The sequence below is a fragment of the Chelonoidis abingdonii genome, chromosome 15 (genome assembly GCF_003597395.2).
Source record: "Chelonoidis abingdonii isolate Lonesome George chromosome 15, CheloAbing_2.0, whole genome shotgun sequence".
NCBI lineage: Eukaryota > Metazoa > Chordata > Testudines > Testudinidae > Chelonoidis > Chelonoidis abingdonii.
In genome coordinates, this window is record NC_133783.1 from 7385526 (window position 1) to 7523090 (window position 137565).

At 42.3% G+C, this 137565-nt stretch overlaps 2 protein-coding genes across 3 annotated transcripts; one reads left to right on the forward strand and one right to left on the reverse strand.

Moving 5' to 3' along the window:
• Nucleotides 1–509: 509 nt before the first annotated feature.
• TMEM254 (transmembrane protein 254) lies at nt 510–19296 on the reverse strand. 2 transcript variants are annotated; one of them, XM_032786381.2, is made up of 5 exons: nt 18993–19285; nt 16070–16173; nt 13535–13594; nt 7910–7971; nt 510–684 (listed from the first exon to the last, which is right to left on the reverse strand). In XM_032786381.2, the coding sequence occupies exons 1-5, from the start codon at nt 19083–19085 to the stop codon at nt 626–628; spliced, it is 378 nt and encodes a 125-aa protein (XP_032642272.1). In that variant the 5' UTR covers nt 19086–19285; the 3' UTR covers nt 510–625. The 2 variants fall into 2 exon arrangements, with proteins under 2 accessions (XP_032642272.1, XP_032642271.1); XM_032786380.2 differs by lacking the exon at nt 510–684 and having other exon boundaries at nt 4848–7971; nt 18993–19296.
• A 27309-nt stretch (nt 19297–46605) lies between these two features.
• Nucleotides 46606–92779, forward strand: BMS1 (BMS1 ribosome biogenesis factor). The gene is made up of 23 exons (XM_032786372.1): nt 46606–46673; nt 48518–48761; nt 49151–49341; nt 52675–52754; nt 55917–56105; nt 56977–57119; nt 58806–58927; nt 59598–59794; nt 60513–60652; nt 67880–68691; nt 69448–69549; nt 70917–71071; nt 72341–72422; nt 73519–73595; nt 76956–77132; nt 80498–80686; nt 81614–81794; nt 82390–82448; nt 84642–84764; nt 85925–86072; nt 87095–87270; nt 89025–89186; nt 92228–92779. Exons 2-23 carry the CDS (start codon nt 48586–48588, stop codon nt 92456–92458), a joined length of 3912 nt encoding a protein of 1303 aa, XP_032642263.1. The 5' UTR covers nt 46606–46673; nt 48518–48585; the 3' UTR covers nt 92459–92779.
• Nucleotides 92780–137565: the final 44786 nt, after the last annotated feature.

The window sequence follows — 137565 nt, forward strand, 5'->3', positions numbered from 1 at the left end:
CACCAATCCCTGGTGAGTTCAGGGCCAATTTCCTTGGTTCTTAACATAAGGAAAAATCAATCAGGTTCTTAAAAAGAAAGGTAAAAATTATCTCTGTAAAATCAGGATGGAAAATGCTTTACAGGGTACTCAGATTCATATAGACTAGAGGGACCCCCCCCCCCCAGCCTGAGATTCAAAGTTACAGCAAACAGAGGTAAAAATCCTTCCAGCAAAAACACCATTTACAAGTTGAGGAAACAAACATAAGACTAATCTGCCTTGCCTGGCTATTACTTACTGTTTTGAGACATGAAAGACTGATTCAGAAAGATTGGGAAAGCCTAGGTGTACGTCTTGTCCCTCTCAGTCCCGAGAGCGAACAACGAACAAAACAAAAAGCACAAAGACTTCCCTCCACCAAGATTTGAAACTATCTTGTCCCCCTATTGGTCCTCTGGTCAGGTGTCAGCCAGATTCACTGAGATTCTTAACCCTTTACAGGTAAAAGAGACATTAATCCTTAGCCATCTGTTTATGACATTAGTTTAATTTGCAAAATGCATAATTCAGTGAGTATACTTCCATTGGTTAGGACACAGATTTGGAACCCAGGAGACCTGAGGTCTATCGCCTGCTCAGCCACTCACCTGCTGTGTGACCTTAAGCAAATCTTGTCACTGTTCCATGCCTCAGTTTCCCCACCTATAAAATAGGAATGATTACATCCTCTTTTGTAAAGAGATTTGAAATTTATGGAGGGAGAAAGTGCTATGCTGGTGAATATCTGAATTTCAATTATCCCTACAGCTTAGTTAACAAATGAACAATGTGTCCCCCATGTATTTAATGAATTTGTACTAGCTTGTCAATTAGCCTGTTAGTGCCTGTTGGCATTAATCAATGGCTTTCTATTTGAAAGGCTGTTATGGTTTCAACAGCAGGTTGGCAGAATGGCAACAAAAACTCTCACTAAAGTTGAATTTTAAGAAAGTATAAATACTAAGAATTAGCATTATTCAGTTTCCTCCTCATATCAGTGAAACTGCATTTATACTTCATCTTTGTGATAAGGCTGAGAAGTGATGTGAAACCACACCTAAAAATAGCACTTTGGTTTATCCGACTACTCAGTTGGGTATGCAATAAATATCCATGCCATCTTGGATTACTGGAATTCACTTGTATAAAACAAACTATTGTTTTTGTCATTATTGTGCTACAATACCCCTTGGAAAAATTGACTTTCAGAGATCATCGCCTGTATAATTGTGACTCTTTTTTCCTAGCTTTTATGGAGCTTCATTAGCCCAGAAAAAAAATGGAAACTGGGCTTAATCTAAAGCCTGTTAACTCCATGGGAGTTTTATCATGATTTAATGGGTTTGGAATCAGGTCTGCTATCACTTACATTTTTTGAAAATATTTTGTGAATAAATTAATACTGGGGTGTATTTATATTGGTGGAAAACTTGCAGGACACTATTGGTAGATCCAAATATCCATCGTATATCTTCATCACCACCCTCTTGTTAATCTGAAAAGTTCATGAGTCATGTAAACTATTTGTAATTTTTAAAACAACAAATGTTTCAAGGCTCTTTTTCCCATTAAAACAAAATAAATGGCACCAGCCCAAAGTGCTGTGCATGTGCAATGGAATGGGGAGAGAATATTTTTCAAACTATGGAAAAATACCTGGCTAATGTCCTCTAAAAATATTAAAAACTTTTCTTTTAAAAACAAAACAAAACCCATTACCAAAGATGGCTTAGCTCAGGGGTTCTCAGACTGGGGGTTGGGACCCCTCAGGGGTCGCAAGGTTATTACATGGAGGGTCACGAGCTGTCAGCCTCCACCCTAACCACGCTTTGCCTCCAGCATTATAATGGTGTTAAATATATTTAAGTGTTTTTAATTCATAAGAGGGGAAGGGGACGTCACACTCAGAGGCTTGCTATGTGAAAGAGGTCACCAGTACAAAAGTTTGAGAACCACTGGCTTAGCTAGTTATCACCTGAAAATATTTTTCACAGTAGTTTTCTTATTCTGTGCCGAGATTTCTCTTGCCTGTTTATTTCTTTCCTTTGAAAGGATAAATCCACCAGCCCTTCCTAATAGGTTGTATCCTAGCTCCCAGCACTACAAAGATAGCTGTGCAGAGCTGCACCTGGGACCATGCCCACATCACTGTGATTGGTAGCCAAAAGCTGTAATGAGCATAAGCTGTGGATTTGATTTGCAGTAACACCAAGCCACCTTTATGCCACTCTGTGCTGAAGACCTCAAGCTCATGAGAAGCTGGCTCAAGGGCTCCATTCCGGCCAACGCCTACCCCCACTGGTGTATGGGGTGTTGTAGGTGGTGAGGAGACATGGACAGAGGGCACTAAGTTAGAGCAGTAACTAACTAAACTGCAACCTACATCAGAGGCTGCAAAGTTCACCAGCTGTCATAGAATACAGGGTTTGCATTGGGGAGTTCCTGCCCCAAGTGCAGGGATAACCTAAGAATCAGGACTTCTGTTCAGAATCTGAGTATAAACAGAACTATGAGCAAGTGATTGTTTCTTTCAACTGTGGGGTAAAGGTATACATATATTAGCAATACTGAACTTGAAGAAACAAAAGGATTATAACAATAAAATGAAGGCTTCCCTCTTGGACTGGCAGCCATATCTTGCTGAAAAGACCCAGGGGGCAACCCTTAATACTGGGATATATTTAGTTGTGAGAGATTAGTCTGTACTGTATGGAGAAACAGGGTAAGTCCCAATATCCTAAGTACCTGCCATTTTTGAAAATCATATCCAAATTGTTATTTGTATGACACTGTGTGTGCATGCACATGGTGTTTTGAAAACCATGAAGAGGTCCTGCTGATGAGCCATTGGTCTGTGCTGTCTAAATATTGACCTAAAGTATTCAAGACCCTTCATAACATTGCTTTGTCCTCAGGGAAGAGCCATCCTCTTGTCACTAGCCTGGGCCTAACTCTGTTTATCTTCTCCATTTCTCTTTCTAGTCGATTTTCTCCTTCTTCTATTTTAAACCTTTTTCTTAGCAGTAGGAGATGGTGCCCGTGATGAGGCGCTCTGTGTCCCTTTCTTTACTTCTCAGGTTTCTTGGAAGAGGCAAGAGACTGGTTATCTACTCCCATTTTAGTGTGGAAGAAGGGAAAGAATTGACAAGGATTTGTAGGGGATCTTAATGCATGTCAGTCTGTTAGCAAGAGTTAGGCCAGCTGTAACCCTAATGATGTGAGATTTGTAGAAGCGAGGATAGTGTGAGGAGAGTAGGAAAGAACTGTGTGAGAAGTTATCATGACCTTGCACTGATAATCAAATACTTAAAGACTGGTGCCCAGAAGTGAGGAAAATAAGATAGCAGGATGGCCTATGTATAAACAAAATGCAGCTGTTGCTCATTATTGTCTGTATTATTGCTTGTTATTGTCTGTAACAAAAGTATAAATGCTTGCTGTAATTCTTTACCTGTTGAGAGACCTGTCCGGGACTGGGGCGACCCAGTGTCCTAGGGCACTGCCTCACTCTATTGCAATTGCTGGAGAAATAATAAAGTATTTGATTTTGCTGCACCCAAACAAAAAGCGAGAACTGAGTTTTTCTCCGACAGTAGCTTCCTGCTTCGCTGCCTTATTGTGACGACCTTGCTGACACACCTCTGCTACAGCACTGCGAGTGCTTTAAGCTGGTTGTTGAATGGATTTGTAATGATGCCTGCTTCACTTGCCACGGTTAAGGCTATAGATATATAGATGGGTATTTTTATCTATAGTTATGGGCTACTTTAACTAATTATGCAGTGTTGAATATCCCTACATGTTGCCAGGGAGCCTTTACCATAGTGCAGCAGGAGTTTAATTGCCTGAGGCAGGACTTATCATCTCTCTCATATCCTTATGACAGCAACACTATGCAAGATGGGCAGACAATTCCCTGCCTGCCATTCTTCTATGGCTCATAAAACTTGTTAAATTGTTAAAGTATTTAACAGACCCACAGGATTGTTTAAACTTAGGCCTGGTCTACACTACATGTTTATACCGAATTTAGGAGCATTAAACCGAATTAACCCTGCACCTGTCTACACAACGAAGCCCTTTATTTCAATATAAAGGGCTCTTAATATCCCACAGTGCACCATTCAGCCGGAATCACCTGCGACACTGTTTTTGTCCCATCATGCATTGTGATCTCAACCCAGAATTCCAATGGGCGGGGAAGACTGCGGGAACTATGGGAGAGCTACCCACAGTGCAACGCTCCGGAAATCCATGCTAGTCTCGGTACATAGATGCACACGGCCGAATTAATGTGCTTAGTGTGGCCGCATGCACTTGACTTTATACAATGTTTTAAAAAACGGTTTCTGTAAAATCGGAATAATCCCATAGTGTAGACATACCCTAAAATTATCTTCCTTGGAACTCGAGAAAATAAAGATATTTACACAGTATGCTGGACTACTGTGTACATTTTTAGAAATGGAGAGAATAAGGAATATTGGCCTGTGGCTAGAACAGGGAACTTAAGAGTTAATATTCCTGTCTTCTATTCCCAGTTCTACCATGATTAACTGTAGCTTTAGAGAGATGGTAATCTGTCTTTCAGTCTAATAACTAGTTCTCAGGCATCTTGTGGGATTTACTCTTTGGAAAGTGTGCAGAAATCTTGTGCATGTGTGTATATATATGTTAAAAGAAACAGTATATGTCAAATGGGCATTTCAGACAGCTGTGGTTCACAGTGAGTATTTACACTGAGTATACAGGTATTTGTTCTTTTTTTTATTGTTCATCTGGTTAACCTACTTTGCCAGTTCACAAAAGTAAAGTCTCAAGGCAGCTTTTTCTTTCTATTCTTTATTTTTAGGTTTCAAGGATTGGAGGTTTTAAAGGGGCAGGGCGATTACAGAAATGAAGCAAAGCTTGTGCTCTCATGCCTTGTTCTTTAGTACCAGGTATGACACTATACCCTCCTAGATGCTCTTATGCTTAACAGCACAGGACTGTTGTTGTTAAACTGCCTCTTACCTTTACACTTAAAGCAGAATTTGTCAAGAAGTTAACCCCTTGTGCTTGAATGAAGCCTCTGCACCCCTTTACTAGCTGCTTAAAGAAGGCAGTGCCAGCACTGAGAGATCTGCCAGCCTTGGTTCACAAGCAGACGTAGGCAGTGCCTACGTCTATTTAAGATTACTCAAGGTGACTCCACTACTGCAGCAACGGGGCTGGCAGCTGCTCTCTCCATTTATGTAAGAACCATTAGGTAGTCTCCCCTCCATCCCAAAAGGAGCCTAGCACCACAAGGGCTATGAATAAGGCTAAGCTTTTTGTCACGGATATTTTTAGTAAAAGTCAGACAGGTCACGGGCAAAATAGAAAAATTCATGGAAGCTGTGACCTATCCGTGACTTCTACTAAAAATATTCATGACAAAATGGGGATCTGCGGGTCCATACACTGCCTGAAACAGTGCGGCTGCGCAGTGGCTAGGAGCTCCTGGGGCCGCCAGAGGCAACAGGAGTATGCTGCAGGTTCCTGCCCCCTGCAGGCAGCAGAGGAGTCTGCAGCTCCCAACCACCACAGGCTCAAGTCACTGAGGTTGCTGGAAGTCAGATTCCATTACTAAATAATAGTTTTAGCTATGAATCATAGTAGTAATACTTTGAAAACGTGTTCTGCCATGTTTTAACATTGCTCCAAAGGAGCATGACCACTTAAAATATCTGAGCTGCTATATTCAAAGTATTTTTTGGGGGAAAGATGGTTACACTCTCTTAATCCTCCTGAAAAGTCCAACAATAGACAGATACAACAGTGTACAGTACAGTGAAAGCTGTCAAAACAGACAAACTGACTGCTTATTAGAGGTGGTCTAAAAGATAAAGCAGAATTTTACTACTTACATTTGGGGAACTGCGTAATACAGAGTCTCTTGGACCAGTGCATTAACATCTAGTTGAAAAGTTAATCTACACAGTAACAGTAGATATAAAAGACTTATGTTTTGAGATAAGAAAATGTTATGTCTAGGAATCCTTCTAATTAACCTTCTACATGTATTGTTAATCAGTCATTCAGAAAATAGCTGCACTTAGTCTCCCCTCTCTCAAGTTATATTTGGTCACTGACTTCCATAATCTAAATTCACCATTCAAAGAAACAAGTTCCCACTGTGTGAGACTCAAGGCAAGGTAACATCAAATTCTCTGTCACCTTAAATTAACAGAGTGAATTGTTTCACTACATATTCTGGCTCAGATCAGTGCACGTCATCCTGTATAATGTAGCCACTTGTTAGTGTTCCTGCAACCTTAGGGACATTTTCCTCTGATATGGGAAGACTGAACAAGGTAAAAACATGTAGGTAAAATTTTAACCAAAAATGTTGGTGAGAATTGTTTATTGAAAACCTGGGAAAACAGTTCTAATCTAGAACAGGCAGAGACTTCTCTACACTACGTAAGTAAAGTGTCTCTCTGCTGATGTGGAAGAAAAACACCTACCAAAAAAAAGTATTTCTGTCTTAATGCCTATTGCCAACAAGTGTGGTGGGGTTTTCTTTCGGTGAGAGTAGAGAGGAATTGTCCTTTTCAGAAAGAAGCAAACTGAACATAGAATATAAGTAAGGTTAAGATTTTGTCACGGATATTTTTAGTACGAGTCAGGGACAGGTCACGTGCTTCTGTGAATTTTTGTTTATTGCCCGTGACCTGTCCCTGACTTGCACTAAAAATATCCGTAACAAAATGGGTAGGGAAAAGGGTCCAGAATGCATCATTGCTGGGGCTCTAGTGTCTCCCACCTCCCACAGCAATGGGACAGCTGTAGAGTGCCTAGCTCGGCACTCTAGGGGCCCCCATCGCTTATGGCTCAGAGCTCCAGGATCTTCTGGCTGACTGGGAGCTCCATGGCTGGAAGTAATGGGGGGCCCCCTTCAGGAGCGACTCGTAGTAGGAGAATGGAGGGCCTAGTGCCCCTCTAGCAGGGTCAAGTGCCCCCAGCAGCTGGCCCAGACCAGAGCCAGAAGTGAAGAGGTGGGGCCAGAACCTCTCCTCTTCCAGCCACGCTGCCTGGTGCAATGTAGCGGCTGACTGCGAGAGCACCTGGTTGCAGCAGTAGGCTGCCCCCAGTCCAGGCTCAGCTTTTGGGGACAGGAGCCAATTCTGAGAGGTTGGGGGGGGGGGGTCTAACTCGCTCAGCTGCTGTTCCAGAAGCCAAGCCCACGCGGGAGGCTGTCAGGCACTCTCTCAGTCAGCTGCTGTGTTGTACCAGGAAGCATCTGGGGACAGCTCTGGAGCCTGGCTGCCAGGAAGAGCAGCTGAATATGCCAAGGGGAGTCCGCCCCCCCCCCCCCCGGTAATGTGGGATGAGGAGAGCTGAGAGACTCTGGGCTAGGGGTGGTAAGGAGTCACATGGGGAGGACATGTCCTCCTCTTTAGCTGGCACCCCCTTTGTGTCCCTCCCATGAATCACCTTTGGCCCCCTTACACCTGTGACTTCTGCAACCTCCGTGACAAAATCATAGCCTTAGATATAGGCCATTAAACAACCAACTGGGGGCAGTGATAGCTGGTCCCTGACCCAATCTGGACTGAATTTTGCAAGCACAAAGTGAGATGCTTCATGTTCCCATCCTAATTTCTTGAGTTATCAAGTGAGGCCATATCTCAAACCAGGCATTTAATAATAGCCGTGATACCACAGGACTGCCTTGGTACGAGTGCACTGGCTCACATAACAGGAAATGCTTGTTAGATCATTCATGGCAACTAAACACATAGGGTGGATCCACTTTACGAGAAGAAGGTTGAAATATTAGCCTTATTTGCCTCTTTCCCAATGCCTTATCTCTGCTTCTTAAGCAGAGGTTTGTAGGCTAGCAGGTGGGAGAGAGAAGCTATACCAAAGAGGAAGGTTTGGATGAACCATCGACGTTGAACAGAGCTGTCAGTGATGCCTTTGGTCCTGCAATAAAACAAAGTTAGATTTTATTTAACATACTATATATACACTCTCCATAAAAGTGAACTGTGAAATGGATCTAACAAGCCACTGATCACATTGATTGATGTTTATAGCTCAAAGTACCTTGATGTGAGGAATGTTTAATGAGGCTCAACTTTTACACTCCATTGAACACAGTCCTCTGTACCACTACTGAAGACTTGTTAACCACGATCACTAGACAAGTTTTTCTGACATATTAACTCAAGTTATTGATACTGTCATTGTTAACATTATGTACAGTCTATATATACTGAAGTGCAAAATAAGCATGGGGATGAGAGACATTTGGCATTACTAATATAAAGTAATCATGAAGTCAAGTACAGTACACTAAGCAAATCCCTACACAATACAGAGTGTATTAATGTATTTTCACTATGGAAAGAGCTTTTCAGTCACAGTGGCAGCATGGAGAATAGACAGCAAATTAAAGTTACACACAGACTTCCTTTTTTGCTGTCTTATGAAGCAGGAATTTCAGGGGCAGTGATGAGTTAAAAATCTGAACAGATGAGACTTAGCAGCAATAACAAGGATCATGTTTCTTAAACAGTGTGAAACTTTTTTCATATGGAACAGCTGATTTGCATGTGGAAAGTTGATTCTGTGGAAACACTATGGCTTTGTCTACACTTACAGTTTTGCAGCGCTGGCAGTTACAGCTGTGGTCGTACAGCTGTGTACGGCCAGCGCTGCAGTGTGTCCACACTTGCACCAGTTGCAGCGCTGTTGTGAGTGGTGCATTGTGGGCAGCTATCCCACAGAGCACCTCGTCCCATTTTGTCGCTGTGGGTTTCGGGAGGGGGACGGAAGGGGTGCGGGTCATTCCGCTTCCTGTTCCAACGACCGTACTGCCAGGGAATCGGACCCCACGCCTAAGAGGGCCCTGCACCTTAGGCACCTTTTTAATTAATTTTTTTTTTTTTAACTTACCCCATCCCCAGCTGAGGTCTGCTCCATGGTCCCGCTCCTTTGAGTGTAGAGCGGCGGCGGGAGCGCGGCATGGCCCTGCTCTCCCATGCTAGTAGCTCTAGCCAGGCTGTGGGGCTTGCAGCGCTCTGGCCGGGCTCCAGCCACGAGAGCGGAGCGCGGCGGGGGCTTTGTCGCGCCTCACTGGCCGGGGCTCCAGCCGGGAGAGTCGGAAGTCGCGGGGCTTTGTCCGCTTCGGCCGTAGGGCTCCCAGCCCACTCGTGAGGAAGCGCGAGTCGCGGCAAAGCCAGTGCTCTCCCGCACTGAAACTCTGGGCCCTTTAATAGCCCCCTGAGCCGTGGGGCGTATGTAGGGTGGGTGTTTAAAAGTCCTGAGGGCCTCCAGCTGCCTCGGCTCACGCTGGTCCTTCAAATAAGCCAAGATCGTGAAGGCCCCGTCCCTCTGCATTCCCAGCGTCTCGCAGGCTATATAAATAGGTCGCCAAGTTGAAGGGGCTGGGGGCTACATTAACGGGCTGCGGGTTCCAGCTGCGTCTGCTGCACCTATGACCTGCCCACACCAGTCCGGCCCCCCCTGCCTGCAGCCAGCTTCGCACCCTGTGCCCACAGCCACCTCTGCCAAACACCCTGTCCTGTCTCCAGTCAACCCCTGCCACACACCCCTGCAGCCCTGCCCAAGCCAGCCAGCCCCACCACCACTGCTGCCCGCACCAGCTCTGCACATTCTGCCCAGCCCACACCCCTGCCCTGTTCCAGTCAACCCCTGCTGCACACCCCACTGCCTGGAAGCCAGCCCGCCCCACACACCCTTGTCTCCAACCAAGCCCACATCCCTTCGCCCTGCCTGCAGCCAGACCCTACTATCGCAGTCAGCCCCTGCCCTGCCTTCAGCCAGCCCCATGTCCACTGCTGCCTGCAGTTTCCAGGGCATTAACCCTGCAGGAGCAGCTGGAAACAGCACACATGTGCACACCTTCATAGCTCCAGAGTGGCGGGAGACCCAACACATGTGAAACAGCAGTCATTAATAAACCAATACAACAGCATATATGATGCAATGTAATAAGTTTATATATTCATATAGTTATGGAAAGTAAAATACATGAAAGAAATGAGAGGCTTTTTTTTTCCACTTTTATAAGTCATCCCTGCCGATCTGTGCTTCTCTTGGTAGTCAATTCCTTTCTCTTGGCAGCCTTCTCCTTTCATGCCTTTGGCAGTTTATCCGTGTTCTTTTCATGGTCGCTTCCTCCAAACTCACACATATTTTTATTGTTCGTGGAGATAACAGATGTGGATAACTGCGCTATCCACATACCTGTCTAGTCTTCCTTGTTTTGCTTTCTTTAAGCTTGTGCAGTCCTTTCAGAAGTCGTGCAACTGATGAGAAGACAGTATAGTTCAAGCGTCACGTTTAAAAAAAAAACAACAGAGAGATCAACTGTTAATACAGAGCCTGCATTTTTTTAGAGTTTTCTACATCCCTACATATTGACACATCTCATGCAGCCATAGCGACAGGAGACGCGCAGCTAGCATGATAGAGAGTGGCTGTATTTCTCCCACAGCACGGCTCACCAGCGTGGGCAAGCGGGGTGGCTGCCATGTGGTCACCTGGAAGCGGGTGGGTGAGGGTGTTAGTTCACTGTGGAAGCCATGGGGTTTCTGTGACTTGTGGAAGGCAATCAAAGAGCAGCCTACAGGGAAATAATGGGCTATTCCTACATCTGGCATGCCTTGCAGGCAGCCATAGCGCCACACACTGCCCCTCCCAAAAACATATTGCATAGTCACTTATATAAATAAAAGCTTCTTACCAAGAGAACAGGCCCTCCTCGTGCAGTTCTCGACTTACCATGTCCGCAAGGCAGCGTGACTGGCCTAGCCTTCTCCGTGCGTGGGAAAATAGCCTCCTGCCGTGCAATGACTCACTGGGAGTCTCCATTACACCTCTCCAAGCCTCCTCTCGGGTTCACTCTACAAACCTCCCACTTCCTCTCCAGGCTCTGAGCCAGGCAGGGCCACTAGGAAGTGCTCAGAAAGGTTCGCATGACCAAGAGATGGCTGAAAAGGAAGCTGGAAATAAGTCCTTAATACCCTGTAGTAGGCCAATAGAGAACGCTTGTGTAGTGTCCTAGCGAGTCGCGTGGGCCATGCCAACACGCTGACTGGTGGCTGCAGTCGTAGACGGAAGCGAGGATCCCACCGACGCTGTACTTCAGCTCAGTGCTCGCTGCTCAGAACAGGGAAGTTTCGCAGCATCTGGCGCTGAGCTTTTAAGTGCAGACACCTGCTAAGTTGCAGCGCTGTAACCCCCTCGCCAGCGCTGCAACTTGCAAGTGTAGCCAAGCCCTATTTGCTAAACAGACTAATGGCCTAAAGTGCTTGATGTCATGATTTCAGAAGGCTTTATCAATTAAAGAAATGAGCTGCACAGTGATGGTTAGCAATCCCAAGAACAATACATCACAGTGTAGGAGCAATACTAACCCAGATAGATTGAGTTTACACTTGAGTAGTTTTCTCAACTATCTTTGAATTAATACAGTTTGCAACTTTTGTACTGACTATACATTTCCAAGGTATATTCAAACAAAATGAACATAAGAAGCACATTTAACACTAATTTAACTTACCACTTGAATGTTCATTAAAAGATCTGTGACCTCAACAGGTGCAGGGTTGGCTAACTATTTTGGCATTTCTCCATAGTGCAGAAAGGAAGAAAAAAGATACTACTGATGGCAGCACACCTGCTAGTTAGAGACAAGCCTCCAACCCTCTCCTTCCCTCATCAGGTGCTATTGCTTTGGAAATCATAACTTTCACTGGTGAAACCATCAGAAGAATGGCTTCTTCCTGTGCTGCAGCCATTTCCAAGAGCATATGGCTAATAGTATCAAGAGATCTAGCATATGCTTTAAATCACTGTAGACTAAGACTGGGAGTGCATTTAGATTCATTAAAAAACAATACCCAAAAATGTAAAGTTCTAACTTTTTCCTGCCCTTCCTTATATTGGGGAAAAGGTAAACAGATAATGCCACGAAAGCTCCTGACAAACTGGTCAGGAACTAAGTGAAAAGATCATTATTGGAGGTATAAAAATAGCTGATGGGCTAGACTCAAGCTCTGGTTTAACATGTGTAATACAGGAAGCTTTAACTATACACACTGCCTCAACTGACTTGGTGCTCCCTCTCCGAATTTAAACTAAAATATCCCAACCCTGTTTATACTGTTGAGCCCTGTCTAGATGAGCAGATAGCAAATGTGTTAGCTAATACACGTGAACATGTTTTTAGTACCTACTGTAAAGAAAAGCAGTGTTTAAAACACACTAGCTCTAGACTCTTGTAGTCTAAACAGGGTTTTAGTGTTCCTGACTTTTCTGCATTCACTGACAGTTTTTCAAATACTGCAACTTGCTTATGCAAGATTACACTCTTGCAAAAAGTGTGTGTATATATAATCTAGGCAAGCAAATACTTTCTACCCTCAATGAGATTTAACTGTTTGATTTCATTTCCTGTCTCCTTAGTAATGTCTACAAGTACTACTGGATAGTGGATGTTAGTATCATTGGAATGATATTAACAGCAGCTGCCTGGACAGAGGCTTATAAGAAACAAGGTGTTAAGTAAGCAGTCTTTATTTCTTCCTCTTCATAGTACTTCACATTTTAATAATGCTGTATAAACTTAAGTGCTTCCTGTAGGGTGCAAAACCTAGAAAGGGGTTGTCATACCTACTATGTCTAATATATGCTCTTGTAAATTTGTGCACAATCTGAGGTATTTTTAACAGAGAGAAGTCTGACCTTTCTATCTTTTAAATCTGGGAAGTTATATAACTGCAAATAGGCATCACTTCATGCTCCCATTTTTTAATTAAATCAACTGAGGACAACTCCCCCTCCCCCCATACAAATAATCTGAGGGCCCTATTAAGCAATCATTACATGGACAAAACAAAGCACTATTTACTTTGAAGTTTTGTCTGAATAAGGAGTGCCAAACAGCCTGTGACAAGTGGAAGAAGAGCATGTATAGGTTTCCAGAACACTGCATGAGACTGTCTTCCCGTTCCCACTACACGTGAGCCAAGATGTAAGCAAGGCCGCAACTTTAAGAGTTGGCAGAAGAGCTACATACATTTTTTTTTTTTTTTTTTTAAAAGAGTCAGTTGAAAGTAGCAATACTTTTGAAACTTAATAATCAACATGGGGTTTAGAGTAAACATATGAACAATTACTCTGACTGTGGAGTTTTCACAATCTTTTACTCCTGAGCCATATACATCTTCGTTTGAGTAGGGCTCGACTTCTGGACACTGACTGATACAAACAGAATTCTTATATTCCAGAATTCCTTTATACACATTTTCTACTTCGCAACAATCCACTAGGTGGCAGCCCAGTCCTGCCAACCCCACACTCACATTTTTCACAAGATGTATCAGCTCTATTGATTACAAAGATGCTGAGAAGTTATTTTATAGAATCACAGAAATTTAGGGCTGGAGGTCCTCCAGTCCTGCCCTACTTTATAGATAGAGGGGAATTAAAAAAAAAAAAACCACACCCAACTTACTTGCATAACTTGATACTGTACAATGCTTCAGCTATATGAATTCCCCAGGCAAGCCAAAACCTGGTAAGATAAGCACACACATTAGTTTTAATGTTGAAAATTAGGACCAACTGTGACCATAATGCAAAAGATGGAAAGACGATATTTAAGAAGCCAACAAGTTAGCTTTATGCTCCTTCTAGAGGACAACAGAAATTTTTAATTTAAAGGGTGTATTTGAAAGAGGCAGAGTCTCTTCTTAACTGTACTCTAAGGACAAGCTATGAAGTTCAAGTACAGTGCACCACCTAAAGCACGTAGTATCCATCCAAAACTTTTCATGGTATGTTTGTAAAATGCAGTTATTGGGTCAAATCCTGTAGTACAGTATCAGGCTCAACTTTCAGTGAAGTCAATACAAGCTTGCCTCATGACAGAATTTAGCCTTGTACTTATTAGAAGTGCAATCTAAGTACCAGAGAAGTCAAATAATCAGCTTTTCATTGGATTAATAGTTACTAGAAGTTTTATTAGCTTTAGTTTATAAAAGGATGGTATGAAGAGATTAACTACATGCCTAATTTGGCATTTAAGAAAAGACTAGCTTTTCAAATGAGTCAAAAGCAGTCAGTCTTCAAAGTAGAATAATGATGGGGCCATTTGAAGCTTTTAACAAAGCCCTTCTAAAAACAAGTCTCTGAAATCATTTGTCTATATTGATATGCTCTTGTAAATTGCCCTTCTCTTGTATATTGGTGCCCAGATGCAGGCTTTTCTGAACTTGTAGTATTTGTCCACCACCAATTTTAATGTGTAGCCTTGCGCCAGTTCAGAGCTGTGGATACCAATCTTGCATCTGAAGCAACACGCCAAGGCACACTGCATAGCTTTTATCTAGATACTGAGTGTATGGCTACACTTGCAGTTGTACAGCGCTGTGAGTTAAACTCACCTTCATACAGCTGAGTACGGAAAGAGTTGCAGTCTGTCCACACTGAAAGCGCACTGTCATGGCCACATCTATAGCATTTTCAGCTGCATTGGGAGCAGTGCATTATGGGCAGTTATCCCAGCATTCAAGTGGCTGCAACATGCTTTTCAAATGGGGGTGGGTTGGGTGGAGTGTGACAGGGAGCGCGGTGGGGGGGGAGAGTGGGTTTTTAGAGCGCTGAGAGTGTGTCAGCATGCTGTCTTATAAGTTCAGACCCCTCCTCACTCACTGAAAGCACACAGCAGCTGTTTTTTTTTTCCTTCATAGACCAGAGAAGCAGCCTCTTGCAGAAAGGGACCCCAACCCCCCACACTGCCTCTCTCTTCAAGCAAACATTAGCTGTTGGTACTCCAAACGGAGCCCCCCTGCCTGCTTCTCACTCATTCAAAGCAAACAGTAGCTGTGTTTGTTTTTTGATAAGCAGCCCTCAGAAACAGTGCTTTGAAAAGGCACTTCCTCCTCCAGAGTTCAAAATAAAACAAGAGAGGACACTTCAGTTAAAAGGATTATGGGGAGTTTCCAGAGGTCAATCAGTAGTAATAACGTTACTTCCCGTTTACACTGGAGCAGCAGCGTCTCGGTCAATACGCAACAGCTGTTACTCCTCTCGAGAAGGTGGAGTATCAGCAGTGCTGTAGCCGTGGAGACATAGCACTGTACGTGCCTTGCCAGTGTGGACAGGGAGTGAGGTACAGCACTCTGTGAGGTTTTATTGTGCTGTAACTGGGAAGTGTAGCCAAAGCCTAAGTGTTCCAAGTTCCTCTGGTGATTGGAAATCACAAGGAGATTGAGTCCTGATTCGGTGCATGGTGAAAGGAACAAAAAGTGAAGCTGGCATGTCCTAAACAGTTTAAAGGTCCTCTCTACACACATGTCATGAGATCTGGCTGCAATAAAGACTTATCTAAACATAGTTCTTCAGAAAGAGCTCTCTCTGTCTAGCTGTTCCTGAATAACTCCATGTCTGGACACTTACTCTGGAATAAAAATGTGTCCACACGTAGTTACTCAGGAACAGCTGATTGAAAAAGCTTTCTGAAAAACTCCATATACAGACAAGCTTAAAGGGCATAAAGCCATAAGTGTTCAGTAACCCCAAAAAACCTTGGTCCTGTCTACACTATAAGTTGTAACACCTTTAGCAAAGGTCCTTCAGTGTAAGCTAAGACTAAGAAGTTGAAGCATTAAGAGGAAAAGGGGGAACTCTGGAAACAGCCTGCAGTGTCTGTACAGCCATTTAGGGATGCTTCCAGGGTAACAGAAGCATATGAAAAAAGTTAATAAGAGTCCTTGTAAACTTAACTGTTGCCAAGAATTATTTGATAGATATGTTCTTGTCACCCTAAAGACTGCAGATTCCCACTTCAGCTTCTGGATCTCAGGGACTGGCCTTGACAAGTTTCTCACTTAGCCTTTCACCACCCCTACCTCCACTGAGGTGAAACACAAGTCATTAAAATGTAACAAACTATCAAGTTAAATTATGGAATCTTAAGTAGGGGGTGGAGATGAGGAAACAAAACAATGTAAGCAGCAAAAACATTAGCTTTCCAAATCAAACTTACCCGTTATATAGCAGTCTGGGGTGCTTGTCCACTAAATATTTAGTAAAATGGCCAAATTGTCCCAGATTCTCGTAGGGTATTGTTGAAGGTAAAAAGACTGTCCACTAAAGAGAAACATACCCTTTAGTAATCCCCAAATTCTTACTTTAAGGAGAAAACATTAAGCTTGAGCCTTTAAATTTGATTCCTCACATCCCTCCTCAAATTTTCTTGCTATTAAACTAGACTCTTATACATGCTGATTTCAAATATGTGTACTACTTTCTCATCTTTGCCCATTTCTCCCCCCATCCTTAAAGGACAGGTTACTAGCCCTCTAAGATGACTGCAACAAAAGAGGCGCTTGCAGGCTGGAGGATCCAAGCAAAACAGGCTTCTGACTGCATTTCTTGTGCTAGTTACACCAGATATAGGAGCGGAGGAAATGAAAGGGATGAGTGCTAAATGCACCAAATGAAACAACAACAGCCAGGAACTGTGTGTGATGTTTGACAGGCAAGATAAATTGTCTGTGGTATGAAAAATTCAAAATCTAATTTGCCAATAAATGCTGATTAGACTCTGAGGGTGTGGGAGAAGGGAGGAAAAGCATAATCGCTTTGACTGATGACTAGTATGTCAGCACTTGCACAGCGCTTGATTCATGCATGTGCAATACTTCACGCACCCCAGAAATGTTTTGAGGAGGAACTGGAAGGTAGGGACATGGAGTCAGAATAAAAGGGAACAGAGAGCAACCAAGTAGGGGGAAAAGACTGGGGAAAGGTGAGGGTAGGATAGGAAGGTAAAAGATGCAGGCAGGGATTAAAGTTGTGCAGTGATGGGACAGAAGTGAGTTTTTAAATGGATAAGGCCAATTTGAAATCTACTAATTTCAAGAAGTGGTTCAAGGGTATTTTCCTGAACCACTCCTGCCGATTTTGGTAATCTTAAGCCTGGGCTACACTAGTGGGGGAGGAGGATTCGAACTAAGATACACAACTTCAACTATGCTATTTGCGTAGCTGAAGTTGAAGTATCTTAGTTTGACTTACCTAGCCTTCCTCACAGCGGCGAGTTGACTGCCACGGCTCCCCTGTCAACTCCGCTTACTCTTCCTGCCGAGGCGGAGTACCAGCGTCAATTCGTGGATCAATTTATCGTGTCCAGACCAGACTTCCGATCAATTGATCCCCGATTACATTGAAAGCTACCCGCGGATTCAGCGGGTAGCATAGACATACCCTATCTTTTTAAAATAATTCTCTCATGCTTGTTGCTTTGGGAAAGACTCATACAAACAAAAGGAAAATTACTATTGGTGGCAGCAGGAATTGTCTCATGCAGGACATAAATGGCTGTCAAGTACACAAACTGAACTTTCCCTCTCATTTTCATAGTAATCTTTGGATACTGTTTCAACTAACACCCATGTCCATTTTTAAAGATGAGACTGGTTTAGTCACTGTGCCCATATAATCCTTAGTCTCTTTGAGCTTGTTTACACCAGCACTTTACAGCGCTGCAACTTTCTTGATCAGGGGTATGAAAAAACACCCCCCCGCGTGCAACAAGTTTCAGCGCTGTAAAGTGCCAGTGTAGACAGTGTCCCAGCAGCGGGACATACGCTGGTAGCTATGGCATTCATAGAGGTGGGGTTTTTTTAAAGAGGGCTGGCAGAGCTCTCTCCCAGCACTCTGCTGTGATTACACAAGCCATGTTAAAGTGCTGCAAGTCTAGACTAGCCCTTTGCTGAATGCCACCAAAAGTCCAAAACATAATGGTACGTGCAGTTGTCTCAATTAAACTCAACCCACTACCACTTTTTTCATGCAATTTACTGATTGGCCAAGTGTAACTTTCACTCTCTACTCCCATTAAGAAGTGTTTTTTTACCAATATACACTTCTGCCTCAGCTTCCACTATGTTGAAATTCTGAAGTACTGGAAACCCATCTCCCCTTCTGCCTATTCAAATTTGCATTATGAGTGTAATGCTTCACTTTCTCCTATATTTAAAGATGTGTAGTCCATCTTCAAACTCCCTGTTGGATCCCCACTCACTTCAGAATTTAGTTAAATTGCCCTTATTTTAAAAAGCTTTGATGGACGTGATCCTCCTTAGTGCACAAGCTGTGTCCTTCATTCCTCAGTTAGAACGAACCTCTTTTTCTGTACAAAATCGAGCCAGTTGCGTCTCTGCAATTTTATTTTATTTTTCAATTCCAACTGTTGGTAATATGGGTTTAGCTCTCCTACTATTAGAACTGGACAGAAGACTACTGTACACAAGCCTCCCAAGGTCACGGGTGTTTGACACTATGCCAATTGAATGTACTCTAAGCATGTTTAACTCTCAGGGCAGCAGGAGCTGTGTGTGCACAGGAAGACCGCAATGCTAGTATCAGGAGAAGATGCTCTGCTCTTTGCAAGAGTGGCATTTTTTTTACAGATATGCAAAAATCCCTACTCCAGAAAAGCCTTGTATAGGAGATGTATATGAATGGCAGATCTATAGTATCGTTAGCAACTTCAGCATTTCCTGGCAAAGTTTGTTTCTGGTGTCACCTCCTAGAGAAGAGGGCGTTATATCACACATGCATAAACAAACCAGGTGGGGTGGGGGAAAATAGCTACCCCTAAAACAACTGCCTTTATTGTGCTGTTTTCATTTTCCTCACCCTATAAATGCAAGAAACCACCTCACTCACTGAACTCCCACAACAATCCCGAGCCCCGACCGCCTCTCGGATGCACACACCCTGCCCCCAGCACCTTCTATCCCCCATCACTCCCCTACCGCCTGCCACACGCACCCTATCCGCCCCCAGCGGCCTCTATTCCCGACACCCCCAGCCTCATCCCTGCCCCCCACACCCATTCACCCTAGCCCTGACCCCCCAGCACCCCTCCCGCCGCTGACGCGGGCTGCCCGGCTACTCACAGCGAAGTAGCCTATGGAGACAGCGATGACGCCCATCCAGAAGCGGCTGGTGCACCGGAAATAGCCGCCAGGGTTCCGCGGAGGCGCCTCCATGTTGGCGCTGGGCTCGACCGCCGCTCACAGCATTGCCTCGCGGAGGCGGAGCCGAGCGCCGTCACTGTCGGCCGAGGTGAAGTGGGGAGAAGGGATTATTACACCCGGACCAGACCATTCCCGCCGGGGGGAACTGGGGACGAGCAGCTCTGAGCTCGAACCTCTCTGCTGGGGAGAGAGGAGAAGCTGCCAGAAGCTCCGCCCCGTCCCTGGAGAAGCCCCGCCCCTTTATGGCTCTGTCGCTAACAGCCCAGCTCTGCTGTGGCGTCGTTGGCTGCTGTTGGCGTCCCAGCGGGACGGGGACGTGCTGGATGCAGTCGAGTTCCCGGGGCTCGCTGGAGGGGGATACGCTTAGCGCATTGGGGCGCTCTAGAGCTCTCCCGCTAGAGAGCTACATGCATGAGGGCGCCAGGTGTAGGGGGCGGGGCTCCTCCTTCGGCGCCCCAATTTCGTGGGGGAGGTCTGCTTGCAGCACATGCCCTGGCCTCAGGCAGGCTCTTAAGGGCCGCCCAGGGTGAGTTCCGTGCTGCTGCCAGCTTTAGTCATTGGAGCAGGGAGTTTGTTTATAAACAGAGGCATGGTGATTAAAGTACCAAAACGCCTGTCGTTAAATTAAAGCTCCTCAGATGATCGTGAAAGCATTGTCAGGCACTCCAGTTGAAAGATAGACAACAAAGGGTGAGACTAGATCAGGTCTCAGACTGTAGCTGCATAAATACTAAATAGTGGTGTCCCCTGGGGCTGGGGTGGGGGGTCTGTACTGGGACCAGTACTGTTTAACATGTTCATAAATGATCTGGAGGAGGAAAAAGAATAAACAGGTGGCAAACTTTGCAAAATTATTCACGCTAGTTAAGTCCAAAGCAGAGTGTGAAGCATTACAAAGGGACCTCAGAAAACTGGCTGACTGGGCACCAGAATAGATGAAATTCAGTGTTGATAAATGCCAAGTAATGCACATGGCAAAATACAATCCCAAGTATATATACAAAATGATGGAGTCTAAATTAGCTTTTACCTGTCAAGAAAGAGATCTTGGAGTTATTCGGGATAGTTCTCTGAAAACATCCACTCACTGTGTAGTGGCAGTCAAAAAAGCTAAGGATGTTGGGAATCATTAGGAAAAGGATAGATAATAAAACAAAATATCATTGCCTCTATATAAATCCATGGTACGCCCACATCTTGAATACTGCATGCAGGTCTTGTCACCCCCATCTCTAAAAAGCTATATTAGAATTGGATAATGTACAGAAAAGGGCAACAGAAATGATTGGGGAATGGAACAGCTTCAATGTGAAGAGAGATTAATAAGATTGGGATTTTTCAGCTTGGAAAAGAGACAACTAATGGCAGATATGATAAGGTCTATAAAATCATTAATGGTGTGGAAAAATTGAATAAGGAAGTGTTATTTACTCCTTCACATAACACAAGCACTAGGCATCACCCAATGAAATTAATAGGCAGCAGATTTAAAACAAAAAAAAAGGAAGTATTTCTTCACAGTAAACCCATGGAACTCATTGCCAGGGATGTTTTGAAGGCCAAAACTATAATAGAGTTTAAAAAAGAACTGGATAAGTTAAAGGAGGATAGGTCCATCAATGGCTATTAGCCAGGATGGGCAGGGGTGCAACATCATGCTCTGAAGTGTTCCTAGCCTCTGTTTGCCAGAAGCTGAGAGTGGGTGACAGGGATGAATCACTTGCTGATTGCCTGTCTGTCCATTCCCTCTGAAGCAGCTGGTATTGACTGCTGTTGGGATACTAGGCTAGAAGGACCATTATCTGACCCAGTATGGCTGTTCTTATGTTCTTATATATAACCCAGAAGTCTCTGACCCCTCACTGTAACCCACTAGACCCCACTCCCCTCCCAGAACCCAGGAGTCCTGATGGGATATCTCTTTCTCTGTCTCTCAACAGAGTTAGTAACAAAGTAAGAATATACATTAAAATTGTAAACCTAACCAGTGTTCCTTAAGTGACTTGCCACAAGTTGTCAGAACATGTTAGTATTAGAGCTGAGTTGGTCTAATATTTATTTAATTTTCTTTCTTTTATATAGGAATTAGCTACTGTGTTCCTGTCAGCTTATTATTAAATTATCTGCCAAAAAACTAGAGTTTTCAGGTTCCTACATGGCCCCCGGAATCATGCTTAAAGTTCCCCCCTCCCCAAATCTGAACTGGTGCCCCAGGTCAGGGTGAGGGCGAGGGTATCTTAAATCTTTGCTAACAAAGGCAGGTTTTCTACAAGGGGTCTGTTTACTTGCATACTCAGACTTGCTTAGGCAGGTGGTTTTTAATAGGGAGAGTTATTCCCTGTGAATCCCACATTGTGCTCCTCCCCTCCTCCATCAACAGCTTCTTGTTGCTGTTCTCTCTCCCCTTTGACATGGGTGCCATGTAGCTCCCTAGGGAAGACCTGTGTCAGCTTGAGCTTTGAGCAGATGCAGCATGCTGTCATCCTGGCTTCTGGGGTTAGAGCCGCATGTCTTCCTGCTAGCTTGGGAATTCAAGAACTAGTGCTGCTGTTAGACCACTGGGCTGGATTTTGTAGGTGATTTTCTGAAATGAAACACAAATGCACTCTTGGGATAATTAACTATAGAGTGAAAGAACAGGAGCACTTGTGGTACCTTAAAGACTAACAAATTTTTTTGAGCATAAGCTTTCGTGGGCTACATTCCACTTCATCAGATGCATAGACTATGCAAGGCACTGAATTTAGCCATATGGAGAGAAAATCCATCTCTATGCATCTGATGAAGTGGGCTGTAGCCCATGAAAGTTTATGCTCAGATAAATTTGTTAGTCTCGCAGGTGCCACAAATACTCCTGGTTTTTTTGTGGATACAGACTAACACGGTTCCTACTCTGAAACCTGTCACTAATTGAAAAGTAAATCTGATTTGAAGTAGGCATTGTGGCCCAGGGTAATGAGCAAGTAGTGGTAAGCAGATAGCCTGGCTTTCACTCCGGACAAGTCACCTAGGCCTGGATCCATAGATATACTTAGGCTTCTAACTTCCACTGATTTCCATGAAAGTTAGAAACCTAAATACCTTTCTGGATCTGGGACTTAATTTCCACACCTCAGTTTCCCCCTTTGTGAAATGGGGACAGTCGAAGGAGTGCTCTGTGTGTTAATTAGCTAAACTTGGTACAGTTCTCTGAACATGTAAATAATAATAATTAGTGAGAACATTACAATTAATAATCTCCTAATAGGGCTAGGACCATGTCACAGATTCTGACCTCAAATCTGTATTTGTGCAGGTCTTTGAGTTTGAGGTAGGAATTCAGGCCCCATGTTGTCTTCGCAACAAGTGTAGAGACTATAGTTTCCATTGACTTCATAGTACCACCTTTCCTTACAGAGAGAATTTGCATTTGATTACATCATGGGATTAGAGATGGGAGAAATCTAGTATTAGATTATTCTACAGCCTGATAGATCTCACTACCCGGAGCTTTCCCTTATTCGGTATTTTTCCCTTTCTTAATTTTATCCCATTATTCTTAGTTATGCCCTTTGTACTGTCCTACGCAGTTCCTCTTGATGGCCTCCTCTCCACCCTCTAATCCACTATAAGAGAGATCTTTTCCTTAGTCACCCCCATCATGGACATACTTGCCCATCTTCCCCCTTCCCCCGGGTGCTTCACTCATCTTGGGTCCATGCAAGAGGAGGAAGCAGAGATAGGCAAACACATTGTTCCACCCCACCCCCGGCACTGCAGAAATTCTGAAAACAAGTTAATGCAGCAAGCTATATCTTTTCTGTAGGGCAACCACCGCTGGGGAAGTCCCTGGTAGTGTGACTCCAAAGGGGTTGTTTTACCAGAGAAGTAGGGTGGGACTGCTGGGGTTTAGCCAGGCCTCCTGGGGATTACCGGCTTTGCAGGAGTGAGTCCCAAAGCCTGTTCGATGATGGAGGAGGGATGCAAATCCACAGCACCAGCAGATGTCAGGGAATCCTCATTGAGGTTTTCTCCCACATAGCCTCCTACCACAGGTTTCTCCACAAGAGGGGAATGAGATGGGTCCATTCTTGGGATTTATATCCTTCAAATACCTGGTATAGGATTACCACTTTAGCCATCCCTTAGTCTAGCAATACAGCTAACCACAATCTTATAAGCAGCCACTTAGCTACTCCTTTCTAATCCAAATTTTAAAAACAATATAGAGATGGCAGTGGTTTACCTGAAACACTGGGTTTTCAAATAAGATAGTCCTTAAAGACCTTTGCAAAACTGGGGTCATCATTAGCTCCTTTAATTACTTCACAAATCAATTCACCCAGTCCTTTAATTATTTTTGCTTCCCTTCTCTTTATTTCCTCCAGTTTAGCTAAATCTTTCTGCTGGTGGCTGTCTGGAAGAAACCTGAAACTGCATTCAAATCTCTTTAGAAGTGACTCTGAAATTTAGAAGATTTAGTGGTGAGCTGGAGCCGGTTCCCACTGGTTCGCAAGAACCGGTTGTTAAATTTAGAAGCTGGCGTAGAACCGGCTGTTAAAGGGGTGGGCGAGTGGGCAAACAACTCTGTTTCATGGGCCACATCTGGCTGGCAGGACTGTCCTGTCTCCGGCCTGCCTGAGCTCCCAGCTGGGGAGGCTCCCCTGCCCCCCTCCTGCTTCCCCCCTCGCATTGCTGCAGCATGCCGAGCCACTGGCGCCAGCACTCTGGGCAGCTCTGCAGCTCCTGCTGCTTTGAGTGGCAAGGTGGCGGGGGGCTACGAGCTCCAGCGGGCTGCCGCGGGCATCCTTACACACTGCCCTGAGCAGCATGGTAAGAGAGCCGGGCCAGGGCTGGGAGAAGGGGTTGGGTAAGGGGCAGGGAGCAGTTGGGGGGGACGGTCAGGGGACAGGGAACGAGGGTGGGGGTTGTGTAGGCGTGGGAGTTCCAGGGGTCTGTCGGGGTGTTGGTGGATGGGGTCAGGGCAGTCAAGGGACAGGGAGCGGGGTGAGTTGGGTAGGGGGTGGGGTCCTGGGGGTTAGTTAGGGTCGGGGTCTCAAGAGGGGGTGGACAGGGGACAAGGAGCGGGGGGGTTTGATGGGTTGTGGGTTCTGAGAGGGGCAGTCAGGGTCAGGATGTGGGTGGGGGTCGGATGGGGGGGACAGGCTGTTTTGGGAGGCACAGCCTTCCCCACCCAGCCCTCGATACAATATTGCAACCCTGATGTGCAGGACCAGCTTTGGGAAATGTGGGGCCCGATTTCGATGGGGCCCTGGCAGGGATAACTAAAAGAAAAAATGAAAAAAAACATGTGGGGCTTGTACTCACTGGATGGCACTCCAGGTCTTTGGTGGCACTTTGGTGGCAGGTCCTTCACTCGCTCCAAGTCTTCCGCTGCACTGGAGGACCCACTGCTGAAGTGCCGCCAAAGACCTGGAAGGGAACCGGATGTTAAGATTTTGGTAGCTCATCACTGGGTATTTGATCAGTTTACTAAATAATCATTTGATTTACTTGCACCCTCACCACTGTAATTGGCTTAATACTAGATGAAGTGTGTGAAATACTGTGTGCTCTTGCTGCAAACTGACACAGTTGTACGTGTAGGAAAACAGCTTGTATTAGCTGTTGCTATTATCTAACACAGTCCATGGAAGAAAATCAGCTGTAAGAATGATAGCTGACAAAAATGGGGAATGTCTTCTCCAGCTGGGGAGCCCTTCTACTTGAGCCCTTCCACTTCCAAATATCAACTAGGGAATGGAGCGTGCCCTGTGGCAGGCTGCCCTGTGTTGAAGTTCTCTTCTACAGTTAGGCGGTGGAGAATCCTTGGATTCTCTCCAAAAGATTGTTCTAAGGCTGTCCTTGCTGGCCAGAAAGATATGTTTTTACAGTGGGATAATTAAAGCGAGTTAGCTATCCCACTGTGAATTCTAGCAGAGAGCCTCAGTAGTTCTTACGGCAATGCAACTATGTGATGTCAATTATGGATATAGTGTTGACCTTGCCTGAATATAAAACTGAACTGAACTACCACAAAAAAGACATGTGCCTTGTCTCCACTAGGTTTTTACAGGAAGATAGCTAACGTGCGTTAGTCATCTCGTTAACAAAATCATCTTTTTTGGCAGTGAAGACATAGTCTGAATGTGTGTTGGCCTTAGAAAATTAAAGGAGAAAGCAATCTTTAGAGACTGGAGAGGGTGGGAAATGTGTCTCCATTGCTATATAATGCACAGTAACTGTTTTATCTTTCTGTTCTTCAGTAACATTTAATCTGCAGTTCATATTTACAGAAGTAGATAAAATTTAAGGCTGACATGGATCATTTGGCAAGATCAATACAGAGTATATCTCACCCTGAACAAGACTGCAAAGACAGAACACCCACTCTAAAACCTGCTTCCATTGAGAGGCCTCTGAGGTTGCAGGTCTCATAGTGCAGGTACCAGATTTCACAGTGACTGAGGCCATATCTACACTACGGTGACTATACTGGCATAGCTAGGGTACTGTATGTATGTCAGCATAACCCCATACTGTAGACAAGTTTACACCAGAAAAAGGATTTTTTTTCCTGCCATTTCCCCTAGTGACGGTAGCCAGGTGGACTCTGACCAAAGCATTCTTCCATACACCTGGGTGCATCTACACTGGGGTTAGGCTGACATAACTATGTTGCTCAGTGGCGTGGATTTTTCACACCCGGAGCAACATAGCTTGGTTGACCTAAATTTGAAGTTTAGACCAGGCCCAAGCTGATTGATGGGTTTTTGTCCTGCTGAAGGGCAGTTAAAGTAGATGGAGCAATGCTGCTTCTACATTTCTGCTGCTCATTTCACACATTGTTTACAACATTAAATTAGTCTTTCAGATTTTAAATGCTAAAGCCATGTGTGTTGTTTCTAGTACAGTGGAAAATTTGTTTTTCCTCCAAGTTAGAGACATGGGTTTAGGACTATCTGGGAACAAAAGCTATTTGTCAGGCAGTCTGTCACTTGTATTTTGTGGTCTTGATAGATGCCGGAGACTAGATAGCAAGAGACAGGGTTTCTTCTTTTGTGTCCTTTTTTTTCTTTTGGGAGGGAATGGTTAAGGGGGGGAAAGGAAGAAGAAATTTAGGTTTTAGGTGTTTGATTCCATCTAAAGAATTCTGAAACATCATTTGGGCTAATCTGGGGTTGCAGGATTGGGCCCCATGTTAGGAAATGCAGCCAACTTTGAACTGAGTTGAAAGGTTAGTGTAGATGAGACAGAATATGTATTTATTCAGTGTAAGTTCTGTAAGGAGATGGACTTAACAAAAGATTTCTACTACTCAGAGTTAAATAACAAACAAGGCTGTAATGAGAGTGCTGCAAGTATTTCCTTACTGTTAAACTAATTTACTATTCATTTTTTTAAAAAATAACCTCCTTCACAATCTCATTCCTCTTACAAAAATATTTTTTCTTTTAATTAATGGTTGGTTTAAAATGATCACTGTTGCTTTTAAGTTCTAAGAGACACAAACTAAGCAAAAACACTATCCTTTTTAACTTCACAAAGATTTAAAATACTATATATAATGGCCAAGATTTTCAACAATAGAAGCCCAATGTTACCTTCCTAAATTTATATTTAAGCAATTAAACAAGTGGTCAAATTTTCAAATGTATTGAGAAATACATTAGACAGAAATAAATAGAAAAACTAAAGAGTGTTTTCTCCCCTCAATTTGTGGGTATGTCTACACTGCAAAAAAGGTGTGTTCTTAACTCAGGTTAGCTAACTAATTTGAGTTAGCAAACTCGGGTTAAAATAGCAATGACTACATGGCAATTCAGTTTTGAACTCAGGTTAGCAAGTCAAGCTAAAGTCTACAGGAGATCTTGAGGGTTGAACTCCAGGTGTCTAACCTGACTGTGATCAATGGGTAATTACCACGTGTTCACTTCTATTTTAACCCAAGATAGCTAATCCAAGTTAAGAACACATCTTTTTTTGCAGTGTATGGAAGTTCTTTCTACAATGAGAATGATAGCTATATACTTCTCATACATAAATTATTAAGGTATTAAAATGTGCTGGAAAATTAAACTAGTTGTTTGGGATCAGATTTTGAACAATGATTGTAGGGGCACAATTCATAGCTTGGATCTCATTAGCTATATCAGCCTCAGTCATATGTCATCTTTACAAACATTTAGGATAAAATTCTTCCCTTAAGTATATAAGTGTAGAAATCCCATTGATTTCAAAAGAAATTGAGTATGTACATAGGAGAGCAGCATTTGGCTTTTAATTTGTGCCAAAGTCCCATATGCTTAATATATTCTGTATACCATCTCACTGACTAGACATGCAATTATCATCATGGGCTTTTTATTTGAAATGGAAAAGGGAAAGGAAGAGAAAGATAAACACAAAGAATCCGAGTCACAATTCATTGCCTCTGACATTTGCATATTCTATTAATTATTAAGCCCTTGCTTACAGCAGAATGACTTAGGAGAACTGGCTACAACATAGTTCCAGTTTACAGTGTAGGCAGGATTTTAAAAATGGTTTGTAACTGGGATTTACTGATGTATGATGGAAACCTGGTTAGTGCTGCCAATGCACTTCTAGTGAATACATTTTGTGTTTCTCTCTCTAAGAATAGACTTAGGGTTTGATTATGCTTCAAGCTGGAGCTGTAATTTCCATCCTGGATAGACCTACACACCCTAGCTTTGATGGAGCTAGCATGCTAAAAATAGCAGGGTAGCCCCTACCGCGCTACATTTCTATTTTTAGTGCACAAGCTTAATCCAACCTAACTCACGCACATCTACCTGAGCCGGAAATTTCACTGCCAGCTTGAAGCGTACACATACCCTGAGTCTATCCTGTTATTGTTTTTTAATGCATTGCATATTAAAAAAAAAAAAAGCAGCAAAATAGTAACAAGCAGTTTTATATACACACACACCTTTATATACAAAAAACTTTCATCTGACACTCTCCAAGCTCTTTATAAAGATAAATTACACCCAGATATATGGCACATCAAGATGAAGTTGCAAAGAGTCCTGTGGCATCTTATAGACTAACAGACGTATTGGAGCATGAGCTTTCGTGGGTGAATACCTACTTCCTCGGATGCAAGATGAAGTTGCTTGCCCAGCGTTGTGCAATGAGTGAGTCATGAAACAATCAAAAGGTAAAGGAATGAGTGGGTGATAAAACTACTGGTGAGCTTCCTGACTGCCAGTTTCTTGCTCTAATCACTAGCCTGATTACCTGTACCATTTGTATCCCCAATAAATGACTTCCTGGTCCTGGTATCATTTTTTTTTTCATTTTCTAAATGCTGGCTTGCTACCTAGCTCCCCTCCTTTTTGCTGGCCCTTAACCCTTAAGGCAAGATGTTTAATGCATTGGAGACTGTCCAGATTTTAAAAGCATGGTGTTGGACACTGGAAAGTATAGTTTTGCGAAAGAAGAAAGGTTTCTGACCACTGAGAGATGGATGCTAGAGTTTACTGCAACCAACTAGCATATTTTAAGCATGACTGCCCATGAAGGACAAAATCATGTTCACTAACACGTTTTTCTAATATAATGCATTTTCCCAGTGGGTGTTACATGAATCATGGAGAGAAGGCAGGGTGAGGTGAAAAACAACAACAACATGGGCTTGGCAACAGAGGCCATTGTTGGAGTAAGATGGATGGGTAGCATGTCCCAGCAGGCGTAGAACATATTGCTTTTAAGAAGGATGAAAACAACAGTGAAAATAAAGGTAGGGCTTCTGCTCTGGGGACAGGGAGGAGAGGAGACTCCAGACAATTTGTCTCCAGTTCCTGTGGAAAAAGCCTTGAGGCCGAGTTTACTTCTTGTCATGGGCCTAAAGGTTTGTAATCAGGTTTGGGGTATTGTTGTGTTCCTTAGTATTTCTATAGCATTATGTGAGGGTGTGGTATTTTACAGAAATCAAAGAACGTCCTACAACACTTGCAGCCTGCTATTGTAAGGTGCTGCCGAGGCCCTCATGTGCCATTGAAGTAAGTCTGAGTTGAAAGTGTTGATTGATCATGTTGTAAGATCTATGGCAACAGAAAATCTGTGATAAGGAGAGGGGAGATGTGGGGAAAAGATTACAATAAAGCAATGCAAATTAAGCACTTGCCCATACTGGGGATTTCAGAAGTTAGTGACCAGATACAGTGTGGCTGTACCAGACCCACTGGCTTCAGTGGAACTGCTTGTGTGTGTGTAGGCCTTAGCTGCCAGCGAAACACATGTAATATGGACCAGATATATATAGGGGGAGGACCAATCTGCACGTTTGGGGGGATATTTCTGGGGAAATCTTGATAGACAAAGTGTTTCTTAGGAAGGGAGGTTGGTTGGTGCCCAAGAGAGGGTTTCACTTTCAGGTAAAAGGTGTTGCATGGAAGACAACATGAAGGCAGTGCTGGATTTGACAATCCTGAACTGCAGGTACACCCGAGTTGGAGCCCCTTTCATGGCCCTGCCCCACCCCTGCACTGAGGTGCTCTCTTGTGCTGGGGTCCTACCCCACCTGGAGCCATCTGCTGGACTGGTGAGTGGTCACCGTCCCTCCTCATTGGGAAGGCTGAACATCTCCAATCCCCAGGCCATTGCTCCTTCTCTTCAGGTGGGGTCTGTCCCAAAAGAGGGATGTGTACTGGGACACCTGCCCCAGGAGAGCAATAATTGTCCAGTGGCAGCCAGTCCTCTGCTGAGATGGTGGCAGCATCCTTTCTCATCAAAGCAGAGAGTTTCAGAGTTACTGACCCATAGAGATGAATGGTGTAGGCTACACCTTTCAGAGCTATTGTTTCAGGCTGCCTGCAGACTCACGCACTGCATCAGTTCCAGGTCATGTTTTCCTGCTCTTTCTTTCTTTCTTTCTTTCACCAGGAAATCTAGATTTTTAAGAAAACTGTGCTTTGGACATCAGCACATGACTTTGGGAGCCTAGGTACTCAGCAGCAGGCAGGGAAGAGAAAAAGGCTAGGTTTTTCAAACAGCAGTCTTAGATAACTAATTTCAGGGCTGACCAGAGCCTATTTCAGGGACTTATGAGCAATAGAAAGGGGGATTTTAAGGGTTCAGTAAATATAACAGTTAAGGGTGAGATTTTGCCTGAATTCTGTGTGCATTGAAATAAATTGTACAACTCCTTCAGGGGGAGCAGAATTAGCACAACATTGAACATCTCTGAAATTTTAGGGCTTTACATTTTTTATATGATCCTGTTCTTATTGACATGGATGTGGGGGGTGTCTGGGCTGCCTATAAATTATCTGATGTTGGAAAATTCACTTCAGAAGCAGGAGCAGAACGCTCCTTGGACACAGTGGCACCCTTTATACTACACTAAAAGGAAAACTCATATGTGCAAGAGGCAGATCTTCCACAGGGGTTGGTCCAAGACTCTGGAATGAACTCACCCAGGAACTAAGGATCATAACAAACCTTACTACCTTTCACTCCAAGAGCAAGGTGAACTTCAACGTGTCATGCCCTTCTCTGATGTATATACATAACAAAAAAAGGGAGAGGACTATTAAAATAAGACTTTCCCCTGCCCACACTTTTCTCCTTGGAGGGAGGACAAGCAAACAAACAACATGTCAGATGTTAGTAAAGCTGCTTAATGTATTTCTTGAAGGCACTGAGATACTATGGTAATGAGTGTGGCATAAGAACCTATATAGAATAGAATGGACCCATTACAAACACATTATATCAGACTACATTATTATAATATATTTGAATGTGAAATCTTTTGGAACACTTCAGATGTCCTTTGACATTTTTATTTCAGTGGCTTAAGCTTTCCCTTCTATTGCTGTCTGCATTGGTGTCAAGCCTAGAATCAAAGTGGTGTTGATTAGTAAATAATGGGCTGCAAAATTTTACACCACCATGATAACAAGGTGTTTCAGATAAGCAAGCATGAGATGAGCCGCTCTTTTATGATGTGTAAATGTCTGAGGGCAAAGTTGTACCACTGATTTTTTAACACAACTCTCTACTGGATGCAATGGAAAGTTCTGCTTACTAACATCAGACACATGTTTATTATTTGTTCGCTTGTCCTCTCCCCTAGGGAGAGAAGTGTGGGCAGTGGAATATCTTGTTTTAGTGGTTTTTTTTACATATTGTTATGTATACAGAGTGTGGTGCTCAGAGACATTCTTTGCTCTACAACTCAGGACTCCCCTTTGCACCTCCCAGAATCTGAGCTCTTCTGATGGCTGATGCAGCCAATGGCATAAATTAGAGCAGATGCAGAACCTTCTTCCCTCAGTTTCCCCACAGCTGCCAATGGGCTGGTCTGTACAGTACTATGATATATTTTGCTTTCTGCCACCATGAACTTTTTTCATGAGTAACGTACCCGATGGATGCTAAATATCTAAACTCTATTCTTAAATTCATTCACCTAAATGTGGGTTATTGCTGATTATGCATTATATGTATCTTATGACTTTAAAAAGCAAACTTTGTATTTGTGGATAACCTAAGCACTATATCCAGATGTACAAGCAATCATTTCCCAATGTATGTATTATATAATTTTTTTAACATTAGCTTTAATAAACATTTTTAATCTGTTCCTTGTTAGCTGTTGCTGTCACCCAGCGTGTCGCTAAGCCTATGCTGCCCCTGTGCTATAAATATTTTCTGGGTATTTCCTGTCTGTTTCTGCCCTCTCTTAGGCCCCTTTATACCAGCAGACTGGCCTCCCTGAAATCAATGGCAAAACTACTATAGTTTTCAGTGGGACCCTGATTTAGTCCCAGATACCTGAAATCAGAGCTCATTTTAGGCCAGGTCAAATTGGTTCAGTGGTGACCCGTTGTGGTGTTTTTGAAGAGTGGGAGAGGGAGGAGAGGGACCTTTGAAACTACCATCTTGCTTTCTGGGATCTCCCTTTTTGTTTTTTAAATAAAATTTAAATCTCTGGCCATTAGCATTGCAAAGAAAATCTTCGAAACATGGAAGTGTAAAGAGTCTGCTTGACAATGTGTCTAAAACAATAGCTCCAGGAAGTGTGAACCGCCCTATTCATCTGGATGGTGTGCTAACCAAGGCTTTCTCTTGCTCTGAGTCATCCTCAGTTAATGGCTAGTCATTGCACCAGTTTTATTGCTAAGCCCAACTGTAGACAAGGAATCCCCTTCCCCTCTTCCAAAGCAGCAGATATGTAGGCCTGGTCTATCCTAATAAATTAGGTTAGCATGACTTCATCACTCAGGGGTGTGAAAAATCCACACCCCTGAGCAGCATAGTTAAGCCAAACTAAGTCCCCACATAGATCAGGCCAGCTATGCTGAGATCACATTGTCAAGCATTTCTTGGCAGCTGTGAGGGCTAGAAACATAACTTAAAAGTGAAAGTTTCTATTCAGACATCCTCACATGACTGGGAGCTGAAGCTCTATGCACATGCTTATTGTGCCTATGCCTTAAGCCAGACCTGCCCCATGGCATATTTACACCCCAAAGCAAGAACACGGATGATTATATTTTAAACATCTGCACAAGATTTCATGAGTACAGTCTCACATGGGGAAAGTGTGGTTTGTGGGCAAAGTTTGGGAGATTATTGCTGTTTCACCAATCTGAGCCCTACCTAAAATGTATGTATTTATCATTTGAATGGAGAGGTAAGTCTTCCAGACAGTCCAGGGAGTTGGTGATTGAAGATGTCTTGCATGAAGAAGATTGCATGGAATTGATGTGTGCCATAACCGCCCAAATTATGGAAGTGATAAGTTAAAGGAAAACAAACATAAAATAAAAATTACGCAGGACAGGGATGGGGGTAAGGAGAGGATAATGGAGGGATCAGTCCATTCCATTAGTGCAGAATTGTTGTCTATGCAAAATCCACACTTTTTTCTACACTATCATATATGCAGATTCTATTGGATAGTGTATTTGCCTTCTTTTCTAAACTGCTATGGTATTGCTGTGTGTTTAAGTTCTTGTGTTGTGATCCAGAGATGGTTGCACTTCTGTGGTGGGTGATGTGAGCTCTGTGTATACAGCTTAAGGACCTCAAATCTGTACCCATTGGCTTCAACGTAAGCAGAAACCGACCTCAGAGTTTGCAAAATGTTTGGCGACAGTTTGTAACAAAAGTTATATACAATAATTATGTCGTTACTCTTGAAACCTCCCCTGTGATAGCCTTCAGTGGCCTCTATTGACAAATTATTACACAAACTAATTGACCCACTGCTGCAGTAATAATTATTTCCTACTATATAACCCAATGTTGAATTTCATATTAGTGCTCCTTGTTAATTCATATATATATTATCATTAACCACTTTAAATAATTCTGATCTCGCTTTTGAGTTAATACTTCAGTTGTGATTGTTATATCCCACCTCAGGCCCAGTTCTGTAACCCTTGCTAATAGGAACCATCCCTTGACTTCCTTTAAACTACTCGTGAGTTTCAGATGCAGGCCCCATGTTCTGCAGGTTACTTGGTTGAATGAGGAGTATGAGCAGGATTTGGCCATAAACAGATGAAAATATATCCCATTTTTGGGCTCATAGGGCAGTGCTTAATCAGAAGACAACACTCTGTGAGTTTTGCTAGAGTGAGGACTATAGGCTGTTTTTGTTCTAAAGGAATAAATCCACAGCCAGGAAGCCCATCATCATAATTAGAGCTGTACAAATGTTTAAGGGAGACCCGGATTTGCAGAAACAAACAATGCCAGTTCGGTTGGAGCAGGAGACCTGCTCTGCTCACCTAGAATCTGGAAGCAAGGGGAATTTTGTTTGGAGAAGCTACAAGGCCTTCTTTTCTCTGCCCCTCTCCTCTGCCCCCATAAAATGTTATATAAGAGGGGGAAATTGTACCCTTGAACCTTTGGGAAAACTTTTCCCCATTGCCAGTACTGACTTTATAAAGTCCCCAGTCAGAGACACTTTGGCTGCTTCTCAGGGGACAAGAGCTAATTGTGTGTATTTTGGTGATTTGATTACAATAGAGGTGTGGGACACCTTTCTGAGTCAGACTTTACTTAAAAAAAAAGGCCAGCCCAACACAAACCTACAGCTCAGTTTTCTTTTTAAATCGGTAACAAAATAGGACATGATAAAAGCACTTTGTCCCCATTGGATGCAGCAGAGTCAGGGGGAGGGTTGCTAACTGCTGGGGTGAAGGGGACTATAAAACTAAAGGATCCAGTATTACTCAAACGAGAAGCCTGCAGCTAAGTTAAAACGGGTGGGGCCTTAGCCTCGCGGAGGGAAGATTTAAAAACAATGCTGACAATTTTTGCAAATTAGCAAATTTCCTAGACCAAAGATGGAACCTGCCAAAGTGAAAAACAGCCTTACAGGTAATTATGATATTCAGAAATTTCCCCAAAGTTTGATTAAAATTAAATGGTGGCCCAAGTGTGGATGTTATTGGTTTGCAGCTGTGTGGATCCTATCTCTTGTTAACTTCAAACGCTTTATTTCTATAACGAAGTAAGTTTATAATTGAAGATCATCCAGTGCTCCTTCTTATGTCCTTCGGACAAATCTTACTTTAAATTTAGTTTCGGCTGAGTCAAGATTGAAGTAGCAAAAAAAAAACCCAGCTGATTTTACAAAGAGCTGGCTCAAATCGAGAAACGCGGCACATTGGGGTCAATGCCATTAGATTTTTCTCTTCTTCTACTAGCGGGAAAAGTTCAATGGTTCTTTATAGCCCCTATGTGCTTTGTGACAGGTTTTAATACTTTATTTCTCAAATACCTCCTGTTCTTGTCTTACCCAAACACAGAACAAGTGAGGCAATGCCCCGTTATTTCCAATACGCCGAAAGAAGGAGGCAGGAGGAAACGGACCACGTTTAGCAAAGCCCAGCTGGACCTCTTGGTTAAGACGTTTGAAAAGGATCCCTACCCTGGCATCACCGTGCGGGAGAGGCTGTCCAGCCTGACGGAGATACCCGAGTCTAGGATTCAGGTAAGAGCTTTGGGCATTTTGTTAGAACGTCTGCTCAACACCCCGTTTGCTGGTTAACTAGGCTTTTCCGATCGCCGATGTCATGCCACTCTGTAAACAAACCACCCAAGAGCTAACTCTCAGGTGCCCCTTGATTGCCTCTGCCCCAAGGACGGGCCCTGGCACTCTTTCCGGGGAACTTTCACAACAAGCAAGGCCCCGATATGTGGCGGAGCTCAGAGCAAAAATCCTGGCCTCGGCCGACTAAGGCTATCCCGTCGGTCCGTAGTAGGGTTCTTCTCCCACTGGGCGTACGGCTCCCGGAGTGCCGGCTTGTTGTGAACGCCACTGCCACAGTGACATGATGACATGGCTTTTGTAACGTCGGGATCCGAATCCCGCTATACCGGCTCCAAGGAAACTGGTATTGGAGGCTGTGTGTGTCGGGGGTGGTGGTTAAAGACTGGGGCACGTTTTCCCAAGAGGAATGCCTGGAATACACGTTTTCCCTTTTGCTGGTTTGGCGTTTAGGGAGGCGCCCCGTGAAATGGTGCTTTGCCCTCTTCGTGCTTCCCTTTTCTTTGGTGACTGGTGAGGGACTAGAACTCTTCAGCTGGCCGGTGGCGGCAACCACGCATTCGGTTGTGCGGTGTAAAGGGAAATTGGGGAATCTAGATCGAGAAGTGTTTCCAGCAAGAGCAAGGCGCTGCTATCCTCCCAGATAAGCTGAGGCTTGAGCGGTCTGGAGAGCCCCCCAGCCCTTCTTCTCATGTCCCCGTTTCTTCGCTCCTCTCCTGAGTTAATGGCTTTGGTGCACTCTCGGGGTCCGATCCTGCAACTAGCTGTTGAGGGAATTCGGAGATCTGTTCCCTTCTCGCGACTGTAACCGCTGTCAGGAAGGTCCCACTCCCGTTGTGGCCCGAATCTGCATTCATTGCCATGGGATTTGAAACCCGAGAGAGGGCACGGGGCTCCAGCGTGACCTTCCTTGAAATTATTACAATCTGCCGAGAACTGATCTCCAGATTCCAGTACTTAGCGGGGGGAGGAATACCTGCCACCACTCACTGGAAATGTTTGTATCTTTAAAAAAATTACTGTAGTGCCTCCAAAACCCGTTGTTGTACACAACCCCAAGCAGCCTTTTGCTCCCGAATCTTATTCCTATAACTGTGGGGCCATCAGAGATGCAGAAAAATTAATAACAAAGCTTTGATTTAGAGTCCAGTTGTGGAGTCCCTATTCAAACTGAGCCCTCACTCAGGCAAATAATTCCACAGACATCAGTTAAACCAGTGGTTCTCAAACAGGGGTACACAAACATCTTCTATGGGGTACATCAACTCAGCTAGGTATTTGCCTAGTTTTACAACAGCCTGTTGTAAAAAAAGCACCAGCCAAGTCAGTACAAACTAAAATTTCATACAATGACTTCTCTATAAACTATACATTTAACTGTAAGTAAATATTTATATTTAATTTTTTATAACTGTATGATAAGAGAAAGTAAGCAATTTTACAGCACTAGTGTGTTGTGACACACTTCTTGTAAGCAACTAGTTTTTAAGTTAGGTGAAACTTGAGGTACACAACACAAATCAGACTCCTGAAAGGGGTACAGTAGTCTGGAAAGGTTGAGGACTACTGAGTTAGTCTCTACTGGGGAGAGTAGGCCCTCGCCAACATAAGGGGGAGCACAATCTGGCCCTTACTGGGGAGCTATAACTTGAATCTGGACTGTAAATAAATTAAAACAAAAAACCCTCTGAGTTTAGTTCCTTACAAGGACAGGGGAAATAGAAACATTGAGGCCTGATTGATCGCTGCTATTCCCACTGAGGGCAGAGGGGTTCAATTGGATCATGGGTGGGGCCTATTATTTGCCAAGTAACAGGGCCAAACCCCTATATTCCAACTGAGTGGAAAAAGGAAACAAAGGTTTGAATTTTGTTGTTTAAAACTGGTAGTCAACAAGAATTGTTTTTAACTCTTGAAACTTCGACAAGTTAAGTTACAACTGAATCCTTCCCCAAGATTCGCTCATTGCAGCCACCCCCAGTAGTGACTAAGTTGCAAATTCTTCAAACAGCTGGCAAGAACTTGATCAAACTCTCACTAAAATGAATGAGAGCCTTTCATTGACTTTTATAGGAACTGAATGGGGCTTCTGCCCTCTAAAGGGTGCTATAGTTTTCCTTGGCAAAATATTTCAGAGTGAGAGGGACATAAATACCTGGCAATTCAAATAGTTAAAGAAACCAACTCTAAACTGGAAAATGGGGGGGGGGGGCAAACTAGGGCCAAATTCCGCACTCTTGCATACTTTGAACTTTGCTGAAGCAGTGCATGGCCTCCAGACTTACACTGGTATAACTGAGGAGAATTTGACCTTGTAGATTTGCGTGTGTGTGGGAGGAGGCTTATATCAATAAATTCACCTTCAAAGGCCCCTCTCACAAGAAGGATCATGGCTTCTTACTTTCTGTTAATTTCCTCCCAGGTTTGGTTTCAAAACAGAAGAGCCAGGCAGCTGAACCATAAGAAGACTGAAGCCCCCACCTTTCCCAAACTTAACTATGGCAACAAGAAGCTGACCCACTTCAGTTTCAATCTTCCAGACGGGCCAAGAATCACACAGAGTCTTGCATCTGGTCAGAGTCAACTGAATCTACAGCCATGTCTGCCAGGAGGGAATCAAAATATTCCTAGTCAGCTCATGCAGTATTCAGAGCAACAACTTCCTAGGTTAGATGGTCATTTCAAGAGCTTGGACAGCACTTTTAGAACAGGGACCCAAATCCAGACCCCGTCAACTCATTTAAACTCAGCTTATGTGTCAAGAGAGAACCAGTTCGGTTTAGGAGCCATGGGGAGTCCTTCCCAGATTCAGCACCCTGTGCAGCCACTACAGCAACATCCATACTATCAGATATCTTTTCCTGAAAACTACTACTCAGATACAAATCTATTCCAGGCCACTTCCCCCTTAAAACTCGGGGGGCAGCAGTGTGGTCAAGGTCCTCAATATCAAGCAGCCAAAGAACACACATACAGGAGGCCTGTCACTATCAACTATTTAAACTCTAGCCAAGGAGTGATCAATGAGGAGTGTTCGTATGTCAAGGCAAGCTCTTCTCATTTTAGTAAGAGTCCAGTTTTAGGTCCTGATGGAGACCCACAAGTAAAAATGGAGCCTGCTCAGGCTGAGTGTAACATTGATTCACCTGTTTCTTCTAGCATTACTTTTCTCCCTTCAACATTTTCAAACTGTCAGGTAACATCTCAGAGGATGCTAACTCCTCTGGTGCCTTTATTTGGGCAACAACTGAAAGAAATGATAGATGAATTTGATCCTCATTGGTCATACGCGAGAAATGAAGTCATAGGTACTGGTCTAGATTTGCTGTCTGAAAGTGAACAAAATGTAGAGCGTAGTAGCAGTAGAAGTTACCCCTTCACCTCTGGTGACCAGAGTTCAAGCTGCCACTTAGGTCATACCTGAAAATGAACTTGGTGAATATGTTCACACTTTATAAATTTGCATGATTGTCAGGGTGAAAGAGGGAAGAGGCTGAGAAGTGTTGCGGGCCAGTGTGTTTAGGATTTGTTATGAGAGCTCTGTGAGAGTCAGTACAGGGAGGGGGATGCAGGCCTGTAGAAGTTGGAAGGTGGCTGCTAGAAATGAGTGAATAACTTCATCACTGAGTGTTTTCTGTCTGAGCATTGTCAACAAGTTGCTTGCAGTGACCTTGTATTAGTTTATAATTAGCTACCAGATAACTTTACCGGTCACAGACAGTTCACTATTTATTTGCTCTCTGGTAGTCAAACTGTGTTGGTTAGCTTTGACTGGAGGTATGGGGTTATAGGAAAAGTTTTAGGCGATTATGTCTGTTTCCTCATGGGAAGAATGTACTACATATCTGATGTGACTACTCATGTTTAAAATTCACTTTCTATTCAGTATACTCGATTTCTTTCACTGAAAGCTAACACAGGAGGCACAAACACACACAAAAAAGCAAATAGCTTTTTTTAAATGAAAACTGAAGTCGAAATTGCAGGGAGGTGGGGTGCTATTTTTCCTACTTGATATGTGCCTTTAGTTAAAGTTGCTAGTATCCCTTCTTTCAGAAGTACTTAATGTACTTTTTTAATGAACAAAATGTGTAGTCCTTAAAAGGCAATGTTTCATGCAAATTGGTGGTTTTCTAATTGAATTGTGTGAATTCTGCCATAAGAAAGGATTTTTTCAAAATCTTTACCATTTCTTTCTCATAGTTCTCATCCTTTTAAAAAAGATGGATTAACAATATCCTGATTTAAGTGGGCTGTAACAGGACTTGAAGGAAAGCATCCTTTTGAGTTGCACTTTTAATACTATACTACAGTGCTTGATCCTGAGGAGACTGGGATCCAGCTCCTCAAAGGTATTTAGGTGCTTAATTCCCATTGTTCTTGGACATCAATGAGTGTTAGGCACCAAAAGACCTTTAAGAAACTGTGCCTAGAGCTCAAAGTTCCTAGAGGCTACTGAATAGGCATTCCCCTGTTTTTGCATGAGGTTTGATTGAAGTCAGTGAACTCAGTGGGGTTCTGCTGAAGCTCATGCAGTTGCAGGAGTGTGGCCAGGATATCTTAATGTCTTTTTCATAAATATTCGTATAATGCTCAAAAAATGGCTGTGGATTCTTTTTAAATGTTGACTTCAAACTTTAAGAATTGTTTTAAATCTATTTAATTGTTCATTCTATAAAATAAGACAAATATAAGCTAAGTGTTTCTTTTTACATTGATGTAGCTACAGAGAGGTAGTCCAGTAGCTTGCATATGGATTGAGAACTAACAAGTCCAGAGCTGTAGTCCTGGCTTTTACAATGATTCCATCTGTGGGTTGGACAAATCACTTAGCCTCTCTGCCTTCATCATCTCTATAGTTAAAATGGAAATAATACTTAACTACCTCATTGGGCTTTTACAAAGAACAGTAGGCTAATATCTATAAGCGTTTTGCACACAAGGCACCATGTGAGTGTTAAGTATTATATTTATTATGAAATTGATCTGTACTGATTTTTATGACTGAATTGCCTCATAAACTTGGTTTCTAAAATGTACTCAGTAATGCTTATTTATTGTTTGTCACTTTAATCGCCTGATCTTCTGGGGGAAAAACCTCCCTCAAGCATCTTCTAAAAATTGTGCTGGATTGGGACACATGTTTTGATGCTAAAGGGTTAAAACCACTTTCAGTCCTACTGGTTGCAATAGACTACTCACACTTAAATATGTGATGAAAGGTTAATTGAGGTCTAAAGGCTAAACTTTTATCCCCTAATTATTTAAGTAGCCTGGTGTGGCACAAGGTGGTTTCTGTCAGATTAGAAGTGGAAAAGAATCCTCTCAAATCTGTCTGAACAGATTCAGAGCCACTTTTATAGTAGTCCTGAGGCTGATCTGAAGGACGATGTTACTGAATTCACATAGCACTGGAACTGAGCTCTTGAAATCATGGCTCCTTTGAAGTCAGTGGAAGTTTTTTTTGCCACTGACTTGAACAGGCCCAGGATATAACACTTGTGCTTTCTGTGTGGACTTCCCGAACAAGCCTTTACTTCATCCCTGTACTGCAGAACTTCAGTAGTTCCACAACACCTGGAATGTAACCTTCCCCCCACTCCCCCAGCTGATTCTAGAGAAGTGGGCAGTCTTTGCTCATAAAAACCACTCAGGGGATCTTTGCCATGACTTTTTTAGAGTGAGCACCCAGAACTCCAGATGAAGTCAGAGCAGCTGGGGGATACGTGGCCTTTCTGAAAATTGGGCCTGTTTTTCCTTTTTAAAAGTGGCTTTTGGGAGGTGAAGGGAATGTGTCTTAAAGACACTTCTATGCAGCAGTGTGAATGACCAGATTTAAATCTTCAGATGCAGGAATTTTCTCAAAGTTTTCAGTTTTGTTCAATGAAACAAATGTCAAGGGGAAATTGTACTTCTGTTCTTAAAGGTATGTTTTTGTCTCTATTAAAAAAAAAAAAAAAAAAAAAAAAAAAAAGCTAAGGGTTCCACTAGAACATAATTATAAGAGTACATTTAGAGAGACAAGATGGATGAGGTAATATATTTTATTAGACCAGCTTATGTGCTGTGCCTCTCTAACAGGGCTACAATACTGCAAGTAAGAGTAATTGTGTCCGGAGCCATGTCCCTTCCATTTGTAACAGTTATGGGGGTTAAGTGGGACAACTTACTGAATCTGACCCTATGTCCCCAATAGTTTTGTAACACCTTCTGAATGGCTATTAACAGACTCATGGAGCCAGTCCCAAGTGGGATTGAGAGACTGAGGCTGCATCCCCTTATGGCCACCTTAGTTAATAGAATCATAGGAGTGGAAGGGACCCCAAGAGGTCATCTAGTCCAGTCCCCTTCCCTCTTGGGGAGACTAAGTATTATCTAGACCAGGGGTCAGCAACCTTTCAGAAGTGGTGTACCGAGTCTTCATTTATTCACTCTAATTAAAGGTTTCGCGTGCCAGTAATCCATCTTAACATTTTTAGAAGGTCTCTTTCGATAAGTATATTATATAACTAAACTTTTGTATATAAAATAAACAAGGTTTTCAAAATGTTTAAGTTCATTTAAAATTTAAATTAAAATGCTGATCTTACGCTGCCAGCCTGCTCAGCTCGCTGCCAGCCTGGGGTTCTGTTCACCTGGGCTGGCAAGGGGCCAGCAGCTGGGATCCCAGACCTGGGGGAGGGTGGGGGGGGTTCAGGGGTCAGAGCAGAGGGCTGGGTCTGTGTGTGGGTGGGGGCAGGGGTCGGCGTAGAGGGCTGTTGTGGGTAGGTGGGGTTTCAGGGCAGAAGGTTGTGTGTATGGAGGGATGTAAGGCAGAAGGCTAGGGGTGTGGGGGTCAGGGCAGAGGGATGGGGTGTAGGGCAGAAGGCTAGATGTTAGGGGGGTCAGGGCAGAGGGGTGGGGGGTGCAGGGCAAAGGATTAGGGCTGTGTGGGAGAGGGCAGGGTGTGTGGGGGTTCAGGGGTTGGGCAGAGGGGCGGGGGTGTGTGGTGCAGGGCAGAAGGGTGTGTGGGTGTGGGCGTGGGCATATCCCTTCCTCCCAAGCAGCTCATGGCAGGGGTCTGGAAGGAATATACCCTGTTCCACTCTCTTCTCCAAGGCCCCATTCCCACATCTTCTTTGTCTCCTCTACCGAGCACCAAGCGCTGCCATTCTTGCCCCTCCCAAGGGCCATCAGCTGATCAGCATAGAGAGGAGGAGGAGGAGGAGAAGGGGCAGGAAAGCAGCATGCTGGGGCAAGAAGTGGGGGAGGGGGGAAGCTTGACTGCTGCAGGACCAAGCTTCTGCCTCCTTCCCCCACAGGGAAGAGTGGTGAGTAGGGGGGCTGAGTGGGGCTGGGGGAGCCGGGACCGTGGCAGGCAGCAGCATGCAACTCAAAATCGGCTTGTGTGCCGTAGGTTGCCGACCCCTAATCTAGACCATCCCTTACAGGTGTCTATCTAACCAGCTCTTAAAAAATCTCCAATGATGGAGATTCCACAATCTCCCTAGGCACTTTTATTCCAGTGATTAACCACCCTGACAATTAGGAAGTTTTTATTAATGTCCAACCTAAACCTCCCTGGCTGCTTGTCTTATCCTCAGAGGTTAAGAACAACATTCTCCCCCCCTCCCCCGTAACAGTTTCAAGTACATAGATGGTTATGTCCCCTCTGTCATCTCTTTTCCAGACTAAACAAATCCAATTTTTTCAATCTTCCTTCAGAGGTCATGTTTTCTAGACCTTTTACATCATTTTAAAAAACAATAATGATTAAAGAAAACACAACAGCATCCAAATTTAATTGGAGAGAAGTAGCACATGCTGTGTGTGGTGTTTCCAAAACTCATCAGGTTCATTACAGCTGTGGGGAAGGGCTCCTGGGGCTGAACTCCCATTAGTTTCAGTTTTTTTGCTTAATAAGGACTTCAAGAGAGGAACCTTAGGCCTGGTCTCCACTATGCATTTAGGTAAAATTTAGCACAGAAAGTACCAGCTGAAAATGGCCACTGAGTGAGTAGGAGATTGGTGGATAGAAGCCTAAGCAGCATTGTGCGCCTCTCAATGTGCCGTAGCCCTGCTCTATAATGGAGATGGTATAGTTGAGGGCAGGGAGAAGGAAGAGAAGTATTGCACATGGTATTTTCTCCTGTGCTACAAAAGAACACGTAGGCTAACACTGAGTCTGTGACAGTATACAGAGCACTCTGGTTTCTTGTGGGAGCTGGTTATTTACTTTGTGATCTTCCAGCTGCCTCTACCCGTCAGACAGGTGTAGAGCCTGCAGAACTGCTCTATGGCCAATGTGAGGTAGCTACACTAGCCTTTTTTCTCTTGGAGAAACACATGCTGCTCCCATTTAGTATCCCTTGGTGATTGGTGCAGTAATAGGGGGCTGCAGGGCTTGTGTTCTGCATATGAGGAATTGCTTTCTTCTCATTGATCAGTCCTGTAGTTTAAATATAAAAGCAGAGTTTTATTATGGTTACTTCTCACAGGCATGCATTATCTCAAGGCCAAACAGAATACATGTTTTTCCACACACACAACATTTAGTAGCAAATATCCATGGCACACTTCAGTGCTCTATCCAAATGATCTGACAATCTAGTGTGAATTATTTGTCCTCTCCCTTTGCTGCAAATTGCATTTATCTTGAACTGTCATGTCTAGCATGAATTTCACGATAAGGAAATCTGCCCAGACTTGTTCAATACCAACTCTCTCCTTTCCTATAATGCTATTTTAAAGACTTTCCACAATCTCTTTTTAGAAGATTTTATTGAATTACATTTACTGCTTGCAGAACTCAGACCTTTGGAGACCAAAGTCTTATGGCTATTATTTACAGAGCAGATGCAACACAGGCACTGACATTACAAGCTTCCCCCAGCTTTGTATGCCCAAAGTGTCAGAGCTCTGCTCTTCAGGGACTAGCTCAAAATAAGAGTGGGTATATTCTGAGACTGCCAAGAAAGATGCCAGTTGTGGTAGTGGTTTTGGTGTAGTGAATGTGTTGTCTACTGGAAGCTTGATTTAGACTGACTTATTTCACATAGAGAGATGGGTAATATCTTTTATTGGACCAACTTCGGTTGGTGAGAGAGACAAGCTTTTGAGCCACACAGAGCTCTTCTTCAGTTCACATAGGTCATTGAAAAAGAATTAAATGGTAACAAAAGTTTTTCACTTACTAACTGGGCATAGATTCAAACTGGTAAATTAAAGGTAAAGATTCTGTAACCTGTTGTCAAATCTCTGAGCCATTCAGTCCCTCATTTTCCACCTTCAACATATATTCTTGTCTTGTCAGAAACCATAGTGAAACCAACTGGAAGCTTTAGGACCCTTATCCCATGCAATTTCTAACACAAGCCACCCACTCTAATCTTTAGTAGCAGGACCAGAGGGACACAACCAACCTCTTGCTCACTCATTCTGGTAGCAGCATCACAGAGAAAATAAATTCATGGCCTGAACCCCTTTTTAGCAGCTTTGCTTCCTGTATTGTTTGGCATAAGGCCATTCCTGCATTTTTTTTGTTGCAAGTTACTTCAAAGAACAGCTATCTCCATTTAATAAATCAGGGCCCCAGCCTACACTCCTTACTCTTGCAAATTCCTTATTAACTTCTATAGAAAATTTGCTTAAGTATGGTGTGAACGTTCAGATCCCTGATAAACAACTATTTCTTACTACTCCCAAGATATTTGAAATCAGATGCCACATCTTGCTATCATGTATTTAAGGTATGTTAGATTTTGCCCCTATATAACAATTATTTCAGTGTATAGTTTAAACCCCCCCCCTGCTGGTTTTCATTAATAAAAAAAGATTTTCTATACTCCTTGGAAATGTAAATAATATCTAGTTATGTTTGTAGCAAGGATTATTTAAAAATAAGGTGGGGGGGAGATCAGGCAGATCTTTCATATTTATTTGCAGAAACACAGAAAAGATTCCTCGGGGCTGATTTATGCAAACACAAATATCTGCAGGATCTAGATATAAATTGGCAGTTTCTAATTATTATTTAATTTATTTGTATTTCACTAGTATTTAGTGGCCCCAACTGAGATCAAGGAGCCCACTGTGCTGGGTGCTGTATCTGAAGAGCTTACAGGTAAGGCCTTGATTCCACAAACAAGCATGTACTTAACTTTATTCCCATTGATTTCAATAGGACTACTCAGAATTGTAAAAATTAAGCATGCATGCAAATGTCTGCAGGATTGGGGCCTAAATAGACAGGGTAGACAAAAGGTGGGAAGGGAATTACTGGGCATATCACATAAATAGTATGTAGCTGGAGAGAAATGGGGCTTTAAACTTTTCCTTGTTCTACTATAATAGAAAATGTAGCACTTCACAGTGTGATTAAAATGGTGCTATAATCAGACTACAGAGAAACACCACTATCCTACATCATACTTTTTCTACGAGTCTTCCCTGCTAGGCCGGAAGATTTAATACAGAAGAAAGCTGGGTTCAATGGTGCTTCAAGTATCATTAACAAAACTGTCAACTTAACTGATCGCACAATCTTCACATTTGACACCAAAATTGCAGCTTTATCACCAAATCTGAAGTGGAGTTTACAGGACTTTTAGCTAGGAAAAAATCTTTTGACTTTTGGCCAAGGAACCCTGACATAGATTTACTAAGAGAATAAATATGGAAAATCATACTATTTTTACAAAATCACTTTTCTGACAGCTGTGCCTCACTTTTAATAGCTATCGTGAAAGTAATCAACATCCTCCCTGGGAATCTTCAGCCCATATTTAAATGAAAATACATTTTGTTTACAGGTCCCTTAAAATTTAAGTCCCCTTCCTGAAGACTTAAACACCTGCTTACCCTTCCCTCTCCCCGCCCCATGAATAGCCCTGATTACCTCAGTGGGACTATTAACATTGCATAGAGTTAAGGAGGTGCATAATTATTTGCAGCACGAGGGCCTTAACTGTTTAATTTCAGAACATAACATGAACAAGATTTGCCACGTGCCCTTTTTACGTGTCAACTTATAAGACACGTTTTGTCTGAAAATGTCCAGCTACTGTGTTGTTACAGTATTAGTCCCGTTACAATAGCAGCCGTGCTAAAAAGGAAAGAAACTAGGAAACAAGCCCACAACCAATTCTAGATTTTGCCGGTGTGTTAACTATGTTCAGCACCCCTGCCTAGGCGGCTTCTGCTCTGGTTTCTTGGAGCCGTGCACGCAGCCACGAGGCAGCTGAGCAGGCTCAGGGGCCGCATCCCAAACACCCTGGCTGTGGCTGCGGGCGGCACTGACGGACCCCCAGCGGCCGCGAATCCCGGCGTGACCAGCCCAGAGGCGGTTCCCCGGAGCACTGTCCCTGCCCAGCGTCCCGGCTCCCAGCTCAGTCTGTGGCCACGCCCCCGCGGGCAGGAGGGGGCGGGGTCAGCTCCTCGCCTAGCTCGGTCAGGGGGCGCCTTTCTCCGCTCCCTGCTTGGTGTCACCGCAATACCCGTCCGCCGCCCGCTCTGTCGTTGTTGCCGGGCGGGAGCAGTTGGGTAGGACGCACTTCCGGCTGGGGCGCCCATGCGGAGTTGCTGGAGTCGCCGGAGCGGCAGGGGTAGGTGGGCGCGCCACTCGCTGAGTCCTTCTGCGCGGGGGGTGGCCGGGCTGCGAGTCTCCCTGCTCCGGCGGGCTGCCCCATCGTGTCCGAGGCCGGATCCTGCTCCGAGGGAAATCAGGGGCTAATCGTCCGGCTGTGGGGACGGGGGGCGTGAGGATCTGACCCCCCCCCCATGGGCGAGGATTTGGGTCTGACCCCAACCTGTCCTTCCCTCCCCGCTCATTTTTCCCTATATGTGAAGAAACCTGTCTCAAACTAGGGGGAGGGGAAGGAGCTGTTGGTCGCATGGCGATAGCCCCACAGGGCGCTGAGAGCGGGACCCCTGTCGTGACCCTCAGGCACCAGCTCCTCCGCTGTCAGCCCTGGCCGGCCCCATCCTGCGCCAAGCTCCCCTGCCCGCGCGGGAGCCGCTGGGGGTCTCTTACAGCACCGCGCTGATTCTACGTGGGTGGGCTGGTCTCCCAGACAGCCCCGCTCCGCAGTGAACCTTTGTGCCCACGTGGGGCCTTGTCTGTGTTGGGACTCCCCACTGGCAGAGAGGCATCGGGCTTCTATCGGAGGCCACCCCAGCAGACTCGAGTCCCTGCAGGTCCCGTTGTAGGATTGGGGCCTAAATGTTAAACGTGCATTTTATCAGTGACTATTGCAGCACTAACTGTAAGATTGGCAGCAGTATTTTGCAACATATGGACTAGTAGAAATAAAGTTAAACGTTTGCTGTATGTTTGGAATGAGAGAGTGCTACTACTGCTGTTTAGCAGGGCTTTGGAGCGGAGCAGCTCCGGAGCAGTGGAGCTGCAGGTTTTTGCCTGGAGCTCTAGCGGAGCTGGAGCAGGGCTCCAAAGCCCTGATGTTCAGTTAACTGGTTTTAATCAAGCCCAATGATTGTAACTTTTTATGTTATCCAGGAAGTTGAAGCCGCCTAAAGAAATCTTTATTCCTGATACGCCTCACAATTCATGCTGATTATAGGGCACTGATGATCTTGTGGTTAAAATACAAGAGTAGGAGTCTGGTTATCTAATGAAATCTGTCTGTGGATTTTTTTTTTTTTCAAAGGCATGTATTTTCGTGGTAGCTAAGCACTGGCCTTAATAGACAATTCTTCTTGCTTTGTGTGTTTTGATCATTTCCTCTCTTCCTCAGTTGTCTTAGTAGGATGCTGTTTCTCAGGGGATGACTTATTGACAATGTAGGGCCTGAACACTGTCAGGGATAGTCTCAGCTTAATGAAAAGAGTTCCACAGCTGAAGTCTTCCTGCTGAAAATACTTTGTCCCTTGAACCGCATGTGGAAGATCTGAAACATTTATCCAACTTCACTTAGTCCAAGAACTAAGCCTATTTCCCAGACTGAACTGTGCCTGTCAGTGCCCCATGCTTTGAGTCTCACCACTTCCTGCCTGATCTCCCACTTATTGAATTCTGTCCTCAATTAGTGTAGGGCCCCCTCCCCCGCACTTGAATAATGTTGCTCAATATAAATTAATGAATCTTGAGTCACTCCTAAATAAAACTGCTACTGCAGTCCATCCAAAGATAAATTAATGCTGGGCAGCCCCACTTCTCCCAAAATCAATGTATACCATCCTCATCCATAGATCTCTGTGGAGATGATGAACCTTCCATGAACAAGGCCCTCTTCAACAATAATCAAAGAAATATTCAAGTGTCAGCTTCATCTGTCAGAACTCATTTGAGTTTCCTTTCTCTTAGATAGGCATGCCCCTTCTATAGGAAAATTCAGCCTTTTATGTCTTAGGTGAAAAACAGGTACATAAATAATGCTGCTTCTCTATTTTGTGTATGTTGCGTAATAAGTGTTTTTTTCCCATATGCCAGCTATGCTCTGTATCATTGGCAAAAGCAATCCATTTGACACTGGTGACAGGTGATCCCTGAGAAAAGAGATGGAGGAAAAGGACAGGAAGAAGCACCGTAAGAAGCACAGCGGGCCAAAGGCTGACAAAAAAAGGAAACGTCATCTGAATGATCTAGGACTTGGAGATGATGAAGATGCTCGGAAGAGAAACCCAAAGGCCTTTGCGGTCCAGTCTGCTGTGCGGATGGCCAGAACCTTCCACAGGTATGGAGTCTTTTAGAGCATGATGGATTTTTTGTTTTGTTTTCCTCAGTAAACTCATTTTTAGGTGCTGTCAGAACTGTGTTTTGTGAATTAGGCTCTGACATGCTCATACAGCTAACATGGTTTACCACATCCACACAGCAATATATTTATTCTCTTGTTATAAATGGAGCAATAGTGTGGGCCTAACTGGGTCTATCATGCTGCACTACTGTGTTTGTCTGCATTATAGGAAAATCTGTTTAGCTCCTTAGTCTATGTGAATAGCTGAGTCCTTAACGATTACACCTCTGTGAATGAGTCTCTGAAACACTTAGCACCTTAAAATAGGTGTTCTTGCTTTTTTATAACTTCACATTAAACTTTTTTATGAATTTCTTCATAAATAGGACTCAGGATTTGAAGACGAAAAAACATCATATTCCGGTAGTTGATCGAACTCCTTTAGAGCCTCCTCCTGTGGTGGTGGTCGTAGTTGGCCCTCCAAAAGTTGGGAAGAGCACTTTAATAAAATGTCTGATTAGGAACTTCACGAGGCAAAAACTGATTGAAATACGAGGTCCTGTAACGATTGTATCAGGTGAGGAAAAAAAAGAAGAAACAAACTGCTGTTTGATACACAACGTGTAGGATTTGGATAAATAGTGATAAACAGAAGCGTGACTTGATCTTAGCACATGTGCATGTTCTCACACACACAGTACATTTTGTTGTGACCTCACATATTTAAGGTATTGCAAACAGGCAGTATATATTGATACAATAATCTAAGGAAACTCAATTTGAAAATATTTTTTAAAAGAAAGAGTTAAAAGTCATTTAAGGCACCACTCCCGTTACTCATTTTTGTAGTTTATAATCACACTTTCCGATTTCTTTTTAAAACATTTTCTCTCTCTATTTGTGTGTGGAAAAACACAAGCAAATGTAAGAAATTGACAAACTATTCACAAAGTGATGTGATACATATACGAAGTAAGCAAATATTTTTCTCTTATTTTTCAATTGCAGTGATTTTAAATATTATTTGTAAAAACAGCAGGTAAATATTTCCTAACGGATGCCTGGCTATCTTGTGCCTTAAGAAATAAGATACTTTCCTTGTCATAAATTTTTAACAAATTTCATCTCTACATTACACATACAAAAACTTATGATAATATAATTAAAGTTGCAAAATCAAGCATCCAAATGTTAGGAAATGCCATATTTAAAGTTATCCAACCTTTGTGCATATTAATTATGATACAGTCTTTAATTATATGATCATATACTAATTTTTCCACAGGACCCCATTTCATTCAGCACACAGATGGTTCTCAGTTAATGATCAGTTAATCAGTATTTTGTTTTCTTCTCATTCAATGTGTGGTACCAGGCCTTATTGACTACATGCTATTCAAACCCTGTTCTGAAGACAGAATATTTAATTTCTTCATGGACATTTCTGTGGCACTCATCACTATGGTATCTGAAGCTTTCACAAATATTACTGAGTTTATTTTCACAACACCCGTGTGAGGTGAGGGGAACAAGGTAGTATCGTCCGTGACACAGATTAAGGTCAAAAGTGTCTATTGATTTTGGGTGCCCAATTTGAAATTTGAGTGACCTAATTTTTTGAAGTATTTTGTGCTTTAAACGTATAAAATCCTAAACCCATTGTCTTCAGTTGCAGCTGAGTTCTCCACACTTCTGCAAGTGCGGAACCCCTAGTCTCCAGTCAGGCCCCCTAAAGTGAGGAACACACAATTAATGACTACTTGTGAATAGTTTGGTTTAAGTGGCTTGATTAGTATTGCATAGGAACTCTGGTGGAAGTGGGGATAGAACCCAGTTCTCTGGGGCAGAATTCAACTGCCTTAATCTTATCCTTTCTTTGTGATCTCTGTCAAAGTCAATACACACCCACTTTCTTTAAAAATGAAACAGGGTTCCTATAGATAAGGTTGTGAGTCTGTCACGGAGGTCACAGGTTCTGTGACTTTTGTGACTTTTGCAGTGGCTGGTGCTGGCTCAGGGGCTGCATGAGCCCGGCAGCCCCTGGGCCAGCAGCAGCAGTTTGGGTGTGTGTGGGGGGGGGCTAGGGGTTGGGGAGTGTGGGGGTGGGGCTCCCTTGCAGCTTCTAGGTGGCGGAGGGGCCAAGGGGGGCCCTCTGCCCCATACGCTGGCTGCACCCGCAGGCCCTGCGCCTGCAGGTCTCACTGGCTGCGATTCCCAGCCAGTGGGAATTGTGGCAGCCAGTGCTTGTGGCGGAAGCAGTGGAGCTCCTGTCCTGGCCCCTGCCTCCACCGTGTAGGAGCTGCAAGGACACAGAGCTGGGTAGGAAGGCCTGCCTGCTGGCCTTGCCACGGCTCCCTCCCCCACCTTCATCACCAGCAGGGGTCCCAAGTCACATCACTCAGCACCAATGGCACCTTGGATCTCCCCCGTCGAAAAGAACCCATGGCTTCCCACCCAAGTTTTAGTTGGGGTGGGTATTTTTAGTAAAAGTCATGGACAGGTCACAGGTCCATGAATTTTTGTTTACAGCCCATGATCTGTCCTTTCACTAAAAATACCCATGACTAAAATGTAGTCTTACCTATAGTTAACTCTCATCTTCATTACTTAGTCCTGCTCCATCTTTAGAACAGGACTAGCCTGTGGACCATGTGAGGCAGAAGGCTTGTGGAAAAAATAGTACATGATCATGTAACAGACTGTCGTAATAGAACCTAGCAACCTAATCTGAATTCGTCAGAACCAGATTACAAGTGCCTGCCTCGGGCATGGTCAGATGACTTTCCTGAACATTTGAACTTGGATCTCATATATTGCAGGACAGTACCCTGACCACTGGGTTGTGGGATATTCTGGGGCAGGTGTCCCTCACCTCTCCTGTTTTACTTTTTTATAAATAATTAGTCATTGGAGCATGGACTAGAACTTGGATCTCTGACATCCCAGGGGAGTGCCTTAATCACCAGACTAGAGAGCCATTCTCGCTTTTTTTCCTGGCCAAATGACTGCTGATTGTCATTATGAATTACTGTGATTTACCACTGTGGATGACATTGAATAATCATGGAAAATTTCAGCCCAAGTGGTTAAAGTTTGGCCAAGTTACAAGCAACTGAAAAATGCTTCTTATAGAATGGGTAATATCAGCCAACCAGAAGAACCAAGGAGTGCTCCCAGCGCCATCTTCCCCCTCACCCCTCCCACAATCATTAGGAGTTTAAGAAGTTTGAACTGGGAAGAAAGTGTTGGCTAATCTAGTCCATCCTCTCTTTTATGGGACAGCAACCTGTAATCTAGAACAGCTGCACAATAAATCAACACAAAGCCAACAGGAATTTAAAATTCTGCTGTCTCTGTGCATTTAATCTCCCTGGCTGGTCTTCTGTTGGATATTTTTTATAGGGAAATAAATTTATCTATCAAAGGTGGCATTACTTGGTGTGATCGCTAACAGTAAATACATCTGAGTAGCGTTCCAATATGTAAGCATGGCTAATTGAGGAAGTCAACTGTATCAACACAGTATTGTAGCAGGATTGATGAAACAGCTGAGGGTATGGCTACACTTGGAATTTCAAAGCACTGCCGTTGCAGTGCTGCGAAGTGTGAGTGTGGTCGGAGCGGCAGCGCTGGGAGAGAGCTCTCCCAGCGCTGCACGTAAACCGCATCCTCTACGGGTGGAGCGTGCAGCGCTGGGAGCCGTGCTCCCAGCGCTGCCGCCCTGATTACACTGACGCTTTACAGTGCTGTATCTTGCAGCGCTTGGGGGTGTTTTTTCACACCCCTGAGCGCGAAAGTTACAGCGCTGTAAAGTGTGAGTGTAGCCATACCCTGAGACTATCGAGGTTAAGATAAAATATCTTTAGTTGGTTCACTTTGTTTTTTCCTTAAATTTGTGTTTTCTTCACAGGTAAAAGGCGTAGGCTAACCATTATTGAATGTGGATGTGACATAAACACAATGATTGATCTGGCTAAAATTGCAGATTTGGTAAGTCAGCAATTGTGGAAATAATACCTTTGCCTAGATCACACCTACAGATCATTGGCCTGATCTTTACTCCCATTGCAGTCACTGGTAAAACTTCCTTTGACTTCAGTGGGAGCAGGATGGGTCGTGAAAAGGCCTAATTTTCTGGATCAGTCACTGGAACTAGACCAGATGTAACAGGAGGGAAACCGCTTTTGAACGTCTACGTGACCCTGTGTTGCCCATTGTACTTGTGAACCTTAATGAAAAATCTCTTAATAAACCAAAATGGAACAGCAACTTTATGCTAAATAAATTCCAGTTCATCTCTGTTGATATTTGAAATGGTTTGTTAAAACATAAGAACATAAGAGTGGCTGTAGTGGGTCAAGGTCAGACCAATAGTCCATGTAGCCCAGTGTCCTGTCTTCCAACAGTGGCCAATGCCATGTGCTTCAGAGGGAATCAACAGACCAAGCGATCATCAAGTGATCCATCCCATCATCTACTTCCAGCTTCTGGTAAACAGAGGCTAAGGACACTCGGAGGACGGTGTTATATTGATAGACCTATCCACCATGAACTTATCTAGTTCTTTTTTGAACCCTATTATAGTCTTGGCCTTCACAACATCCCCTGGCAAAGAGTTACTCAGGTTGACTGTGTTGTGTGAAGTACTCTTTAATCTCTTTTTATGGAAGCTGTTCCATACCCCAATAATTTTTGTTGCCCTTCTTTGTAGATTTTCCAATTCCAATCTTTTTTTTTTTTTTTTTGAGATGGGGCGACCAGATCTGTATGTGGTATTCAAGATATGGGTGTACCATGGATTTATATAGAGGCATTATATTATTGTCTGTCTGATCTAGCCCTTTCCTAATGGTTCCTAACATTCTGTTAGCTTTTTTTGACTGCTCCTGCATATTAAATGGATGTTTTCAGTGAATTATCCACACTGACTCCAAGATCGCTTTCTTGAGTTGTAACAGCTAATTTAGACTCCATCATTTTGTATATATAGTTGATTGTTTTCCAATTTGCCTTACTTTGCATTTATCTACTTTGAATTTCATCTTCCTTTTTTGTTGCCCAGTCACCCAATTTTGGAGATCCCTTTGTAACTCTTTGCAGTCTATTTTGGACTTAACTATCTTGAGGAATTGTGTATCGTCACCTCACTGTCCAATTTTGCTAACTCACTGTTTGTCCCTTATCATTTATGAATATGTTGAACAGCACTTATCCGAGTACAGACCCCTGGGGAACACCACTATTTATCTCTCTCCCTTCTGAAAACTGAACATTTAGTCCTATCCTTGGTTTCCTGTTTTTTAACCAGTTACTGATCTATGTCTCTTATCCCATGTCTGCTTAATTTGCTTAAGAGGCTTTGGTAAGGGACCTTGTCAAAGGTTTCTGAAAGGCTAAATACGCTATATCCATTGGATCACCCATGTCCACGTGTTTGTTGACCCCCTCAAAGAACTCTAATAGAAGAAATAATTCTTCAATGATCAGATTGTTCACTAATGTGTGGAAATGGAAACATACTGCTACATCATTTGAGTTTATCTGATGCATTCTAGCTGGTGAACCTTGGATTTGAAGGTCTGAGAGCTGCAGCCAGTGTTTTCAGATGAGAGCCTCAGTTCTGTAATTTACCTCCATCTTTGGTCTAGCATATCTGAGTCTGTTGATCTTCAGGACAGGGTGCAAAGCTGACTTGTCTACTCAGATTTTTTGGCTGAGCTGGTGGATATGGAATATATTTTTGCTGATAATTGATTTGTGGGGTTATTTTTGGCCATTGCTGAAACTGACCAGCTAATCTCAGCAGTCTTCTACTGTGCACATGTTCTTTGAGACAATGAGATGCCTTTAAAACATAAATACTAGATATGATATATGCCTGAAGTTATGAATGTGTGTGATGGTGTGAAGCATTATAGTGGTTTGATTGTCACAAGGTTAGGACGATTTAATTACTGACGGAGCCATAAATCATGAATCCCTTTGCATCTTAGGGCTTGTCTACACTTATGATTTAGCGGGTCTACTGAAGACCTGCTAAATCGGCCGCCGATCGCTCTCCCCTCGACTCCTGTACTTCACCTGATCGAGAAGAGTAGGGGGAGTCGACGGGAGAGTGTCTCCCGTTGATGTCACATGGTGTGGACTCCGCGGTAAGTAGATGTAACTTATGTCAATTTGAGTTACGCTATTCACGTAACTCAAATTGCGTAGCTTAGATCGACTTTTCCCTTTAGTGTAGACGAGGTTGTAGGCTCCTTGTTGTTGAGGACCTAACTGGCTTTGCCTCATTTTCATGTGACTACAGGAGACGATTATCCTATGTCAGTGTTCTGCTTGGTTATCATCTCTCAATGACACATTACAGTAATTGCAACATATGAAGGAAGTTTGTTTATCTCACTTGTACCAAAGATCTGTTTATGATCTTAGATGCTCTAGTCCCTTAAGGCATTAAAGCAGTAGACTCTTAAGGTAACCTAATCTTTGGTTGCATTTTTCAGATACCCAAAACAATCAGGGCCTTTATCTTTACTAATTTAATCAGACATTCCTGCAAATATTGATAAAAGCTCAATCTTGCATGTTTTAAGAGAAGACAAAGTTTGTTAGTTTAGGAGGGCCAGATTCCGATACTCTTACTCCTGTTCAGTATTATCTTACTCCTCAAAGAGCCTCATTACTGTTTGAGCAGTAAGAGGCGTCTTAACTAAATAAGGATCTGTCCCTTGTTACTTTTTTTTGAGTGGCGGGGGAGGGAGGGAGGGAGGGAGGTGGTGATTGTGCAGAGGGAGACTTTTGTTCTGACTCTTGTCTGCGGGTGGCTTTTTTTTTGTTTTTTGTTTTTTTTTGGTCCTGTAATTTTCCTGGAGAGAGGGAAGCAAAATGAAGAAATGTATATAGATGTAGGAGAGGGGATTTGATTTCTTAGCCTTTTCTAAAGTAAGAAGGGCTTAAGATACAAATTTTAATTTAAAAGGCCACAGTTGTCTCTAGGTTGTTTAAAAATCCTTGGGAAGACTGCCTGACTCAGTCAACACAGATTGGATGAAAAGATGGATCCTGTTTAAAAGCATGACTATTAAATTAGTCAAAGATGCTGATGAGGGCATTTCAATAGCACCAGAGTAAATTGTTTTCATTCATTTTCAGGTTCTTATGCTTATTGATGCCAGCTTTGGATTTGAGATGGAAACATTTGAGTTCTTGAACATCTGCCAAGTACATGGCTTTCCCAAAATCATGGGTGTCCTTACCCACCTGGATAGTTTCAAGAACAACAAACAGTTAAAGAAGACCAAAAAGAGATTAAAACACAGATTCTGGACAGAAGTGTATCCGGTATAATACCAAACAGTTATTTTTCATAAATGTTTGAACTGTGGAGATTGATTTAGGGGTGGGAAAAATATTCAAGTATTTAAATACAGAGGAGGGATAGCTCAGTGGTTTGAGTATTGGTCTGCTAAACCCAGGGTTGTGAGTTTAATCCTTGAGGGGGCCATTTAGGGATCTGGGGCAAAAATCTATCTGGGACTTGGGTCCTGCTTTGAGCAGGGGGTTGGACTAGATGACCTCCTGAGGTCCCTTTCAATCCTGATTGCATTTGTTTGTTCACAAATGTTACTGAAAGAGAAGACTCTGCTAGTGTAGCATTTAGTGTATTGAGACTCAGACTATACAATCTTTCTTTTTCTTTCTTGAAAATTAACTTGTGTAATTGAGCTCTACCACCAAACGGTAGATCTGTTACAGCACTAGAGACCAATAGTCATTCACACAAGGAATGATGTGGATAAGGAGTTGCAGGATCAAAAACCTAGATTCATAAAAGGCAGATGGTGTTGCTTTTCAGACTTTAATGTGGTGTCTAGCAATGCTAATGTTGTGTAGCTTCTGTATTTGTGTTGTGCCTGCTGCTAAAAGAAGAAAAAGGGCATGGCTTCTGTGAAACATACATCTGCCTTTTAACAGATGCAAAAGCAAGTCTTCGCTGCTGTTGTGAGCCTTGCACACCTGGTGCCAAATTGATGGGGATAATTTTTTGCCTTGATGAAGGGGAGATAATTAACAGAAGTTAACTCATCTGTTGGAGGCAATTGTAACTTGTTGAATGGAGTCTCTTGCTTTAGTTTTAACGAGGTAGAAATTGAATTGGGGTATTAAATTGGGGTAAGTCTTCTGTTAAACTTTTAATATATATTTGGTTTAGGGTGCCAAACTGTTTTATCTCTCTGGGATGGTACACGGAGAGTACCAAAAGCAGGAAATTCATAATCTGGGACGCTTTATCTCTGTTATGAAATTCCGTCCACTTACATGGCAGACATCTCACCCATACGTCCTAGCAGACAGGTACGTGGTTTTTCTTTTTTTCTCAATTCTCTGTTTGTCCTCTGGACTCCCACCCCCATGTTCTGTTTTTATAAGAATGTAAAAGCCAGTCTGTTGAGAGTGTGCCAGAGATTTGATAATGGCTAAGTTAAAGTTTAATCTCTTTTTTATTACTGACATAAATGAGGGGAAATCAGTGGTGTAAGAGGTGTATTTTCAATCCTGTGCATGTAAGTTTAGCCACACAGCTTCACTCGTGTCAGTATGAGGGAATGGTGTAATTCTGTTCCTGTACACTTCTGAAAAAAGATATTTTAATGGTACAGTTATGTAACTGTTGGGCATGCAAATGATCAGTTTATTGTCTAGCTAGAATTTTATGGAGTTATCCGTTACTGTGGCAGCTGGTGCATTGTATTTGTTGACCAAAATGAATGCAACTGCACTGATCTAAAAAATTAGTTTATAATAATTTGCAGTCTGACTTCCATGGAGCTGAGACCACTTAAGTCAGTGGTAAACTTGCCTGGTGACTTCCGTGTAAGTTTGATTTGTTCACAGACTTGCAGGATGAGGCACCAAATGTGTATTTAGAATGTTACAGGATACTTGAACACTGTCCATAAAACATTTAAACAAAATTGCTGCTTGATTATGTTGAACTTCTCTGAAAGCATGGCATCCCAATAGCTTAGCAGCAGACAGTGAACATATCACTCTGATCTCTAATCACTGGAATGGCTCCCCACTGAATACGGAGTCTACTTTAAGGTCTTTATCCTGAATTTCAAAGCTCTCCATGGGATTGGCTGTAGCCACCTGAGAGATTCTCTCATTCTGTGTCCATGATCTCACACAGCAGCTAGTTTCCATTGGAACAATGAATCTGTCTATCAAAATGGGGAGCGGAAGCTTGTGACTTCTGAAGACTCAACTTTCAGAGGATCTGGACCTAGCTTGCTCTTGGAAGAGATTAACCAAAATCAATAAAAAAACAACAACAACCTTTTCTTCTTTCAAAGTCCCATTCATGCATAAATGAGTGGGGAAGAATACCTATGAACTGATCAGATTATTTTTCTTGCAATTTGGGAAAGAAATAAAAAACAGACATTTTGTTTTTTGCTTTTAAATACAGGGGCAATGCTCAAGTGATGTGGTCGGAGAAGTACTTAGAAAGATGATACACAAAGTTCTCTGAAATGCACAGAGCACATTTGGGGAAAAGAAAAAAATATTCTCTAAATCTTCAGTTCCAGTTTTAGGTGTTTGCTTAACATTATTGTACATGAGAACCTAAAAGTGAAATTGGCTAGAAAGTGTCTATAAACAAAAATGAAACGGACTCAGCTGTTTTCCCTTTTTGCCCCCAGAGAAAGGAGATATGCCCCAAAAGAACACACATTTAATCTTTCAGAGGTGTAACATTAGATGCAATGTTATATATTTAAAAATAAAATTGTCTAAAATATTCAACACATAAGAATCTTTTTAAAAAATGACTTTAACATGACTGTGTGCCTTATTCTGTGTTATCAAACACTGAAAATTTCAAATAATTAGATTATACAATGTTTGATTTTTTTTTTAAATAAAGCTGCAATAGCAGTTTAATGTAGCAAGTGCAACAGTTTGCTTCAATACCTTCTTTGTGGAAAATGATAGTTGAGAGAATATATTTCTAATATCTCTTCTGATATTCCCTAGAATGGAAGACTTGACAAACCCAGAAGATGTTCGAGTCAATCCAAAGTGTGACAGAAAGGTGTCAATTTATGGCTACTTAAGAGGGGCATATCTAAAAAACCAAAGCCAAATTCACATGCCAGGTAATATGTCCAATCTCTTAAAATTCTTATAATTATTTTGCTGATTAATAACTTGTAATGCTATTGCTGTTAAAGGGATAGTTTACATCTGTAAAAGACCACCATGCTGTAGTTAATATTTTAATATTAATATTTTGTAAAATTTTTAAATTGAGAAATCTTCTTGCAATGTTAATCTAAACACAATAACAATGTACTAGCATCGAAAACCCCAAAATGAAATTGATCAGTGCAGATCTCTAGGATGATTGAAATGTAAAAAAGGTGGTGTCAATAGTGAAAAGTAAGTTAGGCTTATTTAAAATGAAAAGTATTACGTAATGTAATAAATAAATACTAATTAGTAACTTAAATCACTAAGTTCTTTTCTTTTGAACAATGCTGAGATGATGTTAGTAATGAAGGCAAGTGTATATTTAAAGGAGTGTGTTGCCAGTGATTTATAGTCCACTAGCTGATTAACTTGTAGAATGTTTTCCAGACTTAGTGGCAGGTCTTAAAAGTATTGCATGTGGTTTATCTGTGCAGTGTACCATTGACGTTAAATCACTGCATGCCACAGTAAAGCCCCTTTACCTCTTTATGGTGAATTATTGTACAGGTTTTTTTTTGTTTTTTTTTAAATCAGAGCTTTGTCAAAATACTTTTTCTTCCTTGTCCCTCACCCCAGGTGTAGGGGACTTTACTGTGAGTGATGTGAGTTTCCTGCCAGACCCCTGTGCACTTCCTGAACAGCAGAAGAAGCGTTCCTTAAATGAAAAAGATAAACTTATTTATGCCCCACTGTCAGGAGTTGGAGGTGTAGTGTATGACAAAGATGCTGTTTATATTGACCTTGGTGGAAGTCATGCTCATCAAGATGAAGAGGTAAGGAGAAAGTCTGTTTTGAGTTCTCTGTTCTCCAGTAGAGTATAGTTTCTGCCTAAAGAGATAGAGGCAAAGCAACAGTGCTTGGAAACTGTTTGTTTAGTTTTGGTAATTTTTTTTATTTTAAAGAAACATCATGAACCCAAGTGATATGCAAACATATCCTTATCCTTAAATATCTTATTTAACAACCTTTCTTTCTACAGTGATTGAGAAACAAAATAGTTTTTTTGCTTGTTTTTTTTTTTTTCTCCCAATTTCCCTCTCTCAAAAGCTGTGGAAAACAACTAAGGAAGTAATTAATAATAAATACTTACACAGTTAATGCTTGGAAAGGATCTGAAGAGTAATGAGCTAAGTATCATGCCATCCCTGAGAGCAGGGCGCGTGTATTTAGTCTCGGTTTGCAGGTGGGGAAATTGAGGGAGAGTGGTTGTATTTCGTCCAAGGAAGTTGCTCTCTGAGGCAGAGCTTGAACTTTTTCTCTGTCTTGTACTCAGACCATTTCAAATATTATGGTGCGTGAGTTAAAATAATATTAAATGTACAATATGTTTGTTACACACTGGTAAGGAGCCCATCTCTGTAATTTGCATGGTTTTAATATTGAGTCTGTTCCTGTTGCCCATTTTTAGGCAGTTTTAACAATTTGCTGATTGTTCAATAGACATTTGCATAATTGATCTGTTAAACAGAAAAAAATATTTTGGTTTGTCAGGAAGAAGTGAGACCAAATCGTGAACTAGTCCAGAGCCTCATCTCCACACATTCCACCATCGATGTTAAGATGGCTTCAAGCAAAGTGTCTCTTTTCATGGACTCCAAACCATTAGGTTCAGAAGATGTGGAAAACCAAGAGTAAGTTTTGAATTTTACCAAGCAGTGGGAGACAGAACAACTTGACTAGAAGAGGCATAACACAGGCAACAGCTTTTGCCACTTGTGTAGCTTGGTTAATAGCTGTTTCAGTGGGCTGATACTAAAGGGTGTGGCTTGCTTGCATGGCAGATGCACAGAAAGAGTTTGGGAGAGGTTTATTGTAGAAGAGAAACAGGAGTACGGAGCTCTGAAACTTAAAGCAGACCTGTTTAAATTTCATGACTCTGTTCCCACACTTCCATTAGAACCGGATTAAGATGAGATAATCACACTTATTTTCAGTAGTGATTTTATCAGGGGTTGAACTTGTCTTCTGAATTAAAAAGCACAGTTGCAGAGTTTCCTACTCTTTTCTGTAGCAGTCCTCCCCTAAACATGGAAACGTCAGCTAAAAAATAGGTGGTTGTGGGAGTAAGGATGCTTTAGGATGTGGACATGGATGTTTGTAGGAGAAATAATTGTAGGACAGGGGTATATTTGCTTTCACCTTTAGACATCTAGTTTTTCTTTTTTTCTTGGACATTTCTATTTTTAGGCACAGTAAATTACGATTATCCATTGGTATTAACTTTTCAGAATGGAATAATCAGTACAAGGTTCTTCTTTTGTCAGTTCTTAAGAGGAAAATAAATCCAAGCTTTATTTGCACTTTCTCTGGTTAGTGTTGTTTCTCCTGGAAGATAAGTAATCATCGTTGTAAATATCATTGGTCTTTGTGTGAGCAACTCTGGGATTGCGGACTTCAAAGTGCTGTTCAGAATCTGCTGCAGGAGTATAATTATAGAAGAAGTCAAGAATACCACCCTACAGATAGATTGCTTACCACTTCCCGTTATAAGACTGTTTTCTGTTGCTTATACTCTATTTAACTGTTCAACCTGAAATTTTCCATGCTGGATGTCCATCTTCAACTTATGTATTTTTATTTATTTATTTATTTAATTTTAAACTTTTGCTTAAACAGCTGAGCTGTTTCTTAGATTAAGGGAAAAACATGTCTTGATCCTGTTTAAAAAAAAAAAAAAAAGTCTTAACATTTCATAAAGATATCCTTTAGTACCTCTGTTTTCTTTGAATGAAGTTTTTAGAATGCAATTTCTACATAGCTGCAAATGACTGATACATGTCTGTGATGTGTGTGATAAGGTTTTTTTGTTCTCTTTTTTTAGAAGATAAGGTGGGAGAGGTGATATGTTGTTTGACCAACTTCTGTTGGTGGAAGAGACAAACTTGCAAGCAAGGTCTGGGAAACGTACTCAGGGCAGATCTACACTTAAAATGCTGCATTGGTGCAGCTGCGCCACTTTAGTGCTTTAATGAAGACATTCTAAGCTGACGAGAGAGCTTCTCCTGTTGGCTTAGGGCATGTCTACATGTACAGCTGCATTGTGTCTGGTGAAGATGCACTGTGCCGATGGGAGAAGCTCTCCCACCGACATAGCACAATCCATACCAGCACTTAGGTCAGTGTAACTACACTACTCAGGGGTGGAGTTTAGACCCAGGGCTCAGAGTGTCACAGCTAAATACAAGGTAGAACAGATTGTGTAGGGGAAGTATTATAACACACATTTCAAGGGACTGTTCAAGAAGAAGTGGCCTGTTATCACCCTTCTGGTAGGGAGGAAAGGAAGGAGGAAAAGCAGCAATATAGAGGGTTGCTAATGGGTTGTAGATTATTGTAAAAAGCCATACATCCAGTGTCTCTCTTCAGTCCATGATGTTGAGTGTCTAGCAGAGTTATGCTCCCAGACTCGCCTTTTGAAAGTGTTGTGACTGGTAGGTCAGATAAAGAGTGTTCACAGGTGATGTAGTATTTTTGTCTCTCACCATTTTCCTGTGTGAGTTCATTTGAAAGCATAGGCTACATCTTCACTACCCGCCGTATCAGCGGGTAGCAATCAATTGCTCGGTGATCGATATATCGTGTCTCATCTAGATGCGATATATTGATCCCCGAATGAGCTCCTGTCGACTCAGGAACTCCACCAACACGAACAGCAGTAGCGGAGTCAACAGAGGTAGCCGCAGACGTCAGTCTCGCGCTGTGAGGATTGTAGGTAACTCAATCTAAGATACTTCGACTTCAGCTACGCTATTCACGTAGCTGAAGTTGCGTATCTTAGATCGATTTCCCCCCCTAGTGTAGACCAGCTCATAGTAATTGTCTGGTTTCACCCTGACACAGTTGCTATTGGGGCATTTAATTCACTGGATGAGGTACATCACATGTTGTGATAGGCATGTGTAGGCCCAGGGATCTTGAAAAGTGTGGTGTTCTTGGTGTTGATCATTGTAGCAATGGAAATAGGTTTGCAGGTTTTGCATCTATTGTTCTGGCAGGGTCTGGTGCCGCTTTGAGTTGTATCCTGGTCTAAGGGGAGCTTGCTTCTGATGATGAACTTGGATTTTTAGTGTCTTGCTAGACTCTAAAACTCGTGGACTGAATAGACATGCTGGATTTTAAGGCTTCTTACAACAATCTATAACCTGCTACCCTGTATTCTTCCTCTGTAAATCCTTCCCCTTTTCTTCCTGTAACTGGAGGAGTGTTCACCTTGAATAGTCCCTTGAAATGTGTTAACTACACCTCTACGCCAATATAACATGAATTCAGATATAACGCAGTAAAGCAGCGCTATGGGGGGGAGGGGGCCTGCATGCTCCAGCAGATCAAAGGAAGTTTAATATAACACAGTTTCACCTATAACTTGGTGTCATGGTACAAATCCCCACTCTGAACCCCAGCGTCCAGGAGATGGAGTACCAGCACGAATTCCTCTAAGCTTAATTACCAGCTTAGAACCTGTAGCGCTGACACCAACCAGGAATTCCAGTGCCTGGTATACTCTGGTCCCCCCAAAACCTTGCCCAGGGACCCCCCAAGACCCAGACCCTCTGGATCTTAACACAAGGAAAGTAAACCCCTTCCCCCACCGTTGCCTCTCCCAGGCTTCCCCTCCCTGGGTTACCCTGGAAGATCACTGTGATCCCAAACTCCTTGAATCACAAACAGAAGGAAAATTCACCTTCCCCCCCCCTCCTTCTCTTTCCTTCCTCCCAGACTCTCCCTGAGAGAGAAAGTATCCTGGCACAGAGAGACATTAACCTTCTCTCTCTCCCCCTTCCCTCTGTTCTCCCCACCAATTCCCTGGTGAATCCAGACCCCGTCCCTGGGGTCTCACACCAGAATAAAAAACAATCAGGTTCTTGAACAAGAAACTTTTATTAAAGAGAGAAAACAGTAAAATTTATCTTTGTAAATTTAAAATGGAATAGGTACAGGGTTTTTAGCTATAGGCAATGGGAGTACCCTCCAGCCTAAGTATTCAATACAAATTAAAAATCCTCTTCGCAAATAACAATTTGAACTCCTTTCAGCCAAATACGCAATTAAACTCCTTCCAGCCAAATCACATTTGCTAATAAAAAAAAACATAAGCCTAACTCGCTTTATCTATCTAAGTACTTACTATTGGAATCTATAAGAACCTGTATCAAGGAGATTGGAGAGAAACCTGGTTGCACATCTGGTCCCTGAGCCCCAGAGTGAACAACAACCAAAACTACAGCACACACAGAAACTTCCCTCCTCAAGATTTGAAAAGTATCCTGTCTCCTGATTGGTTCACTGGTCAGATACAGCCAGGCTTACTGAACTTGTTACCCTTTTAGTCAAAGAGATATAAAGTACTTCTGTGCTATTAACTTTCTTATCTGTTTATGACACTTGGTAGATTTTTTTTGGCTCCGGGACAGCGTTATATCAGGGTAGAGGTGTACTTATGCTAAATAATCTGTTCCATCTTGTCTTTAGCTGTGACACTCTGAGCCCTGGTCTACACTACAAATTACTTTGGTAACATTTATGTCGTTAGGGGTGTGAATAATTCCACCCTTGAGTGATTTTAGTTAGACCAACTCTGTATAAGGGCAGGTCTACACTACAAACACTGCATTGGTGGCAGCTGCACCGATGTAGCGCTTTGATGAAGACACTCTAAGCGATAGCAGAGAGCTGTTGAGAGGTGGAAGTTATGTCAGTGAGAGATTCTTCTTCCAGTGTGTTTAATGTAAGGCCGGTCTACAGTATACATTTAACCGATTTTCGCCAGCATTAAACAATTTAACGCTGTACCATCCACACTATGAAGCCTTTTATATTGATATAAGGGCTCTTTAAATCAGTTTCTGTACTTCTCCCGACGAAGGAGTAGCCTAAAATTGATATTACCATATTGGATTAGGGTTAGTGTGGCCAGACGACGAGATTTGCCTCCAGGCGGTCCCACAGTGCACCATTGTGACTGCTCTGGACAGCAATTTGAACTCGGATGCAGCTGGCCAGGTAACAGGAAAAGCCCCACAAATTTGATTTTCATTTCCTGTTTGCCCAGCGTGGAGCTCTAATCGGACGGTGGCCAATGCAGTCCAAATCCAAAAGAGCTCCAGCATGGACCGTCGGGAGATACTGGATCTGATCGCTGTATGAGGGGAGACAAATTGTTCTATCAAGCTCTGTTACGAAGACGAATGCCAGCATTTGAAAAAAAAATCTCCAGGCTACACAGTGCTGCGTGAACAAGTGTAAGGGGATGCCACAGACTCAAATGGACGCTCATGGAGGGAGGGGGTACTGAGGCCCAGCTAATCCCACATGTCCACAGCAGTCTCCGAAAGTATTTGCATTCTTGCTGAGCTCCCAATGCCTGTAGGTTCAAACCACATTGTCCCGGGTGGTTCAGGGAATAGCTCGTCAATTTACTCCCCCCACCCACGTGACAGAAAAGGGAAAGAAATAGTTTCTTGACTTCTTTCAGTGTCACCCTATGTCTACTGAATGGCTGCTGGTAGACGCGATGCTGCAGTAGTGAAAGCAGTATCCGCTCCTCTCCCCTCCCCGGTGGCAGAGGGTACAATATGACTGATATCTGTCATCCAATCAGCCCTGAGTGCTCCTGGCTGGCCTCAGGTGAGGCGTGGCCGGGGGTACCTGGGTAAAATAGGAATGACTCTGGTCATTCCAGTAGATGGTCCAGAACGGCTGGTAACCGTCTTCATCATAGCAACTGGGGCTGAGCTCCATCAGCCCCCTCCTTTCCTGTGTCAAGAAAGTTTGTACTGCCTGGACTATCATAGCAGCAGCATACTTCCCTCCCCGCCCGCTTAATGTTCTACCTGACTGTCATAGCCCCAGGAGGCTGTCTCCCCCCTCATTTTATGTCACTAACAAGTCACTGTTTCTTATTCCTGCATTCTTTTAACTTCATGACACAAATGGGGGGACACTGCCACGGTAGCCAGGAAGGTTGTGGGAGCAGGGAGCAACGGGTGGGGTTGTTGCAGGGGCACCCCATGATGGCATGTAGTTCCTCATTTCTGCGGGATCTGACATGGAGCACTGTGCTCTCTGATACACTGGTTCTCGTGCACACTTGCCCCATATTCTAGGCAGGACTGACTCTATTTTTAGAAACCATAAAGGAGGGATTGACTGGGGGAGTCATTCCCAGTTTAGCTTTTGCGCCCCTGGCCGATCTCAGCCAGGGGAACCCATGATAGCAGCAGACAGTACAGAGGGACAGATAAACATCATCTCATTGGCAATTTATGCCGGCAGCAGACGGTAGAGAACATAACCGTCTCTATCATGCAAAAGCAAATGAATGCTGCTGTTTAGCGCTGGAGTATCGCCTCTATCTGCGGCATCCAGTACACATGGTGACTGTAAAAACAAAAAAACAAAAAAAAAACAGAGGCTGAACGGGCTCCATGGTTGCCGTGCTATGGCATCTGCCAGGGCAATCCAGGGGAAAAAGGGTGTGAAATGATTGTCTGCCGTTGCTTTCCCAGAGGAAGGAGTGATTGACAACATTTACCCAGAACCACCCGCGACAATGATTTTTGCCCCATCAGCCACTGGGCTCTCAACCCAGAATTTTAAGGGGCGAGGGAGACTGCGGGAACTATGGGATAGCTATGGAATAGCTACCCACAGTGCAACATTCCGGAAATCGACGCAAGCTTCGGACCATGGACGCACACCGCCGAATTAATGTGCTTAGTGTGGCCGCGTGCACTCGACTTTATACAATCTGTTTTATAAAACTGGTTTATGTAAAATCAGAATAATCCTGTAGGGTAGACGTACCCTAAGTTTAAGGTTAGTATAACTAGGTCACTCAGGGTTGTGGATTTTTCACGCTCCCGAGTGACGTCATTACACCAAAGTAAGTGTTACCCCTGCTGGAATTCTGCGCCACTCTCCAGTGCAGAATTTGCACAGAATTAATGTTCCCTGCAGAACTTAATTTTTTTTCCCTTGTGATTTTCATCAAGATGCTTACTTTTTCTGGGGCTGAATGCAGGAGCCTCAGCTGTGCAACATTTCCTGAATCTTTTTTGTTGTCTGTGCTGTTACAGATATAGTTGCTGACAGATATCTTGAAATAAATTGCCAATATAATCGACACTAGTGTGATTATATTGTGGTATTTTAACAAATAAAATATGCAGAATTTTAACATATTGTGCACAGAATTTTTAATTTTTTGATGCAGATTTCCCCCAAGAGTGAAGTGTGTAGGGTAGACTGCTTAAGCTTTTAAAGCATCTCTCACCAACAGAAGTTAGTCCAATCAAAGCTATTACCTCACCTACCTTGTCTGTCTAATATCCTGGGACGGACATGGTTACAACAGCATTGTGTAAAACAATAGGTTTTTTTTGTCATTTATTTCTCCGTATAAAACAGTATTTATCCCCAGGTTAGAAAGGATTGAGACTCCATCAGCATTGAACATAATACATTTTTCCTTCCTTTTAAAAGAAAAAAAAAATCACTGGCATAGCAACATGTGATACATTTTTGGTTTTTGTGAGGGTCCTGGGAGCATGGCAATCATAATCTTTAGTAAAAAAACAAAACAACAACAACAACAACTTTAGTGCAGGCACTCAGTCTAAACTAGTGGACAACAGTGAAGAATCACTAATTTAGTTGTGACATTACCACAATGAGGCTTCTTGAACTAAAAGATTTCTTTAAGTCAGACAGTGTTGCTACTTGTTTCAATGGCACAGGTAGCCATGCTTCTGCTGTTGAGGTCACACCACCAAAATGTTCTTCAGTATTTGTTTGTGAAATCAGATGTTTAATTAAAGCCAACGGAATTTTTTGTATCTTGTTCTCCATTGGGAAAGCAGATTTGTGATGCCAAAAGAAGAGAAACAAATTGATTTGAAGACTGGGAGAGTACGTCGGAAGGCAGTGTTTGAAGAAGAAAATGATAATGGAGCAAGTGGTGAAGAAGAGGGTCAAGACGAAGAAATGTCTGAGGACGAGATGGATGGAAGTGAAGATGGGGATGGTGATGATGAGGGAGAAAGTGACAAAGAGGTGCCAGGGCAAGACCTAGGTCTCAGGAGTGCCAAGCGGGTGAAAAGAGAGGAGACTACAGAAGAAGCTGGCATGGAACTGCCAGCATTTGCTGATAGTGATGATGATCTTGAGATGAGTTCAGGGGAAGAAGGGGAAACTGACCTCGATGAAAGCAAGGAAGAGGTAGAAGACCATGGAGATGAAGAAGAGAGTGACGAAAAGGAAAGTTCAGACAGTGATTCTGAATCTTCGAGCAGACAAATAAGTAAACTCACACCCTGTGAATTAGGCAGGGAAGATAAAGAACAAAGAGAGAATCATAACCTAGATCACCGCTTGGGTAAAAAAGTGGTTCCCACTACAGATTCTGGAAACTGCACAGCTGAAGAGGCATCTGACTCTGAGGCTGAAGGCTCCTCCCTGGAAGAGGAGGAAGAGGAAGGATTAAATGATGACTCAGAAGCTGAAGAGTCAGATAGGAAAGGGATTCAGAGTGCTCCAGAGAAGAATGTAGATGGTGTTGAATGGGCTGAATCGAAGGTTGTAGAAGATGAGGATGGTGGTGATGATATTGAAAATCTACTGAAAGAGGAAGAGGAGTATGGAGAAGAAAATGACCTTTCTGCAGACACAGCAGGTAAATTTTCAATTTCTCATTTTCCTTTACTGTGCATTTGACATCATATTCATTGCTGGAGGCAGTGTCTTTTCTTTTTCCCCCTTGGGAAGCAGTGTTGTCCAGTAACTAGAGCAGGAAACAGTATCTCAGGAAACCTGGATTATATTCCTTTGTAAGCCATTGATTGTCTGCTTAAGCCTCAGTTTCCCAGACAGTAAAATTGATAATACCTAGCTTTTATAGAGTTCTCTGATCAAAGGCCCTAAAGACATGCAAAATTGTTATATTTACTGTGATAAGTTTTCAAAAAAGTGAAACTTCTGTATTGTATTTGGAAAAGGTAAACCACCTTTCAGTGATTTTTTTTAACAGATGTAATCAGTGTCAGTGGTGAATTTATAATGATGAAAATAGTCTAGTTTAGTCTGCAGGTTCTGGTCTTAATCTTTCTTTTACCCTTTTATTCCTTCAAAAGTTAGGAACCATCTACACTGCAAAACGCTCCTGTGATTTGGTTGGTTTTGCAGTGTAGATGGTTCCTAATCACAGATCAAATCACAGGAGCATGTTACAATACAGGATGAACAATTAGAGCCAACCATGTATATCTGTGTCGCATAACGAGGCTAAAGTCCTGATCCTATCTACCAATTTTAAGTGTATTGTAATTGACTCCCTGTTTAAGTTTTCTTCCGAGTGTAGATGGTCCCTTAGTCTAATACATTGCCAGCGGAGGAAGGAATTTACAGTGTTCTCCTCCTCCCCTGCTTTCAGGTGCACTTAAGTGGAAGGAAGACCTTACCCAAAAGGCAGCCGAGGCTTTTCTGAGACAACACCAGTCGGCTCCCAACCTTCGCAAACTTGTTTATGGAACAGGTAAAAAATCCCATGTGTATAAGTGTAAGTTTCTCTCCCAGCATCATGATGCTATTGCTCTGATCCCTGTATAGGCTTTTAATCATAGCCATATTAGTTAGCCATAGCCTTTGGAGTCTACTCTTCCATGGGTGCATGAGGAAATAATGGATTTAACTCTCCATATTGGTAACAGTTCACTTTTAGTTTTCCTATATACCCCCAAGAAAGAGAATTTTATTCTCCTAATTAAACATATCTTAGGCCAATTTGACCTAGTATTCATCCAGAGGCTTGCTAAACATATATTTGTTGAGTCCTTCCTTTTTAAGATACAGCAATATTTTTCCAGATGGATAGAAAGAGCGTAAAGTTCCCTTTGGTATGTAGTATTTTCCCAAAACATTTAAGCTCAGCTTTTTAAAAATAAAAAAAAAAATCTAGTAGATATTGTGCACGTACCACCTATATTGGTAACTGGTTATTTGTGATCTGTCGAGTCAGGTGAGATTTTTTGCTGTCCTCAGTGAATTTTGTCTAAAATTAACCAAGACTTCCTTGAAAGGTGAGGAAAGTGTTCATTCAGAATATGAATGAAGTTAAATTTATGATGTCTGTTATAAAGTGTGTTTTTGAAGATAATGATGGTAATTTGTCAAGAACTGGCAGCTAGTTTAAAGTGAAGATAAAGCTGTCATTTACATAAACTGATATATTTCCAAGCAAGAGACTGGCCTGTCAACATTTACAACTTCTGTTGATGTTACTGGGAGTTCTGCATACTAAGATTTGCAGTATAGTGCCCTAAGAAATTACCAATAAATTCACAAACCCAGTATTAGCAGTTTGCAGATTGGTACAAAACAAATGGGATTTGGTTTTGGAGAAATAGACAGCCTTTTACTAATAGGTTGGGTTTTGTTTTGTTTTGTTAATTTTGTATTACATATGGTGTTGAACAAAGACATCACAATTGCTTAATTGAAGAACAGATTTTTCAGATAAATCAAGTCATTCACAAGGCACTTGATTTTTCTGTTAAAGTATGTGAAATGTTACATGTGGAATATATTTTTCCCACAGTCATGTCCCATCTAATTAGCTCTCCAACTAAAGACTTACCTTTTGGGTTCTGATCTCAGTATAGAATAATTCACCTGTTGCTGCTTTCTCTATAAGGGAATCAAACAATGTATTGGTTTTTCTGCTTTCTTAATACAAGCTGGAACACTGGTCTCCTTAATAATACACCCCTTTTATGATTTAATCCCTCTTTCCTCAAACTACATCAGAAATTCGAAGATGTATGGAGCAAGAGAAGTTTTTGATTAATCTAATAAATACATGTAATTTGCAGATGATGCTTTTAACTATGGCATTTTATTTAGTGGCTGAGGATGCTGATGAAGAAGATGATGCTCATGAAGAGCTTGGAGGGCTGTTCCACGTCAGCCGTCCTGACAAAGAATCCAAACAAAAGGCTAATGCCCTTGACTGCTCCAAATTTCCTGTGGAAACCCCCCAGGATTGGGATTTAGATGAGGTACTGCTTTTGGAGAGACAGCTCTTACATTCTGTACTCTTAGGAGCACATCCACTGCATATCCACTTACACCAGTCTTGAATTTCCCTAATAAGGAACTGCTGATATGACATGGAGACATGAAGCTAATCCATATGAATTACAGACAGTTCTGCCTATGTGTCCTCTTCAGAAATTCTCATCTCCTCTTTATCCTCACCAGAGACATTTACACACAAACAGCATCTTAGGTTTTTTGCTTTTAAATAGGAAGGGAAAGTTAAAGTAAGTAAATTTAATGCTAGTGAAAGGTGCTGGATGGATTGCTGTGATGACTGATGTCATCTTATTTATTCACTAAATGGTTACCCCAGAGGCATTATCACTGTAAACTTCGGTGCTGACTCATGTTAATGAGCTTTTGCCTTTTTCTGGCAGGATGATTTCTGGGGATAGGGAGAGGTTAATTCAGTCTCCTCCACCTCTGTGTGAAGGTTGCCAGCAAGGAAGACAGTTTTGATAGTTGTGTTATGATGTGGATAGCACAGGGGTGGGAAAACTTTTTGGCCCGAGGGCCACAGCCGGATATGGAAATGGTATGGCGGGCCATGAATGCTCACGACATTGGGAGGGTTGGAGTGTAGGAGGGGATGAGTGCTCTGACTGGGGTGCAGGTTCTGGGGTGGGGCTGGGTATGAGGGGTTGGGGGTACAGGAGGGTGGTCTAGGCTGGAACCGAGGGGTTCAGAGTGTGGGAGGGGGATCAGGGTTCGGGTATGGGAGGGGGTCTGTGGTGCAGGCTCCAGGCGGCGCTAACCACAAGCAATTCCCGGAAGCAGCGGCATGTCCCTGGTCCAGCTCTTATGTGGCAGCGGGCTAGGTGGCTCTGTGTGCTGCCCCATCTGCAGGCACCGCCCCTGCAGCTCCCATTGGCTGGGAACTGAGGCCAATGGGAGCTGCAGGGGTGGTGCTTGGGGCAGAGGCAGTGTGCGGAGCTCCCTGGCTGCTCCTTAGTGTAGGATCTGGATGGGAGACATGCCGCTGCTTCCAGGAGCCACAGAGCAGGGCAAGGCCCGGACCCCCCTACCCGGTGGGAGCTAAAGGGCCAGATTAAAATGTCTGAAGGGCCGGATGCAGCCCTCGGGCTATAGTTTGCCCATCGCTGAGATAGCAAATGAGCAGAGAGCAAGCCATCTCTCTAAGCCAGAACAAGTATTACAGACAAAGTGTGTCAACTGTTGAAGTGATTTGTAGTCATGAGAAGTGTACAAGTAACACTTTCATTTTACAGGTTATGAACAGTATTCGAGACTGCTTTGTAACAGGGAAATGGGAAGCAGATAAAGATGCAGCAAAACTGCTGAAGGAAGATGGTAGGTTTGATGCTCTTAGAATATGAGTAACTGAGGAAGAACTTCTAGTGAATGCTGTAAACTTAATATTTAACCCAAAACTCTGTTATGTATTTAAAAACATTTTACATTAGTAACACCTTTGCCAAGTTCTCTTACCTGTTTTACGTATTTGAAGCACTATGCAATCATTAACTGATTTTATTACTATAGCTGGTATCAGTCTGTGCACAGATAGGCGAGAAATAGCAGACTGAGATAGGAAACAGTTTACACTCTTTGAATATAGTATCTGTCTATCATATAGAATAGAAAATAGAATCCCCAGTCAAGGCTGGTTGGCTTACACTTAGAGATAATTGGCTTTCAGTTTTGTAGGTGAGCTTAGCTGTTCCTTTTGAACAGATGGGATTGAAATGAACAGAAATCCTGTTTGCAGAAAGTAAGTCTTGTCTCTTTGCCTTGCTGAAAAGTTGGGATTTTAGTGTTGGATAATTTATGGAGAGAGTGTTTTTAATTTCAAATATGATTATATTATATTATCTCCGAAGCAAACTGTTCGATAACTTTTGTAGAGCAAACTTCCATTTTTTAAAACCTTTTTGAAATGACTGGATCCTTTTTAGATTTTTACTCTCCCTGCAGTCTCTGCCTCCACATCCTGATGGAAGCTGGAGGCTCAGGTTGCTCTGCTGATAACTTAGCCGGCAGTGTTTAAGCAGATATTAAACACTTTGTCAATAGGGTGCTGTCAGAATTAAGAATTGTTTCACTCTTTCCAATTGTGTGGCGTTCACTTTGAGAGATGGAGGGAGGTAAGGCCTGTGGGCTTTACCAGAACTTCACTCGAATTTTGAGGAGCTGGAGATGTGTGAAGAAGGTTGCTGATGGTACATTTCCGAAAGGAAAAAGGAAGAGCTACTGAAAAGCTGGGCTGCTGCTCACTTTCTACAGAATGTAGAAAAGTGGTGGGAAGAAAATGTGATAAATCTGTACAGCTGCCAAAATGTGAAGTATTAGTGAGAACTATGCACAAAATAACAAAGGACTTAGAAGTGTTACAGAGGAGTGCAAAGACGTTGCTAACTTGCGGATTTCTTGGCTGCCCTATTTACAGAAGAACTGTATGGTGATTTTGAAGACCTTGAAACAGGGGCTGTGCACAAAGGAAAACCAGCAGCAGAAGGAGATGAGGTATGATCTCTAGCTTGATTGTTCATTAACTGCTCACATTTAATGTGTGTTTCTCTGCATGGTGGGTTGTTCTGTTTAGAACATCCTTCAGCTTCGTAGCCCAACTGGAAAGTCACTCGTAAACCAGTAGAAACAAGGCTGTTGTAATGAAGAGAACATTTTGGTATCTGAGGCACTGGAATGAAATAGATACAGTCTTTTTTCTTTTATTTTCATTAGGATCAGATGTGCCTTTAATTTCAGGGGATCAAATAAACTATATTATTCCTTACATGGAGCTCATAATCGTGGGTGAGCAGAAATCAATTTACCATAGTTAACAGTAGAGGGCAGGCTTAATCAACTTGCCAGGTCTGAAAAATCAAGTTTGAGTGATGGATGGTACAAATCAAACATGATCCTGACTGCTAATACCTTGTATTTTCATGTAATCTTTTCCTAAGTAGTTTCATAAAATAGTGGAAAACAAATGGAAGATCAGCGTGATCACAGACAAAAGATGTCAAAGTGAATTTATGCTGTAGTGTTAAATGCTGCTATGTAATATATCCTAGTCTATAGGCTTGTCTACACTTGAAATGCTCCAGAGGCACAGCTCTGCCACTGCAGCGCTTCAGTGTAGACGCTACTTACACCAACGGGAGGGGATCTCCTGTCCATATAGGTAATTCTTCTGTTGATATAGCACTGTCTACACTGGGGTTAGGTTGGCTTAATTACTCCAGTCAGAGGTGTGGATTTTTCACACCCCTGAATGACGTAGTTGAGCTGACTTAATTTTCTACGGTAGATCAGGCCTGCATGCTTGGAGATAAGTATTGTGCACTATACATTTTAGGGGAAAGGGCATGGTTCTAAACTTGGTCTCCTAATAATGATGGGGAATATTTATTTTTATGTTAGTGCTATGTTGCTTTTAACTTTGTCATCATTAGGGCTTTCTAATTTTGCAAGGCATAGTAATGTAGAATGTACCTTTGTATTGGTGACATTCACCTTTTTTTGAGGGCTAATTTAACACCTAATTGGTGATGAGGCCTTGGGCTAGCCCCAGGCGGATGAATTTCACCCAGTGTTTGATCTTTCATGGAATCATAGTGTGTGATTTTTTATTTATTTATTTATTTTTTTTTATTTTCCCCTTCCAATTTCTGTTTGGCCCACCTAACCCTGACTGGTACAGGATTGTTCCCTGCAGTATATTCTCTGGTGACTTCAAACAATGGGCTTCCACCATTTCTCTGGAGGGACAATTCCACTATCTCATAGATCTCACTGTTATATATGTATTTTTCTGATATTCAGTCTAATTTGTTCTTTGCTTAATTTCATCCTTCTGTTTAAAACTGCCTAAGTAGGTCTTTGTTGAGCAATATAGAGAGAGATACTGGGAAATGCACCTTGCTGTTATAGTGAGGCAATAGCTCCAAGATGGGTAACAATCAGACTAGTTTATTGTTTAAAATGTGATTTTTCTAAATACTCTGAATTCTACATACTTATTTGCAAATTACTGTGCCTCATGGTATGTCCAGGGTAGGATTAGTGGTTCTAATGTGAGATTGTTTGAACACGGGATTTCTGAGATATACAGCTCCCTTAAAAAATGCATGACATGAAACTATTATGGTTCTTATAATTTTTTCTGTATGCACTGGTCCTCAAACTATGGCTCTGATCCTTCCCAAACTGGTATCATCTGCTCAGGATTGATTTCAGATAAAGAGCTGATGCTGTAATGAAATTTTTTTAAAATTTCCCCCCAAAGTAAAATTGTCTAGGAAATTGGTATTCCACAATACGAACTGAGATAGACTTTGAGAGAGGGGGGCGGAGAAGGTACTATAAGATGAATGGATCAGTCTATGACAGGAGCACTAAGAACTATTATATCAGCCTCTGTTCATCTTCATGGCATGTTCTTATTGATTTGAGAACATCCCACTGAGATGACTGAACCATTTCATACCTCTGCCACCAATGCTGCTGAGGATTGTGCAGAGCCCCTTCCCTCTGAAGAAGAGTCTAGGGCTCCCTTCACTCTGTTTTGCTGCCTCCTGCTGGTAGACATGCTCTTCATAGCCCATCAGTCACCATTTTCTCTCTTTTTCCCTTGGCTTCTCCAGTCCTACTGGAAGGGACAGGAGACAGGCACAGCTGGTATCTGAGTGGGAGTAAGGTTCCAAGGAAGCCTTCTTGTGCCCTTATCACCACCTACTTAAAAAAAACAAGAAAAATTCACTGCCCCAAAACATTGTTAGTGGAGAATTAAGGTTCACTGACAGTGCCTTGTACCTTTCCAGAGCATTAAATGTACCTATCCCTAGACCTCTGAAAACCAGGAAATAAAAAGTTATGAGGTTCAAGTATCGGCACTTTCAGTGTTCTGGAAGAGTACTTGAATTCAGTTGACAATGGAATCATGAGCTAATCTGTAGTAATAGAGACCAAATTTATTTAGGTCAAATGATGAAGATATAGAAAATATTGCAAATTTTAGATTTTTATTTTTATTTTTATTTTTTTTTTACTTGAGTGACTTCAAGATTTTTTTGCTTACTTGTGAAATTATTGCTAATGGTAGCATCATGAACTAGGTGTTATTCATGTCCAAACTTCCCCCAGTCCATCATCTCTGGCACAGTACCTCACTCCTGATGGGCAACACTCATGTATTATTCAAGTCCTGGGCCACTCATACACATTCTTTTTTATTAATATGTTTATTTTAATTTAAGCATGATAAATTTATATTAATTCCATACTTTAAGCACTCTTGGCATATTTTAGAAATGCAGTCCATAGCAATAAAAATACCATTTATTTTAATATGGTTTGAAAAGCTTTCTGATGAGGACAAAAGGAATGAGACCATGGAAACACATTTCCACTTCTCCATATGGTGGATTTATTATTAAATAGTATCTTTTTAGGATGAAAAGCTGTGTTTTGACCATTTGCATTATTAAATAGACCATGGTCTACACTTGAAATTTAGATTGACCTACCTTTGGCGCACGGGTGTGTGTGATCTAGCCACTGTTGTAGATTCAGTTAAGGTAAATGCAAGAACTCTTCTTTCGATTTAGCTACCACCGCTTAAGGAGGTGGATGACCTACATTGATGGAAAATTGTCTTCCGTCAGTGTAGGGAACTATGTAGGGAACAGTGTAGGGAACACTATGGTGCTACAGCGGTATAGCTGCAGCACTGCAGCTGTGCTGCCTGTTGTATAGAACATGCCCTATATTGTTCCTTGGTCATGTTCTGTAGGTGTAATGTATAAAATGTTGGCCAGACTAGGAATTTTGTGAACTGACTTTTCAAAAGCTGTTCGATAAACTTGTCTTTCTTGCTAGGCTGGAAGTGAAGGAGAGGAAGAGGATAAAGAAGGAAAAGAACCCAAAGCAGAAGAGGAGAAGAACAAGCGCATGGACAAGAAACGCAAATTGAAGGCGATGTTTGATGCTGAATATGATGAAGGGGATGCCACATACTTCGATGATCTCAAAGAGGAAATGCAGAAACAAGCTCAGGTACAAGCTGTCAACTTGGCTATTTGTCTAACTATGAAGCTTCTTAAGTACCACACACTCTTTCTCTGGGGGACTCGTAGGGCACGTCTTCACTGGCAACGTTAAAGCACTGTCATAGCAGTGCTTTAACTTAGTACTGGGAGAGAGCTCTCCCAGTGCTCTAAAAAAACTACCTCCAGCAGGGGAATAACTCCCAGCGCTGGTGACTTTACTTTAAGCTCAGCTCCCAGTGCTGGTGCACTGTCTACATTGGCACTTGACAGCGCTGAAACTTGCAGCGCTCAGGAGGGTGTTTTTTCACACTCTGAGCAAGAAAGTTGCAGTGCTGTAAAGTGCCAGTGTAGACAAGTCCTTAGATTCAGCAACCACTGATAGCTTTTGAGCACTTATGTGCAAAACCTATACATTTAGAGGGATGTTTTTAATGAGTGAATAGTGTGATTCCATTACCATTTTTTAAAAAAACAAAATACTAAGTCTTTTGAAGCTTTTCCTTTTAACAGGCTTATTGAGTCATTATTGCTACTAAAACGTGGCACTCACCTAAAGCTACCATGTAAATGTTAGCTGTGTAGGGGTTCCCAAGCTGTGGTCTGTGGAGCACTTAGTGATGGTTTGCAGAGAGCTAGGTGGTCACCTGGTAGGTGTACTCAATGGAAAGAAATATCATCTGGGAAGGGGATATTAAATTAAAAGCCAAGTGTAGTCTGTGATTTACCTTTAAAGAGATCAAATCTTTATTGCGCTGACTACAGCTAAAAATACAAAAATACTTTGCTAATAATTACTTATTCTTTTAAGCAATTGCTGTGGTTGCCATATGGATATTAAGGCATCAGAAGCAAGTAAGTAGGTGTCCACAAGGCAAAATATACATCAGAATGTATACCACACTTGAAATATGTGAGAACCCCTGTTCCAGATGTATGGTGAGAATTTTCAAAGACATTTGAGACACAATTTGAGCTGGTAACTCTGCTGCAGTGTTTAGTTGTTAAATGAAACCCTGAATGTAGTTTTTAACATACAGTAGCTTTTTGTATTGCACTGACATCTTTTTGAAGAACCTTGCTTATTTATATCATAGTGTAAGGTTATTTTAAAAAAAAGGAGAGACCCACTGCGCACACCATCTTCTTATCTGACAGTCTTGCTCAGATTAGCCATTAACTCAGCTGTACCAGTTTGCATTAGTCTCTGACATAAGTACCAAACAAGTAGACCTTGTGTTTTGATGTGCTTGCATAAGAACACTTAAAATGTAAACAAACCTCTTCCAGTAAAAGAATGAGCCAATTTAGAGCTCCTGCTCTTAAGTTCTGTTAGGGAAACATGTATTATAGTGATCCTCAGGCTGCGTATTGCCAACACAGGCCAGAGAGAGAGAGATCCAAGTATACTGGAGAAATCCAAAGACTTCAGAAATGTACTTGAATCACAGGATTTATTCTATATGTTAGACTCCAACATCTGCACAAACAGCATCCAGAACAATGAGCATAGCTAAATATGGTATAGCAAAATATAGATATTCCTAGCAGTACAAAAATAGAGGGAAAGAACCATCCTGTTTCAATCATTTCTGTTAATTATATAGAATCTTAGATACACATTGCATCTCACAGATAGACAGGCCCTCCTCCAGGGCACAAGTGCTTAGATGATTTAGGAGCTCACATCCCATTTTCAGAACTGATTATGGTGTCCAGATCATTTAGAATTATAGAAGATTAGGATTGAAGTGACCTCAGGAGGTCATCTAGTCCAACCAGCACCAACTAAATCATCCCAGCCAGGGCTTTGTCAAGCTGGGCCTTAAAAACCTCTAAGGATGGAGATTCCACCACCTCCCTAGGTAACCCATTCCAGTGCTTCACCACCTTCCTAGTAAAATGGTGTTTCCTAACATCCAACCTACATCTCCCCCCCTGCAACTTGAGACCATTGCTTCTTGTTCTGTCATATGCCTCCACTGCGAACAGCTGAGCTCCATCCTCTTTGGAACCCCCCTTCAGGTAGTTGAAGGCTGCTTTCAAATCTACCCTTACTCTTCTCTTCTGCAGACTATACAAGCCCAGTTCCCTTGGCCTCTCCTTGTAAGTCATGTGCCCAAGCCCCTTGATTATTTTCATTGCCCTCCGCTGGGCTCTCTCCAATTTATCCACATCCTTTCTGTAGTGGGGGGCCCAAAACTGGATGCAGTACTCCAGATGTGGCCTCACCAGTGCCAACAGAGGGAAATAATCTGCTGTCAATGCTTCTACTAATGCAGATCAATATGCCATTAGCCTTCTTGGTAACAAGGGCACACTGCTGAGTCATATCCAGCTTCTCATCCACTGTAATCCCCAGGTCCTTTTCTGCAGAACTGCTGCTTAGCCAGTCCCCAGCCTGTAGCAGTGCATGGGATTCTTCCTTCCTAAGTACAGGACTCGGCACTTGTCCTTGTTGAACCTCATCAGATTTATTTTGGCCCAATCCTCCAGTTTGTATAGGTCACTCTGGACTCTAGCCCTATCCTCCAGCATATCTACTTCTCCCCCCAGCTTCGTGTCATCTGTGAACTTGCTGAGGGTGCAATCCATCCCATCATCCAGATCATTCATAAAGATGTTGAACAAAACCAGCCCCAGGACAGACCCCTGGGGCACGCCGCTTGATGCTGGCTGCCAACTAGACATCAACCCGTTGATCTCTACCTGTTGAGCCCGACAACCTAGCCAGCTTTCTATCCACCTTATACTTCATTCATCCAATCCATACTTTTTTAACTTGCCAGCAAGAATACTGTGGGAGACCGTATCAAAAGCTTTGCTAATGTCAAGATGTATTACGTCCACTGCTTTCCCCATATCCATAGTCAGTTATCTCATCATAGAAGGCAATCAGGTTGGGTAGGCATGACTTGCCCTTGGTGAATCCATGTTGACTGTTCCTGATCACCTTCCTCTCCTCCAAGTGCTTTTTGTTATTTAGGCACTTTTTTTAGGCACTTTAGGCACTTTCTGAAATTTTAGCCTAAATTTGGTATTCTAAAGATCTGTCCAGAAAGTCACTTGTTTCTTCTGGGCACTGTGCTCAAGGTAGAGCAACATGTCCAGATGTGTTTGACATTCCTATGTAAAGCTGGATCCCCTGTTTCCTAAAGGGAGCTGCAAAGGAAAGGATTTGTGGTGGCAGACATCTGTTACTCTGAAGTCAGTTATTAGAACTATTAGGGCTATCCAGACAGATACCATATAAATTAGTGTTAATTTGCTTTTCAAGTAAAACGGAAACCTTCTGCACAAGCGTTGGTCATACATGATTTTTCATGTTCCATTTTCTACCCATTAAAACTTTTCCTCTCCATCTTTCTCACATAGCTTAATCGGGCTGAATTTGAAGACCAGGATGACGAATCCAGAGTTCAGTACGAGGGCTTCCGCCCTGGGATGTATGTTCGAATAGAGATTGAGAATATCCCATGTGAATTTGTGCTTAATTTTGACCCTCACTATCCAATCATCCTGGGCGGTTTAGGCAACAGTGAAGGAAATGTGGGATATGTACAGGTATGGAGCCAAAGCTGTGTGTGCTGTGATAGTGGTATAGCTGTGTTTCAATAGGCATGGTATTGCTGTTTGTTTTTATTTCCTATTTGGCAAATGTAAAAAATTTGAGATAGATCCTTCATCAGAAGGTCCTTATGCTGAAAAAAGAAAGAGCTTTCGGCATGGTTTATTTAAAAGTCCGGTGTTTGAGATTGTAACTTGTCTGCTATCCTGTTTTAAAACTAGTTTGATGGTCAGAAGGAAAACGAGTATTATTGTTATTTTGGTATTTATATTGCATTAGCACAAAAAGCCTCCTCCCCGCATTGTCCTAGTTGCTGAACAAGCTCATGCAAACACATTTGCTGTTCCCTAGGGTCTATAATCTAAGGCTTTGTCTATGCTACAGACCTTACAGTGGCACAGCTGTAAGGTCTCCTGTGTAGCTGCTCTATACCAGAGGGAGAGAACTCTTCCACTAGCAAAATTAAACCACGCCTGATGGGCAGCGGTAGCCATGTAGGTGGGAGAGCATCTCCCGTTGACGTAGTGCTGTCCACACCAGTGCTTTTGTCAGTGAAATTTTTGTCGCTTGGTGGGGAGTTTTTTCACCCCCCTGACCAACAAAAGTTTTACTGACAAAAGTGCTAGTGTAGACAAAATGCTAGTGTAAACAAAATGAGGCAAATTATAACCAAAGGTGTGGGAAAAGGGATAGATAGGGGTGTGTGTGTATGTAATCTGTGTGTGTGTTGTATTTTTAAATAGATGAAATGCCAGCTATTTTGGTTTAAGTCACCCTGACCTTCATGAATAGACATGTTTAAAAAAAAAAAATTCTTTGGTGGTTAACAAGCATTTAGGAAGGGTGGAAATTGCTTCAATAATCACTGATATTAGGGCTAATGCTGTGCTTTTAATATTGTTACTCTTTTTTCTTTTAACTAGTTACGTCTGAAGAAACATCGTTGGTATAAGAAGATACTTAAAACACGGGACCCTATAATCTTCTCCTTGGGGTGGAGGCGATTTCAGACTATCCCTATGTACTACATTGAAGATCATAACGGGCGTCATAGGCTTCTTAAGTATTCACCACAACATATGCATTGTGGAGCAACGTTTTGGGGTAAGGATTACTTAGATTTACAAGTCTACAACCATGTGGTAAACTGCAAAACTCCCTAGCCTTAGAGGAGGGCATTAGGAATTTCCTATACAAATAACCAGCTGATAACTTTGGGAAAGAAAGAATCACTTAAAACAAATGTTTATTCCCCACAAGATATAAAATACTACTAAGAATTAGCAAATATGCAGTATGGTTAAGAGAGAGAAGGAAGGTGAAGAGAACTATCTAACTCCTTCATGTAGGGCTCCAGTCAAATTCTGATCAGCCTGCTGGGATATTGCATCAAGGAGGAGCTGCTGACTATATGTCCAGAAAGAGAGAGCGTGTTATGGGCCCAGTCCTGCAAACACTTGCTCATGGGAGTTACTTCACTCACACAAGTAATTCCATTCACTTCGAAGTGGGACTCCTTATCTGAGTAATGTGCTGAATGGCTAGTTTAACCTGTCTTATGCTTTTTGGTGGGGGATATAAAATACATCATTCTAAACACACTAATATTATGTCATCATTCTGAGACTACCTTTAAACAATAGCCAGTTTTTGGTTAGTCAAACGCGTCATAATTTGTTTTATTCAATTTTGGTTTTAGGTCCCATCACTCCCCAAGGGACAGGATTTTTGGCAATTCAGTCAGTCAGTGGCACAACGGTAGGTTTATTATCACAAAATGTTACTTGGCTCTTTCTGTAGATCATTGTATCAAACAGTGAATTTTATTGGAAAGCGTACTTATGCTAAAACAAGGATATGACAGGATCTTAGAGGACCTTTTAAAATTTGTAAGGCACTCAGATATTGTGGTGATGATGAGCATGGGATGAAGACATGAAGAAGAAGCTTGATAGATACTTCATTTAGTAAAGGTTTGTGTAGAGGGATATACTCCTACTCCTGCTAGTCTGATGTTCCAAGTGTATAGGATAACGTCATTATAGTGAGATCAGATTAAGTGAAGGGTAGTGACATACCTTGATGCAAGAGTTTTTTTCCTGCACTGTGATTGATCTGAAACCCTGTTGGCCAGAAGTATTACAGGTGTCTCTTCAACATTGTTGATCAGTGGTGGTGTGCATACTATATTAAAGTATGTTTTCGGTTATGTATACGTTTAGGCTATGTGTAACACTTGAAGCACAGATTCCCAACTGTGGGTCGCACCATCAGCAGATGGATTTGCAGGTCCAGTGGATCTGTTTCAGCCTGCAAGACGACGTCATCTTCCCCCGAACGTGTCCGGACCTGTTTCACAGACAGTTCACTAGAGGACTGCCGTTTTGTAGATCAGATGCCTCCTGGTATGGCATTTGTGGAGCAGGTCCGGACACGTTGCCTATGTGGAGTTGGCTGTGCAGATGCCAATTTGGGCATTTGCACATCCAGCTGTGCAAACATCCAGCTGAGGGACTTGAATGTAGACGATCCTTATCTGTGGGCAGCAGCCTCATCAACAGAGCATCCTTTCTACTTAAGCTGGTAGGAGCCCACGCTAGCCTTTTCTGAAATGGAAATTGGCAGTGGCTTGTATGGGCCCTACCTTAGGGAGTTTATCTTCTTTTATGCCACTCTGAGCACCCTGTTGGCACTCAAGGCTAAAGAATCTGTCTGTGCTGCCCTAGTTTCACCACACATGTCCTGGTCTCATGTTCTTAACAGTGAATTGCTCTTTCTGCTTTGTGATAAGAGGCACAATGAACTCATTTTTATGCACAGTATCTGCTTCAACCGCCAGTAGAGAGTCTGGTGATGCAGTCATGAACAAAAAACAAGAGTCCAAGAAGCGTGCTCATAAATGATGAGGCTTTCTTTAATTATGGCTTCATCAGAAAATAAGACTAGCCCTATTGGGTCAGACCAAAAGTCCATCTAGCCCAGTATCCTTTCTTCCAACAGTGGCCAGTGCCAGGTGCTCCAAGGGAAAGAACAGAGCAGGTTATCATCAAGCGATCCATCCCCTGTCACTTATTCCCAGTTTCTGGCAGTGTTTTAGTCAAGAATCCCTGACTTAGAACTAGAGTTTTGATTCCCAGCACATACAGATGTACATCTGTTAGCTCTTGTTGAGCTAGCATGCTAAAAAAATTAGTAGTGTAGCTGCAGTGAGTGGCAGCACAGGAACTTAAAAGGGGATTCAGGCGAGTTTGTTCTAGGCACGGCTGGTCTATGTTGCATGCTAGCTCCATGAGAGCTTGAGCAGGTAAGTCTGTGTGAGGTGGGAATCACAACCCTCTCTCCAAGTGTAGGTATGCCTTTATTGTACGTACACTTGTGTGCACTTGCACCACATATTAAGGAATTCAGATTGCTCCCTGGTGAGCCAGGTAGTAGCTCTTGAGGGGTTGTTTTGTTAACCCAGCTCTGAGAGAAGTGTCGTCTTTTATATTGCCTTACTGTTTGTTTTTTAAATATTTAAAGGATAGCTTCATAATATCTCAACAAGAGAGGTATGGTGGTTATTACAATAACAGGGTCCCTTTGCTCTGAGCCGTTCTACATGTGTGTGCATGTAAAATTCTTTTTCATGAAGAAACAGAGTGCAGAGTACAGTAGAAAATGGGGAAAAAATCTTGAAGATGACTTTAAAATTCATTTGAATAGCCATTCTGAATAGCTCATTAGTGGGTGCTAGGGATGTGACATTGGCAGTAACTCAGCCAGTTTTCATGAAGTTGATTTTAGTTTGCCATGCTGCAGTGCTACAGCTAAAGTTGTAAAGTCTGTGAACTCTGGTTATGACATGTCATGAAATAGTACCTGTGAAGTGAGTTCTTCAGTTGCTGCAGTAGGATTGTTGTTATACGCATTTAATGATCTATCAATCATACATACTGTTGTATATTTCAGCCTGATTTCCGGATAGCTGCCACAGGAGTTGTGCTTGATTTAGATAAATCCATAACAGTCGTGAAGAAATTAAAGCTGACTGGTTTCCCGTTTAAAATTTACAAAAACACATCATTTATTAAGGTATGTGTGTACTGTAATCCTGCTAGAATGAAGGTCGGAAGGAAATGCAACTTCGGGCTCTGTTGTTCAGTCTTTTTTCAGGCAGAAATCTCAAAGTAATGGGAATTTTGCTGAGTTAGGGATGTTGAATAGGGTTTTTGGCCTTGTAATTTTTATTTAAAGCATATTCAATACATTTTGTAAAAGTATCTTTCAGGGAATATAAATTATTATCACTACCTCCATTAGCCAAACCTCACTCTTCTAAACTCTTTGTGCCAAATAGAGTACCATCTTCCAGAGGGTTTCGTAAAAGTGGGGTGTGGATAATCAGTTGGCCGGCTTCCCCAGTGTCTGCCATCTCAGCAGAATGTTAATCCAGTCTGTTCCTTCTCCAGCAGGGTTTGGTCCTATAGCATTTACAAACTGCAGGATGGAAGCTGAGCTCCTGCAGAAATTAAGAGTTCCTGTACGGTTGTGGAGCTGGCTGGGGGAGGAGGTGGTGTAAGACTGAGTTTCCACGGAGCCAAACAACTTTAGTGAAGCTTGCAGGCTACCCTAAATCAGGGAAACAGAGCTTCAGGTTAGGGGACTTGGGGCTTGAGCCTGCAAATTGCTGAGTGCTTTGCACCCAGTCCAACAAAGCACTCAATTACTCACTTAACTTTACACCCGTAAGTAATCCCATTGACTTGTATTTTATAAATGCAGAAACTCGTGTCCTAGAATGCTGCATTATATTAGGTACTCCCCGCATCCCCACCCTACCCCGCCAGTAATTTAAGGCAGTTACACCTTACAAGACACCTGCCAAATGTTACGTTATGGCAAACAAATCTTCAAAGGAGAAATGGAAAGATGCTTTCTAACATGTTAATGGTTGAGATGGGTGGGTGCAAAGATGGAAACCTGAAATTTTACCTCTATTTATATAGTGTAAATTAGATGATTATCTTAGAAGAAAAAAATAATCACTATCATAGATTCTTAATGTGATCAGTGTCAGCATAATTTTAAGAACAACATTTTATTATCCCAATTCCCTGTTTATGATAAACTGCTTGGGGATTATTGTTTTTTTGTGGCCTACACAAGTCTGTATAGAGAGTGGTAAGATTGAAATTTATTCGTAATAAACATGCCATCTTTAATAAATGGCCTATAATCTTTGTGTTTCACAGGGAATGTTCAATTCTCCATTGGAAGTGGCTAAATTTGAAGGGGCGGCCATACGCACTGTGAGTGGTATTCGAGGACAGATCAAAAAGGCTCTTAGAAAACCCGAAGGAGCGTTCAGGGCAACATTCGAAGACAAGCTGCTGATGAGTGGTGAGTAGCACTCCCCAAATAAGAGATCCTTATCCCATACCTTTCCTCCTGCTTCCCTGAATATGTAAGCACTATTTGTATTCTTGAATGTCTAATAACCTAAATGTGAATTCAGAAAGAACAGAATCTTTTGAGTATTTATCAGATGTGGTGATGAATGTGTGTGTGACAGAGTTGGAAAAAAATCACTTATGTTTGGTTCTTTTCAATGATGCCATTACTGAGAATAATAGGAAATACAGATGTAGAAGGTCTATTAGGTGACCTATTTCTGCGCTCAGTGTTAGTTTGTTTTGTAAACTATATTCTGGAGAACTTAGAACTCGGTTTGCCTAGAGAGCTCAAGCATATGCTGTATATAGCGGTGTGAGTGCTAGAAAGAGACTTTTATTGTGACTCAGAGGAGAGTTGATAGCCCTTAATCAGAAGCTTTTTTGTCATCTGATGTGTGATCACAAAGCAGATGTTTAATTTTTTTAGTGATGTGCTGGGGATTCCCTACTTGACTGCAGTCGGATGATATATGCATCAGGTCACTGTGCCCTATGCTCTGTTCTCATATGATAGTAGTTACACCATATTGAATTTGTGCTAGTGGAAAATCATAGCAGCATATTGTTTGGCTTTGAAAAACATGTAGAGGGAAAACTAATTATTTGGATATGCTGCTGTTGATAGGCACAGACTATATGTGACCTCCTTTGCTATAGATCATTATGTTTTTTAATCGGGTAGGAATATCTAGTACAGTGATACTCAACTTGAGACTCTTCAGGAATATGCTTCTCTTTGTGTAACTTGTATGGAGGTTTTGAGGAGTTCAGCGGTATTAATACATGCATTGCTCTGCCTAATGTTCTAGAGACTAAGGATAAGAGGAGTGCTCCTCTTGTAAAATAGAAGTTAATTTATTGTGTGGTTTGCAATTCAGTTGACTACTTTATTCAAATGATGTTTACCTGTAGTGTGGATACAGTAAACCACATTGTCAAAAGCTATGTGATCACGTTCTTTCCTTTCAGATATTGTCTTTATGCGGACTTGGTATCCTGTTTCCATCCCAGCCTTCTATAACCCAGTAACATCCTTGCTGAAGCCAGCAGGTGAGAAAGATACTTGGACAGGAATGAAGACAACTGGCCAACTGAGGCACGAACTGGGCATCAGACTGAAGCAAAACAAAGATTCTCTCTATAAGGTATCTTTTATATTCTTGCAATCTGCGAGTTAAAATATGTGTGTGTGGCCTCTGCTGTTCCTAAAATCAGTGTAAAATTAAGTGCAGTGTATATACATGTGAGTATGTATGTGTACATCTCTTCACTCACAGAGTAGTTGTCATGGCCCTTTTTGGGTGGTCTGCAGAGCAAGAACCAAGTTGTGGGAGATCGAGGTTTTGAGTTGGATGGTGGATCAATGAGAATTTACAAAGTGACCCATGAAAAGTTGGAGAACCAGTGGGCCATCCAGATAAAATGGCATTGAGGTTGATATAGGGAGACTTCTTAATTACCACAAAGACATTTGTCCTCGATGGCAAAGATAATATCCATAATCTCGTAAAACCACGTCATAGGATTTTTTGAAGACTCGTAAGTGATAAGGGAGCTGTGAGGTATCTCCACAGCCTGAGGAAGCAGGCCATCATGGGCAGTGGGTACCTCGCAACTCCCTGGCCCCCACAGTGGGGGCAGAGGGACCTCAGCTGCTCCCCAACCACCATGGCAGGGGGACCCTGGAACTCTGAGCCCCCGGGGGTGCTGGGGACCATGGAGCTCCCAGCCACCCCTCAGCTGCCCAGCCCCTTCCCATTTTATCATGGATATTTGTAGTAAAAGTCAGGGACAGGTCACGGGCTTCCATGAATTTTTCTTTATTGCCCATGACCTGTCCCTGACTTTTACTAAAAATATCCATGACAAAATCTTAGCCTTAGGTTCACCTGTGTTATACTATGTCTGTCATACCTAGCCAAGGGCAAGAAAGAAAGAAAGAACTAATTTTATTTGTGTAATAAACGTCTGTCTCAAATCTAGACTTAGAGTTCAACATCTGAGTGTTTACTGTGAATCTCCCCCAAGCTTATACCCAGCTTGGATTTTATCTCGCTGCCACCAACTAGGACTATTTAGGGTTCCTAGTTACCCCGAGTCACCCCAACCTTTCCCTGGGGGACCCCCAAGACCCAGAACCCCTGGGTCTCCCTATCTCAACGGGAAAACAAGCTCTTCCCCCTTGTCTCCTCGTTATCTGCTCCCCCGCTTCCCCCTCCCTTTTCCCTGGGTGAGCCTGGGCGATGCAGTACTTAACTCCTTGAAGGCAAAACAAAGAGGGAAATCACCCTCCCCCTGAGGCGATGCATTCAAATCTAGTAAAGCTAATATAAAGAGATTTTCCACCCCCCCTTCCTGTAGCCTCACCGGAGAAACCCCAAAAACCTCAGCCAGGTTTTAAAAAAGAACTTTATATAAAAAGAAAGAAAATACAAAACAATATTACTGCATTAAGAGATCAATACAGGCTCTTGCTTATAAGAAAATATGAATAAACAGTCTGATTTAAAAGATAGCCAAATTAAACCAGTCCAGCACATCAACACACATGTAAATACAACACAAAGCATATAACAGCCTATTTGCCTTGTTGCCTTTGTACTTACACTTTGTAGGAGAAATTAGAAAGAAATAGGAGTTAGCAGGAAAGTTGTTTCCTCCATAGCTGGGAGAAACAAAAGACCTAGAGTACACAATTCCCGCCCCTGACTTTTAAAAAGTCCAGTTCTCTGATTGGTCCTCTGGTAAAATGTTTGATTCCCTTTGTTCACCCTTTACAGGCAAAGAAAATTAACCCTTACCTATCTACTTATGACAATTTGAAATGTAAAATACTGTGCACAGGAAAAGTGTTATAGAAATATAACTGTTATATGTGTGTGAAATTTTGTTTTTTCAGCCAATAGTGAGGGAGAAGAAGCATTTCAATAAGCTCCACATTCCTAAAGCGCTTCAGAAGGCACTGCCATTTAAGAACAAGCCTAAGAATCATGAGAAGAAAGCTAAGCCTACAAAGGACCAGTGGAGACCAGCAGTTATCAGGGAGCCTCATGAAAAGAAGGTAAATATGTTTTGTTGTGAAATTAACACTTCCTATTTAAGATGGTGTTGCTTGGATCATGTGTGACTCTTTAATTTTAGGATCACTGAAACGTGAAGCTATTGCCAAAAATTTGTTCCTGGGATTATATCTTGCCTCCAGCCATCATTCCATCTCTGTATATGGTACATACCAGAGCTCTGTGCTTAACTGGTCCTGAGCAGACTACAGAGCAGATTGTTGCTAGGAATTGTTGTAGTAGATCATGTATGGCCAAAATGTGTCTCCCCCGCCCCCAAATCTCCTAGTATGTCCTAGTCCTAGTGTTCATATGTCCTAGTCATAGTGTTCTGAAGACGTTTAGATCAACGGTGTACAGTTATCACACTATATGGGAGTTTTAGGGTACATCTATACTACGGGATTATTTCGATTTTACATAAACCGGTTTTATAAAACAGATTGTATAAAGTCGAGTGCACGCGGCCATACTAAGTACATTAATTCGGCAGTGTGCGTCCATGGTCCGAGGCTAGCATCGATTTCTGGAGTGTTGCACTGTGGGTAGCTATTCTGTAGCTATCCTATAGTTCCCACAGTCTCCCCTGCCCCTTAGAATTCTGGGTTGAGAGCCCAGTGGCTGACGGGGCAAAAATCATTGTCGCGGTGGTTCTGGGTAAATGTCGTCAGTCATTCCTTCCTCCGGGAAAGCAACGGCAGACAATCATTTCGCACCCTTTTTCCCTGGATTGCCCTGGCAGACGCCATAGCACGGCAACCATGGAGCCCGTTCAGCTTTTTTTTTTTTTTTTTTTTTTTTTTTTTTTACAGTCACCGTATGTGTACTGGATGCCGGACAGAGGCGATACTCCAGCGCTACACAGCAGCATTCATTTGCTTTTGCATGATAGCAGAGACGGTTATCAGTCGTTCTGTACCGTCTGCTGCCAGCGTAAATTGGCAATGAGATGACGGTTATCTGTCCTCTGTACTGTCTGCTGCTATCATGGGTGCCCCTGGCTGAGATCGGCCGGGGGCGCAAAAGCAAAACTGGAATGACTCCCCGAGTCAATCCCTCCTTTTATGGTTTCTAAAAATAGAGTCAGTCCTGCCTAGAATATGGGGCAAGTGTACTAGAGAACCAGTGTATCAGAGAGCACAGCTGCTCCGTGTCAGATCCCGCAGAAATGATGAGCTACATGCCATTCACGGGGGGTGCCCCTGCAACAACCCCACCCATTGCTTCCCTCCTCCCCCAACCTTCCTGGGCTACCGTGGCAGTGTCCCCCCCCCATTTGTGTCATGAAGTTATAAAGAATGCAGGAATAAGAAACAGTGACTTTTTAGTGAGATAAAATGAGGGGGAGGCAGCCTCCCAGTGCTATGATAGTCCAGGCAGGACATTAAGCGGTGTGGGGAGAGGAGCCCAGCATCCCACTGCTATGATAGTCCAGGCAGTACAGAATCTTTTCTTTACACATGAAAGGGAGGGGGCTGATGGAAGCTCAGCCCCCAGTTGCTATGATGAAGACGGTTACCAGCCGTTCTGTACCATCTACTGGGAATGACCAGGAATCATTCCTATTTTTACCCAGCCCCCCCCCCGGCCGGCCTCACCTCAGGCCAGCCAGGAGCATTCAGCAGTTGATGAAGCATAGGAGCACTCACGGTTATAAGGACCGGTTACCAGTCCTACTGCACCATCTGCCACCAGGAGGGGAGAGGAGCGAATACTGCGCTTCACTGCTGCAGCATCGCGTCTACCAGCAGCATTCAGTAGACATAGGGTGACATTGAAAGAAGTCAAGAAACGATTTCTTTCCCTTTTCTTTCACGTGGTGGTGGGGGGAGTAAATTGAGGAGCTATTCCCTGAACCACGCCGGACAATGTGTTTGAACCTACAGGCATTGGGAGCTCAGCCAAGAATGCAAATACTTTTCGGAGACTGCTGTGGACTGTGGGATAGCTGGAGTCCTCAGTACCCCCTCCCTCCCTCCATGAGCGTCCATTTGAGTCTCTGGCTTCCCGTTACGCTTGTCACACACAGCACTGTGTAGCCTGGAGATTTTTTTTCAAACGCTTTGGCATTTCGTCTTCTGTAATAACGGAGCTTTGATAGAACAGATTTGTTTCCCCATACAGCGATCAGATCCAGTATCTCCCGTACGGTCCATGCTGGAGCTCTTTTTGGATTTGGGACTGCATTGCCACTCGTGCTGATCAGAGCTCCATGCTGGGCAAACAGGAAATGAAAATCAAAATTTTGTGGGGCTTTTCCTATTTACCTGGCCACTGCATCCGAGTTCAAATTGCTGTCCAGAGCGGTCACAGTGGTGCACTGTGGGATAACGCTCGGAGGCCAATACCGTCGATTTGCGGCCACACTAACCCTAATCCGATATGGTAATACCGATTTTAGCGCTACTCCTCTCGTTGGGGAGGAGTACAGAAACTGATTTAAAGAGCCCTTTATATCGATATAAAGGGCCTTGTAGTGTGGACGAGTACAGCGTTAAATTGGTTTAACGCTGCTAAAATCGGTTTAAACGCATAGTGTAGACCAGGCCGTAGTTATATAATTGCCTACTTCTCTTTGCTCTTATATTTCCCATCCATTAATAGTAAAGAGATGCTTTGTACACAAATAAAGAAATTGATGCAGGATTTGGAGAAAGGTAGAGGGTTTGTAAGAACAGGAGGATGTAAACCTCAGTTTAGCTTTCTTGTAAAGTTAAATCATCTTATTATAATGATGATGCACAACACTTTTCAATAATACCTTCAGTGCAAGGATCTCAAAATAGCTTCATAAATGATAATTAAGCCTTAATGTTCCTATGATTAGGCATGGTAATTATCCCCATTTTACAAAGGTGAAACAGAGTCACAGTGAGAGTAAGTGAGTTGCCCAATGTCTCTGATCCTGACACTGTTCATTAAATATTATCTTTAACTTATGGTTTCCCAGGGGTTAAATTTGTACTTACTTTTGGGAACTGTTCTGTGGCTCACCCAAAATGTAACTATTTGCATATTTAACTCTGTTTTCTGTTTCAATCAGATATCAGCCCTACTTACTGCTTTGGGTACCGTACATAGTTACAAAATAAAGAAGGCCAAATTAAACCATCGTCAGCACCTTAAAGATTACCTCAAAAGGAAGCACAAGGAGGAGGAAGAGAAATTTAAGAGGCAGAAGGAAGCCAAGAAAAAACTCTTTCGTATTATGGGACAGAAGGAGAAAAAGAGGCAGAAGTCAAGCTTGAAGGGATCTAGAGAGAGAGAGAAGTGAGTTTCTGGAGGTCTCATCAGATCTCAAATGGAACTGGAGGATAGTTATCTATTCAGTACCTACAAACATCAAATCAAAAGACACTATCTGAAACCATGCCTTGGAATAAATTGCTACTGAGAGAACAAGGGAGGAAAAAAATACTAATACGACCGACCTCTTATCATTTGGAAATGCATATAAATAAAAGATGTAAATTATTTTTTTGGAGTGAGGGAAGCAGGAGTTAAATCTACTGGAGAACTGTCCCCTTTGTATTTCCGTGCACTTACATCCATACTGCATGCTCTGCAAGCAACTATTAAACTATTTTAATGTTAATTATTGAATGTCATTCATTTATGAATGGATCACCTTGATTTCAATGGACTGCTCATGGAGTAAGGTGCTACTTAATAAGGGTGTCAGAATCTGTCTCTAGGTTGGTAATGCTCAGGCCTGGTCTACACTAGAAAATTAAGTCAGCATAGCTACGTGGCACGGGTGTGAAAAAACCACACCCTTGTACTGTCTTAACAATGCCGCTCAGGTACCTGCGTAGAGAGCACTAGGTCGACAGCTAGGTTGACGGAAGAATACTTCTATCGCCTCTCAGGGAGGTGGACAGGAGAGGTCTTCCCATTGGCATAAGTATTGTCTACTTTGAAGCAGGGCAATGGCGCAGCTGTGCCTCTGTAGCGTTCTGAGTGTAAACAAGCCTTCAGTCTTTTCCTAAGTCTGCCCTACAGCAGAGCTACTGTGAAAAGGTGGGAAGCTCACTCTCTACAACAGCCACATCCTGGAGAGGGCAGGTGCATTATTTGGCTTTGGTGTTATAGTAAAAGCCATGGAAGTAGTCACTTCCATATGTCTGGGTCTTGCATTCCTGAACTCAAGCACCACAGAAGTACTTCCCATATGCCTTCCGCTGTAGTTCAAAGCCAAGTGTTCAAAAGAGAAAATGATTCACCTGCATCCCATCCCTGGTCAGTATTTGGGAGTTCTTCATTGTCCACTTGGACTGTGGCTAGAACCATGAATTCATACTCCAGAACTTGTGCAAGTACTTTGGGACTCTGCCTGCCTGGGAGCAAAAAGGTGTGATTCCCCCCCCCCCCCCCGCCAAGTTAGTATAACTCTGTTGAAAACACTCTTAACGCTCATGTCTAACCAGCTCAATTGATTGTGATGATATTAAACTGCCTGGGGGGGGGGGGGCGAGGGGTGGCAGGGGTTCAGTCATATTAACACAATTGAGAACCAAAAAACAGCTTTTGGGCTATGTGAATAAAGCATTAAATTGTAACTCATGGGAAGATGGAGGGGCCTATTTTCATTTTGTCGTATAGAGCACCAAACACATTGTTGGCACAAAGCTAATGATGATACTTCCTTCCCCAGATGGCAGTGGTCAGATATTTTGGGATTATAATCTTTTGGTAGCTCATTCAGAGATGAGATCTTGTTTCCTCAAACTGAATTTCCTCATGATGATAATGATGATTATTATTATTTTTATTTTATTACTACAGAGATCCCAGTCAGGAGCAGGGCTCCCTCATGCTCACATTGTCCATAAAGGCATTGTATTGAATGGGGTGGTTGTGGATTTTCATGTGAACATTTAACATTCCAGGATTCTCTTAGTTAATCTCACCATGTTGGGGAAAAGTGGCCTTTTAGTACTGCAGTTCTAATGCATCTATTGTTCACGAGAGGTGGAAACCCGGCCTCTGAAAATGTAACTGTTTCCTTCACATGAAATTAAAAGTGCCTGGATATGAGAAGATGAGGTTCACTTCCAAATAAAAGCAGATCCTCTCTGCTAAGTAGTTGAATGGCCGCTCTTTAGATTTTTACCATGCAGCCCATGACTGTATTCATCTGTAGCATGGAGGAGTGACACATTGTTCTTTCGTTATTAGTGTCCACTAGTAGCTCCAGCCTCATTGTTCTAGGCACTGTACAACATAACAGTCCCCACTGAGACTTCAGGTTTGATGGTGCATGCATCCTGATCTGCAAGTTTGCATGCTGCCATCTGTAGCTTCCACACACCTCTGCATTCTTTTATTTATGCCAATTAGATGTAGGCCTTGGGTCCTGTCAGGTTACCAGTGCAGCCCTTGACTGCATGGTGTGTAGGTTCCCCTGTTTGTCTTTAATAAAGAAAACAAAGTTGTGAATTGTTTCTGAACTCTGATCACCACACACTGAAGTGTGCAGAGGTTTGCTGATAGCACCTTTGCCAAAGAAGAAAAAGGCAGGGACTGCAGTTGTGCTTTTCCTTGTGGTCAGATCCACTCAGCACTCACTGGTCCAGGTAAGAAAAACGTGTTCTGTGACAGGCCAATTCAAAATGTTTGTTCTCATTAGGCTTATACTATTTTTTTTTCCTATACAGCCTCTATAAATATTGTCTAATTCAAAAGACGAGCAAATCCATTAATTTAAACAGATGCTTCCATATGAACAAACCAAATACATCTCAATTATATGTAAAGGTCTGACATAGCATGCTACATTTTTGAAAGGACCCATTTTTTATTAATTTTTTTAATTCTTAAATTACTTGTAAATTTTCAAAAATTCATTTCAACTAAGAACTCATCTTTTTCCAGAGTTGCACTGCTTTAACTAAAGGTATGATTTACCTGAACTGGGACACAGGAAACTCAGGCTTTATTTCTGGCTCTGCTACTGGCCTGCTGAGTGACCTACTGCAAGTCACTGCTCTGTGCCTCAGTTTCCCCATCTGTAAAACAGGTATAATAATGCTGACCTCTCTCTCGTTCCACCTTTTATAAAGCATATTGAGATCTATGGATGAAAAGCAATACATAAAGACTAGGTATCATTTTTTATTGAACTGGTGCAAAAGGCTGTATAGTCTCTCTTTACATCGATACAAAACCCTGGTTTATAATCAGTTTAGCTTAAATTAAACTACCCTGCGATAAATCATTCTTAAACGGACCTATGTTTAAAAATAACTAAGTTAAACTGATTAACATCTGTGTGTTAAATGTGTTTTGGGGGAGGGTAAATTATATCCATATGAAACAAAAAGGTTGAACTGCTCTAAGTGGGAAACTCAGCTCCACCTTAACTAGGAAAGTGTAACTTCCTCCATAATAGGGAAAAAACTATTTTGAAATCACCAGTAGAGCCTTTTTATTTTGGAAATTTGAGGGGAAATATAAGTAACCATCAAAGCAGATTTTTTTCATTGTTTTGGACTTCAGGGGGCCCAGTATCCCCCACTTTTATGATGATAGAGAGTCTGGCCAGGTTCCAATACATTTGCTAATTGTTCCTGTTCTTTGATTTAGGATGCTCTAAGGTAGGTCTCTATAAATCCCTGCCTATAACATGACACACAATGTATAGATTAAAATGACCACGGAAAATAATGGCTATAATACAGACTTTGCACAGCAGGGAGATCACATTAATACTTTATGTACCAAAAGTGAACGGAGTCTTGGTCACATGCAGCTACATGGTTTTCATTCAGAAAGACTGGAAAATATTTGTTTTTAATAACAATCATGGCCTCAAATACACTTTTTTTTGGTCTGTTTTTCACATTCAAATATTTGTTTTCTCTCCATGGAATAGGAAGGGGAAGTGGCTTGTTCTCAAACATCCTGTAATGTTAGAGTGGGGCTAAATACTAAATGGGTCCCTGGTGCGACATCATTGATGCTGGTGGATTTGCAGCTAAGAGTGATTTGGCACGGTTCTGTGAGAACACCTGCGAAGCTTTCTGAGATGAGCAAAACTGCTGGTCATTCTCTGGGCATGGAGAAATGAAGGACTTTGTGCTACACTGGAGTAACCCCCAAAGTGAAAGGGGAATGCCCAAGGTTTGTACTTGGGGAGTTTATTCCAAATTCTCCAGGGGTTGGGGGGGAAGGGTTGGTTTTGTTCCTATTCAGAAGGGGCACAGAGTTTGACATTTGAACACCAATGATCCTGTGGAGACTTTGTGCCTCTGCACCTGCCCTTAGCTACTGTACTTTCCACTAACATACTGCCTAGCTCCCCTGACCTCTGCTGTGCTGTCATAGCCTGGCAGGAGGTGCACAGACACATTACTCCTCACTCAGCATTCACTCTCATTGGTTTGCCCTTGGACTTGAGAGGGGAGAAGGTGACAAAGCCCAGCCAGCCCCCTGCTCCAGCCTGGCCTTTCTCAAATATAGAGCCTGAACGCTGTGAAACACCTGCCACATGGGCTGGTGGGGGTATATCATGGAACAGTTTCTCCCCAACCCATTCTATGCCCTATGGGCCAGAATCCACAGGTCTAGGCTTCTCTTGGCTCCCTTGAGGAGAGGTGAGAACATTTGGCCCAAAATTAGTCAGCAAAAAAATGGTCTTTTTATGGGACTGTTTGACAAACTGGCTATCTTTATCTAGCATGTTATCAAATATGGACTGTACCTGATAGGGCAGGGTATTTGCAGATGTTTCCAGGAGGATGTGTGGTAGGATCTGTCTTGGTGAACATCCCCGCTTTGCACTGCACTAGGTAATGAACAGAAGCTTGACCAGGCTCTGAACACATTTCACACTCACATACCTGAAACAATCCGCCTCCTCCATGTCTCCGAAGATAGTTTCAAGGTAAGCAGAGTAGAACTATCCTTGTCACAAGAATAATGTCTCGGTAATACTGTATATAGTGGGGAGAATACTAGAACAAAGCCAGAGTTATCTGAGAGAATCATTAGCAATGTTCCTACAAGTGGCGGAACAAGGGTCCAGAGCTGTTCTTAACTTGAGTAAACATAGTGAATGCCACAGGAGGTACAAATAACAAAATCGATTTTGCTCATGCCTAATCCCCAGGCAAACTTAAAAACACCACCACTCCCTTTACACATTTTCCACATACAAATCTTTCAAGTCAATACACAATCCAGCTCTCCCTGAAGGAGGCTATACATAATAAACTGTACCCAAAGTATTTCACAGAGCTAATGATCACAAGATATTTGCCACCTTCAGCTATGGATTTCAGTGGAGTTACAGCAAGGCTGATTCAGTTCACAAAGTTACAATAAACATCATAGCAGGGAGAACCTGAAAATGAAGAGGATTGGGCAATTCATCATTTTGAATGAGAGATGAGAATGGATGGAGAGTAAATGAGGGAGCTAGATGTGGAAGGAGTAGGAGCAAGGTAGCAGTACGGGCGGGAGGTTCTTGCCTCAGCAGTGATGGGAAGGTGAAAGGACAGTAGAGGCCTGTGCTAGATGAGACGACGATAAGAGGAGGTAGCATTTTTTAAATGTCCTGGGAAGCAGAAGGTCAGCTGATGAAAGTTCTCTTCTACAAGACTGATTTTCTAGTGGACAAATTGCAGCTAATTGCCATTTGAGTTTTTTGAGAATCTCTCCCACCTTGTTTTTCTTAGTGTAAAAATGTCAGGTCGCTGCAGTTCACCACCATGACGTATTCACACTGAGGAAAAACTGCTCTCTGGGAGATGGAATAAAATATGTGCTGTGCAATCCATTTGTATTGATGCCTCCAGCTATGTCAGTTTGGAGCCAAGAGGAGTCATTCCAGTCCCAACCAGCATTTGGGAGATTTTTATTTTATACCCATTATGTTTTTAAAATGGGAGAGCTACTCTGTAGTGACAAGAAATTATGAAATAAAAGCTCCATCCCCATGGCAGGGCAAACCTAGTTAATGGATGCAGTATTTAAGCACAGTTCAGGGGTTTCCTGAAGAAACTACCTTGTTAGAAGACTGTTAAAAGACAGTACCCTCCTGATGTAATTAAAGCATGGGTTGACCTTTTTCGTGTAGGATTGTGAAAGAAACATCTCCTGAATGACACAAATTTTGCCAGCATAAGCAGGGCCGCTGAGAGCAGGTTTGGACCCCGGTGAAAAAAAAATTTCCGGCCCCCCCTAGCAGGGGTGGACCAGTTAAACAGGGCTGGGGAAGCCGGGCCCTGAGCCCCCTTCCAGACCACCGGGCCCCGGTAATTTGTACTGGTGTCCCCCACCTCTCGGCAGCCCTGAGCATAAGTGATAGTGTGCACAGCGCTGTGTTGGCGGGAGTGCTTCTCTCACCAACATTGCTCCTGCTGCTCACGGAGGTGGTTTTATGTTGATGGCAGAGCTCTCTCCTGTCAGCATAGAGAGGCTGGCTATGCAAGCACTCTTACAGCAGCTAATAGTGTAGACTTGAACATGTCTTAGCTGTGTCTCCAAACTAGGACAAGATTCTGGTATACTTTGGGGATACAGTTAAAAACATGGGCCTGGTTTTCATAAAGGTTGAGCACCCACAACTCCAAATGAAGTCTGAGGGAGCTGCAGGTGTTCTACACTTCTAAAAATCAGGGCTATGGTTTGTTTCCATCTACACTGTACAGTGTTTTAAGATTCTTTGAAGGTGATAGTGATGACAGCACCGATTGTAATTAGGCATATTGCTTTCTCTGGAACCAAGCTTAACCACCAGCCTTGCTCTAGTTTTAAAGGTCACTGTTGATGGAGCTTTATATTCACAAACACCAGGCTTAATCATGTTGTCTGTTTTAATGTATTGTGCCCTAAATTATTGGGTTTTGAAAACAGAATCTATTAGGAAACTTAATGGAGCACCTCATTCCAATTATAAGAAATGCATTGGTGGCAGAAATTGAAATGCATAGAAGATGAATGTGTTAAATAGTTGCTTAAAATGAGGCAATAGCTTGAAATTAACCTTGTACACAGGAGTAGCTTGCTACAGGATGGTGCAAAAATGTGGTATCATTTAAATTGCAGAGCAGAAGAAACAGTGGTTTAGTGTGTAAATTGCTAGAAAAGTTAGATAACAAAAATATACCCACAACTTTTGGACAAACCAAAATCCTTCTCCAAGATAGCGCTCACAGTGCTTTCCCTTTGGCTTTGCCTTGGCTCTTACTACATTGGGCCACACCCTCTTATTTCGGCTTTTCCGTATCTCCTGACTGGAAGACTTTTGTGTAGCGAATTGATATGGCCACAGATTCATGTATCAATGACCCTAGTTCGGTGTATCCAGGACTGCTGGATTTAAAAGCAGGGGTTTCTACTGCTAAACAAGCAGCTCCATTAGCATCCAAGCCAGTAGTGGACTCATAACCTCTATGCATGGTCTAACCACTGGTAGGAAACAGAGCCATACTCTGTTAACAGAGATTGTTCTAAACTCCTTGCACATTCAGTACAGAGGAAGGTTGTGCAAGAAGTTGATAAGATTTTTGGCAGGCATGTGCCTAGTAGATATTAGAGATGGAAAAGACAAGAGCTGGTGGATTAATCTACATTATATAATTTATTTGATAAATCTCCCTCTTTGTTGTTGTTGTGCACCAATTGTCCACAAACAATTGACATTTAATCATAATTTGCAATTTTATCGTAATTTAATTAAAACTATTCATGGAATACTTTCTGTGAATTACTCTTGTTCTGTGGGTCATTCACAAGCAAGAAGGCTGTTTGTAGTCTGCCCACAAATTAGCAGGTGGAGTTAAAGACTATTTAAAGTTGGCAATACAGAACTTGTTTTTGTGAAGATTTTACCTCAAGTTAATATGAATTAAGAATGCAGGGCTGGCTTCAAGCACCAGCTCAGCAAGCAGGTGCTGGGTGCCAGCAGGTCAAGGGGAAGGACCGGCACATCGGGCTTTTTGATGGCAATTGGGTGGCGGGTCCCTCGATCCCTCTCGGAGGGAAGGACCTGCCGCCGAATTGCCGCTGAAGAAGAAAGTGGTGCGGTGGATCTGCCACCGATCATGATCACAGCTTTTTTTTTTTAATTTAATTTAATTTTATTGTTCTTCCACCACTTAGGGCAGCAAAAACCCTGGAACCAGCCCTGAAGAATGCATGCTTTTCCCAGGGAAGACAAGGACCCAAGAGGGAAATCCTGCCCTGCCCTTGAGGGCTTCAGGTGTAATGCAGATGAATTGGAAGAGGTTTGTGTTATGGATCTGAAGACTGCCAGGTCATTCCCCGTCAGTGATGATGTGGGGGTGGAAAAAAAATGCATTTATGTAAATATATTAGTGCAAGGACCCTGGAACATCTTTAGAAGTGAATTTGGATATTGTACTAAAATGAGACTTACTGTTGTATTATTATTTGTATTTGGTTAATGGCAGCTGTCCATTGAAGAATAGGGTGCGCTAGACAGCGTGTGTTAGATACTGAGAGCAATATGTGGCTGCCTTTACCTGTGTAAGCTCCAGAAAGTGAGAACTTGATGTTATGAAGATTCCAGAAAGCAAGTCTTATTCTGGAAGGGGCATCATTAGCACTTAGGGGGGATTGGGTGGCTCAGGTATTACTAATAGATAGGTCACCAGTTAGAATCCCATGCAGCTAAACAGAGATTAAAAATAGTCCCAATTTAATGGATATTTGATAGCCCCCAGTATGATATGACTGTGTTTTGCTCTAGACTATAAACTTTCTGGTCCAGGAATTTTCTTATTTCTTCACTCCCTGTAAATGTGTGAACGTTGGCAACACCAATATCCCTTGGGGGTGGTTAGGGGCATGTTCGGCAAGGAAACAAGAATCTTATGGGGTCTAGAATCTTATGACCTGTGTATGTTTGGCTCATGAAGTTAAAACATCATGTATTGAGGTTGGCCAAGCTGCTCTGCAGGTGCTATGGGCCAGGAGTTACCTGAAGAAACGGCTGTGGACAGGGCCAGCTGCAGGCACCAGCAGAGGAAGCAGATGCTTGGGGCGCCACTGGAAAGGGGCGGCAAGTCCGCATCTTCGGCGTTAATTCAGCAGTAGGTCCCTCAGTCCCTCTTGGAGGGAAGAACTGGCTGCCAAATTGCTGCCAATCAGGGCTTTTTTTTATTTTTATTTTTTCCTCTTCGCCACTTGAGGGGGGACAAAAAAGCTGGAGCCAGCCCTGGCTGTGGAGGCCATAAAGTGCTGGGTTGTGTTGTGTTTGTTAGAAATCCCCAGTCTTCCCTTGGCGCCTTCCCTACCACACCCAAAAGAAACAAAAAACAGTGCCTATGCTGGAGATGACAGGAGCCTGGAGAGCACTTTTCAGTGTTTGATTCACAAATAATCCTAATAGGTTTAACTGGCTTTAATTTGGGCTTTGATCAGATCTCCCCATTGAAGGAAATGGAAGAGATGTTCATGGCTTTGCTACTGCAACTAATGTTAACCTGAAGACACTTTCCCTCTACCCCACCCAGCACAGAGCTCTCTTCTTTCAGCAAAGAAGGGGAGATAGAATTTGCCACAGGATGCCCCCTTTGCTGCTGAAGTGTACATTAGAATCTAAACTTTTCGTTAAAAATGTGAATCCAGTGTAACCAATGTAATCTTATCTGCCTGACTCAGCAGACACAGGGCAGGAAACAATAGCTCTGAAAGGTGTGAAATGCCCTATTCATCTCAACAAGACATCAATTTTTGGAACAGAATAATGCCAATTTAAATATCAATGTTGTTAAGACATAGACAGCAAGGTCAGCAATGCAAACTTAGTAGATAAAACTTACACTTACCATAGGCATGGAACGGAAAGATCACACTTTTCTAACGAGATAGTGCTGATTGGCTTCTGATTCAGCCAGTCACTGCGCTGGGCCACTTTCAGAAGGGGTCCCTCCCCCACACAGAGACCTCAAAATTTGGATCTGTATTTGCCATCAGATGCAGACAGAGCCCTGGTGTTTTTACCACTGTGTCACAGAATTTCAGAGCAGGTTTTGGTGGTTGCAGTCTGTGCTAGTCACTTGGCACCCTTGCACCTGGTCTGGGGACAGTAGTTCCTGAAATACAGATTGCAGATGCAGCTAGGCTTTTAACAAAAGCCTCAATTCCATAGAAACTGATTGGGGCTGTAATGAAGTTCACTGTGACTTGAGTCAATTCCAGCTTATTCTGAGACCTGTGGAAAACATGTTGGAATGAAGTGCTTAGAAGTCTGGGATTTTTCACTGTGTCTATTACCCCTATACTGTTTCTGAATGTACTACACCAAAACAAAATAAGGGTACAGAGTGCTTTCATCAGATGAGATGAGCAGTGGAGGCTGGTGCATTAAACCAGCAGACCAAGCACAGCTGTGGTTCAACAGCCAATTATTGTGGGGGTTTCATTACATAAAGTTGGTATTGGGCAGCAGTGAGACCAATTGAAGGGAGGGAGGGGGAAGAAAGTTTCCGCTAGTTAATGATAAAGAGCTGCTGTCTCTTCAAAAATTACTCAGCACTGGGTGCTGATATCCCATAGTTCAGCTCTGTGCCCTAATTGCAATTATCTTACCTCCTTTCTGTGGGAGGGGCTTATTCTATAAAGGGGCGCCCCCATGCAGGTTTGCTTTTGGCTACTGTTCTTCTATCAAATGCTGCTCCTGGTATAGAGAAAAAAGGTACAGTTGAAAGAGAAAGGGGTAGGCAAAGAAAGAAAAGGCAAAAGGAGGAATGATCAAGTTTGGGCAGAATGTAGTTGTCCTAACAGGCTACTCTTATTCTCTTTCTCAAGTAAGAAAAGAAAGGAAGGGAAGGAAATAAATAAACGAAATTACAGGAAAATCTTCTGTTTGACCTACCTCTGTGGGATATGAGAATATTTGGCATCTCCCTGTTGGGAATAGAAACCGCTATAAGGCATGTTAATGCTGCAAAAATAGAAGAAATGTTTTAAAAATTAAATAACTAGTACAGCAAGGTAAGTAGGAGCAACAGGGATACATTTAATAATCAAATATGATGTTTCAAAAATTAGAACTGATTAGAGATGACCAGATGTTTTGTTTTTTCCCCTAAGCATCTCTGATATTCAGTTTGTAGGTGAGATATTGGTGATGATTAATATCTAATATCCCAAAGTTCTAACCTTTATTATTATTATTATTTATTATTATTATTACAAAGAAAAATGGATTATGATGACCTATAACAAAGTAATGCCCAATCCTGCAAAGATGCAGGCATATGTTTAACTTGGAGTGTATGCAGTCCCATTGTCTTGGGTGGGACTATTGCACATGTATCCATCTTTGCAAGCTGGGGTCCAAATACACAGGGATTATTTTACTCATCAAGGACATGTAATCATCATATTAGTGTGCTGCCAGCTGGCCTGAGCAGACATCTGAGTATATGTGAATATATGGGGCAATTTGGTTAAGCCTTGCCAGACAAGGCGTAGCCTTTATCCAATAAGCAGTGCTAGATGAAAATGAAAGGGCTGGAAGTTCAGACCTAGGAGAACAATCACCATTTTAGGGAAGGAACTTTTTGAGGAACTGTACTGTATTCTTGTACTTGCCCATCTCTTGGTGCCTCCTTTACTTGGTTTAGGAGCCTACCTGCCCAGTTTAATCTATTGTGTGTGTGGTGGGAAATGTGTTTATAACAGGTTGGCCTTATCTGAACATGGTTTACTGGCAAGCTTAAGCCCGCAGGTAAAACACAGTTTGGTTCTATCTGCACAGGCAAGAGACAACTGGTTAAAATTAAGGTCCTAGGAACAGTTATGAGCCCTAATACTTGCCTGTTATATGTGGGTTGTGAGGTTTCATTAACATCTGCAGAGTGCTTTGAGATTCTTAGGTGAAAGGCAGGTGGTATTGTACGTATGGCTTGAATTAGTGCTGGCTTCTTGCCCGTGTATAGCCAAGGTTCATAAAAGCAGATTTAGAAAGCATAAATCCTCAAGTCGTTAAAGCAAACCCCATTAATCGTGGCAATTCCAGATTTAGAGTTTTTTGAAAGCTTCACAGTGCTTTATAAACCATATCTGATACTCTCTGAAATCTGAAAACTCACTGTCTTCCCTTGCAAGCCAGCTTTGATGCCAAGAACACTTAGAGCTAATTCTCTCTTCTTTGCCCTTGCCGTCGACCTCATTTACAGAGATGAAAGGAGAGAAAACAATTAGTTCACCAAGAAATTCTATTATGTGCAAGGGATGTGGACATTTGATCAATACTCTAGGGTTATGGTCTCAGCTAGAAGGGGATATTTGTCTCCTGATTGACTGATGCCCATTAGTCCCAGAAGTCTTTGCGAAGGAGTAAGATAGTGATCCAACCTTTTACTGCTGGAAATCTAAAACATACCATTTAATCTTCTCAAGTGGTGAGCTAGGATGGATTTTAAAACCCCTAATTCATCATGATGAGGAAATGTAAGGGCTAATTAGGGAAATGAGCCTGCAGTTTAAATAATTTGTAAAAAGATAACTGATTATTTCTTTGTATGTTTGTGTCTATATTCTCTACCTCCCTCCTTCCCCTTCAGATGCTACCAAAAGTCCTAGTCCTATAAGTTGGTCAGTGCAGGCTGGATCCTTCCACCCACCTGGAACAACATGGGCTTCAAGTTTGGAGCTGGTAGTGTTCTAAGAACCGACACACTGCTGCTGTTCTGCAAATGTTCTGTCTGCTGCCTACCACAGCTCTCATTTTAGCCTTGTCAGTTAGCTCAGTTGGAACAATTCCAGACTGTCAAATATTTTGAATAAGAGATTCTTAAAATATTAAATTTTGTGTTTATAACCATGAACTGTAGCGGTCACTCATGTACTCTTCTTTCAGCTATTTTCAAGTTATGGTAAATTACTGTCTTTTTAAGGTGGGACACAAATCAGCTGCATATAAGATAACAAAGGTTATTTCTCTGTGTCTGCATTATCTTACCTTCCTCCATCTCCTTAATATGCTGCCATAGAACATAATCTGATGAGCTGATCTCTGCAGGCTGGATACTTCCATCCACATGGAAAAACATGGGCTTCAGCATATCTGTTAACAGACAGTAAAGGTTGAACGAATTGGTGTTCCATTCTCCAAGTTTTAAGCAGAGACATAGCTGGCCCACAATTGTATAGCTTGTCATATTAATAAAATCTCATTGAATTGAGCATCAAGGTCAAGATTGTGTGACTGCAGACTCCCTGTTCAGCAGATAAAATGGCCCTGGCTCCTTTTTAAATTGACACCTCATTGAGGCATTGTATGTGTGTATTGTGGGGCAGGGGGCAATAAAGTTATCATCTTTGAGGCTACTATTGTCTGTATGGGAGACGGTTTTCTGCAGGGCTAGATGCAAGGGTAGTAGTGAGTCAGTTGCATTGTTGAAGGCTCTTCTGAAACACAAAAGTGTTAAATACTGTGCAAAGCAGCAAATGTATTCAAAGACACCAAAATTGTGGGTCTTATTTTTTTTTTTATTTTTTTTTTTAAACAGGATCTATGCAGATAATTTCCAATGAATGAAGCACTGACACTGTTATAAGAAAAGGGTTAATTTAACATAACACCCCTATGAAATGTACAGAAGGCTGGCTGGTGATATTAATCATAATCAGCACTTCCTATACTAATGCACTTTAAGCACATTTATTAATTTCATGCCACTAGCAGCCTCCAGGAACAGATGATTTGCCAGATTGAGTAAGACAGTTGGTCCTTAGAGTCAGTAATCCTGCCTTCAGAAGTGGCCTATGTCTGATGTGACAGGGAACAGATATTTTGCATTTGAAGAACACCTTTCATCCATAACCTATACCTCACAGCAACCTTGATAGGTGGTTATGAGCCGTGTTTACAGAAGGGGAAACAAGCATAGAAAAGTTAAATGACCTACATAATGTAACCCAAGCTACTCAGTGGCAGAGGTGGCGAAAGTGCAGAACCCCCCTGGTTAACCTTATCTTTGCATGTATGCCTACATTTTTATCAAGCATCAGAGCTGCTGCTGTGGGGCAGTGCAGAGGGATGGCCAAGAAACAGCACAGCTTCTGGATGTAACCATTTTGAAGGGGGTGGAGGAGGGCTTCTTTCAAAGAGCCATTCTGCAATGCTGCTCCCCTTTCTGGTCATTCTGTGTGTTCTCCTGAGCATTGTTATCACTACACATGTATATGGAGAGTATGAGGGGGAAACAATTCCTTTGTTTGACATAGTTGCTGAAACAAACGCCACTAGGCCTGCTTGCGCTAACAGTGCATTGCACTAAAACCAACTTAGTGGACACGTTACAGGGAGGGGGTTATTGTTAGTGCTGCGACTGAGACTAGGGAGGCAGCGCGGTTTTGGGAACGGGACACTGGATTAGGAGTCAGGAGATCTGAGTTGTAATCCTGGCTCTGGCCTGCTGCATGACCTTGAGCAAATCATTTCAACCCTCTAGGCCTCTATTTGTGTTTGCATCCTTTGTCTGTCTTGCCTATTTAGACAGGCAAGGATTGTGTGTGTCACTATGGGTATGTCTACACTTAAGCTAGTTGTATAATTTCTAGCTCGGGTGGATGTGCATGCGTTAGCGCTGGTTGAGCTAGCATGCTAAAAGTAGCACTGCAGCCATGGTAGGGCGGGCAGCAGGATAGGTTAGCCACCTGATGCCATAACCTAGGATCCCCAGCAGGATTGTACTTAGAGTGGCTTGCCTGACCTGTCACCCGCACTGCCACACTGGAATTTGTAGCACGCTAGCTCGATCAAAGCTAGCACGTGTCTGAACTGGAAATTATATACTCTAAGTAAAGGGGATCTTGATCTCAGATTGGGGGATCTCAGCACTGCTAATATAAATAATAAATTAAAAGCTTCAAAGTTACTGGCCAGCTCTTTTTAGCTTTGATTTTTGTTTTCACTTTCCATCCCTGCCTCCTGAAAGATTAGACTGGCTAAATGGGGAATAAAGAATGGTTTATTATCTTTGTTTATGTAAGAGCTGCCATACTAGGTCAGGCCATGGTCCATCTTGCCCTGTATCCTGTCTGTGACAGAGCCCATACCGGAGCTTCAGGGGTATATTGAACAGGGAACTTATAGAGTAATCCACCCCATTTTCCACTTCCAGCTTGTGGTAGTTATAGGTTTAGAGTTGCTTTGAGGATGAGTTTGTGTCTCTGTCTGTCGTGGCTAATAGCCAGCAATGGACCTATCTTCCATGAACTTACGGAGGTTTTTTTGTAACTCATTTGTACTTCGGGTATCACAACATCCCATAGCAATGAGTTCCACGGGTTAGTTGTGCATTGGGTGGAAAAGTATTTCCTTTTGTCTGTCTGCCTATTACTTTCATTGGGTGACCCACCCCCCCAGTTCTTGTATTGTATGAAAGGGTAAATAGCACTTCTCCCACGCCAGTCATGATTTTACAGCCCTCTATCATATCACCCCCTTGTCATCTCTTTTCTTAGCTGAACAGCTCAGTCTCTCCTCTTATGGAAGCCATTCTGTTCCCTTGATCAACTTTGTTGCCCTTCTCTGAACCTTTTCCCATGCCATGTATCCTTTTTGAGATGGGGTGATTAGGACTGGACACTGTTCCATTTGCATTGTGGGGGCTAGGGCCTCTCGGATCTACATTGTACTAAGTGCTGTAGATGACGGCCCTTGTCCCAAAGACTTTCAGTCTCAGTTTGTAGACTCTTGCTGAATTAAAAATCAACTCTGCAGGAAAAACAAGGCTGGTGAGACTGGATACACCTGTCATTCCTGAAAACGGGACAAACCCCCAGTGCGGGCAAGGCATTGCTGAAAGGGGAACATAGCATTTCATGCAGAGGCAGTGGGCTCAGAAGTACTATTTGTAATTAAGATCTTAAGACAGAGTGGTGGGGGGAAGACCATCACAATGGATTCATAGTATTAAGTCATCTAATCTAGTGCACTGTTAGGCCTTTATTTCTTTGCTCAGGAAATCATGTTTTTAAAATATGTTGGAAAATGGTTCAAATGCAGTTGTAGACTGTGTTAATTCCAGGGGCCAATTTGTAATCCCTTGGTTAGAAACTGTGTTTGAGACTACAACAGACCTAGGGCTTGTGTACACTGGTGATTTTGAACCAATTTCTGCACCGATTTGCAAGTAACTTTCTACATTTTTGCACCGCATCTACGCTGCAATTGAAGGTGTGCTTGCAACTCAGGTAGGCATACCCATGTTAGTCTAGCACATGTACAAATAGTAGTGAAGACACGGCACATGGGCTTCAGTGTGGGACATCAATGCGAGTGCATATCCTGCTTCCCTCACAGGCCCATTTCCTGTTATTTTTATCCATGCTAGGTAGATTAAAGCTAGTGTATGTCTGTATCTTCACTTGCAGCGTAGACACATACTAGAATTCCATGGGCAGACTCTAGGGGCAGGCTAGGGCTCTTTGAAACAGATTGCTGCTTAGAACATGGACTGAGGGTATGTCTGCATTGGCAGGGTTTTTGCACTGTAAATTTCACTGGTGAAAGTAAAGCCCTGGTTTGTGTACTCACTTAATTCATCAGGCATCAGTGTGTTTACATTAGCAGCACTTCCATCCCTGATGAGAGCAGCGCTCTACGCCAGCTATCCCACAGTGCAGCTCTCTCCATTTTGACGATGGGTCTTGTGGAAGGGGGTGTGTGATCGCAGGGCATCCTGGGTGCCTGCACAGCCTCCTCTCCCCAAACACTGATAAGCTTCAGTAGCTCAGCATTGATCCAAGCAGGGGATTCATTCCTTGGAGCAGGCATTGTCACCTGGCCAGATAAGTGAGCACTTGCCAAGAAAACAGGAAGGGGAGTTTCAATGTTCCCTGAGGGTGGATATCTGTTTACCTGGCATCAGAGCAGCAGAGCTGCTTACCAGAGTGGTCACCTAGGCACTGTGGGATATCTTGCAGAGACTAAAAGCTCTGTAACCAGGAAGAATGTTTCTTCACTTGCACATCACTAGTAAGAGCTGTACTCCTCTTGTGGAGGTGGTTTTCTTTTTGAGCAGGGCCGGCTCCAGGCCGCAGCACACCAAGCGCGTGCTTGGGGCGGCATGCCGAAGGGGCCGCTCTGCCGGTCGCCGGGAGGGTGGCAGGTGGCTCTGTTGGACCTCCCGCAGGAGTCCCTGCAGAGGGACGCCTGTGGGAGGTCCACTGGAGCCGCGGGACTGGCGAGCAGCAGAGTGCTCCCCCGCAGTGTGCTGCCATGCTTGGGGTGGCGAAATGGCTAGAGCCGGCTCTGTTTTTGAGGTGAAATTTCTGAGTTTAGCCATAAAAAGTAATTGGCAAGTATAGACGCTCCCATGGTTTTTGCACAAAATAGGGACTTTTTCCACTTTAAATGGCATGTGTAGACGTGCACTAAGACCTTGTCTACACACACAAGTTGTACAGCTCTAACTATACCAGTGTAGTTAAAGTGCTATAGCCTCTCCCACTGTGGATATAATTATATCAGTATGGCTCATTCTCATAGGGGCAGGGGAATAAGCTATACTGGTATAAGGCAATATTACAAGGGGGAAAGGCAAAAGAAAATGCCTGATTTCTTTCCAGTGTAGATGAACAAGTGAGCATCAGGACCAGGCTTTCAAAAAGAGCCCATCTTCGATGCCGATGGTAAGATTTCATGTAGTTAGACTGGCCTTGGTTAATAGTGTTAGGCTTAGCTGACCGAGCTGTGTCAGGGGTGTGAAAAAAACATACCCCTGACTGCCATAGCAATGCTGAGTCCTAACTCCCAATGTAGACGTAGTTATGTGGACAGAAGAATGCCTCTGGTGGTGTAGCTACTGTTGCTCAGGGAGGTGGTGTTCCTACACGGACGGAAAAATCCCTTTGGGATTCCATAGTGGCATAGTCTCTGTGGTGTAGACACAGCCTTAGTACTTAAATAGCCTAATTAAGGGTTGGTCTACACTGAAAAGTTACATTGTGAAAAATCAACACCCCTGAGAGAGATAGTTAAGCTGACCTAACCCCCGATGTAGACAGCCCTTAAGCCTGAAGAATTCTTCCATTGACCTAGCTGCTGTCTCTCGGGGAGGTGGATTACCTCCAGAGATGGGAGAAACTCTTCTGTCATTGTAATAAGTGCTGCTACAGCATTTAAAGTATAGCTGTTGCCTAAATTGTGAAATCACCTCAGGGAAGTGAATTGGACATCTTCTGCTGCGGCTATTGTTTGCCTAGGTCCTGTTTTTTCCATACTGGATCAACTAGGCGGCAGCAACACATGCGGTACCGTTGTGAAAGCTGGGAGTAGTTTTTGTAAGGAAATCTCAGGCCTGGTCTGTGCACTGTTTTTGTACCACTATAACTGTTTAGGTTAGGGGCATGATACTTTATTAAATTAGGGATGCTGTGACTGTAGAAGCAAGAGGGCTGTTGGAAGTTACAGAATCATCCAAATTTCTGTGTTTTGCTGAGTTTGAGAGTGAGAGTATTTGCTCCTGTGAACAGTTACCTTCAAAAGGAACTAATGCACCTTGGTAAAGGAGTTGAATTTATTACTATCTCCTGTGAAGAATTGCAACAAAAGAAAGAGACGTTTGAAGATATTTTCTCAGAGATTTCATCCAAGCGCCCTGTTTTGCAAGATGAATGTGATGAAGCCTCACATTAATATGTGCTACCAAAAGAACCAAGATATTCCCTCAGAATTTCAAGATACCATAGTCACTGAGGATTTAGCAGAATTCCAAATGAGCATCAGTGGTAAACAGACTTGTCAGGAATTGATTAATGAAACCAGTGACGAATCGCAAAGGAGATTTTTCTGAGAAGAACTCCAAGTTATACAAATACTTGTCAATAATCTATTCCACTACCTTTCCAGACTTCATGAAATTGGAATCACTGTGCACTTTGATTGAATTGCTTGGATTAGATACTGAGAAAGCGAAAGTTGAAAAGGCTGTATTTAAATCACTGATAGATGAGAGAAATTGCAAAGAATTTAAAGAAGTTCTAGGTACTGCTAAGGAATTAAAGGAGGCTTTCCTATGGTATTTTTGAAATGTCTATAGTGGTCTTGTTTGGAACATCAACTGCAGCTTGTGAGAATTCCTTTTCTTCTTTTGAAAAGAATTTTATCACACCACTGGATGAGAATGATCCAGGAAAGGAAGAGAAACCTAATGTTCATGTCATGAGAACTGAATCTGGATGTCTTTGTGGAGGAATTCACATACCATTATCTAAGAAGACTACGACTTTGGTTTCATGACAGTTTTTGTTACATAGCACTTTTGTGTTAAAATCCCTACTTTTTCTGTTTTTGAATCTTTGAATTTTTGGAATGCTTGAATATTTTCAATGTTATATTGAACAATCACATAAATATCATTTTTTCTTATTGCATAAAAACAAAGTTTAAAAAAAAGCTGCTGACTGAGATTGCATTTTTCACTAAGTGTCAGGCCAGGACAACTGCCACTCTTGTCATGCATTCAACCCCTTCCCCCCATGTCAATGTCCTAGCTACATGGCTGTTGTAATACCAAGTTTGCACAGCCCGACCCAGCTCCAACACGGGTTTTCAGATGGGCTCAGATTATTTTAACAAATAAATTGCTCATCCTGGAAAAGAGTTTGAATTTAGCCAGTCAGCAGGAGAAGACTTTCATCCAGCCATCCTGCCCTTAGGCATAGTATAGGCTAAATGGTTTGCTGCTTAGGCCTTTACATATCAGGTGACACCTCAGTTAGCACTTGATCCATTGTGATCTGTCATCAATAAACCAGTCCTGAACTGCTGTTCTCTACTGTGGAGCTCCTGCAAACTGAGTAGAAACTGAGGCATCCTTTAGAACAGGCCAGCACAACTCATGAAGCGGCAAGGACCATATTACTCCAAAGAAAACAGCTGAGGGCTGAAACCACCCTGCCCTGCTAAACCTCCCCCAACCAATGCTGCGCAGCTCTCACTGAAACACAACAGTCCCAGCCCCATGGAAACAACGCCCCCCAGTGTCGCTGAAATATCCTCCCAGCCCCCCAAACAACCCCCTCCAGCGCTGCCTGCCCAACAGAAATCCTCCTCCTTCCCCTGCGCCGCCCCACCGAAACAGCGGTGTTGAACGTTGCTAATATGTTATAGCAGGCCCCTAAGGTAGTATAATTAAGGTAAAAGAAAAATGTCTTTTTGCTAGAAGCAGAATAAGATTCCCCCCCCTTGTAATCAATTGCCCTGTTGAATGAATCAGGTGTGACTGAGGAAGGCGTGGAAGGCAGGCACCTCCAGACAACTGCAACCCTTGGAGAGTGGATGGGAGCCAGACCAGATCAGTAGAACAAGTCAGCCACCAACTTGCAGCCCGCCTCCTTGGCTCACCTGCCCCCCCGCCACTGCCTGCCTGCTCGCCTCAGCCGGCTCCTGCGCCACTGCCCACCCACTCTCCTCCTCAGCCCCCTCCACGTCAGCTCGCCTACTCAACCCCCAAGGGCAGCATGCGGCCCCCGGGCCGCATGTTGTGCAGGCCTACTTTAGAAGGAGGGCAGGTTACTGAGTGGGCTGCAGAGCAAAATAGGAAGAAGGATGCACCACTTTTTGTCTTTGCTCTGAGAATCTATATACCTATGGCCAGTCCTGTACTGAGGGCCATTATTCTTCTCCTACCCCTCGTCTTTCACTTGAGTGCTTCTCCCACATTATGGGCAGAAGGAATAGAATCTGGTTTTAGAAAGCTGCAGATCAATGCTTATGAACTGTGAATTCACATATAGCATTATCTAACCTACACACAGTGTTTGCCCTGTGTTCAGTACATCTTGGAAATACAGCGCTATGTCTTAGGAGTCTAATCTAAAGGTGGGAGTTTGTGCCCTTGAACTTGCAACACTATTTCACATCTGCATTGGGTGAAAAGTTGTTTAAAAAAATGGATCAGGAATTATACTGGAAATATTGAGGTGTTGGGGCGGAAATCTCAATGAATTAGACAGTGTCAAGAAAAGGAAAGCATTTGTGAGGTGCCAAGGAACCTTTCATCACTTATTGATTCTCTCTGAGTTAATAGAAAATGACAATCTAAGGTGTTTTTTGTTTTTTTTAAAAAAAAACCAGCATGGAGGAAAATACAAGGACTGATTAAAAATTTGAGGCTGATCTCCAAAACCCCAGGAAGATTTTTGTGTCGAGGTTCTTTCCCTAGGAGTATTTATAAATAATATGGAGTGGATTAGACCTTCATGATTGAAAATTTCATTCAGGGTCATCTTTAAATGAACTCTAAAAGCATTAGATTTCACTTGACTGGGCTCTTTGCTTTGGGCTTAGGCCCAACATATCTTCAAATCAATTCCAAGGTCCCTTTATAGCCCAAGCTGCTATTGATTTTTTTTCTTTTTACAAAAACTCGTCTCTAAACTGATTGTGTTATATATCTTGCCTAGTAAATCAATAGGGCTGAATTCAGATCAGGAGAAACTACTGTACCAGGAAGTATGAGCACCCTGGCTTTTCTGTGACTGGTGAAGGTATCTGGCAGTTCCAAAAAGGATCAGCAGGTGGCATTTCAGGGCTAAGACTCAGTCAGCTAACGCTGTTTCTGTTCTTCTAAAGCTTTTTGTATCCCTTATAATGGGTGTACAACTGGAATGCATATTCATATTCTAATCTTCTAGTATTCCTTGCTGTCAGAAAGCCTGATCGATACCATACACCTCATCAGTGAAACATTTTGAGGAAAATGTGCTATGAATTTAACGCTTTTTCTTGTGAACAGCTGGACATACTTAAAGGGAGTGAGGTGGCATATGTTTTTAACAGAGAACACACAGAGCATGCAATATCAGCCTGGGCATGTGAAGCCCTATGTAGGGCCTTATTTACAGCACATAAGCAGGTATCAAGTGCATTTCCTGGGAACCCATTCACTGAGAGAGCTGACAGCATGCTTGATTGGACTGACATGACATCCTGCACAGTGACAAGGATAGGAAATCAGCGCATCAGCAGTTCTCTTTCTAGTCCTATCAGTGACAGGTCTTTCAGATTCATATATTCATTCATTTGTATGTGCACTGATGTCAGGAGCAAATATGGCATGACACAATGTATTCTGGTGTCTTACTGAAGGATATAATACATTCTGAGCACTCTTTCCTGGGAAGGCCATTCACAGTCAATAGGACCATATAATCCAAAGTATAGTAATAGTGAATTCACTGTAAGGGTGGGTATATGATCCAGGTCTATAAAATCCATGAATGATGTGGAGAAAGTGAATAAGGAAGTATTATTTAGCCCTTCACATAATACAAGAACCAGGGGTTGCCCAATGAAATTAATAGTTGAAAACAAACATAAGGAAGTTCTTTTTCACATAGTGCATAGTCAACCTGTGGAATTTATTGCTAGGTGATATAGTAATGGCTAAAAGTATAATGGGGTTCTGTCATAAACTGATAGCTAAGGGTTAATGTCTCTTTCACCTGTAAAGGGTTAACAAACAGTGACCTGCAACACCTGACCAGAGGACCAATCAGGAAACATGATACTTTCAAATCTCAGTGGAGGGAAGCCTTTGTTTGTGGTTTTTGGGTTTTGCTTTGTTCTCTCTGAGTCCTGGAAGGGACTAGACGTGCAACCAGGTTTCTTGCCAATCTCACTGCTACAGTCTCTTATATATTCAGAATAGTGAGTATTGCGTAGAAAGGCAGTTATAGTCTTTTGATTGTTTCTGTATTTGCAATTGTGTATCTGGCTGGTAGAGTTTAAATATGTATTTGGCTGAAACTATTTTAAATTGTATTTCTGCTAGAGAAGGCTTTTTCTCCATTGTCTATAAGCTGAAAGACTCTGTAATATTTACCATCTAGATTACAGAGATAACTTTTACTTTTTTTTCTTTCTTTCTTTTTATTAAAAGTTTTGCTTTTTAACACCTGTTTGATTTTTTCCCTAGTTGAGGCTCAAGGGAATTGAGTCTGTACTTACCAGGGAAGTGGTGGGAGACAGGGAGAAAGAAGGGAGGGGGAAGGGGGAATCCCTTTGTTTAGATTCGCGGAGCTTGAATCTGTATTGCCTTTGGGTGAGGGGAAAAAGGGAGGGGTAGAGGTGGAAAACCTCTGTTTTAAGATTTAAGACATTTGAATCACAGTAATCTTCCAGGGTAACCCAGGGAGGGAAAGCCTAGGAGAGGCACTAGTGAGGGAAAGAGTTTACTTTCCTTGTATTAAGATCCACGGGGTCTGGGTCTTGGGGGTCCCCAGGGAAGGTTTTGGGGAAACCAGAGTTTATCAGGCACTCAGTCCTGATTGGTGGCAGCGTATCAGATCTAAGCTGGTAATTAAGCTTAGAGGAATTCATGCTAGTACCTCATTTTTTTGGACTCTAAGGTTCAGATTTGGGAAAGAATACTATGACAGGTTCAAAAAAAGAATTAGATATATTCATGGATGATCGGTCCATCGATGGCTATTAGCCAGGATGGTCAAGGACATAACCCCATGCTCTGGGTGTCCCTAAACCTCTGACCACCAGAAGCTGAGACTGGACAACAGAGGACGGATCACTTGATAAATTGCTCTGTTCTGTTCATTCCCGCACAAGCATCTGGCACTGGCCACTGTTGGAAGGCAGATTACTGGGCTAGGTGAACCATTGTTCCGACCCCGTAGGAACATTCTTATGTTACTCTGAATTGTTTTTCCATTTCAGTGGTTTGGTTGCTTTTTTGACTAGAGAAGAATGTGCTTTGCTGTAAGGTCTCTTGGTTTTAACGTGAGCCCTGTTTACTTGCCACAGAAAGTGTCAGAAAATGATTGTTTCTAGGTGAATATTGAAAAACTCAACATCTTGCTGGTATTGTTTGTGTTTTCACATTTTGGACTGTTATATTTAAGGGGTGTGTGTGTGTGTGTATGTGTGGGTGGAGGTGTGGTGGTAAGGAGCCGCTTGTAAAGAACTACCAGAGGATGGGACATCCTTTTTCTTTCTGCTCACTTCGCTTCTTTTGTTTTAGGCTATGGCTACACTACAAGGCTTTTAGCGACATGGCTGCTGTTTGTCTGCAGGAGAGGCCTCTCCTGCCAGCAAAAAACTTCCATCCCCCACAAGTGGCAGTGGCTTTGTTGGCACGAGAGCGCGCCTGCCGTCAAAGCGCTGTTCCCACCAGTACTTTTCGTTGGTAAAACTTTTTGTCATTCGGGGGGAGGGGTTTAACACCCCTGAATGACGAAAGTTTTGCTGACAAAGTGCCAGTGTAGACAAATCCTTAGAGACACAAGGTGAGTGCAGGTAATATCTTTCAGTGAACCAACTTTTATTGGTGAGAGAGACAAGCTCTCAAGCTTACACAGAGATCTTCTTCAGGTCTGGCAAATATATTCAAAGTATCACAGCTACATACAAAAAGTGGAACAGATTGTTTAGCATAAGTAAACACACATTTCAAGTGATGTCTCAAGGTGAAGTGGCCTGTTAGCACCTTTCAGTCAGGGGAGAGGGAAAACTAGCGTGTAAGGTTAATGGTGATAGATTGTTGTAATAAACCATAAATCCTGTTTCTCTGTTCAGTCTATGATTTTTTGAGTGTCCAGCAAAGTTATGAATTTAAGCTCCCAGGCTCGTCTTTTGAAGGTGTTGTGCAGGTTTCCTTGAAGGATGAGGATCGAGAGATCAGCTATAGAATGATCACTTGTTGGAGACTATTCAGCCACAGGTAAGATGGTGTTTTTTGTGTTTTATCATATTTCTGTGTGAGTTCATTCAAGAGTGTAGTGACTGTCTTGTTTCGTAATTGTTGTTGGGCATTTAAGTGCACTGTATGAGGTATACTACATGTGTATGACTCAGGGGTCTTGGAAGGTGTGCTGTGTGGGAGTGTTGATCATTGTACCAGTGGAGATACTTCTGCAGATTTTGCATCTGTTGTTCTGACAAGGTCTGGTGCCAGAAATTGGTCCAATAAAATATATTAGCTCACTCACCTTGTCTCTTTAGTATCCTGGAACCGACGTGGCTAGAACAACACAGCATATATATTTTTTTGACATTCCTGAAGCAAGAAATGAACTTAGATCTACATACAAAGTTGCACTGCTTTTACTAAAGGGATGATTTAAACCAATTTAGTTACATCAGTGCAACTGTGTGTGGATGCTTTTAAATTGATTTAAATCTGGATGATAAATTTAGCATTCTCCTATAAATAGGCTAGCCAGAATTCAGTTTTTATGTTCGAATAATTTTGATGGCTAATATCAATAATGTTTTTCAGCATTTTTCTGTTTTTATCAATTTAAATGTTCACAGTTACACATAACTGAGTTTTATGCATTTTTGTTTGTTTGTGTGACAGCCCCATAAAAATTTAAGCAAAGTGTGTGTGTGTAAGGGCGGGGGCGGTCAGACAATAATTATGACAATGACAGCAGACATTGAAATTCAAAAAGTTAAAACTTTATAACTGTTAAAACATGAATTATCAATGTTGAATGTCAAAATATACAAAGTAAATACCCTCACATCAATCTCTGTTCTCAAGCAGCATTTTTCTCATTTTGCCTATCTGCAAATTTCTGTTATCGATGGAAATATTTTTTTCCATCGGTTTGTGTGTATACTGGGAAATTTACATTTTCTGACCTTTAGCAATAAAAAAACAAATCCTAACAGGCCGACCCATAAATTACTAGTTTTAAACCAATATAAGTGGGTCCTCCATACAGAGGTTTGCACTGATTTAACTAAACCAGTTTAATTAAACTAATGCAAGCTCCCCTGTAGACAAGCCCCACGTCTCTTATGTTAAGCAGGATGTATATATATAACAGTGGGTCTCAAACTTTTTTACTGGCAACCCCTTTCACATCACAAGCCTCTGAGTGCGACCCCACCTCATAAATTAGACACACTTTTTTATATATATTTAGTACTATTTTAAATGCTGGAGGCAAGCAGGGTTTGGGGTGGAGTTTGACAACTCGGGACCCCTCATGTAATAGCCTTGTGACCCCCTGAGGGGTCCTGACCCCCAGTTTGAGAACCCCTGATATATAAAGACCAGCATCTTGGATGTGTAAAGGGGGGTTCAACCTGAGATCTCCAGACCTAATGTATGAGCTTCTTCAGCTTAAGCTAAAGGACTATGAGTTAGATTTTCAAAGGTATTTAGCTGCTTAAAGATGCCAGTAGGGGTGAAGTGGGATTTTCAAAGCATGTATATGCCTAATGCCAATGGATTTTAAATTTGCTTTTGAAAATGCTACTAGGGACCTGTTTGCATCTTTAGGTGACTAATGCCTTTGAAAATCTGGCCCTAGATACCCTAGCTTGCAGCTGGCACAGAGGAGCACATATAACATACACTTGGTTACATGTTTATACCTTCTCTCCCTACCAGCACTACCTTCCACTTGGAAGAGGAGAAAGCTGTTAGGGCATCTTTTCCCTTAGCATTAGAACAATGTTGATGGATAGAATGTCTATGATTTAGGGACCGAGAAGGGGACTTGCTTTTGTGATCTTGTGAGGAAACTGAGCTGAAGAAGTTTGTCCCCACCGGTAATACATCAGTATTTACAGGGCTTTATTGAAATTTGTAAAGTACTTGGAAATTCTCAGGTGAAAAGAATTGTATAGAAGGTGTATATTGTTACTGGAGTCCAGTATAGTGAAAAATAAGGAACAAATATGAACATAAACTTGAACAAGGGACACAGTTAAGAAATAAGAATTAGTCTTTTAAAATAAAGACCAGGTGGCAATGCAAGCCAGAGCATCAGAGCCCTATATGCTGGCTACTAACTTGGTTAGTGCAGTTACCAATAATTACCACATCCTTAAATGACCATATTGTGTTCACTAATGTCAGAGGTCAATTCCCAGTCATAGGATGTAAAGAGGGCAGTGCAGTAGCTCCTAATATGCATCAGGTTGAGAAGATTGATACTGACAAAGTGACCTCTGGCTCTACAGACGCAGTTTATTTTGAATGCCTCTAGTTTATCCTGCTTATGTCAGAAACCCCAAGCGATAGGACTTGTCTTTTTTATTTCTGGTACAACACAGTTTACACAGGCTATTTTAGAACAGGAGAGCAGTGGTGGAAACTGGTAACTTGCCCTATGGAAACTTGTTGCCATCCTAATACCCTATGCCCCCAGGATGCCCTTTGGTCGGTCTCTGAATGACCGCAGTGCTGAGTTAACATCTGGCAGACAGTTCCGCAATTAAAATATGTTTCCTGACATCAGTTCCGAATTTGTCTGTCTTTCAATTTTTCATGTCCATCCAAATTATCTCCTTATCCACTTAACCATCTCTGTGCCAGATAAGTATGTAGACGATTCTAATCCTCATATTTGCCTTCAGTTACCAAGTTTACATGCAGCTGATTTTGTTTGATCTGTTTGTTTTTACATTCACTTTTGTGCTGGAAAGGATTTTCATTGATCTTCTGTTTGGTTTGGAATCTGTGGTTACCTCCTCCTTGTTAATTTGTTTTAGTTTTTCAATTGATGGCAATTTTGCTTTGAAGAATTTGACTGCTGCTGTCCTGTAACTTCAGTCTGTTAACATATTTTTGTCAGGGTTTTGCATCCGCAGATCTGTCATTGAAAATCCATTGATGTTTTTTCTTTTTTTAAAAGTCATGGAGCAACAGAGTCTAGCATTTGTAAATGCTAAGAGTCAGGATGTTAGAAGTGTTCAATCAAACTGTAATTGGAATTTTGCACATGCAATTATATGTATTTTAATACTCTCATTTCTGTTTCTAAGATGCTCTTAACGATGTAGTTTTGTGGTTAAAATTTAGCCCTAAATACAGAGCACTTTTCGATCGTATAGATACATTCAATGTTATAGCCTAGTTGATGCACTTTATTTTGAGAGACAAAGAAAGATGGGATGCATTTTTTAATAAAATTGCATCTTCTTCAGGATTTGAACTCATTACTTTTGCAGTACAAAATGAATATTTTGTCCGTGTGGCACAATCTGTGTTTCATATGCTGTGGGAATTAACTGATGTAAAATCAGTTCAGAAAGTGTCTGAGATTGCTACCTGAATGAACAGAACAATCGTATTGCAACATACTGAGTTGTACCAAGAAAATGTGAATAAAAGTGCACGTACATACCACCATCAGCTTATAAGAAGCATATTTCCTTCTTCATATTTAATATGTATGCACAAAGTCCTGGCAGTTAGGGTCAATTTACAGAATATTTTGCTGCAACAAAATAGTGAAATAAAAAGCAGGAGTTCTGCATTTTATCTTTAAATTTGTCCTTCATTAGGGCAGATGACTAATGTAACTTTTTGTATGATTGTGTTTGCATGAAAACACAAAAATGACATGGGTTTAAATAATGCCGTCCGCTGCGTAAAATTAGCCTGACAATTAGGAATCCCAGCCTTAAAGAGCTTACTGTCGTCGACCATGTAAGGAGACAGTACAGAGCAGAGTGGCAGAGTGGGAGGCTGTCTTTGCAGGCAGAAAGCTCCATGGAACAGGCTAATGCATGGCATAAAATTCCCCAGTATTTGGTGGTGTAAAGACTATAGGCTTAGGTTCACCACTAGGTTCTGTTATACATATATAAATAATTTAATGCTCAGTCTCTGAGTCGGGGGAACTCTCAGGGCCAGATATTTAGCTGGTGTAAATTGACATAGTTGCATTAATTTCACAAGGTCTGTGCTGATGTGCACCAGCTGATCTGGCTGTCAATAACCAAAACTGTACTTACGGCTAACGGCACATATATGTGAATCTGCACAGAAGAACTGTAACTTAAGACCCAGTTAATCTATGCTTGCCATTTGTTTGTCTCCATATGTAGTAGCAGTATATGTGCTTATACTACACTGTGTATTGTTGTCTAACATCCTTAGGGCAGGGTCAAGAGAAACACTGTTTTTCAATTAATTTGGTTAAGCTAGGTATAACCGTCTGCCTCGTAATTTTTCTGTTAACTAGATCATGGGACTGTTCTGAAGAATCTTTGGCCAACTACTAACAAAGTCAATATGTACGTGTTGTAATAAGCTTGCATCGATTTTGCTCATATATTAAGATTTATGCCCTCCAGAGTGTAATAAATCTGAGGTGGAGGACAGGTCAATATATGTCATCATATGCTGTCACTGGGGAAATAGACTTTCCAAAGAGATGTCTGGCCCTAGAGATACATACCATCGGCCTGCATATCTAGCGTTGAAAAGGCTATTCTTTTTACTTGTGATGGTTTGATGTTCAATACTTGGCCTGACAAACGTGCATGGCAGTTGTTTCAGATCAAGGTGGATCTGTGGTCTTCAGCCCTAGTGGGGGAGCTATAAAATAGTGTAAGTCCTGGTCTAAACCTAAAAAGTATGTTGATTTAGCTGTCGCTCAGGCAGGGCCAGTGCAACCCATTAGGTGACCTAGGTGGTTGCCTAGGACACTAGCATTTGGGGCACAGCATTTCGAGTCCTTCGGTGACCTCGGTTATCATCGGCATTTTGGTGGGGGGACCTGGGGCAGGGGGGTGCTGGGAGGTCTGCCTGCAGCAAGTAAGGGAGGGCAAGGCATGCAGGGGAACTGCTCCCACTCCAGCTCACCTCTGCTCTGTCTCCTCCCCTGAGCACGCCACCCCGCTCTGCTTCTCTCCCTCGCAGGCTTGTGGCGCCAGACAGCTGTTTGGCACCGCAAGCCTGGGAGGCGAGAGAAAAGGAGTGGCGATGGCGTGCTAAGGGAGGAGGCAGAGCAGAGGTGAGCTGGAGTAGGGAGCTGCTACACAGCTCCCTGGGCCGGGGGGTGCTGCCGCAGGGGGTGTGTGCCTCAGAACGGAGGAGAGGAGCTGCAGTGGGGGGGGGGGTTGGGGAGCTGCCACAGGGCTTTTTGGGAGGGGGGACACAAGGTGGAAGTTTCGCCTAGGGCGTGAAACATCCTTGCACCCACCCTGTGCTCAGGGCTGTGAAAAATTTCACTCTGCATTGTGGTTAGGTTGTGATGCATCTAGGTCGAGGGAGGACCCTTCTGTCAACTTAGCTACCACCTCTCTGAGAAGTGGATTAACTATGTAGATGGAAAAAACTTCCATCAGTTTAGGAAGTGTCTATGCCTCAGTAGCACAGCTGCAGCATGGCTGTGCTGCTGTAGTGTAAGCATATCTTGAGTGAGGTATTTAGCCCATTCTGCTTTACATTTATGTGTGAGTTTGCATCATCCCTGCAAAGTGACTTTTCTCATCTTCACCTTGACAATATGGTGATGCTAATGTACATTTTAATCTAGTACTTTACTAGAAAGCTTTCATTTTTAGCACCAAATATGTGAATCCCTGCAGCCCTTAAATGTTTTCCCTTTGACTTGCTGATTAAGATGTCGGGAACTGTGTGTGTGTGTGTGTGTGTGTGTGCGCGCGCGCACGCGTGCATGTTCCAACCCCTGTCCTCAGAGATCTGGTGTTCAGTTGTTCACCCTTTGAGCAAAACTCTTGGAACAATAAATAATGAAGTCCTGGGTGCTTGTTTAGTTTGGCTATAAATGGCAAAAGGCTGGGAGATCAAAGGGCAGGCCCCCTATTGCAGCTGGTGCTACATGTTCTGTAAAGAAAGCACGTGAGGTAATTTGATTTCTATTGTTCTATTATTAATTTTAAAGGGCTTATTGTTTTGATAAACCCTCCCCCACCTTGCAAGCTTTGTCACCAGCTCCTCTGGTACAGCTAGAACCTGGGCAGGGTGAAAAGAGACCCTAGTATTGGGATTTACCTGTGAGACTCACTGCTGTAAGGCATTTAACATGGCCTGCGCTGCTCTCGCGCAGGTAGAGAGCCCATTTCCTAGAGGGGTAGTTTATCACTGAATGCTCTTCACTCATGATTCTGATGAATGCAGCTGTGCAACTGAGAGGAGGGTACAAACCTGCAAGGTCTCATTTTGTGGCTGGGAACATCCCACTTTCAGCTGCATTCTGTGCTGCAACCCCTGCCCTGGAGCTTAAACCTCCAGAATTGGAGATCTGAGGAGATGCTCTAAACTATTTCTCGTGATTAGGGCCCTAGTAGGCTGGAGTCTTTCAGCTTGAGGACTTTAACCATAGATATGTAGCCTAGAGCCATACTGGCAATGCTTCAACCATAGCTCTCTGGCCACAGTGGCAGGCAGGACCACAGATAGAGTGCCCCCTGGCCACGGATCAGTAAGCCCAGGGCAAGAACCAGGCCCTCCTAGCCAGACAAGGGAAAAGGAGCAGCAAGAGCCAGACTCCGGAGCTAGGGTCCAGCAGCCTGGCCAGAGCATCCTCAGTTGATAGTTAGCAGCTTGATTCCAGTCCCACCCCAGGGTAAGCAGCAACCAGTACCAGTATCTAGCAATCTAACCCCAGCCCTCTTCCTGGTCCACGAGAAGGAGCAACAAAACTCAGAGCCTCAGGAAGCCACTTCTGTCTGGAGGCCAACCAGACCAGGGCAATTCCAGAGCCAGCTGGGAGCACAGCAGTTCTTGTGTTCCCAAAGCTCATTCCACCCTGGAGCTTGTGTAACTGTGCCTCCGTGGGTCACAACTGAGAGTGCCAAATTCAGGACAAACTGCTGAGAAATAGGGCAGATACACACCAAAACTGGTGGTTAATCTCTCATAAGATATACCAAACCAGCAGCAAAAATAAATTTCTGTTTTACCACGCTGGCTAACAAGAAGTCAGAAAAGCAGTTTCCTTAGGTATTCCAGTCCTTGTATCAGCACCAAAACTCTAGACTTAGAGATGAATGGTTCCTTAAAATTAGTTGAATCAAACAAAGGGTTCTTCTAATCCCAAACCACCAGCTACACAGCCAGGTCAATATATCACTCGGATCTTACCCAATAATCATTGCCGCTGCCAATCCTTTAGTATCTAAAATCTAATGGTTTATTTATAAAAAGAAAGAAAGGTGAGAGTTAAAATTGGTTAAAGGAATCAAATACATACAACAATTTCAAAGTTCGTGGTTCAGGCTTGTAGCAGTGACTCAATAAACTGCTGGTTCTTTAAATTCCTGGTTGCTTCAAAATCACTGGAAGGTCCTCAGTTCCTTGGTTCGAATGCTCCCATTAGTATAAGTCCATAGTTGAGAGGTTTGAGCAGGAAAGAGGCAAAATAGAGGGGTTTCCAGCACCTTTTATAGCTTCTGCCATGTGGAGAGAAGCCCATTGTTTCAAACAAAGCCCTTGGCACAGCTAGTGGAAATTCACAGGTGACAAGATCGGGTTTGGAGTCAAAGTCACATGTTCATGCTTGATTCCACTTAGTCGCAGTAGAAGCCATTACCTATATCTCAAACAGCACATTCCCAGGAAAGTCCCAGTCAGGGCATCTTCCATTGTGAATTAAATGTTCTTTTGATGGGCCACTCAATTTGAATAGTCCCTCTGAGATGTGCTGGCTAACTACCTTGTGGGCACTACCTAGGAGCAAACATTTTGAAATACAGGTATAGAGCCAACAGTCATAACTTAAAATACCAAAATCATACATGCATACACATAGCATAATTAAAACTAGCAAATCATACCCTTTCTATTGACAACTTACTTGACACCCTTTGTACAAGATTTGTTGCAATTATATAACAGTGGTAGCAACAATGATTTGCATGGTCATATTATAATCAGATAATGTCATAGCCTGGGTCAGTGTTAAGTTTGGATAATCAGCACATTTATCACTACTTATTTAACAAAGGTAATGAATATTCATCTGATATGCAGGATATATATAAAATGTCCTTTTTTTTGAATCCTTAGGCTGAACAGATATGAGTTTTATGGCCTGGCCACAAGATGGCTAGTCCTGAGTCCCTAATCCCAGTTATGGCAGAGTTCCTGTGAGGCAATTTCACCTGACCTCTCTGCTTCTGTTCCCCCTCAGTAAAACAGAGAAAATGCTTCCAAGAGGTGTTTTGAGGACTAATTAATGACTATAATGCAGTTTGAGGGCTATTAGAGCTAAGTATTACCCTGCCAATAATGTTCACTGAATAATTTATTTGTTAAAATTGTTGCCAGTTTCGTAAATTCACCCAACTCCCCCCTTCCCAATTTGATACCTCTAATTGCAAAAGTGTGTCTCGCTCATCAGCAGGACAAGGGTGGAGGATAGTGAACTCTAATCTTTGTCCTTCATGTCAGCTTCTTGTGGAATGGTTTGTCATGTTTGCCTGAACAATACCTGTATAAACTCACTCGTGGGAGGGAGAGGAATGGGGAAGACGTTGGCAAAGATTTCTTTGCTAAAACATATAGCTTTTCTAATACTTGTGTGTCCTTATTACTGCACCCAGGTTCATGGTATCTGATTTATATTGTTTTATATATTCACTTAGATGAAGGAAATTATACAGAGATCATGGATGGTATTTGATATTTGGTCAGTCTGTCCTTGCTGAACAGAATATTACTGGGGTCTCTGGTACTGTCATTGTGGACAAAGCCCCTGGGAACAGTCACATCCGTAAGTTGTTGACATTATGTTGGTAGTTTAATTTAATCGGAAGGCTTGTGCTGATACAGGTCAATGTTACTATGTGAACAAATGGGTTTCAATTTCTTTTAATGTGGCTTGTGTGTGAAATTCCTCCGGGCATATATAATACAGTATGTTCTGTGTTTGGCTGAGTGTCTGAGTGTGCATTTCACTTCACACTCTCAACCATCTTGTCACTGCAACTTTACACATGTTTTTCATTTGTTTCTGCTGTTTTATTTGTGTGCATATTATTGCCACAGCTTCAGTTCCTCAGTCCTATGCCCCACAGGCTGATAGGCTGTAACAAAGCTCAGCCTCATGAATGTCAAACCGAATGAAAAAGAGAAATAACTCTGGGCAGAAAACGACGACTCCTTAAGAGGGTCCCTTTCACTCAGGCTCTGCTGCTTCTTCTGGTTCATCAGCCAAATGTGGTGGTAGTAGCAGGACACACTAAGTCACCTCTGTTAGTCATTCTTATCAGTATCGCTTGGGTACTAATCTGTCAAGAGACCTCTGGAAGAGAAACACTATATCAGTGCTGAAATGCCACCCTGAGCAATTCTTGGATATTGTGGAACCAAGCAGTAGCTTGTGCATCTCTTCCTTACTGAATTCTTACAATACAAGAAAAGAGAGAGACAGCTATTGAGAGGTAGACATTTTACAACATTTTGCAACTGCTGCAACAGTCTTGGTGACCTGTCAGTGCAACAGTTTGAATCCCTTGATTATTTCCCAAATCAGAATACAAGGGGGAAGCTGAGGGGGTTGTTGGGATTGTTTCTATGCCTTAGAGGACACTGCAATGAAAAACCAAGAAAAATAATCACTAAAAATAATCACAGTAATAATCATTATTACTATTTTATTATTAAAGAGAAGAAAGAAAATAAAAATAAAACCCAAATGAGCCATAAGCAATGATTACTTCAGTTATGTCCTCTTCTGTTTGTCTGAGAAGAGTTTTCAGCAGAGATCATGCCTTTGAGAATGGGTCTATCTTTGGAGAGAATGCTGTTTTTTTAGGCCAGGTCTACACTACAGACCTATATTGGTATAACTAAGTTGCACAAGAGTGTGAAAAATCCACACCACCTAGTGACATCATAATACTGACCTAACCCCCTGTGTAGACAGCACTGTTGACAGGAGAGCTTCTCCCATTGCCATAGCTACCATTTCTCAGGGAGGTGGTTTAAGCATCTTCACTTGAGCGCTACAGCAGTGCAGCATTTTAAGTGTAGGCCTGCCCTTTGTTACAACCGAAGTATGTTGTTCCTCAACTCAGCAGAGTCCTGTCTTAAGGTATTTGAGAGTTTGTCTACACTTGAAGTGCTACAATGGCACAGCTGCATTGCTGTAGCACTTCGGTGTAGACACTACCTATACCAATGGGAGGAGTTCTTCTTTTGACCTAGCACTGTCTACATTAGAGGTTAGGTCAGCTTAACTACACAGTTCAGGAGTTACTTAAAAGAAGGTATTCCAGGAGTGGTCTTGAGACAGACAAATGAATTTAAGATTCCTAATAGTCATTAAAATTAAATCGTACAGAGATTTAACATGTAGCTCTTTCCATAGTTTCACTGCAGGAGGAAAGCACACCTCTTTCAGGGGGATTGGTTAGATTTAAATATCAGCTGCTGTCATCCATTCATTGGCTTATCACCTTCATGGGATTGTCTTGTTGGTATTTTCAGCTCCTGACTATGTAAGCTGATAATGTATACTTAGCAGGGCATGAATTGCCTTTATCTTTGTTGTGGGAAATTTCTCAGTGGATCATTAAAGTATAGAATGTTAACTTTTTCTTCTTTTCCATTCATTTTCTGAGATATCCCTTTAGTTCAACCAAGACTTAATAGGAATTAGAATTTTGTTTTTGCCTATACAAAGAAAGGTCTTTTAGCTCTCAACTTGGTCTTTAATGTCTTTAATATTTGTCTTTACACATAAATAGTCACTGTTCTGCTTACCAGTCTTTGAGAGATGATTCTTGTCTTTCTCAGTTTGGTAAGAAATTGCTTAAGCATTGTAAAATAACTAATGTCCACTTAATATTGACAATTTTATACTCAGATGACTTCTTACATTAGCATCAAATTATCTTGCTATATTTGTACATAAAAATCTTACTATTTATAAGGTGATGGCATTGGACAGTTATTAGATGAAGGTTTGAATTTAGTTTCAAAATATTGGCAAATCTATATCTCAAAAGACAAAGTGGGTAAGGTAATATCTTTTTAGTGCACCAACTTCTATTGATGAAAAAGACAAGTGTTCAAGCTACACAGAGCTTTTCTTCAGGTCTGGGAAAGGTACTCCGAGCATCACTGCTAAATACAATGTGGAACAGATTGTAAAGCATAAATAGTTTAACATATATTCTAAGGGACCGTTCAAAGTGAAGTGTCTCAATGACACCCTGCAAGCATAGAACAAAAAGGGTTAGTGGGTTATAGATTGTTGTGATAAGCCATAGATCCAGAATCTTTATTAAAACCATGATTTTTAGTATCTAGCAAAGTTATGAATTTAAGACCCCAGGCTCATCTTTTCAAGGTGTACAGGTTTCCTTTCAGGACGAGAACTGAGAGGTGATTGTTGGAGTCATTGTTTTGTGAGAAGTGTTCACCCACAAGTGATGATAGTGTTTTTGTCTTCTATCTTTTTTCTGCGTGAGTTCATTTGAGAACGTAGTGATTGTTTGGTTTCATTCATGTAGTTGTTGGATTATTTAGTGCACTGGATGAGGTACACCACATGTTGTGCTAAGCACGTATAGGACTCACGAATCTTGAAAGGCGTGCTGTGGTGGGTCATTGTAGCAGTGGAGAGATGTCTGCGAGTTTTGCATCTGTTGTTCTGGCAGGTTCTGGTGCTGCTTTGGGTTGGTGGGTCCTGGTTTGCCTAATATCCTGGGACCACCATGGCTACAACAACACTGCAATCGAGCATCTCAAAAAAGAGGCATATATCCTCTTAAATGTTTCAGGGATAGTCAAAGTTTTGGGAAACATTAATTTCAAGTAACACAAATCGTCTACGAAACATTTCCCAAAAATAAATGTTTTGCTTTAGAGTTTTAAGAATGAAGACTTTCAAGTGTTTATAAAATTATTTTTCATATGGACATGTGTAGCCTTTGTGTGGTTTGAAACTGAAGGATTTAATTTTCTTCCAAAAGAAGGTAAAAGAAAAGCCCTTTTTATCATTTAGTTTATGGCTCTGCCACCATCTCTTAGGCAGCACTCCTCTTTGAAGCATCCTTATGTTTTTTTACATGATATTTTACAAGTTGCAATTAAAGACTTCTATCACATTCTAAACAAAACACAAATCACAATAACTAACATTTACATACACCTTTCAAAACATCGTATAGAAGAAAATAGAATAGAATATTGAAGCAAAATAGAGGTTATAAAGCTGCATTCTGGAGTCTGTGTAAATCCACTTGGAGTAATAAACCTGGCGTTATCTTCCTTGTCACTTTGGGTGTGTGACCAAGTTATCTATCCCTTTAAGGGTGGTGGGCCCTGGGAGTCAGCCCATCTCTCGTGTGGTCGTGGTAGAGGTCTGAGGTGTGCAAGGACCTAGGAAATGGGAGGCATTGGATGAGAGGAGGCGGTCCTAGGGATAAATAGTGTTTGGGAAGAAAATCCATTACTGTCTCTTTAAGCTCCTGGGACAGGAGTCTTGTAGGGGGCCAGGCTCCCCTCTCTCCCAATCAACTTCAGATGAGTTGGGAAAAGGGGACCAGTATATATACTTCTCCTCCCTCATAGCAGGGCAGACTGTAGCAAGAGAAGATAGGCCTGCTGAACTTCCAACCTGAGGATTAATTGCGGGGGGGAAGGGGGGGGAGAAAGGGGTCAGCTGAAGGAGAAGCTGGCTAAGGCCTTACAGCTTGCCTAAATTACAGCCCCAGCTCTGAGGAGGAGAGCTGGGAGGACTCCTGTGTTAACGATGGAATGACTGTCTGAATTACAGCCTGAGCTCCAGGAGGAGTCTCCTCTCTTAAGGAGAGTGAGAGTTTGTCTCTGAAATATGACCTAGCCACTGCCAGAGAGGCTGGCAGTGGCCATGAGGAAGCTGGCCTTGAGTAGTTTGTTTGGAAGTAACCACACAAGGAGATAGAACTCCATATTGGGAATATTGGAGTCTGCAGCTTGTGAAGGATGCTGACTGACGGGGAAAAGATAGGAGCAGCCAAGGGAGGCAGCAAGGGATTGGAAGGCGTGGTCCTTTGCTGCCTACCATGGGTCTCTGGGCTTCATTCTAGAGGAGAGGATGGGCCTGGGTTCTCCTGCCGCTTCCCCAACAAGAGGGGAAGTTACAAGCAAAGACAGATGGGTCCTAGTTGGGGGCTGAAGGCCTGGCTTATAAACTAGAATTTGAGTTTATTCTGTTTGTACTTTTTCTGCCACCCCAGAAGGGGGCTGAACTGAAAGGCCATGCCACAGAAGCAACAGAGTGCTGCAGAACCAAAACAATAGATGACAGGGGATACTAGTGAAGAACCCCTGAAACATAATATCCTGGTGCAAGAGGCTGCTTCAATATTTTACGCAATTAGAAAAGTAAAAAAAATTTAAGTATGTGAGTTATATTCTTCAAACATGCGTATGAAAAGCATGTATCTCCTAAAACTTGGTGAAGGGTAAGGTAGGTTTGTAATAATCTAATGTTATAGGAATACATTATATACTCTTTATTTTTTTGGCATCAATATTACCTCCTGTAATAGAGTTGTGCATTTAGCAATTATTTTGCAATGAGCTTGTCGATACTTGATATGTATAATCAAAGTTCAATTATTTTTCAATGAATCAGCTCTGACTCTGTCCTCTGATTGGATATTGTAATCCCTCTACTCTGGCTGGTTTCTCTATTTAGAATATTCAACTTGCTTGCCAACAGCAAAGCCCCTTGCCTCTGCTTCTCAGTCTGAAAACAAGCTAAAAATCCTAGAGAAGGAAACAAAGAAATAGATGGAAACCATGGCAAGGGAAAAGGATTCATTTTTTTCATTCAGGCCCTCTCCCTTTGAAGTCAAAGGATATTAGGCCTCTGACTTAGTTTATAAACTCTTTGAGGCTTGTGTGTGTGTCCAGTGCATAGTATAGTGTATCTCTGTTAGGGGTCTGTAGTCACTACCACAATACAAGTAAAAAATTACTTCAGTACAACAGTTGTGCTAGTTCTTAGACTCATCTTCCATGCTTACCAGTCAGCAGGTTGCTAGCCTTTGTAATAACTGTTCTGGATGTGGGCATATGTTTGTTTATATTGGGATTCTCCTGCTGCCTCAGCGTGGCTTTGAAACAAAATGTGAACAGGTATATTGCAGCTCTTCTGAGCAGAAGAGAAAAGCTGGAGCAGGGGAATAAGATGGAGGGAAGGATAAAAACAGAAAGGGAAATGATAGAATTTATTTCCCCTCCTATTTTCCAGCCAGCTTTACTATTAACAGAACCTTGGACTAGTAAACTCCTTGGCTGTTGACCTCTGTATTTGTTATAAACACCTAACTTGGAGTTTATTGAGCCCTGTTTATGGTTAATATCTCATGAACAGGAAATATCCTCCAGTTAACATAATATACTGGCCTGGGACCCCTACGGGAGAGGGAAAAGTTACGGGACTGAACAACAGAGGGCAGGCAAAGAATAGTCAAGGGTACATAGGGATGGCAGAGCCTTGTTTGTGTCCTAAGCAATGTGCAATAGGGCAGGAAGGGTTCAGCTTCAGAACATTTAGCAGCTCAATCCTGCTATTGCCTGCACTCCTCATTCCCATTTGTTTCAGCGTAGTACAATGCAGGGCCGCCCAGAGGATTCAGGGAGCCTGGGGCAAAGCAATTTCGGGGGTCCCTTACATAAAAAAAAAAAAGTTGCAATACTATAGAATACTATATGCTTGTGGGGACCCGCCTGGGGCAGTTCGCCCACTCTTTCCCTCCCCCACCCCCTGGCAGCGCTGGTATCATGCACAGATTGATGGCACACTCAAACTTCAGAAGGGAACTTAAAATTTGATCTTCTCTGTTTGAGGTATTATAATTTTACTGGAGAAACAATATTTGAATATTCCCATAACTATTATTGCTGCAGGAAAGTAGTATTTAAGATCCTCCTGGGCTATATGCCCTTTCATCTTCACAAATGTCTGTCATTACGGAGGGGTGGAATTGCATCACCTTTAATTCACTCACTGCTTATATTTTACTCAGGATCATTTCTGGAGAGAAGAACAGGGAAAATTTACAAGTTTGTTAGAAAAGCCAAAGTTCATTTGTTAGACCAGAGATCAAAAATTTATGGGCAGAATGCCAGAAAAGGCACAAATCATTCTGAAAGTGTTCCCACAAGAAATCATTGAAATTGTTCAGACTCTAAGAGCCCCAGTACCATTTTATTTCTTCCCAGAAAAGGGAATATATTTCCTGTGCATATTTTAATGAGGAAAAAACCACTCCCTTAGCTCTAGTTGTTTTTTAGCAGCCATATAAATATATGATGCAATAGAATGATGGTGTATATGTTTGTATTTGATATATATGATGTATTTCACACTGGACTCTAGACGTGAGACTTTGATTAACTCAGTGGTTAGATAATTTAACTGGGTTTAAATATACCCAGGAACAACATTGTTGGTGAGTGAATATTTATGTGTTTCTGATGGATTCAATTTGTCTAGGTGATAATAGCTGATCTAAAAATATGCAGTGTTTATAGAACACTTGTCAAATGTTGACATAAAGCTTATTATAAAGGTATTACCTTCATTGTAGAAGTGGAGAAATTGATGGACAGATATGTAAAGAGGCTGCATCAGGGTCACACAGAAAGGCATGGTAGACCTCTGAAAAGATCAAAAGTTTCTTGACTCACTGTCCTGCATCCTACTCAGGTGACCATAATGCCTCTGGTATTGAAATGAGTTCATATATGCATTGGTAGATGTTGATGAGAATGTATGCTGTCCTATTAAAGGCAAAACTAGGGTTTGGCTATAAGGAGTGAACTTACCAATTCCTGGGAGACTGGTGCTTTCCTATAGATAATATATTTTGCTTGGTTTTAGACTTTCAGCTCACCAGCTCAGCTTCATATCATCTTATTGAGAAATATTACTTTGATTGGCTAAGCTTCTGATATAAATAATTGAAGGTTGCTCTGTTGGTTTATTTGTGTTGGATAACTAAACCTTTAAGTCATGGTTTTTTTGTTTCATCCTGTTTTTCAGCTGTATTTAGAATGTGTCCTTGCAATAATTGCTAGCAAAATGTTGGCTTGTACATAGAGGATTTATTGTTATTTCAGAACTATTCCATACATAACTGTGTACATTTTGAATTTAGGATGCAGAGATAAGATAGCATATAGTTGTCCTGGTTTATTATTAGTATTTATTTATTTATAGTGTGAAAAGTTGTGCTAGGAGCCTTAAGTTAAAGGTGGACCTAAACACTCCCCTCCTCCCCTACCCCAATCTAAATGTAATGAACCTTGTCTGCATACAGACACCACAGATAGTCAGCAGGCATTAAATCCAGGACTGTCAGCACCAACACCCTGATTCAGCAAAGCATCTAAGCATATGTTTCAGATCATTTACTTCAATAGGATTTAAGTATGTACTTAAGTGCATTGCTGAACTGGCAGTCTGAAAGCAGTGTCATCTGCCTCTGCACTTAACTATCAGTAGCCTGTGCTCTTGAGGCTGTCCGCCCTGGATTCAAATCCTGCTAATGAGTTATTGTGTCTCTGTGTCTGAAGCCAGTTCACATCAAATTCAAACATGCAGCATACCTATATGTTGTCCTGATGTAACAATACAGTTTCCCCTTGCATTCTCAGCAAGCAGGTGGGTAATTAAGTTCCTGTTTTTTGCGCTTTACACTGTGGGAAAGAAAATCTGATACCATGCATAAGAAAACTGTGATGGACACCTGGGTTGATGCAATACTTCAGGTTGGCCCCATGTGCAGAGAAGTGGATTCATAAGGATTTCATGGGGATGAACTTGAATTGAGGTTTATTCCTCTCTTGGTTCATTTCCCTGCCTTATCCAGATATTTTTCTTCTGTTACCTTTTGTCCAGCCTTTATCTTAAATATTTTTGCTTGTCTGTTTCCAATGTTAGAATTACATTACACATCAGAGATTATATATACCCTGGTTTTACTTAATTAGCATAACCCCTCCTGTGGGAGGGCTTTATTCTATTAGACTCCATTTTGAAATTCTTTGATGACATAAATACATCTAGAGGGGAGCGAGAGTTGGCAAAAGGAAAGAAAAGGAACAAACTCTTTACTCTGTGGAGCTCGGTGAGACACACATCATTGCACATGCCCCTATATCTCCCCCCCATCACAGCAACTTCAAGAGGAAGCTGGAAGTTGGCTTCTCCTTTTGTTGCACTTAGGGGAGTTCTGAGATGACATCTCACAGCACTTATTTTAAACAGAGAAACGTTACTATTAGAGACAATCTTAAGAGCAAGAAAGTGAATATGAAAAACTAAACTCATTCTCACTGAACCTTAGAATTATGCTATCTCCCTCCGTCTGATGAAGAGTACTCAACAGAAACATTTCCCCATAACAAATGCTTTAAAACTGATGAAGCAAAAGGTTTTTTTTCTTGTACTATTAACTTCACCTATGAATGAAGCCAAGATGTATCCAGTATCGAGCTGACCTATAGAAAGTCTTGACATTTATCGAGCAATGTTATTTGGCAATATGTAAGACACACAAATAGAAGTCCCTTCTACCCAGAGTGAACTGAAAACAGAGAGGCAGCTTGAGGCTAACACAAAGAGACGGGTTGTCAGGGTTAATACCAGCTGGGGAAAGAATGAGAAACCAGCAGGAAAGAGGATGCTGATTGTGTTTCTATGGTTTATGAGGCTTTGGGGATCTATGTTCCATTTTATAACTAGAGCAATGTGATTGATGGACTCCCATTACGCCCCAAAAAATCTTAACAGACCTCATGTTTCTTTCTGAAGGCAATTTGTGACCAGTTCGTATTGAATCTGCCATGTTTAACCTCTTAACTCAAATACGTTCAATATTATGACTAATAAATCCTTTGTTATGTTTTGGTAGGTCTCTGTTAATCAGACTTGTGGAGTCAAGACAAAAGATGTGATTTCTTATGATTACTTTTTTTGGCACATGTCTGTGTTTAATAGTGTCATTTTCCCAGATATTTTCATAGTACTGTCTGCTAGATATATTGTGTTACTTTTAATTTATCTGTTTGTGTTTGGTGAGGGAGATGTGGAGTACCTTTTTAATGGTCAGAGTTGAAGCAGATGCAGGGCTAGTCATTTGACCTGTTCAAAAATAGTCGGCCAATCGACTGGTCAAAAATGGGTTAAATATTGTCAGATAATGTAAAAAAAAACAACCATGTTTCAAAGCGCAGATTTATTAGAACAGCAACAAAAAAGAGTAAGACTTTTTGTGGTCTTTTAGCCTTGCATACTTAGTCTAATTACAAAAGCAAGTTCTGTTAACTGAGCTATTTTAACTCAGAAAAATGTGAAACACAATGAAATTAAGTTCTAAAACATGAAAGAATAATTATCTTTTTTGCTATGTGAGGTCAGTGTTTAAATGTGAAAGTTGCAAAAGAAAAAGACATTAAACAGAAATAAACCAAACACATAACAACTGTAAGAAAATAAGTCATTTTTAAGTGTACTTATGGTAGGAAGTCAGGAGGCCAACTCTTCAACTATCTTGCTTTTCATTATCTTTTTCTTTATCAGCCATAATCGCTTCATCTATATATCTGTTCCCATTATCAAATCTATCAATATCTCCTTTCTCTTCACCTGATGAATTATGAGTCAACAGTACATATGCCACTTTCTTCTCTAATCTTAAATTGTGATACAGGGTCACCCGCTTCCCAGAGGTGCATTTTCAGTCTGTTTCTGGTTTTTGAATGGATGAGTCCCCAAATGACAGTTTTGTTCTGCATAAGGAGTAGTTAAAGGAATTTATTCCCATGTAGTTAGAATGCAAGGAGGACATAACACTTTCCACTATGAAATTTAGTGCTGCACTAAGTGACACTGAAAAATGACTGCTGGCACTTGTTTGTTTTTGAAAAACTTGATAATGCTTTTCTCTTCTGACACATGATGAGAAAACTGTCAGATTTTCATCATCACCTATAAAAAACTACATCCGAGGGGCAGCACATCCATAACACAGAAGGTATAGATACTTATTTATCAACAGCACCCAAGCAGCTTTCATATTAGCCAGCACAACCAAAATAATGGTTTGTGGGCCCAAGTAATTGTTTTATATCAGTCAGCAATATATTGGGCTGTGTGTTGATGCTCAGCTGTGCATTGGAATGAGTAAAGCACTGGTTGTGGAATTATCATGAAGTTGATCGCACCCTCACTGGGAATATTGCTTCATCCATCAGACAGGTGAGACACGTGAGGAGTATGTGCAATAAGGATGTCATCTCTCTCTCTCTCTCTTTCACTTCATGTGCTTCTGCATTCAGAAGACTTCTTGCAAGCTATCTCCTTCTTGGTAGTTTGTAAACTGGACACAATTGATGGAAAAATTCTAGCATCAGGATTTTTTACTACCTAAAATGATGAATTGCTAGCATCAATGTCTCTAAGCGTGTGGTTAAGTTTGTTGTCTGGTCATGGGACATTCTATTCAAAAACCTCATAATACCACTTTGTTGAACATTTGAAGACTTTCCAGGAATAGGAGTTCTTGATGCCGAAGATGATGATGAAGCAAAATTCTTATTAGAAGATGAAGAAATGGAATTAGTTTCACTTTCACTGTCACTCATATCTTTATCTTCATCAAAAGACCCTGTGCTTCATGAATTGCTGCCAAAGAGAAGTAGAAGGAGAATGCACAGAAGAAAAATTCGATGCAGATGTGTTGTTCCTCTCTTGCTGTTTGACTGCAATAATCTATCTTTGACAGTATCTGGAAACACACCCCAAAAATTCACCAAGTGTTTCTCCTTTCTACCTACATGTGTCACCTACAAAGAAAAACAGAACTCGCACTTAGCTTTAACGGTATTTCCATGTTCGTATCTAGTAAAAGAATTCTATACAAATGATTTGGGCTTTCCTCAACTCTGCCTAATTTATTATGTCACTGTTGTTAAAGCCTCACTACTTCTGCGGTATTTGTTTATGAGGTATCTGTTGTATTTCAATCAACCAGTTTCAAATTGCTGCTCTTCCAGAATATACCAGCAAATTAAAATGTTTCTGGGCATGCTACCTCTCAGGAACCTTACAGACTCCCAGATGACATGGACGGGTCCAGTGGTCCCTTTTCCCAGCAGTAAACAAAATGGACTCGTAATCTTAACAGGAGGAACACAGAGCAGTAAGGAAGGGGCCTGTACACAGATGTGATACATCACACCCTCATAGCTTAGAATTTCTCATATCAGCAAGGTGTGGCTGGGGATATGTGGCGATGGGTATGAAGGGATGTTTTATTGAGAAGGGAGGAGTGGGGGATTTATTTACATGGGCATTTAATATGGATTGTTTGAGGGTCAGCGAGGTGTTAGGGGAGTTAATAGCTGTGATTCTTCTGTTTGTTGAGGTTTAATGGCTGTGCATCTTTTCTCTTCATGTTGGGAGAGGAGGTTTAATGACAGTGAACCCTGCCTCTCCCTCTCCCAACTCCCTTCTGAGTTAGGCCTGGTCTACACTATGTGTTTAAACCCATTTTAGCAGTGTTAAACCGATTTAACTGCACACCCGTCCAGACTATGATGTAAGTATCGATATAAAGGGCTCTTTTAATCGGTTTCTGTACTTCTCCCCAACGAGAGGAGTAGTGCTAAAATCGGTATTACCATATCGGATTAGGGTTAGTGTGGC

Coding starts and splice junctions, on each gene's coding strand:
- TMEM254 (XM_032786381.2), bottom strand. CDS start 19,085: ATGGAGGCGCCTCCGCGGAACCCTGGCGGCTATTTCCGGTGCACCAGC. Junction 13,595..16,069: donor CCCAGACTGCTATATAACGG/GTAAGTTTGATT, acceptor TTATCTTACCAG/GTTTTGGCTTGCCTGGGGAA. Junction 7,972..13,534: donor TACAGTATCAAGTTATGCAA/GTAAGTTGGGTG, acceptor GTTTTATTGCAG/GACCAAAGGCATCACTGACA.
- BMS1 (XM_032786372.1), top strand. CDS start 48,586: ATGGAGGAAAAGGACAGGAAGAAGCACCGTAAGAAGCACAGCGGGCCA. Junction 48,762..49,150: donor ATGGCCAGAACCTTCCACAG/GTATGGAGTCTT, acceptor CTTCATAAATAG/GACTCAGGATTTGAAGACGA. Junction 73,596..76,955: donor CAGCAGCAGAAGGAGATGAG/GTATGATCTCTA, acceptor CTTTCTTGCTAG/GCTGGAAGTGAAGGAGAGGA.